Here is a 144,179-nt window from a genome sequence, read left to right on the forward strand (position 1 = left end):
AATCCAGTGATGGCTCCAATGACTACTCATTATATTTATAGTAGGAAGAGGCAATAACTTAAAACTGTGTGAAACAAGCAGAAGATAAAGTTGGTGGTCTTAGAAATCTAGTTTTATCCAAGATTTCCAATTCAAACAAGGACTTGCAGAAAAAAAAGAGTCTTTCAATAAATATCTTTTATTCTTCAAAAAAAACTAGGGCACTTCAAAAAATTAAGGGAAAAGGTTGTGTGTGCTGCCATGGCCTTTGCAATGAAGAAATCCAGTAGAGAAAGCAACTTTTCTGATGAGAGCTGAATAAACAGTAAGCTGAATGTGTTTCATTTGCAAACTCTTAAGTTTGTGATAACCCTATTTAAATGCTACAATTCTCTACTGTACTTATCTAGTATAATTCTTGCTTTCCAGTGTGGCCATGTCCTTTCAGTATATGTTGTCACGTCTCTGATAAAATGGAGTTGAGAGTGATGACAAAACCAGAAACATCTGGGAAATGAAAACAGAAAAGCTAAGTGTCAGATAACAATCAATGGATCACTTACAGCAATTATGCTTAGGAAGTGAAAGTAGTTTGTATGATGTAATTTGCAGATGATCAGGCTGGTGAAGGGAGTCAATGCTTCTTCCCTTAGGCTGCTACAGAGATGTCTGTGCAGATGTCTGTCCCAGAAATGCCACACATTGAGGAGAAGCTGTCAACTCCCTGAGGTACCACCCACTTCAGATGAGACAAAAGAGGGCATATGCCCTGTGGCAGTGCCATCCATTATAACAATCTGTGTAAGCTACACGGTAAAGAAATGAGCAAACTGAAACAGAATGTGAAACATGAATTGTAAAGCACAGAGAAGTTCTCCTTCCAGTCAGTTTAAGCTTACTGGCTCAGTCCAATCTCGACACCTCTCCAGTGACATATAACTTACTCTGTTTTGCCAGGTCTGTCCTTTCCCATTTGTCCAAGTTTACTTTTTTTGTCATTTCAACTTAGCCCATTTTCCTTCTCTGTGTTTTCTAGTGCAATTAATTTAGTGATTTTGCTCTCTTCCTTTTCACATCGTATCAACTAATCACTTGCCTATATTTCTCCTGCCTCAGTTTGGCTAACAGTTCTCCTATGCAACAATTCAGCTTTATGCTTCCCCTCCTCTTAGCTCTCCCCCCCTTCCCCCCATTATTATTTATTAATGGATTGCACAACTCTTCACCAAGAACCTTGACATATCTTAAAGATGTTCAATAATTAAGCCCCACAATGAGCCTATAAAGGATGCAATTACATTGTCTATTTACCAGATGGCTAACCAGGAACAGACATAAGTTAGGTAAATTGCCCTGGGTTAAAAGTTGGGAAAAGGCAGCACTGGGAATAGGATCCAGAGTCAGTTGAGTTTCTTTGCCAAAAGCTTGTAGTACTACGAAGTACATATACCAGCTGTTGGGGAATCACTGTCCTGGCCCAGGATTGTCCTGTTCTAGCTTAGAGCTTAAGATGTATTATTGAATAGGTTTTTGAACTCAGTCCTTGCCCTTTTCTTTCCTAAGGGGGCAACAGAAACATCTGAACTTGTAAAATTAAAAGTCTGCCTATGTTTTCAGGTCTCTCCTGTACTACTGCTGTAGGCTAGTGAGGTCTATGCATAGCTGGATTTTTTAATTCTAAAATGTGTATTAACAGCAAAACTGTTTCAAGAAGAGAAGGTTAATGTCTGTCTATCTATCAATCTACCTATCTGTCTTAGTGTGAGCCTGTCAGACAGCCTGTCCATAGTATCAAAAAGCCAAACTAGATTTGTTATCTGTGCAACCATCTGGACTACATACTGAATTCTCTGTCACCATTAAACAGATGAATCACACTTTGTAAATAGTGACTTTAAGGGTTTTTTGCTAGAGCTACTTGTTTTGTGAGGCTGGCAAATTCTTAAGCAGTCCTTGTAAGATTAGGTCTTGATGTCCGTGTTCATCCTATTATCATGTGTATGATCCTCTGATATGTAGAATGTAGAACAGAATATAACCTGTGGAATATTCGAGATGCAAGGTTTGCAGCACATTTATGGAAGCATTAAGATGGCACTCTATTTTCATGAAATATTTTAGGATCATTTTAAGCCTTTGCAGGGGAACAGTGTTACATTGAAGACTCGTAGTCATTTTACGATCAACTGATACACTGTGATCTTGAAATCTCATTTTAGAGTAGACTTTCTTAATTTTGATGCTGGTAATTAATCTACAAAGGATAATTCTTATGATGGACAAAAGTACTGATTCTCTGCTGCAAGAGCTGCAGGACAAAGCACGATCACTTCTGTAAGGTTGGTCCCATCACCAGGCATTGTGTCCCTGCTTGCACTGTCCTAAACTGCACCGTGCCTGTGGAGGGAGAGCTGGTGTGCAAAATATTGTCATGATTCCGTTATAAACAAGAAGAAATGCCTTTTGGTCCTTTTGCCTTTTGGTTTCTGGCGCCTGCCTTGAAATATTTGAGGGTTCCTGGAAGCTTTCCAGTATGAACACTGAGGGCAGTAGTCTTCAAGCATTTGGTATTCTCAGCACATTTCCAAATCTTCAAGAATTAGTGCATTCCAGTGCCCAAGGTGGTGCCTTGCAGTAGGGCTAGTGGCAGTATCTTGCATAAACTCAGTGGAGCTGCAGAGGACCTTTAAGGGGCATGTGAGGTTTTGGCATGAGAAAGATTGAATGCTGAAATATAGATTGCCTTTCTATTTTGAGGAGGGGAAAAAAAAGCCCATCCATATGAAATTGTGCTCATTAGTGAGGAAAATAAATTCTTGTCTGTCAAGCAAATGGCCAGCCTTAAGAAGAGGTTAGACTTGCACATCAATTACTAGGGAAAAACAACACCTGTGTACACTAATTATTTCTTTAATGGAAGGTTTTCAGATATAGGGTCAAATTCTCCACTTGCATCAATTGTATGCTAGAAAAATTCCATTGTTGTCAGTGGAATAACTACTGATTTACACTGGTAGGTGTTAGAGTAAATTAGGTGAATAGGATGTTATAGTGCACAACAGGAGTGTTACCGTAATAGGTGACAACTTCAACTTTTAAATATATACTTTATATATTCTTACATGATCAATGGCCCTTTAAGTACTGTTTGAGTTAAATTGAGTAGTTTTGTTTCTTGTCTTTGTCTCATGTTTGACTTTTTACTTTCCTTACTACTGTCAAAAACATTTTGATGCTATAGATAAGAGCATCGATTAAATACATTCTCTGTGACAAGCAATGTGCAGTGTATTCAGTTCGTTCTTCTAGAAGATATATTATCTTTTTTATTATTTTGAATCTGCACTTTTCCATTATTCTGAACATCAGAAGTACATCTGAGACCCAGTTATGAAAAAATGATGTGTCTGTGTGTATATATATACATATATATATTCTGCTTGTGACAGGTGTATGCTTGCACCTGAAAATATCCACAGTCATACAAACTACAATTTTAAGGAAGCTGCAGACTCAGTGTTGTTGTTTTTATTTACTAGAGGGGTTCCATATCATGCTGTGATACAAGATCTTGTGTTATGATGAGATTGCTTATGATTAATAGGATAAATCAATTAGGCCAAGATCTTGTGTTATGATGAGATTGCATATGATTAATAGGACAAATCAATTAGGCTTTAAGTATTTCTTCTGGCTAAAGAGTTAGATGTACAGAGGATCAAAACTGGAGAGGTCATCATGCATTGGTTGTACCTCCCTGTCCCTATGCCCAGGCACTTGAGGAGTTGTGTTCCAATTCCCAATGCAGCCACACGTTCTGCAACATGTCTGATGTTCTGGCAGGTATGTTTATGATTTATATGGATATGGCCAAATCTTTTACCGGTATAAGTTGACTTGAGTGAAACGGTGTCTGTTTGCATTAAAGGAAATTTCACCTATGATGTGCATAATACCCATTGCACAGGGAGACTGATGCTTTTTGAAAATCTGACTTTGTCACTCCCTGTGGTGCACAGTACAGTAGGAATTCACTTTAAATAAACCCAAGATACACACAGGAGGAAACATCAAGGGCAGTTAGGTATATGTTTTAGGTGCAGATGGCAGACAACGGCAGATGTTGTATATATTCAAGATGTATATTTTCACTGAATATCATATTAGGCCAGTGATTTGCAGGCAGGAGAAAGACAGAAAAAGAGTCCCCGTGTAACTGTCCTTGCAAAGTCCAGTGACTGTGAAGTCAAGTCTCATCTCAGGCAATTTATTTTGTATTTGTCTTCATTATTGAGCATCCTTCATATTCTCTTCCTCAGCCCACTGCAGTTTCATTTCTTCATTTTATGTATTAGGGAGCTGGACAAAGTCAGCTCAACCGGCAGCAGAATTTAGACTTTTATCAAGTCAGATAGAAAGCATCTCAGTAATCTAGAAATATGGTGAGAATTTGTGGGTTTGGCGTGATGGTCTTTTTTTAATTGGTGTGGATTTCTGATCTTCTACGTTTCCCTGCGGTTTAGCGTGTAGTTGTGAACTTGCAACATGAGTGTCAAACTCCCCTCTAGTGGCTGTTCTACACAGAGAATAAATATTAATTTAGCTTGATGACAAGTATTTAACTGTGGACTAAAAAAGATGGCAATTCATGTGAGATTCTGATGATTGTACATAGCAAAATTTATTTTTTGTCTTCCTCTTTTAATGATTTAGTTACTTCACATGTTGAAATACTGTAATTAAAACATGAATCATTGTCAAAACAAGCAAACACACACCCGCCCCCCCCCCCCCCCCCGCCAAACAAACAGCATTATGGCACTACCCTCTGCCAAATGCGAATGTGCCACCTATTGGCGCTGGCTCTGCCCTTCTCGATTGCTCCTTCCAACAGGGCAGCAGCAGTGTCACGACAGACAACGTCATTTGTCCCACACAACACAATAGAGCCACACGCAGCTCTGTGCAGGGTTGTATGAATGCAGTACTAGTGCAGCAATAATATAAAAGCAAGAATTGAGCAATAAGTGTGAAATAAAGAACTGAGTGTTAAAAATGTGCAAAGAATAGAGTGACTCATTAAGTGTCATTAAGATTAAAGAGTTCCATTTCTTGCTAACAGAGTTCTCAGCAGCAGATTGTGAAACCAGAAATATACTCTACAAGGCAGAAGTTTTTTGCTATGTGTGAAGAGGAAAGATACGGTGAACTTGTATGTTTCTCAGCCATCTGAGCTGTAAATTTGCACCTCTACAATCTTCTCAGAGAATCTGTTAATAACTTTTTGGAAGCTATTCTGCCTCAAATCTTATAGGGCAGTAAGATTGGACCGTGCCTGCACAGGGTCTGTGCGTGGAAGGGAAAAAACCTAGGGACATCTGACTTTGCAGACTCTTTTGTGAAGGTTTTCTTCCCCAGTTTTCAAAAAGAGCCTTCATTCATCCTTTATGCATATTCAGAATTATATTTCTGTTGATTATATGTTTTACACAGGTACCTCTGGTCTTCTGTAACTGCCAGTAATTACACTTGTGCATGCAGAAGTGGAGACTATATTAAAACTGTAGTTCTTCTAAATTAATTTTCTTATGGTTTATATAGCCGTTACCAATTTTGCCTACTCTCCAGGATAATATTCGGTCACTGCGTATGGTACGGTACCATCTCTACTTCATTTTATTTAGTAGAAAAAAATTTAATGGTAATGTTATTATCTTCCTCAGCCTAAACAAAAGGAAGTGCTATTTAGTAAAAATTTCTTAAGTGTGTTTTTGTTCATAATGTTGCTGCTTCCTCACAGATTAGTTTTGGTGGTGGTGGTGTTTGTTGTTTTTTTTTTTTGTCGGTTGGGGATTTTTTTTGTAAGTGGCTCAGCTTAGTGAAAGGACAGAGTCAACCCTGACGGGCTGCAATAAGCTAGGCACTGGTGTGTGACATTAAATGTACGCACTAGAATGTAAGATGTCAATGGAAACAAAACCAGTTCTGGAGAGATAAGGTAATAATGATAGCTAGCATACAGCAAGCACGATTAAAATACACCACAGTATACTTGACTAATCATCTAAAAATATAGTTTAAGGAAAAACTTGAGATTTGTCAGAATAACAAAACCAGCCAGCAACCTAGATAAAACTTGGACTGAAGAACCAAAAAAGCACACTTGAAAATATGGGGTATGTTGTTATACCCATAAAGATTGTAAAGCAATAGCTGTGTCAGGTCCTCTTAAAAATAATATGCTTTCATCTCCTGTCTTAACGTAAGACCGTCTTTTATAGCAGATGTTCTGGGAGTGCTCCCTCCCTTACGCAATGACAGAAGCATACCAATGCTCCTAGAGAGATTTACCTTTCAGAACTGACAAGTGTTAAAAGAAAAGAGGGGTGAGAACAGGTTTATAATCTACATCACTGATATGTGGGAAAGGGTTTTAAAATATACTGTGTAAGAGAGAGGAGAAAAATCAGACACATTAAATAAAATCTATATAAATAGTACAGTGAAGTCATCCAGTGATCTTTAGCAAAATAAGCCCTGCTAAAGCAGACCATGAGTGGTGAGAGCCTGCTATTTCTTATGGGATGCGGTGATAAAGAAATTACATACTTATTTGAGAGGAACATAAATAAAGATTAATAGGTTAATGAGTTATTTTCCTTTCATTACTATACTATTGTACTTTATTATAATTGCTTTGCACTCATTTAATTAAATTTGAACTAAGGCCAACACAAGATAATTTGTTTTCCCTGTACTAAACAATGAGTATGCAGATTGGAAGTACTGAAGCAGTAATCAGCCCTCTGTTTGCAACACTTTTCTACTCTGAGTAGACATTATAATTGATAATTTGATTGTTGCAGCACTCCATGCAATATATTTTAAAGCAACATTAACATAATGGAAATTATGTTGTGTGCCTAATCCGAGCTTTTCACTGTGTAAGTATATGAATCCCATTCTGTAATGAATTAGGGCACTATCCACCCAACATTTGTACAACCTTTACATGCCTCATTTTGGAATAGAGCTATCTGCTTCTCGTCTCCATTCAATGTCTTCCCTATCAAGTTATATCACTTAAGTTGTACACTAAAAGAGCAAGAGTCACAAGCTAAAATAGCTAAGCTAAGCGCTTCAGTAAAACCTGATTTGTTCTGACATAAATCTTTCATTAAAATTAAGTAGCTTTTGTATAGTCCCTGTACAATTCTTGTGTCGTTTCAAAGGAAGATGTTTATGCACTCCATTATAATTTCTTTCCATTGTCTCTTTCCAGCTTCTGAGAAACCTGGCAGCAATTGACCTGAGTAGCAAAACCATGATGTGTCTCAGATATCAAGGTAGGACTTTTCAATGCCTCTAATATGAACAAAGTTACCTCAGGCTATCTTTTTTTACATTTTTATATATATTGGACTTATTTAATAAAGAGAGAGTATCATTTGTGCATGTTCTCCAGGAATAAAAAGAAAGGCTGGGGTTCTGTTTGATCTTTTCTTTATCCCAATCACATGCCCAACATGTGCGTTTAATGTTTTGCTTCCTGTCGCCCCCAGTACCCGCTGAGGAGTTGGCCTCTATATGTCCTGACCGAATGAAGTACTGAGAACTGTGGGACACTCCTGAGCAGTTCTGTGCGACCTCAGCAGTCACCAAGGTTGCCTTGCCTTTCAATGGGGCCGTGAAACAGAAGTGGAAAAACAAAGTGAAGTGTGTTGGCTTATAAAACTCTGCCAATATTTAACTTTGTTTTCTGACAAAATAAGAGTGGCTTTGCTTGCGTAAATGTTTGAGTCACCTCACTTAATATTTGCCTGTTTTCTTTTAATGGCCTGAAGTGTCCCTGTACTAAAAAGGTGAGTTGTGGGTTTGCAAACTAAGTTCGACTTGTTTGAGAAAAGTGTTGTCGAGAAGTATTTCACTTACCGTCTTTTAGGACTGAGCTTGCAAAGCCTCCTGTGATCTTTCTTGTGCAAGGAGTCCTACTGAAGAGTAATCACGATTAGTATTTTAGAGGACAAGTCATGATGAGGTTAAATGTGCCTGTCTGTCTGATTGGAGCGCACTGCCAGTGAGTGAGAAGTGGTCCAGGTTGCCTGCACAGGCTGCTGCTTTTGTTCTGTACAAAGTTCCCAAATGAAGTTTTTGAAGGAGACAGGAGACCTGACTGACAGGCTTGACTTCACTTTTTTTCTTTTGTCCTAGTGTGTAATTCTTTTTTCTTTTGCTAATGATTATTTAACATCCTTATAAAGCCCAATATATTAGGAGAGATGCCACTATTAGTAATCCTGGTGCTGAGAGAAAATTAGAAGCAGGACAGGAGAAATGAACAGTGTTACATATATTTAAAAAGGTGTCAGAGAACGCTCCATGCGTCGCCACCTGACTCTAAAACAACTGATCCTCTGAGATGTTCTCTCTCTCCCTTGATATGGTCTGAGACTACGTGCCATGCTTTGATCCTTTCGGGAATTCTGCAATGTTCCAGCCATGTAATTAAGTACTTGAGTAATCCTGCCCCAGATAGTCTGTCACATACTGAGTTTTCACTAATTTTGGTCCTCAAGATCTATTTAAAGTCCAGAAGTAATGAAGTGGACTTTGTGTCGATAAAATAAGATGGAGCTGGCTGCCAGTGGTGAGGCACTGTGCCTGGAAGGAGCCTGGAAACCAGGCTTCCTTCTGGAAGTTAGGATGTACAGAGCTCCTCTCTTCTTCATTCAAAGCCTGTAGGCAGGTTTCTTTCCCACAGATAATAGCACAAAGCACAGAAGCCTTTGTAACTTGTCTACTGTTAGGCCTAACCAAAAAGTAAGACTCTCCTGAGTCTTAATAAAGGTTGCAATCAGCCTCAGTGCACTTCAGTTCTGCAATAAAGGCTAGTGCATTTCAGCAGCTTTTACGTTTCCCAGAGATAGGTTCTGCGTGAGCAAGGAGATATGCAAGATAAAGGCATCATTTAGTCGTCATCTCCAGGAGTGGGAGGATTTTTCCACACTGCCTTAGAATTTGTTACAGTGGGTTACGTCTTCAGAAAAACTAATTTATATGCCTCAAGTAGAAACTAGATCATAAGTGCGTTCTCTTTTTATACAAAGCCACTGCTATCAGCCCACAAGGCAAATCCAGGGAGGTTTCTGTTTTCCATTTACTGTATTTTTCAATTGATTGGTCAGTGGTGTGTATCCTTTTTCAGTTTCTTTATTCCCTCTCTTTCAGACTTGGAATATCATTGCCTGAAATCCTGAGGGTAATGTTATAGATTTCCCTTTCTTTCACACAGAGACCTTTAAACACAAAACATACCTGAATTGCCCCTCCATCTAGCTTTAATTCAGTCTGGATGTGTAGCCCAAATCACAGACTGAACACTATAATATTGCTTCTTTACACAATTTTAAAAGTTGGACTAAAAAGGGAATAATCCTTGTCATAGGTGTGCATAAAAATATAGCATGAATGGAGAAGTAAGAATGGGAGAATATCTTGATATGAGGTGTTATAACTGAGTTAGGTTTATAATTAAATCAAAAAGTGCAAGAAGAAAGAAAAGGTCTAAAAAGCATGAGGATCGTGGAAAGGTATGGATGGAAAATAAAATAAGAGATTTTCAAAGCTAAAGTTCTGTAGCTAGAGAATTATACCTGCCATCCAGCGTGGATATTTATTTGGGATAAATAAAATAGCAGTTCAGACTGCTGAAATGCATGTATCAATCCTCTGTAAGGTAAAGCTGGTGAGGAAGATTGAAAGATTATAGAACAAAGGGATGAGTGTAAGCAAAAGGAACAAAATAAAAGAATTTTGTGCAAAAGACTAAGATAAATAACAGATTTTCTGAATACAAAAGAAACAAGGTCACTGGAGAAAGCAGTAGAGTTTGAGATATTGCAAAGGTAACCTACCTTTGTTTGAGAGAAATGTATTTTTCAGCTGTTAAATGTTTTGACTCAGTTTTCTCAATGAAGATAAGGATAATAGAAATAAAAGAGCACAAAACCAGAGAAAGAATAAGGAATTAATATAGACTCTGAATACTGACAAAATCCAGGATTTAAAAAAAATCAACCCAAGATTTCTGTGAGAAGTTAAAACACACAGGAGGAGACATGAAGGTGCTGAACTTGTTACAGGAAATAGTGTCTGGCTGGAAGTGCCTGATGACTTAAAGCATAGTCAAAGACTTTTAATTATTGGCAGATTTTAAGTCATGACAGATGTTGTGGATAATCCGTGGTTACAAGAGAATAGTTGTGCACATAGCAGTTTCCATTATGCTTGTGTACTACGTGCTTTTGTTCTAGTTCACTGTAGAGAGGAGGACACCAAAATGGGACCCAGTTGAGGCTGGTGCGGAGGAGCAGGGATGAGAGGCCACATCCTCATCCTATCTGAGCAGGGTATTTAATGGTAAATTTAACAAGTACAGCAGCTGGAGAGAGAATCTGCCAAAGCAAGGTCTCCCAGTGCTTTGCTAGTGCTTGTGTTCATCATACCATATATAATTTAGCCCAAATTCTTCTATTATAAATACAGTAAGAAAAATTAGACATACAGAGTTTCTGTACAGGCAATTTTGGGTTGTATACACTCTCAAGTGTCCTATTCATCATCATCCCATATAGTTCCAAACACTAGGTATATGTAAATCCTCCCTAGAAGGAGAAAACACAAAGATATACAATGACATTTTTAGATGGAAGTAGGGGTAATTTTCAGAAGCTGACTTAAAAGAACTGAGAAAACAGAACGAACAGTACTTAAGAGAATAGAAGAGACCATGAGCTTACAATCAAGCAAAGAATGTATAAAATATGCTTTCAAAGGCAGCATAAACCAATGGAGAGCAGTAAGGCTGAAGAGTTTTCAACAACAAAAAAAGAATGAACAACAAAGAATGACAGCAAACTGTGAAATGCAAATGCAGAGGCTCCATGTAGTCTGATATTGGTGAGAGATGACAGTATTATGGTAATGCTCAAAAGACCAGTCCCTGGTTTTAGCTATTTTTTAAAAAAGTTATTGTACAAACAGAGAAGGTTCAAAACCAATGCTGGTATGGTACAAGGGCAGAGAGACCTTAGTTATTTGTTAGAGAAAGCAGGTCTGTAAAACTGATGAAATTAAGAGGTCATCTCATTGAGTCAGATAATTCTGAAGGGAACAGGCAGGATAAATGCTACCAGGTTAGTTGAACTCCTCTGAGATGCAAGAACAAAGGAGCATGAACTAAAAGAAATGGATGGCAAAAATATTTAGTTGGAATTTCTTACACAAATAGGGAGCAAGTGCATATATAAAATATTTCACTAATGGTAACAAGAGAAAGAAATAATTGAAACAATAATTTAAAGGGTTCGTGTATCTAAGGTTTAAAACATACAGACATTTAATATTAGCAATTACAGTGAGCTGTTTTCTTTGCAAATAATTATGCATAATCTTTTTGCAAGGCAGTTCTATTTTAATAAACAGTAAAGTAAAGCAGAAAAACTTTGAAATAGAAATTTTAATTTAGAGGTGGTCATAATTCTGGTTATTGGAAATTTTTCTGCAGCTATTCCCCAGCAGCAAAAGTGTGTTGTGTGGAAAGAGTGAGTAAAAATTACTTCACTAAATATATTTTTGTGTCTACCATTTACACTGTTTGAAAACATGTATAGCAGAAGGGATTGTGAGATGTATGGGTCATCAGAGGAGTTAGTTGTTTGTTTTGTTGTGTTTTTTTAAAAAAACTAATTTAATTTTACACCTGTGCAGAGGAGTACACAAATGCACACATCAACTAAAACACAACACATTTGTAGCTCTGAAGAAAAATGATGAGAGCACTTCAGGGATGTGTGCTTCCTGAAAGCCTCCCTGTTTAACCAGCAGCTCCCCTTACGCTTCAGCCGTGGTCCTCTTCTGTAGCAGAGCCCTCAATGGAAAAGTGTGAACTGAAATGTGAAGTAAAAGGGACACATTATTTTTTTACGAGACAAATAATCTCCTGTTTAAATGGCAAAATGGAAATTCTGTCTGTAGGTGCCACAGACTAACATGCGCTATATTTGTTGTTATACTTCAGAGTCACTCAAAAGCTCAGATGAGGCTGTGGCTTCCTGCTTGGAAATGGGAGCCTTTCTGCCAGAGCGATGATGGATTGTCAGATTGACTCTATCTGATAAAAATCTTAATCTTGAATAACTGAAGCTCAGGTATCATGCAAAACCACTTCTACTTATCCAAAGATGACCGACTGTCTGTATAGAAGCTGTCAGCAGAGGTCCCTATGGTCTGCTGAAACCTGGATCTTCCATTTTTCTTCAGGGATATGAAGATGGGCAAAAATGTAAGTGATGAAGCAAATAGAAGAGTGGTGAGTGGTGTATGATTGTAGAGATGACTGAATTGCTGTACATTGAAGAAGTTAGGAACATTGATTACTGTGGATTTTAAATATTGGGGGGGTGGGGAGCATCCACTATCCAGGACATGTGCTTCTAGTATGTGTGCTTGAGAAATTGAAATATATGTGCATAACCCTAAAATAACCTATAGACTCAGAACTATTCCTGAAATGTGCCTAGATTGGGTTTTGCTTCACTAAGCTCATAGAAAAGATAGGATTCTCCCTCCTCTTCCTCAGGCAAAGTGGGTCCCGAATTGGTTTAAAACCCAATAATCCAGCCTGAAGAACAAAATATTCCTGAAAAGAGGGGTGATAAGCTGTCTGCAGTACAGATCTGTGCCGGGGCTGCCGCTCTTACAGGCACATCCGAGCTGGCTTTAAATTAAGTTGCTCAGCTAGTAATGTAGCCACAGCAGCACAGAGCCGGCACAGGGCAAGCTGTTTACCCAGTTTCTCAGCCATGGAACAACATTCACATCAGTGAATGCAGCGGAGACATACCCAGAATAAGAATGTGATTTATTCTTTCAATGTGAGAAGCAGCTATATGTTCAACAAAGGCTTTCCTCAGACTAATGGCCAAAGTAGGCCCCAGCGCAGCTCCTCTATAGACAGAGAAGAAAGGATTGTTTGTTGAGGCCAAACTGTCCCCAAAACCCCAGTCTGCTGAGTGGATTCCGTCATGTATGAGTTCTCTGCTCACTTCATTGTCATGGGTGTTTCCGCAAGCCTGCCATGCACAGCATAACTGCGGAATTTACTACAGCGGTTGCTGATAGAACAAAGTAATTCAAAGTCCTGTCACATCTTGAAAAGAACAGATGACTACTATAAACCAGTTTAATATATATAAGATATTGTTTACCAATGGAATACAGGACAATGTGATTTTCTATAGAACCTCTAGTTCTCAAGGAATGGCGAAGCATTTAATGAAGGAATGAGCTGGAGTTGTGGTTGTTCAGTCCAGAGCATGGCTGGTTTAGCGTTCCAATGCAAAATCATTATGTGCTCAGCAGTAGTTCACAGGGCTGTGGCCAGTAAGGGCTGTTGTGCTGGGACAGGGGACACTGGCCCTGACACTGTCCTCTTGAACTGTTTGTGGCATTGCTTACCCTCTCCTCGAATGGGAACCAGAGTAAGAAAGAAGGAAACTTTTGTTAATTCTTAGCATTTCCCCAATGCTAGTGACAATAATTTTGACCATGTGGCACCTTTGATAGTTAATTGCAAGGATTGCAATTGGGTGACCCCTAGTTTTTGTGTAGGAATTGTTTTCCACAATTTTCTTGGTCAGCATGTGCCTCCTGTATTCTGGTGAAACATGCATGTGCTCTCCTGTTCCAGTGTGGGTAGCTACCCTTCCTGAATAGCTGAAACAGCCAAGGAGTGCAAGTACACCATTTGCTTTCCAGGGGCACTTGACTTCAGCTGAATTTGAAAGCCATTTATGCACCTAATTCACATAAACTAACGCTCCTGAAAATTGCTGCTTTTTAAACGCAATTTATAATATCACTCATTTTGGATGCTACTCATTTCCAGCCTTTTGGAACACTTATTTGCTGATCTCTAACACTGATTCTTGGATGTAACACTGCTGCGTTCTTTGCCTTTCGTAGTGTTTGGTTTAGGTTATCATTATGGAAACGCACGACCGCTCTTCCCAGCAATGAGGTGTGCCTCACCAGTGTAATGCAAGGACATTCAAGCATGTGATGCAGGGCAAACGGTTGTGCTTGCACAACCAGCTTGCATGTTTTAACTGCACATTAGCATGGTTTTGGTGCTTGCACAATTTGCAGTAAACTTGGCTGGAAGTGTAGGATGGGAGTAATTGCTCTAAAATAACAGTGATCTGCTGAAGGAGGCAGCATAAGTCTGGGAAGTTTACAGAAGAAGGGAAAAAATACATGTATTCAGTTGTCTTAGGTGAAGCTTAGTTATATACCACATGCTAGTGCAGAGACTGGTACAAAAGAGGCTAGAACTGCGGAGCCAGAAAATCACACTGCTCATGTGATATAGAAAATGATTTTGCTCTGTTCTGCTGCTGGCCATCTCTAAATAGCCCATGCAAGTTTTCCATGAGTAGGGGAAATTTATTTAGTTGGACTAATGTTATTCTTCTTGTGTCTGTAAATAATACCAAGGTGGCACTGAAATTACAACTTTTAACCTTTGAGATCTATATGGCCTGAAAACAATGGAAATCGCTTTTGTCCTGTGCTGTTGTCATCAGGGACACTCTAATCGCTCTCCTTAGTCTGTAGGAGATAGTACTGTTTTTATAATACTCTGGGAACCTGAACCACAGTGTGGGTTAAACAAAGCCTACCAAAGCTTGCCGAGCCGATGCACAGCCTTGGATGTTGCAGGCAGTGTGGCTCAGCTCTGAACTGCAAGTGCATCCCAAGTTTAGCTCTGTGGCAAATGAGGCAGAACTCCAGGGCAGTGTATCTGCCTGTGGTTGGCCACATGGTATCCCTGTATGGGCACTTTCAGCTTTATGGTAGCAGCATGCGGTAGGCAGGTAAACGCTGGGTTTCTCATGGAGGTTGCTGGAGGCCGAGTTTCATTTCAGAATGCCCCACAGTTTCTCTTAGCGTGCAGGTCTCAGCACAAGCTGATGCCCAGCCTCTACGAGATTCTGACTTGTTTTTGTCACGTGCATGATATACTGTGCAGGCACTGGCAATGTGCAGCTGGCAGGACACCAAGGTGCCATGGCACCATGGGCAGAAATGGCTGGAATATGATGACAAAATGCAAAAAAATCTGGAAAGACCTGAGAGAAGGATTCCTCAAGGGACAGGAAAGAGTTTGTGGAAGTCACTAGCTATCTACAGTAACTGCTTTGGAGCTGCCAGGGCCTTAGTGCATTGTTAATGAGTGGCACTGAGTGCCTTTCTTCAGTGTCTGTTTTCTGGTAATTATTTAAATACTAATTAAAAAAAAAAAAAAAAAAAAAAAAAAGAAGAAAATTGTCCATTCAAATTTTTCTAATATTTCTACTGACTTACTGTTCAGGCAGCTCTCAGGTGTCTGGGAGCTTTGTCTTAAATACATAACAATATATATTTGCAATACCATTTTCCCCATTTAAGACATCATATATTGAGGTTGTAATAAAGCAAATGTGGGGGAGCTAATAGACTTTTCCTGAGAGCCCTGAAATTTGCTCTGTCTGGAATGATACACGTTTTAAGCTGAATTACCACGAATCCTTCTGTGAGTGAGTTTTAGGACAAATATTAAACATGTGAATGTTAAGTCACTTGTTGGAGACTATTCATCTAGAATTTATTCTGAATGGATAAAAATGAGATTTTGCAGGAGACGATCAGTTATTTCCACTTACCGCTCACAAAGAAGAGGAACTATACATGCTGACTGCTGAAGCCAGTACAAGCCAACAAACGAAACCCAGTCTAGGCATTTCACAATAGATATTCACGTAAATATTCGCAATTTATAGGCCAGGAAGGTCTCATGCTTGGAGCATGAGACACGTTAATGGGTCCCCAGCTTTGCTCTCCCTGCTCCACCCCTTGTGTATCATGCAATGGTGGCTCAGCACAGAACCGCAGCCCCTCTCCCGCCTGGGTATTTGCTGGCTCACACGTGGTGTGTGGAGCCCCAGAGCAGGACAGAGATCATGACTTCATGTTCCACAAACATCATTTCCTCTGGTTGGGCTGAGCTCTCAGAAGGCTGTTTGTTGGGAAGGTCTTCCTCAAATGTGGGCTGTCGTACAGGTGCTCACAGACCAGTACTTAGAAATGTGAGTGGTCTGGTTTCAATCTGTGTGAACACATACAGATTTATTGAGAAGACAATACTCTTAAGGGCTCTGATTCAATCAAACACTTATGCATATCCCTACCTTCAGCCATGTGGGCTGTTTAGTTTTTAATGATACATACCTCTGGAAAAAACACAAGCTGTTGATGACAGTTCATGAACAGAAAGGGAAATTGTGTTCATCGCTTTTTTTTCTGCTGGAAATTATTCATTCAGGTCACCCTTTTACTGTAAAAGTATGGGAGCAGGAGTGAGTCATGCTGAGTCCTTAAGGGGGTGGACTTGCTGTGTCGCATACGGAATGTGGAAGAAGGGGTGAGAGGGTGAGGAGGAAAGGAGCTGCTGCCCCCTCATGCCCCTAATCCCCAAAGCACCGCATCAGTCGCAGATCCCCCATGTCATGCCATGGCACAGGGTCTGCATTCACATGCTCCTGTTGCTGGCCCAGCCCCAATGCCTCCCGTGTAAGAGACTGACTTCACAGGACCTCTCAATCACTGTTTTGGCTGCCTTCCCTCTGCTGTCCCATGGCATCGGTGGCCCTCAGTGTCACAAGGGACATGCCCTTTGCTCTGCGGGCATTGCAGGTAGAGCTGCCCCCACTGCCCGTGTCCCACTCAATTCACTGTGTGCCGAAGAGATGCTTGCAGAGCTGAGGCCTTGTTTGGCATGAAGGGCCTTGCAGTTACCTCAGCAGCTGGATCGATGTCATTGAAAGTGAGAGAAGGGGAAAAAACAAATCAAAACCAAGTTAAGTTTTGGAAAACTCCTTGTCAAACAATACCTGTTGTAGGAACCGCTTTCAGCGAGACACAGACGCGTTATCCTTTTGTTTCTGCAATGCTTCCGAGTTGCTTCATTAATAACATACTTGTTTTGGAGAGTGACAAGATGGGAACTGGCACTATAATTACACACTGCTCTTTCTGTGAGGACTGCCATAAAAACAACCGTGTGTTCTCATTGCCTCCAAAAACAAGCAGCGAAACTAATTTCTAACACCTTGCCCTCCATTAGAGCTGGACACTGTTCCAGAACAACATGAATCATTCAAAAGTGAAAATGTAACCCATAGAAATGTAATTCAGTAGACTTTGGACAAAAGTAGGTAATTTCTACTTGCCTAATTAAAAGGTAATGAAAAAGATTGTATATTTTTGGCAGTAGTTGTGGAAGTACATTGCTTTTTTCTCAAAAGTCAGATCACCATAGCACAAGCAATTTACAAAAGAAAAATGTTTCCTTTTCCTGGAGTTAGACAATTAAAAACTTTCTCCCTGATCAATTCACTGAACACGAAGGAGACATTCTGTGGCTCTTTAGTACCTGGAATTCCATAATTTTTTTTTTCTGTTATACTGAACTAATATACACACATCTTACCTGTGCTCTTTAAATAAAGCAGTGATAATCTTTATCATTGCTCTCTTGACTTTGTTTCAACATGCTTTTTAATGCAAATTTCCTAATCTAACTTGTAAAACATTTAATATTTAGAATATACTCCTTTAAGATCCATCAAAAGAGGCAAAGCTGCATAACAATGCCTGGTGCTGGAGCATTGTGAGCCTGCTACAAAGGAATGAGGTGATTCTTTCTTTCAGGTCAGAAGGTCAAGCTTCACTGCATTAATTTTGCTGAGTCTCTTTGTTATTTATAACAAACAAGGTCATTTATTTTCATTTCCTTGTTTCTAATTGCATGCATCTCCTTTGGAGTATGAACTCAGTAAACAGGTGGCTGAAATGCTGAGGAAAATGCTTGAAGCTGTTCCAGAAAAAAGGGCATGTCCCACACTGGAAAAGCAATTTGATGAGTTAGAGATTTAGCCATAGCAGGATGTGCACCTGCTTGAAGCAAACACGCTTCTCTTTGGCACACACAGATACATGCAAATTAAAAGAGATTATTTCATCCTGAATAGTGGGTTGATATTTGATCAAATTTAACATTGTATATTTTAAATAAAGCCTTGGTGTATATTAGTGCAATAAAATCTCGTTTCAGCTGCTTTTGATTTTTTTCCCCACTTCTCTTTGATGAGTATTACAAATGAACGCTATTTCTTCACTAGCTGAGCCTACAAAAAGAGTATCTCTCCAGAGGAGAACTTTATCAAAGAATCTTTATGATGTGAACTACCTCCATGCACTGAAAAAAAATGGAATACTGAAAAGGTGGGATGTTTGACTGACAGGAATAAACCAGATCTTAAATTTTTAATTCTAAAACGAATTCCCACAAATTAAAGGGCATTCATTGGAATGATTGTAATATGTCTGTTTAATCCAATAAGACCCATGTTTCCAGGCAGCCAAAACGGAACTCCTAAATATATTCATGGGCAGCTTTTGCATAGGTAGTTACTGCATTTGCATTTGAAAATACAGGCACTATATGGCTAAATCTGTGGCTGCTTTGTTCTGAAAGATGAGATACATTGTGGACTACCTTGATTTTAGGGGCAGTCCAGGATATAGCAGGAAGCAGTAATTGTCTGGCATGACTGAGCTTCTGTTGTTGGTAGTTGAGAACAGGACGGGGGCTGAATCCATAAGGGAAGAGAGGGAACTTTTTGAGCAAGATCCTCTATTTCCCCAAAGAATGGGAGGCACCATGCCCTATGTCCATAGGCTCTGTGGAGAGCTCTAAGGCTTAAGAAACTCTCTGAGCAAGGGGAAAATGTGGGAGGAAAGCTGGAGAGATGGATGTGCCATTCCAAGGGATACTTGTTTTGTCCATTTTCTAAGATTTGGGCATATGGGGGGGCGTTTGGAGGAGGCTCTGCTAGACCATGAATCCCCCTGCTCTCCCTGTCATTTGTCTGCAGATTATTTCCTCAGTGTGGGGCAGGGAAGGCAGTTTGGTTGTAAGGATTATGCTGCGGCTTTCATTGTTTAGGATGCATACTGTAGCCTTTCTATGAGAAGATTACTGTTCCGTGCTTCTCTTTCCATGCATGTGAAAATACACTTTGTAATTTGAGGGAGAAAATAACTTTAAATAGTATGTTGGAGGAAAGAAAATATTTTGTATCTCTAAAAAAGATAAAAATCCACAACCTTTCTTTAGGAAAATATTTGTTTCTTGAATGTAATTATAAATGTCATTGTACATTCTTCCTGACTTCAATGCTTATCTTGAAGAGTTCAGTGAAAATAAATTGTTTTCATGAAAGCAGAGAAGCCATTTGATAAACACACTGTCTCAGAAAATTGTTCCTGAAGCAGAGGTCGTTCTCTCACTTTAAAAGAAAGAGAATCTGTTTTAGAAAACAAGCCAGGCAGCAGAAATAAGCATTTTTTTGTTTCAGTCAATTCATTTTAAAAAGCAATGTGTAAATCACGTGGAAAATTCTGCATTGATTATTTTGACTGCTGTAGAACCCTGGAATAAATGGAGTTGAAATGGACTTGTATCAAAGAACATTGCATTTAGTAGCAAGTCAGTGTTATTTTAGTACTGATTTTTTAGATTTGGTTTTGTGATCAGGTGTTTTATTAAATATTAGCTGTTCATGGAAATGAGGGCTGATTCTTTAAGAACAGCTTGGCTCATACTGTTTATGAGCTTGGGGAAATAGTGTAGAGAACTGGATGAAATCTGTCTTTAGCTTTTCAGTGTTGAAAATCCAACCCATTGAAGTATCAAAAAAAAGAGAGCTCAACTCTATAAACTTGAACCTAAGTCTCTGAATGGAAGTATAGCAGTTTGTTTTGGAGATGTTATTGTGGTCCCTAGATCACACTTCTAGAAATATGTTTGTTAGTTTTTAATGTGATGAATTTATGTATATCTGTTACTAAGTCCCAAACTCTATTGTACAAGTACTTATAAAAAAGTGTTTTATTTTTTAAATTCTCAGCTAGAATTATTCTGCTATTAATACTAGAGTTATTAATGTGCTCTCGGAAGACTACATCATTAATTAGGATACCTAAAGGAGAACTAATGAATCCTTTGGAAGACTACTTCCAGTTATAGTATGGATCTGATCTGTCCAAATACAGCTGTATGTCTACAGTCCTATCAAATGCAGATAAAGTTTTGTATATCTGCATGTATTCTCTAGCATTGGTCACTAATTATTTTATGTTATCACCTGTGCTGGTAGAAGGTGATGTTAATATCATGATAAGGCTCTGTAACATTTGAAAGGCACGTGAGAACAGCAGCATTCTTAAATAATGATTTTTATTTTTAAGGAATGACTGCAAAAATATACATGGCTTTTTACCTTAAATCTCAGCAGTGTCTCTTCAAGTCCTTCAGTGGCTCCCAAGCGATGAGCAAAAGCCCATCCCTTCCACACCCACCAACAAAAGATGTGCATTGCCGTCACTGAGAGTACAGACAACCACTTCCATGGCTGCTGGGGCCAGCCAGGGCACGGCTGCTCACATCTGCCCGGGGTACCACTCAGGCTTTCGAGGGTAAGCGTGCCCCTCTCTTTGGGGAAATACAGTATTGTTGCATTAAACCCACAAAATCACCAAAAGATATGTTCTTGATCACTCCAGGAACATCACCACATCCTTGTTTAGATGCTTTATGATGAAACGTGTGCACCTGAAATATATGAGAGGTCATATAGCTATATGCTGTATATTTCAAATAATTACCTAATAGAACTTTGGATGAAATTAAAACTGAAAAACACGTATGTGAATCTGGTGCAGATACAAGGATTAAATGTAACCTTTCTCACCTGAAAATACTGTTCACCATATCTCACTAAGACTTTTCAGATACATTCCACTAAAATAATTCTTTCAGTAATTAGATTTGATTCTACTGTAAAATGAAAGTTTCTGCCTGACAAATTCCTCTAGACTAATACAGAAAGTTAAAGAATTTGGATTGCTCATGATGACCATGTTTTTCTTTCTGTAGACATTGTCCTTGTAAATTCCCTTTAAAAAGTAGATGCCAGCAGCTTTTTTTCTGCCTCTTTAATAATTCTTTTAGTTTAAATTCACCAAATGTATGAATGTGGAGAGGGCTGGAGGGGAAAACCAAACAAACAGAAACATACCACACAGTTTCTACAGCTTTATATCAACAGATGATATAACTAGAATATATATATACACACATACACACACACACAGAGCCATCTCTAACCAAGTTTTCCCATCTTGCTTTAAAATGGCATCCCTGGAAGAAAGGAATACATTGCAACAATTTCTTAGTTTCAGTTAAAGCTTTTATTCTTTAATGCTAATCTAGACACAACACTGTTCCAGTCAATGTTCTCTTAAAGAAGTTAATTTTTATATTACTGGACAGTTCCTTTTCTGTTTTCAGTACTGCAATCAGTTTGTTTTTCAACGTGGTCTTTATCTCACAATAACTGTATACTAGTATGTCAGGATACTGTAACACTGCAGTCAATAGCAACAGGATATTCACTCTGCCAGAAAGTAATCCTATATTGTCCATTACACACAGGTTATTTTGGAGGGTTGTGGAATACTTTCTTTAAAGCAGCAGAAACTTTTTCACTGTAACATAGTTCAACAGTATTGGTGGTTGTCTCTGCTCTGTAGACAAATCAAATACTTGTTTTTTCTGCTAGAATATGGTTAAAAATGTCATATGTGACTTGAGGTGGTAAAATACTTCAGGTAAGATAAGAGACTTCAGCAATGCACAGAAACATCAAAGCAGGCACATGGAAATGTTTGAAAAGTTTACTAATTTTGTTTTTTTCAGTTTCACAAAATAATGCATTTCCTGACTTGGGCCTGAAAGAAATAGAATTTTCACAAGCTTTCCGTTGTGATTTTTTTTTTCCCTGCAATACTCCATACTTGTATTTTGAAATAATGCTTTGTAATTTCAAGGAATGACTATAAAAAATACTTCTTTTTTTTTCTTAATCCTTTGATCTATAGTTTTCTAGATGCAGCAACCGAGACAAAGTAAATGATCATCTGGCAGACAAGCACTAGACTCCAGCTCCCCCGGTTATTTGGCTGCTCCCATCTGCTGGCGGACATTCCCTCCTTTACTGCAGGAAACATGGTCAGTGACTAATAAGTGTTTATTGATCTCTGCTTGAGATACTTGCTCAGAAATGTAGATATTGATGAATATTTGATCTGAATTAATGCTAAGAACAAAAGTTTTTTCTTTACTGCCTCATTTATAGAGGATATTCATGTCTGCATGATCACTTTTAAATATGCCAGTTGACTTTACAATCTGATGAGAAGGGGACTTCAGTGAGATAAACTCTCATGAATTAATATGCTGTTAATTGTACTTTTTCTTAGCCAAAATTTACCCGTGTAGTTGTTGCTTTGAGGGGTAAGTCAAAATATTATTGGATTCTCAGCAGCTGTACTTGATAAGTAGAATATAGGTCTAATTCAAAGCTCATTGCAATCAATTAGAGGGACTTCCTATTGATTTCAGGAGGCTTTAGATTATTTTCTAAACCAGACCTGGGTGGTGCTCTGTCTTTCTTGTCTCCTCCTGTATTCCATCCTTTTTGCTTTGTGCCCTTTCATCCTCCACATGTGCTCGGGGGGGAAGGGGCTAAGACACTGTTCCCTAACAGGTGACATTGGGGATGTTGTATTCTCCCATCTCCTCTTGTTCCTCCCAGTTCTTATAGGAGCCAGTAGACGTGCACACTGCACTGTGAAAGTGAATGTCAGGTCCTTTTTAATGTTGATTCTGCTTTGGGAAACTGGAGCGAAGAGTCTCGGTCCAGCCTTGGCTCATTCCACTCCTTCTTTCCTTATTCTTCATTTTCCTGCCTCCTCTCGTGTTTGTTGTCTTTGCCACTGAGGGGACTGTCATGCCAGAGACATGGGGGATGCCGAGTTGCAGTACTTGTGGAAGACTTGGCTGGCTATCTGAATGGTTGGATGTTAGGGAGCTGGCGTGTCTGCTCTTATCTCTGAGGTTTCTTTCTGACTCTGCTATTTGTTGGAGTAAGTCTCCTCCCAGTGCCTTTGACTTCTGTATAGTAAAAAGAAAGAAAATGTTACCGAGCCTCTGGTACTGCATCCATGCTACAGACTGGGAGGCTGACACAGGGTTTGCAAAGTAGAGGCTGTAAGGTTACCAGTTACAGATAACGCAAATAAGCCGTAACCATTAAACCCTTGCTATGTCCTGGTACAAAGAAAAGGACTTGCCAGGCTTGCGTGGGAGTCAGCTAGGCCCGGAACATTGGTATTTACCTGTGCAAGTTGAAAGGCTTCTGGGCAGCAGTGAGAATTTGTGCACGCGCACTTTCAAATTTGTGTATGACTGATTCACTCCAATGCAATTTCTGCTCTTACATCAGAAAAGCAGTTTGAGTGTTCTTAATGGCTTTTAAAATTGAATTGTGATGATGAGTCAGAAGAAAGTATAGCTGAAGATGGAACAAAGTCACCGTTTGCGTGTTACTGCCTGAATCATAATTGTTGGCATCGGTAGGCATACATTCAAATCTTTAGGGAACAGTGCTTTTCAAAAAGTTTCTTCGAAATCAAAGCTATCCGGGGCCAGGAAAACTACTGGAGTACTCCACTTACTATCGGTAGATGCTTACTTTTATTAAACCAGCAGAAAAGAAGGGAATACTTACTCAAAATTGCAAATACTTCATACTTCCAACTGCTCTGAAAGAAAAAAAAATTAAAAGTAGAATTCCAAAGCCATAGTTTTACTGAAGGGCCTTAAAGAGAATAGCTTGAAAGAAGAATTTGTTGGATTCCTTTCAAGCGATATGTGCAGAAAGATATAAATACTTTCGCTCATATTCTATCTTTAATGTACTCCTGAGATAATTTGTTTCTAACAAATAGATTTGATGTCATGTATATGGATTTGAAGTGTAGCAGAGACTACTCATGTTTACTTATTTAATAAACTACAGTGAAGAGGTGTTAAGAAAGGAAAACACACACTTGCCTCATTTTTCAGTATGTAAAATTCTCTCTGGCACAATATCACATAAAACCTAATATTTTGTTTAAGAAGAAAAACAGATTAGCATATATATCCCAGTTTCTCTTCTGTTTTTCTTTAAATTGCTGATTAATTTCACTGCAGTCTTGCTAGTTCTGCAAAAAACTTAATCAGGGCACTCGGTAGAGATGCCAAAGCTAGATTATAGTCAGGGACTGGAATTTTTTTGGGTGGAAATATCACCAAATTTCTATAATTTAGCTTCATAATTGTATAAATAGACAGTATTTCAAAACTTTTCACCAAATAATATTTTGAGGATAAGCTTTTTGCCTAGATGGAATTTATTTTTTTTAATTCTGATTTATTCCATTTATATTTTATATTAACTTCCTGTACCAGTGACGTCAAGATGGATGTTTTGGTGTTTCCCTATTGTGCCTGTTTTTATTTTCAGAAGAAACTGTGTTGGAAACAGTATATTCCATCAGAGTACTTAAAATCATCATTTACATTGCCATTATTTGCTTATCTTCTGAATTTAAGACTTTAATCCAGCGGTGGCAGCTGCCCGCCCACCACAGCACCTTGTGTGCTTCCCGCCTGCCACCTCCTGCTCCGCGGGCTCCTGGTCCTGGCTCCGGAGCGGAGGCTGCAGGACAGCTGGGCTGGGCTGGGCTGGGCAGCCCGGGGCGCGCCCTGCCGGGCAGCCGTGCCGGCCCTCGCCAGCCAAGGCAGGAAGGGTGCAGCAGCCAAAGTGCTTCGCAGGCCACGCGCCGCCCAGAAGCCATCTATCGTACAGGTCTGCAGCCTTTCAGAGGCTCCTTTCCATATGACAACGGGACCAAATCCTGAACTTGGAATCATTTGCCGTTGATTCCTCAGTGAAACAATTTCCCTCTGAATTCAATGGGAACGTGCTTTCAGATTTCATTAGAAGTGTAGTGAACCAGAGCAAGGCAGTCTGGAAATACCCATATTTATAGAGCAGAGCACCTCAGAACTTGGTGCCAAGGGTCTGTTCCTGTACCTGAGAATCTGCTTATTTTAACTGTTACACTTGAGCTTACAGAAACGTTTGCCACCCAGTGAATAAAACAAAGCCGGTATTACTTTATTAACCTCAGTTGAAATGAGATTGCTGTGCCCATACACTACCACTTTTCCATCAGCGCTTTGGAGGAATGCTCTAATGCAGTGTTGCATTCTGAAACAGATTCAATGTCTTTTTTATTTCTGAACAATTTGTTTCTCTCAGAGGCATAAATAATTTTTGCCAGCGGTATGGGGTATGCCTGTGTGAACACTGCGCTGTATGTTCCTCAACCATTGCCCTTCTAGCAACGGAGCAGATTTTGCAGTTTTTTCCCTTTGGTTAAAAATGGTTGACACAATGAATATGAAATTGGATTAAGTATTTGACAGAATATGCCTGTTTTCTTTTCTACTGAGGCATTTACCAGTTCATATACATTTTTTCTAGAAAGTTAAATTCCAAATACTCTATATAAATATTGATGTATATCTGTGCTGTTTAATTCTGCTCTTAGTGCAAAATGTCACTTTAGAGATCTTTCTCTGCATCAAACTGTGACACTTCAGGATCAATACCCTGAATAAGGGTGATCTGGTGTCTCCTGTGCTAGCAGGAGCTACTTGTGCCACCAGAAATATTGAAAATAAGATTTCTAGGAATGGAGTTGGGAAGAACGTTCCCTTTCTACATGTGGTAGCTGTTGACTGTTTTAGGTTTGCTCCCAATCTATCTAGGCAGTGCAAAATCGTGCCTGAACATGAAATGGGAGCATTAAGCCCCTGAAGTGCAGGCTTCAGTCAGAGCTGGGGCTGCGGCCTAGGCCCAGGGTATCTGTCCTGGGCAGCCACAGCAGAGATGGACAGACCTTTAGAGAAGGTCTTGCTGGTGTTGTACAGCTGAACCTTGTATACTTGTGTTCTCATTGCTATTTTGCAACCAAATGGAGTAAACTAAAGACAGTCTGGGGCATATTTCCAGTTGTGTTGTAACTGCACGGGACTCAGCCCTCGACCTGAAGGGCAATTCTCTGTCACAGAAGCCTTGAGTCAAGGGCACATTTTCAACCTTCTTCCTTCACACCTTGTCTGCAGGGCACAAGTCATGAGGTTAAATGGCCTGTGTACTGCTTCAGTGTTTCCTCCAAAAGTGCTGAAGCGTGATTTTGGGTCAGGAAAGCTCCATGTAGGGTAGCAGACAGAGCTGTGCAAACAAATTTGGATAATTAGTGGATTGCTTTGAATCAGTATCCAGTGGCTTTGAGAGTTCGAGAAGGTTTCTGTGGGGCAGGCTACTGTGGTTTAAAGTCCTGCTCTTGACAGTACGTTAGAAAAATCCCCTTTCCTCTGCCACCAGGCTCACGCAGCCAGGCAGTGGTGTCCGTCGGTAAAGTGCGTTACCAAAGAAAAGAGACGGAGAACGGGCGGGAGCGGTGGAAGTTACTCACCTGGAGCCCTCCAGGAGAGAGGACAGCCCGGGAAGGGCCGGCTGCCGCCCGGCCCCGCGCCCGGCCCGGCCCTGCACCGGCCGCCGGGGGCGGCAGCGGGCGGGCGGGCGGCGGGAGGGGCTGCGGGGCGGGGAGGGGCGCGGGCGCCGGTCGCTCCTCCCGGGGAGCCGTGCCAGCGCGGCGCCGGCTCCTTCGGCACTTGGCCCCGCGCTGCTCAGCCCGCCCCGGCCGGCGCAGCCGTGTTGCACCGACCCCGGGGCAGCCGCCCCCTCGCCGGCAGCCGCGGGGCGGCGGTGCCATCGCGGTGCCCGGCTCCCCCCGCCTTTGTCGGCGGCGCTGGCGGGCAGCGGCGGTCGGTCGGTCCGTCCGGGCGCGTGGCTCCTTTGTGTACAGCAGCTGCTCCTGAATGCGGAGGCAAAGCCCGTGGCTTGGCACTGAGCTCTTAAAAAACAACAGCCCTCCCTCCTGCCCTGCCTCCTCCCGCCCAGGCGGACGGGCACCCACCTGGGCTCCGCCGCCCACCTCTCCTCTCCTCTGCTCTCCTCCTTGTTTACCTGCACTTTTCCGTCGCTGTCCCCCGCCGCCTCCCGGCCCTCGTTCGTCCCCGCTCCTCGGGAAGGCTCGGCGTCCCGCAGCTCCGGTCCCTCGGCGGTTTGCCCGCGCCCCAGCCCCGGGGAAGGCACCTGAAGGTGGATCTATTAAACCTCCCGGCGGTTTCTCCAAGTGCACTTCTTGGACCAAAGCACCGGCATGGATGTAAGATTTTACCCGGCTGCGGCGGGCAGCTCGCTTCCCGGAGACCCCTCCAACCTGGACTTTGCCCAGTGTTTGGGTTACTACAGCTACAACAAGGTGATTATTCCCGCGTGTGTTAATTCCTCGTGCTGCTGCCAGGGCCGGTTCCCCGAGAGCCGGAGTTTGGGCTCCGTCGGGGCGGGGAGGCTGGGGGATGCCCGAGAGCCCGAGGCGGCGGGGTGCTGCGGCGGGTCCCTGCGGGGCCGGGGGACGCCTGTCCCCGCAAAGTTGGAGGCGGCGAGTGCCCGCGGGGCCGGGAGCGGCCGGGCCGCCTCCCGCCTGCTGCCGGCGGCGGGGCTCGCCCCGGGGGAGCCGCCTGCCAGGCCGCAGCCGGCCGCTGCCCCGGCCCGGCGCTGGGGCGTTCCAGTTCCGAGCGAAACCCGGAGAGACCCGGCAGTAACTTTAGGGTGCGAGTCCCTTACCCCGCGGGCAGGGAACAAAAGGCGGCTTTCCCAGAGCGCAGCCCGGCGCGGCCCCGGCCGGGACCGGCGGAACTTTCCCCCGGGCTGGAGCCGGCGCGGCTCCACGGGCAGAGCCCTGATGGAGCTCGGGCGTCCCTGCGAGGGACGGGACACCTCCCTCTGCTCTGCTCTTATGTGTGATTCCGGCTCCGTTATGGCCGGATTGTACCGAACAGGAGGGTTATCTAAAAGCACATCAGCCGCTGGCACGGGAAGGTAACAAACGGTTCGGTTTGACGAGGATTGTCAGAGAAGTTGCATTACCACTTCTCTCTATCCACACTTTCTCTGCGGCATGTGTAGTTTGTGGAGTAAACATTACAGCCGGAAGCAATAGTTATTTCCCAGTGTCTACCTTCATTTACAACAATATGTTTTAATAATACGGGGATGATTTGTTTCACAAATTATCCAGATCTGGGAAAGGCAAAGTTAAGAATGACACTGTGACTCACGCTATTTTGAAAAAGACTTAGTTGTTTGCACTGTGATGTGTCAATAGCACATTGAGCTATTAGCACTGGGCCCTCACACATGCACATAAAGATCCCTTTCACACTGTGTTTTTCCTGGTGCTATGTTTGTCCAACCTCTGGGGCCTTTTGTGAGGCACTGTATGAGATGCTGGGGAGGAGAAGGGTGCTGAACAAGGTCTAAATTTATGTTAAAACCTGTTTTTTTTAGAACCCTTTCCAAACGAGTAGATAAAAGTTTGATGAGTTACAAAGATGACTTTGAGAAGGAGAAATAATGTGGGCTCAAATAAGGAGGTTCAGTAGCTGAAGAAAACTTTATTCTGGAGAAACTGCTTCTAAATAGATCTCACGCATGTACTTTTCTGTTGCTCTGAACGATAACCTCCATCTCTGCTGCTGCGGTGTTCGAGTTTGTCGGTGCTGATTTGGTGGCTGCCTCCCTTGGATCCGTTTTCTCTGGAGATGCGGAGCAGCGTTCCCCTGAAGCGTGCACAGCCCCTGCCTGGCGCATGCTCTCTGCGCTGAGGCTGTTAGCATGCTGCTTTGTTAGTAGTTAATATAGAAAGACACAGGAGCATGAATTAAAGATGAAATGTCAACCTTAACTTTGAATGCTGCTAAGGACTTCAAGAGCTCTAAAATGCATAGTTAATGTTCACTGTTGTCTGATATGACAACTAATTTTGGAAACTTACAACACTTGCTGACAGACAGCATGCTTACTGTAAATTTCACTTATTCAGTGACTTTACTGTGTTATGCATAGTATGCATTTTTTCAGGCTCTCTTACAGGTTACTGTATGAGTTCTTTTTTATTTTTTTATGTCCAAAATCTTGAATGGCTTCTGAAAACCCGTGGTTTATTGTGTCCATTAAGCTGCTGCAAATGCACAGTTATCTATAACCTTTTGACTGTATTTCCCTTCATCATACAATGAGAACAGAGCACACATTCAGAAAAAGTCGAAAGTAACTAACTTTTGACCTATTCAAAAACACATTTCAGTTGCTGTGCTCCTGAACATAATTTTGGCAAGTATCTTGTAGGCCAGGCTTCCAATCTGCAGCAGAAAATATTTTAATTAACAGAATACAGCTCATGATGCATGTGTCTTATAATAGATATCTTTGTATGCAAAAGGCCAGATCCAGAGCAGACTGACACAGGCAAAGATGTGTTGCTGTGAGCTCTTTGGCTCAGCTGGGAAAGCAGCAATGTGGTGTACAGGTGTTTCAAGGACAGAAGAGGAATTTGTGAATGAGTTCCTAGAAAGGAGGATCTTAACTGTGTTAATCTAATCTCATTTTCTGCATTGTTTATAATCTGTAACTACAGGAATCATTGTAAGTTGATTTTTTTTTTTTTTTTTAATTATTCTGGAAGAAGAGTACATTTATTTTGAAATCTTTCCTCCCTCCCTTGCTTTCTATCTGTTCTATCCTTTTCCCTATGTTGCTGAGGAAGATAAATGATTACTCTGTTAGGCACTGAGATGACCAGAAGGTACAGAAAAAAGAGTTGAAATATTTACTCTGCTGAAGTAAAAGGGAGAGCTGTTATTGATTTCACTGGGGACAGTATTTCACCTCAAGTCTTTCTGAAACTCATTTGAGTATCCTGCCCACTCATCCATGCCTGCTTCATTGTTAGGAGCTGAATCCATGTTCTCCTTGTGACAGTGACATTGCCTGTGACAACTGCTGGGAAGCAGGAATTGTGATGGCAAGAGGAAACAACGATGCATAGTTGTATATATGTGCAAGAGCAGAGTTATTTATCTGAAAATATTCTCAGGATCATTAAGACCTACAATTGATGGCATCTGGCCTGCCTGTGGAAAACTGTATCTTGTATCACAATGTCTAAAAACATTGAACATAAAGCCTTTTCATGCAAATGCATTTTGCCCTGCGAGACAGTGCTGTCTTCCACCTGCATGCTTTAAACAGGTTTTCCCAGGACTGTGCAGTTTTTTCCCTTTTGTGGGTGCAGCACAGGCAGACATGCGGCACACTGACCCATGAATGCCCAGGCAGGGCTCGGGATCTCGCCTTGCCCTGGGAGCAAGGGACTAGCAGTGGCAGGGGAACTGCAGCTTGAGTCCTGGGCTTGTAACCACACATGCTTGGGAGCTTTCCTGGCCCATACCTGCAGGTACTCTTCAGTTGGAGTCTTTCTCCACAAGTGTTTTTTAAGGGAAATATTGTGCTTTTGAAATTGGTTGTCAATATTGGATAAGTAGACCTAAGGGTAGGGGATGTCATCTGGGGTGTTTTTTTTTTTTTTTTTTGGGTGAGCATTAGTTTTGAGTATATGACAGGCATTTGAAAAGGGACTAAAGTACATAAGTATCCCTGCCATTATTTGTAGTACAGCAGTTTCTAGAAGATTCCAGATTGGGATTATTTGTGTTAAGATGGTGTGCAACATGGAAAACACATGTAAAGAGCAAAAGAGGATGTAAAGACACAGAAATACGGTCATTTGTCCAAGGTTATGCAGTTGGTCACTGACATAATCAGGGCCACAACTAAGGTCTTCTGAGATCCAGTCCAGTGGTTTATGCTGAATCTCATTTATTCTGATAGGATTACTTACATGTTTAAAGTGAAGCATGTGCTTAAGTGCTTTGCTGGATCAAGGCCATATTTGATAAGTTTTCGGTGCTGGTGTGAGAGTACATAACTTGACCCGGTATGTGTCTGGCTGGTGGTGGTTTGGGATAACAGCGATCCACCTCTGCTTTGTGGAATTGCACAAGTGAAGGCATGGTCTGCCTGTTTCTGGAAGACTCTTGCTGCAATGTACTAAAAAAATTCACCAAAAAATAGCTATAAAAATTACAGAAAGTTGAAAGAGACCAGCTGTTGTAAAACATTCTACTTCTGTTTTGAGCCCTTTTATGGTTCTGCAGATGGAGAATGATTGTGGACATTCGCTATGGTTGAGTAGTTTTTTCTAAACAAACTTTTTCATTTATTGAGTAAATTACATGTCTTGTACTAAAAATATTTAGGGAGCTACTATTCATCATAGCAAATACATTTTTTATTAAAGGAACCATAATTCTTGTAATGTAATTTGGAAAAGGAAACTCCAAAACCTAAAAATGTACAACTCAGTGCTTGAGTTATCATTATATTAAATTCCGGAATCATTACTTCATTATTTAGCTGTCTATATTTTATAATGTTTATCTCTTCTACACAGATTATCCTTGAAGGATACAGATTTCAAACATACATACCTTAATTCAGGCACTAGCATACATACGTGAAGGTCAGAGCTTGATGTTTTTGGTTGAAATATTTTGCATTTTACAAAGGAAGCTCAGGAAGGTTATCGTGTTCTTCCCGAGGTAAAGCAAAGACAGCAGTAGTTTAGTAGCATGCTAAACTGGGGCTGTAAGTCATTCCTATTAGTGTGTGTTGTTAGGAAAAAATGGATTACAGTTATGCAAACGATTGAAAATTACTCTTCTTGCAAATTTAGTGTGGCTATATGTGCATAGGTTTTTCTTTCATATAGCAGATGGTGAGAGACAATGGGTGCATCTCTGCTGTTAAGATAGAAAGCTCTATGCTCACTCATCTGCCCTGCGTATATGCTAGTTTACATCTGGGCTGCGCTCTGATGCTGACCGGATAGTCTCTGGTGACTGGAAGCTGATGTGTGCTGTGGTCATGCGCGTACCTACAGTCTGACCATGACAAAGGTGGCCCCAGGTGATGGGAGAGTGCCAGAAAGCACCAAGTAGCTCCCACAAAGCCAGAAAGCACCAAGTAGCTCCCACAAAGTAGACAGTAGAGATGCATAAGCACAGACACAAATATGGGTCTTGCTGGAGGCAATTTAAGTAAGGGACTGGAAGCTTTCAGTTGCGGTATCAACTCAGTGAATGCCATTTTATCTTCATTTCCCATTGATCTTCTGGCACATGTGCCAAGTGTGCTGAACTGCTTCTTTCCCAACAACCCTCTCCTGCCTCTGATATCTCAAAACCTCAGGACTATGCAGGCAGCTACTGCTGGGGAGCAAAAAAGTTCCCAAAATATTTGGCTGTGCAATCCAGCACTAAAAATATTGAATATATGATTCCCAGTGCTTGGAAGAGGAAGTGCAATGATCAGATGAGTATGTCCACAAGAATACGAATTATAATTGGTACCATCACCACGGCTTGCGTTACGCTGTTTTTCAGGAGCAATCATCCCACGGGTTTCGTGATGTACTGGAAGAGCTAGCTGTGAAAGGAAACCCCTGTATGCCGAAGGCAGCAACTGTGCAAGAATCTATGTTGCTCAGAATGAGCACGTGTAATGGTGATACTAACTGGATTGTACAGTGTACCATTTTTCTGTTGCTCAAATAATGCAGCTCCTATACTGAACGTACCATTTGTTATCAAGACATAAGGAGTTGGTTGTACACAGTATACTTAGTAGAAGTAGATTTTTAAAAATGTTTTTTAGATGTTTTCATTACAATGGTTTACAGTTGTATTAGTTGTAATAACGTACAGTAATATATGGAAAGTTTGAGTTTAATGCTTAGAGGTAATCTGGAGTATTTATGGTATGTGTGGAAATGACTAGTGGGTGTGTTTTAAAATAATGATAATTTGTGGCAATCACAACTGTGGTGTGTGTATGAGATGGACATGGACACCCACTCACACGTCTGGCTCTAGAGTGAGGAAATACTGACTAAATCCCCTGTATGACAAGAGCCTTGTTCCCATAGCATCGCCTACATCAATTGTTGTACCTCATGCAGAGGTACTGAGTCCAGCCTAACCCTATAGTGAATTATTTTGAATTTCTAGTAAAATCTGAAACAGAAACACAGGAAATAACGGCTGATATTCTTTGGCAGATACTTGAGATGAGAGTAGCTTGTGTCCAGTGTAAGTTGTGTGACTCATTTGTTGCACTTTTGTGCAGTGTCTGGCAAAGTGAGGCCAGTCAAACTTTGACCTTTGGGTTGTGCTGCAGGCTTTTATTAAATTTACAGTTAATACATGCCTATATATTTGTTGAATTCTGACACTCCCTAAAAACCTAACTAATGCTATTGAATGATTATAATCTAATTTAAGAGGAGAAGAATTTGTACAGCACTAATCCTACCTTTTTATCTGTAATCACATTTCTACTGCTGTAAAATTAAGTACTGTTATACAGACCTAATGGCAGGGTTGAATTTTCAAATGCTTCAAACTCTTATCTGATAGCCGTCTTCTATCCTGTTACCTGTCTGTGTGATGTATTTATAGAGTGCCAGTCACCATAGTATCTTTGCGATGATTGCTACCAAAATTGAGAACTCTGAGGTGAAAATCTAATCAGGACTTTAGATAACAATGTCACACAAGAGCCTTCTGGTCTTTGCCACTGTGCTCTGTTCAGATGAAGACTTTGATGAGATCATGCTTGCTGCCGTGTTATTCATTATTTAGTTTTGTAACAAGATTTCTGTTTCATATCTTTTTCACTGCGTGTTAGCACCTGTCAAACCAATCCAAATTCTGTTTTGAATGCATTCTTTCTGTTTGTACCTGAAACAATATATTGAAAAATACAGGCATTACAGGGCTGCTGAACTAGCAAAACCAAAAGGGGAGACTGTCATTATACAGCTGCTTCTGCCACAGGTACCTTGGATATCCGAACAGATGTTTTCATGAACTTTTTCAGGCACTTCATGATAATGGGCAGAAACGGTGAAAATACTATTTTCATCACATTAAAAATAACTGAGTTTATGAGCAGAGTGCTGGAGAAACGATTGACCAGTGCTGCAGACCCAGGTCTGTTGGAAAAGGTGTGCTACTAAAACTAGACCAAATTAGTTTATTATTGAAAATTAAAAATGTTTTAAACAGTTCATCTAGTTTTCAGTTTGTTTGTATAGTTCATGTGCCAGTTATTGGCATCAGTGTTCACTGTTTACTCCTGCACAGCCAGTTTGCCCAGCAACTCTCATTTTGTTGAAAAGCCCTCTGTAAGTATCAGGAGGGAAAAGGAAAGCAGTCCATTCTCAAAAACTGCAAGTTGAAAGTATCCCTTAATATCCCTTGAAGCTTGATTTAAAAAAAAAAAAAAAACCACTATAAAAAATCATGGATAGAAATCTACTTCCCCACCCCCCCGGCACTTGCATCTCAGCTTTGTTTATGCTCATTGGAGACTGATTCAATGTGGGCATCTTTCACTTACTTATATGGGCATTAGATCAGGCCTCCCTTGGGATTTCATGGGAGAAATTGTTATCAATTCATGTTCTATTTTTGCTGTTGTAAAGTTATAGCCCTTCTTACTGTCTGGGTCACTATGACTGTATATTATCATTCCTGGCCAAAGACTTGTGAGAAACTAAGACTAAGCTTTATGGAAAAGTGTGGGTTGTGACATAGTGAAGTTAAAAATGAAGGGTGTGTTGGGATGAAATGCCAGGATTTGAACTGGAAACCTCTGAAGTAGGGGATCTGTTTGTCTTCTGCTTTTTTTTTAATTTTTTTTTTTTGCTGTTGTTGGCATGACCTTCTCTGCTACTGGCTGAGATGAGCGCTGCAGAGGCAATAGCCTGGATATCTGCTCACTTTCCTCAGCTGCTTTACAAAGTATGTAACTGATGATTACGTAAAATCATCATGTTAAAGCAGAATATTGCTTGAACAGACACATTTACGTTTGGATTTTCTTTTCTCTATGTTTAATATTCTTAAGAGTTCTGATCAACTGGGCAACCTAACAAAAGGTTGCAAATATGTAAAATGACCAGTATGGTAGGATTTGTTGAAAACGAAGTCTACATGCAGATGTTTTGGGTCACTTGAAGCGAGTTGTCTTCATCTCTCAGTTTGTTTTTTTTTAAGAAAGTTTTTCAAGAGAAAGTCTTTTGTGTTTAACACTCAAAGTGGATATAGTTTACATTGTAATTCTGTAAACAGTTAATATGAGAGAAATTAGGGATCTAAAAACTAAATAGTTTTAGATATACAAATTAATAAAGTATTAGTTCTTTTGTTTTGGGGTGTTTGTTTTGTTTTGGGTTTTGTTTCTTCTTTGCAAGGAACCCATGAATGGAAACAACCTGAGCTGTATGAATCGTCCTTTCTATCCCAATAGGACAAATTCTGTATTTTAAGTCACTGAATTATATAAAGGGTTGTAGGTAGGTTCAGGACATATTTAACACCTCAATATTGGTTAACTGTCTAATTTTGATATGAAAAATTGTGTTAAAACCATGCAAAAATCAATTGCTGCATAGTGGAGTGGCTTATTTTCAGGCAGATCATATTTATCTGCTGTTCTTTTTATGCTACTTCTTTACAGTCATATAGCTTATACAGATAGTTAAATTTTGAATGGTTTAGGATACTGTTGTTAGGATACTGTTGTGTAGGATACTTTGTTGTTAGTAAAAATGCTTTTGTTAAACTGTACCTTTATCAGTAAACTATTTTACTGACACAGGATTAGCAGTCCTCTATTTTTTAAACAATTTATTTTCTTAAATAAATAAGAATTTGATTAGGTGTGGCAAAATAGTCATTCTGTTTGCTTTAGTAGGTTAGTGCTGTTACTTTTGTGGGTTCTTGGTAAGTGTGTGGTTGAAATGATGATAATAATAGGCGGACATGTAAATTTGGGGATATCATGGTATTGATTTGTTCTAGTGAAGAACTTGATAGTTGTGGTTTCCTGCCACAACCCAACGTGGTTCTTTTTTTCTCCTGTTGTTTTGCTTGATATGGTTTGAAATACATTAACCTTACATTTTTTTTTTTTTTAAAAAGCCTACTCTATACAAGTGGCAAAATAAACAGAATTTTACAATGCATTTTCTGCTCTTTTTCACAGCAGAACTGTAAGTAAAAACAAGACTGATCTCAAGACTGTACACTGGACATACCACCAATGTAAATACATTGTGAGGTGCAAACACGGGAGATTAATTTAGATTTGTGCTACAAAGTAACCCTTAAAGTAAACAATATGTTTCTACCTATGTGACTTTCTGTGGTTTTCTCAGAGTGTCTGGTAACTGTATTTCAAATGATAAAATGAAGTGATTTGCATCAATTTGTTTTGTCCTGCCAAATAATTTACAAGTGCAAGTTATTATTAAATAAAGGTATTTAACAGATGTTTCTGCTGTCCTTCTGACATTTTAAAAAACTGCCTGAAGTTATCTTTACGCTCCCGTGGTGGTGCAGCTGAGACCCAAGGAGTGTGGGTGGAGGGGTAAATCAGACGTTGTGTCACACAAGGCAGCCTGGCTTCCTGAACGGTGACTTGCGTCACCGCTTCCGTGATAGAGATCTACCTGCTGTTCATGACGTAGCAGAAGTGATAGTAAGGAAAGCCGCCTTTGTCTTGTTTTCGTACCTTGGTCTAAGCCTTTTTTAGCGTAATAGCTTTGCGCTGGGATCTTGGATGATGTTTGTAAGGTGCGCAGGGTTTTGTATGGCTTGTTAAAAATACGTGATTGTTGTTTCAAGGATTCGACAAGCCGTACATACGTACATTCTCAGTTCTGATGGTTGTCTTACCTTGGTCTTTTTAAAGTAATGTTTGAATCAGACATGTGCATCAGTGGCTTCAATGAAGTGTTTCAGTCCCTCGTGCTCCCCCAGTCATCATGCCTTATGGAGATGATGACTTGCTTCTGAGATTTTGCCTTTGTGGAATCAGCTTTGTGGGTGCCTTTGCTGTGAGAGGACCCTTGGAGAGTGTTCTGCGTCAGCACATTCCTTGAGCAGCCTTCTCTTGTCCCCTTGGCTCTGCTGCCTGCTTTGGCTTGGACTGGTGGCTGAGGGCACACAGCAAAAACCTGAAATTCTTGGAGCCACCCACAACTGGGACAGAATTTCAGCTGACATGTAGCTCTGACTGAACAAGGCAAAAGGCAGGCAGTGTAATCTAGGGCTAGATATAATCTGGCAAGATTAACCAAAGATCATATGTAAGGAAAGCATAACAGTTTGTTAAATAACTACTCAAGTAGGCAAACCAATAGCACTTCAGTATTTTACATACACAGATTTGTGGTACGTCCAGTGTACAGCTTAGAGATCAATCTTGCTTTTCTACCTGTAATTCTCAAAAAAAAACAGCTATAAAATTGTATTGTGAGCTTCTGTGTTTATTTTGCCTCAATCTGCAACTAAACTTGCCCAGTTTAAGTAACAAACTGTTTTCCTAAATTTAGTCAGCAAACAACTTGTGATAGGATAGCAGCCTTTTCCTGTCTTCTCTGTTAGAAAGTGTTTGAGTAAGGATGGTGAAGATTGGCTTTGACTTCTATCAGCACAAATATATTGCTGGCGATAACATATCATACAAGTATGCTGCCTATCTTCCTCTATTCTTGTCTTTAGTAAATAGTGGTTTTTCAAGGAAGGTCTCAGAATTTGCCCTTCTGTTAATAGTCTGGTGGAGAGTTTACATACCAGAAAAGAATCCCGATTCTTCACTTGATAACATTTTAAAGGGTTTTTTTGAGCTTTGTGTTGGTTTTTGTGAAGAAAATCAGCAGCTGTTACTTGTAATACATGTAACTAATAAATGTTGAATCAAAAACGTGACTCTTGTACAGTCACACGTTTTTAAAGTGCAGACAAGTATGTATTTGTCTGCTTCAGTTGTACCAATCTTCAGTTGCTTGGAAATGTGGGCAGAGGCTGTTTGCTACTGTGCAGGATACATACATCAGGATACGTACATCTTCTTTGGAGATCACGGGGCTCCTTATCATTGCTTCTAACTTTTGGATTGCTAATTAACGGAATTCCACTATAGCTCTCTCTGCATCATATTCCATGTTATTTGTGTGTTTATGCAGAATTATTTCTTAATAATAGTTTTTAAGGTTATTCCATCATGATGCATAAGATATAGTGATGATAAGGAGCTGGATTCATATTATGACTAACTGCAGGTGAACATTATGTTGTTATGCCTCATTCTCAGTGCTTCTGTGACTCAAAAATTATAATAAACTATTAAAATACCATGACATCAACAGAGTATTTAAAATGCATATGAAAGGATAAAGTCTAGAAATCATAAGAATATAATAGCTATCCATATAATTTTAGACTATATAAAGTATTTGTAGATCTTCTGAGTTTCATTTATTCTCTGCATGAGTGAGAACTGATGTCAAGCATACACCTTGCTTTCTGCCTCCCAGATGTAACCTTTTTCTTTTAAAATAAATGTGAAAGTAAAAAAGGAGGAACAATTTCCATGGAGGAAAATCAGTTCTGGTCCTTCAGAATCATGAACTCAGATTGATACTTTGCAGCTACAGTGAGTACAAGCAACACACCACAAATCAGGCACAGAATTTTGACAGAAATCTTTGATCTCCTACTTCTTTTTAACTACATTTTTTCCATTTCTTCTTATTTTGTCGAGTCTTACTGTTTTACTTCACCTTCCATGCTGCTGTGGTAGGAAGCAGTCATTGCATTCTCTGTTGCCAAAGGAAATGGCCATTTGTTGATTTAGAAAAAGAATAGACATATGACTGTGAAACACCTTAATGAGAAAGAGGGAATGGTGGCTAGGGAACACTGCTAAATATTTACCATTTGTGGATCAAGTATTTTCAGTCTGCTCAAGTTCCTAGACTTCCTGCAGTTCTGGGTGGTGTTTGGTTTTTGTTGTGTTTTTTTTTTTTTTGGGGGGGGTGGGGGAGGGCAAGGGGAGTGAGAAGAGGGTGAGAAAACATGTTATTCGCATTTAAAGATTTCCTATGCATTTTGGAGAACTGATCTTTGGTTCTCATTTGATCGAAAGAAAGAAACAAGTTTGTCTTTGCTTCTCCATTCAGTTAGCTTACGGCACTCGAGCAAAGGAGCTCCTATCTGCAGCCTTTTTCTGAAACTCTCACTGCCAGGGATCTTTGAATGTAGAAATAAGAAATAACAAGATTTTAGATTACGAATCTCAGTATGTATGCTAGAGCAAGGCCAGTTGCTTTATTGATCCCAACTACTGAAGTTTTCCCTGTGAAGATGATTTATGTTTATCTTAAAAAACCACAAACAATCAATGAGACAAACTGAACTTCATGTAAGAACTGATTTAAAACATACTCAACTTTTTCTTTTTCATCCTTACTTTCTATAGTCTTCTATGGATTCAAAAGAAATGGGTGCAGTCCTGCTCTTGCACATAGGAGTATACCCTCTTTGAAGAAGGGAGATGTTTCTGCTTTTGAATTGAGCTCCATAAACTTGCTGGAAAAAATTCAGCTCAGAGGATGTATTTTGAAGTAGTAGTTTCTTGGGCACTGAACCGTTCATTTTCTAAAAGGATAAAGCCCCTTCTTTGTACTTGCTGACAAAACAAAGGAATCGGTACTGATATGTTATGTGGGGACAGGCTGTAATGTTGGTGTTACCCTGGCTGCTGAAAAGCACCAGTTCTATCTGGCCTCTCGTCCTTACCGGAAGCAACACGTCTGCCTCACTGGAAATCACAAAAATGGTCTCCAATTGGTTTTGTCTGTGCTTTTACTAAATAAATGAACCATTATTATGTTTTCTCCAGCTTAGATACCAAACTGCAGCAAATGAAGCAAAATGCTACAATCAGCTGCTTTGAGTTGGGAAGGTCTAGATAATCTTCATCTCTGAAGTGTGAAAGAACTGACACATAAAATTGCAGATCTGGCAGCAAAGACTTTTTTTTTTTTTTAAAAGTAAGTACCTTACAGTTGGAGAATTTATTTTTCTTAAGAAAAGAAGACGTAAGAGACCTGAAGTATCTATGCTTTAACAGTAATACTGGAAACATCAGGATGAGAGAGAAGACAGTGCTGTTACAAGTGTGGCTGTATAAACACTGGCTATTAGCTTAGACTGGGAATGGGAAGAAAGCCTTTGTCTTCCAGAGGGGTGAGGTGCTGAGGCAGCCTTCATGTAATCGTGGGCACAAAGGAGCAGTAGTCACTTTTGAGGCTGAGTTTATGCTAAATGTCCCATACTGTGCTTGGCTGAAACAGGGACCATGGTGTTGATTGTACTTTTAATCTTGTTTAACATGGTTCTTTAGGCTTCATGTTTACATTCCGAAACATATGATATTGACGTTGTGTTATGCACTCTGTGATCCCAAGTAAGTCTCTGATTTGGACAAAGCAGCCATAGATGTGATAGTTACTTACAGACTCAACAACAATTCTGGAGTTATGTGTAACAGCTAGTAAAGAAAATTTGTGTCTAGAGTCTAATTTTATAGTGGAAAACTATTATAAATGAGTTTTACAGATGCTGGGGAGTTACCTAGTATCTGTGAACATGGGGAGATTACTTACTACTTCCTTCAGAAATGGCGTGCTTTTCCTTGGTGGGGAGGGAAAGGCCTTTTATGTCTGGAAAGGACATTTTTGTCTGGAAGAGGTGATGGAAAAATCTGCATCTAGAAGCTTGACAGTCTGTAGAAGTGTGGTATCAAATTATTAGATGGTTTGTCTTGATGTGGGTGTTTTGAGAGTGCACATCAGATGATCATCTGCTTCCTTACCTCCATGCTCTGCTAACTGGTAACTGCCTCAGTTCCATGTTTCTAAAACTATTCTGGTCTTGTGGATCTGAACGAGATCTTCATTTTCAAAAAGTGTTTGGACAGGGGAGCTAAGCAGCCTTTCACGGAGGGATGTGAAACACTTGCAAAAATTTGCAGCCCATCTTGGTATCCATTTGTGTTCTTGAGCAATGTAAGTCTGTTTCTTTTCTCTAGAGGTCATAAAAATTGGAAATTATGACAGTGGATACCTTTATTTTGCCTTTAATCCATGAAGACAGAGTATGTAGTCTTGTTTGTGTAAAAAGTTCCATCTGCCAGCACTGTTGTAAATATTCCAGCCTAGGAAGGAGCAACTACTGCAACTGTGCAGTTCTTTGCAGATATACTTCTCCACCCCAAGTCTGGACACTTAATTACTCATAGCCTGACCTGATTCATTTGTGTGGCAAAGAGAAAACTTGGATTCCCTCATACAGTTGGTATTTTCTGCCATTGTAGAACATAGCCTCTTCATTTTTAAATTTAAACAAAATTGTTGACATAACCAGTTGTTTTTATGTATATGATAAAAGTGGAATTACAGTGGAGTAAATTAAGGATTACTTAAATTATGCATTACTAGTTAATATCAAAGGTATATAGGTGCAGCATAATTCCATTCTTTCAATCTTTCCTTGAAAAGCCCAGTTTATAATCCTATTTAGGTAGCAAATTGATGCATTTTACACAACCCCTTATATCATTTTACGGAGTATTTGTACTTGCAGACATAGTGATGAAATACATATTTTTGGCTAGAGTTGCAAGGATATTTCTATCTTAGCTTAATTTTACTAAATCAGTAAATTAATTTAAAAGGAATTCAGTTCTAAAAGAGCTGTTGTGTCAATTTTCTGTAAGCAAATTAGAAGTTTTTGAGAATGCAGCATTCCCAGGAAATATGCTTTACACTTTATCCTATGATGTTCATTTGTATCTGTTTTTAGTCCAGTGTACAAAAATAACACCATGATTTCTTACCTACTCGTACAGGGAAATTTCTACTGTCCTCTATGATTATTGCTCTCATTGCTCTTATGATTTTGTGGGGTATATTTTCTTTGACTGGCCTATTATATGATAGAAAAATGTAGGTTGCATGTTTGTTCATTTTAAACAAAGATTATTTGATGATTTCCTGAGATGGTCCTCTGGTTGGAGTATATAAAATTGAAACTTCCTCCAATTCATTTTCTTTGAAACGTTGCATTAAATAAGGGTAAAACTGAGCAGAAGTTGTATGTCAACAAACAGTATCTTGAGAATTCTTCAGCTAGAGTGGAATCAGTTATTGTTTACAAAAGAGATGGCCCAAATGTGTGGTACAATAGTCAAAGACCTGGTAAATCATAGAACTTTTTGACAGCCTCTCATTTGTAGCACTGAGCATGGTAAGCTGATGTTTTTGGAAGCGATCATTCGGATGAACTGGTTTTGAGTCTCAGACTCAAGAAATCTGTAGATTAATTTCCGAAGTGCAGAAGAATTTTGAAAGTAGCAAATATCTGCTAGTTCTGAGGTTTTTAAGAATTGGATGGCTCTTTCTGGACACCAGTAGCCTCACTTTTAGAGGTCTGATTATTTGCATTTGCACCATGATTTCCTGGGAATTACTGAACTCTGAAACGTGCTGTGAAGGTTTGCTGCTTGGTAATAAGACAGCTTGAGTGCAAAAGTCTTATTGTCAAGTTTCATTGCTACTGTTTCTTAATATGTCCTGGGACAGGTACATAGTTTTGTGCAGTATGCATTTTTTTAAAGAAGGTTCTCGCTTTATCTTTTATTGAAGTGTGGGTTCATTTGTTGTTGGAGTTAAACTTTGAACCAGTTGGCTATAGCTGATGTAAAAGTTTTCTTCAAAGCCTCAGTTATGCAGAGTAATGATTCTTCCTACTTCAGCTGCTTAATACTAACACTAGGATTTTATCTGAGATATGGGCTGACTGGCTGGGAAGCAGATCTGTTGAAAAGGACCATCGGATCCTGTTGGATAGCAACATAAATCAAAAGCCTGGAGCGAGTTCATGGAGAGCCAGCAAGATGGTCAGTCCCTGGCATGCTTGCCCTGTGAGCAGAGGCTCGGGGAGTGGTACTTGTCCAGCCTGGAGAAAGGAAGACTTCAGGGGACTTGACAGCAGTGCCAGTACCTGCAAGGAGATGGAGCCAGGCTCTTCAAAAGGGTGCATGGTGGGAGGATGAGAGGCAACAGGCACAAGTTGAAATGAGAGGTTCAGACTGCATATAAGGGGAAAAAAAAAATCACTTTGAGGATAATAGGGTATTGCCCAAAAGGGTTATCTCTGTCCTTGCTGGTTTTTAAGACCTGACTGACAAAAAGCCCCAAGCAAGCAGTTCCTGAATTCAGCATGGCCTGTGCTTTGAGCAGAGGTTGGATTAGAAATCTCCTGATGTCCCTTCCAACCTGAACGATCCTATGATTGCACAAAGGTGAATAGGTAGCAAAGATTAATTTGATTCTCCCTGTGCTGTTGTACAAAAACATGGATCTGGAAGAGTGGCATTGTTTCACCCTTTGCCTGGAAGGCCCATGCAGTGGGAGAACCAAACGCTTATTTCATATTCAGGATAGCTATCGTAACTCCGTTGGTGAAGAGTTTGCTTTCAAGTTGCAGCACTAGGATGGGAGTCCCAGTCCTGGAGGGTGGGCATGTGCCTGCTGGTGTGAGCAAGCTGCCAAGTCTGACCTGTCTAGAGCAGATGGGTTTAATACAGCCAGCTGGATACCTCTCCCATTGTAGTTGCATATTAATTCATGACATCCTAAAATAAATGATTTTTGTTTAGCTCCATAGAATCTTGCTGTAAGGGATTGCTAGTTTGAGCCCATCGGTTTGGTTTGGCAGATGTAGCAGTGTAGAAAATAACAGTGCGTAAAGACTGTTTCTTTCAAACTCCAATCTGGAATATGTGTCGCTGGTACCTGTTAGCTTTTTATATATGTGACTGGTCTGTTGCTTTTATAACTAAGTTTTAGAGTTCCTTCTTTCTTTCTTCAGAATCATAGTCATGTGATAATTCAATTTTTATTCTCTATAGTACTCTTTAGAAAAATTCATCCAGAGGAAGGTAGTTCAAGCACCAGGATTTCCTATAAACCCTGTTACTTTTGACACATAGAAAACAAATCACAGTAGTTTAGCACAAATTTGGAGATGTAAAGTAGTTTTCCCAGAAAATAGAACTTTGTTGTGCACAACATTCATGGAAGAATGTTTCCCGAAGGAAGCTTTTAACTTAAGTAGATGTTAATTACTTCATTCTTCAGTTCTTCTTCTTCTCTAATTTGATGCCAGTTGCTGGTCGCGTGAAGGCTAAAGTGCCCATGTGCGAGAGGAATGGGGAATATGGTGAACTTTAAAATCATACATCGAATAATTTGATACTTTTTAAAGCCCTGGTTCCAACCTACATCTTTGTGGTATGTAATGGTACCCAAAATGTTTGCATGCAGTAGGGTGTTTTGGATTCTACGTTTAAGACACTAGAAAAGTATCTGATTTTCAGAGGATGGATATTATAGTTATGAAAATTAAGCCCTTTAAAATGTCACATGTCCATGTCCAAAGGCCTCCCCCTTAATCACCATCTGTACTGTGATAAATTAAGCATTGACTGTTTAGTGCAATCTGAGAATAGGAAGGGTAAGAATCATCATCGTAGTGATTCAGATCATTACTACAAGAGAGCAGCCTAATCAAATTGCTTTGTTGTGGGGGGGGGGGGGGAAGACCCAAACCCTAAAATTGAAAAGAACTTGTGATTGTCTTCCAAAACCAAAGATTTCACTGTCTTTGAGATCTACTCCAAACATTGAAAGGAGTAGTAGGTTGAAAAGAAAATATCACCACTTTCATATCTTAGTACATTTCAAAGAAGCTTTTTTTTTACTATTCTTATGAAAGTATTTTATAATCACATCAGTTTATTAGTTAGAAATAATTAGCTTTTCCAGCTTTAGAGACATTAGTCACGGAAGTCCTAGAGAATATTGACCAGGATTTCTTACATCTGGCAAAAACATGGTGCTACCTTTCTGGAAATGGAGCTTTCCCTGTGTTCTTTTGTATTAGTCAATAGAAACCCTCTTGAAACAGGATACTCATCAAAGAATGTTTTATGAAACAGAAAAACAGTACTCATAAACCCTGTTGGATTCCAAGAGTTATTACATTTTACATCATATACAGTTTATTTTTCCAGATGCCATAGTTCAAAATAATGTATTTTTAATACTACTTGTAGAATTCTACAGATTCATAATAGCACGTGACACGTTAATATCCTCTGTGACATCCTACTGGTCATATCCAACTGTGATAAACAGTTGTATACGCTATAAAAGTGACATCTATTATAAAAATAAGGATAATGCAAAAGGATGCAAACAATCCCTTAAATTTGTAAAGACTGTTACAAATATTGAATGTTAATTTGAAGGAAAAAGTACGTGCTAATGCTAAGTTTATGCCTTCAGTTAATAGTCCTTTATTCCTTCAGGAAAAAAAAAATCAAGCAGCTATAGTTTAAATGAATTTAATGAACTGCAAAGACTGGCATTTTCACTATAAAAGTCACACTTCATTTAATGAAGTAGTTAAATATTGATGCTATATTAAAATACAGTCTGAATAAAAATGGCAATATGGTTTTCAAAATAGGAACTTGAGCTGTTTTTTTCTTGCTATGTTGAAAATTTCATGAACTGAGAAAAGGGAAATACAGGAGAATATCTTCATAATAAATACAAAGCACTTTGTTGAAATAACATTGAAGTTGAAAGACACCAACCTGTAAAAGCAAGGAAGTTAAGTCACTGTACTCTTAACTCGGCCTCTTTGTGCTTAAGCAATGAATCTCTTAAACAAATGGATCCAACGTTATCACCACTCGATGTGCAATATTTTCTAAAATTCCTGAAAATGAAGACAGATTGTAACCCTGTGCTACAGGTGGCACATAAAAGACCTAGCCATGTGTTTACCCAGGATGAATAGTTATATCATGATATTGTTTGATCTTAATTCAAAGTAATTGTGTTTTAAGTGCTATGATTTTGATGGCAATATTCTGGCAAAGCTATGTTGCCTGTGTTGTGGCTTCCACACATTTCCATTGACACAATTTGAATTTTCAACTTCATTTTTATATCTGCACTTCCATGATAACAACATAATGTTGTCAGTGGATAAGGGAGAATGCTGACAAACATGACTGAGGTTTTTCCCAGCTCTGACACCGATATGATGGTAAAGGGAAAAGAAAACAAGAATGGATCTTACCATAGATGTGAGTGGGAACAATGATTGAGTGATGATATGATTGGCTTCACTTTGATGGATTGAATTGTTGTGCTGTACTTTACAAAGCTGTACTAATTCTGACATCAGGCTTCCGTGTATAGTAAAATACTGACGATGACATCTTTGGCCTGTTGAAGTCAATGGCAAAACTCCCCTTAATTTCAGCTGTCTGTGATTTCGTTCTCAGTGGCTGACTTGTAAAACAATGGCAAATTGATTTAGTACATTCTTTTTTTCCCCTTTGGGAAAGATCTCTACTCCATGTAAAATGATTTGTCTTTTGACTTTCATGCTCTTACTTTGAAAATATGAATTTTAATTCAGGATAAATATAATCTGATTTCTTTCCCATACCTATTACCATGTAAACATCAAAGGTGATGGAAGAAAGCGGAGCTGTTTTGAAAGTGGTAGGTTGTATACAGTTATATATGCAATTACTAATAGAAACCAATGATAAGGAATGCAGCTTTCCTACAGAAGATTAACGAATCACTTCTGTAACTAGCAGCTATCAGGTGTGGTCTCTACATGTGTTGGTGGAAATGTGGTGTAGGTGTTTGGTTTTTTTTCCCCTTATATGCAAACAGTTTTTCTTTAAAACAACAAAAAAAGAAAACATTGGAATCTGAAGAACTAATTATATAAATGTATTTGTATTTGGAAGGCATGCAGTACTCATGCTTATGATAGTGATCCTCAAAATTCTTCGTAAGATGCTAGATCAGCATCTATTTGCATAGCTATGTCTCCTGGTATTTTGTCACAGCAAGCACTGAAACGATCTACTTAATAGAACATAAAATTTTGTAGGGTATTATGTAAAATCACCAAAATTTACCTAGAATTAATAGAGCATTGAAGAATTTCTTCGTCTTCTAGACATTCTTCCAGAAAAAGGAAGAAAATGGATGTCAAATATATATGTTCATTGTCCTGAACTAGTTCAGGTTCTGCAATAGTTGTGTCTCTGCTTTTTGCTTAAGGCAGTGGTCCCACTGAATAGAAAAGGATAAGGCATAACCCAACAAGAAACACTTGGCAACATCTTTAGCAATCTGTGTCCTTTTGTAGGTAAATCTTTAAAGAATGAATTGCAAAACGTACCTGAAAAGGTATTTCTATGCTGTAGATATTCGATAGTTACATATTACAATGCTAACGTTAAAACTGTAGCAGTGCTGCTGCCTTTAACAGTAGTGTAGGGAAAAATGTTTTATTAAACACTAATTTCACTAGTTATTTAAGAAGTAGCTGGCTTTGCACACATTAATCTCTTTTTCTTTTTAATTCAAGGTTGATGGTCTAGGTCTTACACATTGTATTTATGAATAGGGCACTCAATAACTATGCAAAATATCTATTTCTCCCATGGGAATCTGTGCTTTGATATATTCTGATCCTTATTAAATTTAAACAGGATCAAATTTATACAGCTTTGGCAGAGATTTATTAAAATACACTGAGTGGACAGCTTGTGGGAGTGCAGTGTACTGTAATAACATATGCCTCTTACCAGAGAATAGTAATTATTGAGAATCAAATAAATCTGTAGGAGGTTAAGTATATATGGAAAAGATATCAATTGTAGTTTTCTACAACGAGACAGAAGTACTGTCTGAAGATTTGTTGCTGTATAAAGAAGTGAACCACCGTTATAAAAGCTGTATAAAGAAGTGAACCACCGTTATAAAACCCTAAATATTCAAAACATCATTTACCAACAAAGCTAATATTCATCCAATGTTGATGACATTTGATCAGTAGCATGAAATTAATTGTTTAGTGCTCTTCATCTGCATAAGCAGTTATTCACATTTATACCAAAGATTTATTAAATGTAATTGAAAACTATGTTCGTTACAAAGTTCTGTAAATTTCTAAATCAGAATCATCGTGTCCTTGGAAAGGAAAATCCAAAATAATGGTTGCAGATTAACCAATGAATTTTTTTAAAGTTAAAAATATATTCTATAACGTCCATCATTTATCCAAAGTTCAGCAATGGTCTGCTTAAGATTAGATACCGCATACAGTAATTTAAAAGTTTAAAGTAATTTCACTAGTGTAAGAACTGAAAAATTGATAGCTGGGTCAGTAAAAGCAGTAACTTCTGGCATAGCTGTGGTTCGGATGAAGCTTCTGTATTTTGTGATACAATTCTTTGGAATTTCCAAGACTGAGACATGTAAAAATGGTAATTTTGTCACTAAACATGGAAAAAAAAGACAACCAAACCATCAGTGGGTAGGTGGGAGAGCACAACATATATCCTATCCCTGTCTTCACTGCCTAGATTCACGGTTACATGTTGAGACAGGAGGATTTGGAGGAATGCATTCAAGGTTGTGAATCTTGGGGAGGTTGTCCTGTGCTCTGAGGGAACATAGCAGAGACAGCTGGGTGGTTCTGGGTCTTCTGTGGTTTGGACCTTCCAAACAAATTTTCTTTGAAAGGCCAAAAGAGAGGTCTCTTCAGACACCACACTGGTGCCTTCAGTTACGTGTGGAGTTCACTACCTTGTTTTCCATCAGTCTTCTGTACCGATTGTTTCAATCTAAAATAGATTTGGTTTTGAAGGAGTAGTTAAATATCTGTAATTTTTCTGCTGTAGTAATTCATAATAAGCCATTATCATGATTTTTATGGGTTAGGGATGTTTGAAAGTTAGCGGTATCCAAACAGACTGTATTATGTGCCTGAGTGTGATTCAGCATTAATGTGACCTTCGGACTGTGGGCTTTGCTAGAGATGGTTTAAGCAAGTAGGACTTCATTCGATCTAGTCTGCTTGCATTTTCTTCCTGTGGCATGAAAGGAATGGAGTAATTTCAGCAGGAAATGTATTTCTCAGGGCTTATTGTATTAAGAAAGTGACTTTTTAAAGAAAATGCATTTAGATAGAGATTATATTTGATTTAAAACTAGTACCATCAGAATACCTCTGCATTTTATTATGAGCATCCAGTGAAAGCTGTCTAGTTTCTTGGTAAGAAATGTAAAAGTTATTACTTTCGGTAAAAGTCTTTATGCTTAAACAATTGTATCCTTTTTAAAAAGTTTACTGACTCACATTGATGTGTATGTGATACAAATATAGTTCACTCCTTATCAAATTAGTGGTGGTTCTTTTATTAGTCTTTTGTCCTATTATTCTTCATTCGTGTTATGGTTCCAAACATAGTTCAAGATTTTTCTAAATAAACTAATGAAACCTGATTACTTCAAGATAGCAAGTGTATTCTCTTTAAATAACAGGTTCTGTTTCCTCCCTTTATTATAAGAGAAGAAACACTGTGTATTTGTTAAAATAAAAGTCAGGGCATTTGGGTTCCAGTCCCATTTCAGTTATTACGTTGCTGTTTACCTTGGGCAAGCCATTTATTGTGCCTGTCCTCCCCCTTTCTATGAAAATAGAGATGATAGTATATAGGGACCTCCTGGTAGTGCTCTGAAGCTTAATTCATTGCTATCTGTGGAGGGCTCTGGGAGACCTGCCTAGGCACTACTGCAGACATTTCTATACATTCATGCATATTGTGACTGTGCATAATATATGTTGTTATATATGAAGTATATAAAATGTGTATCAGTATGTTTGACTACCATCCTGTATAATTATATTTTACATTAATGAGTCGTCTGTTTCTGTGAGTGTCAGGATAATTTTTTTAAAGCAGGTACACTGTAACAATATACATGTGGATTTTAGTTTATATGGGGTTAACAAAAACTGAATAATTACACTAAAAAAAGGAATTGCGAAGTCAAATCACTAGAATAGCAGTCTGCTTACATCATTGTGCAGATAGCAATGCTTTATGGTAGGTAGCTGCCCAATTGTCCTAAATTTTTATGTTTAAGGCTGTATGGAATCAAGGAATTGTGGAATAAAACTGGGAATCTGATGTGCTGCAGTTCTAAGAAAATCTTAATCTCATCTGTTGAATATTTCTAGATCATGCTTTTTATTTTCTAAGTCAATTAAAGAAAACACGATGTTTTGCAACTGATTTTGGTTGTGTTTTCATGGGAATATACTAATTTCCTTTGGTGCAATATACATTAAGAAATCTTAGATGCAAGACAGTTTAAGGTCAGGAGCGCAGGAAATTTATTGTTAAAAAAGATAGCTTTGTTGATGGAGACTAGCCACATTATGCTGGTTTGTGTTTACTTTATTAAATCTGATATATGATAGAAAAATTGTAAATCTGGAGTTTTTAAGTATTTTATAAGGACAATCATCTTTTGAAATTATTTCCTCTTTTAATGTCTCAAATCAAACATTGCAACAAGCTATTAGGCTGTGAATTTATTCATGCATCACAGTAAATCAAGTTGGCACAGTGGCTTATAAAAGATCATCTATATTGGTATCTTCAGGGTCAAACAATCACATTGCTTCTTTGAATTGGTGCTGCTGCCTATGCTTTACTAGAGGCTCTAACAAGAGAGGAAGATTCTTGACTATTGAGAGGATTGTTAAGGATTTAAAGAAAATTTTTTTACTAAAATTTTCTCTTGACTGCAATAGTTGGGTGTTTTGTATAATGCAATAATTAAATTTATTTGCGGATGTAAAACAATCTATGTAATAATTATGTCATGGGTTTTGTGCACGTTCTACAAAGACAGCCTAAGCTAAAGGTAATAGCATTGTAGTATTTGAAGACAGCTAAATAATTGTTCTAAAATGTCACTAGCTGTGACATTCTAAAAACAGACTTTCTATTGAATGATGTCTATTTCCTCTTAGAATTGCATTGATTAATAATGCTCAGATAGTAAAAGTATTAATTTGAAGATAACATATGAGGTACAAGATATTAATTGCACCAAAGATAACGTGCTGATTAAAAGGTTCGTGTACAGTTGTCTAGGGTTAACAGTGTGCTTGAAATATTTGGAATAGAAACCTAATGATAATCTGTATCTGAATGCTGTATTTTTGCAAAGGTAGCATCTTTTGTGCTTTCTGATTTTCTTTTTCTGGAGAAGAATTCTTTGTGCCATGTTCCTTTTGCAGTGAAGATAGTTCAATAAGAAAACAGGTATTGTAAGCCAGTGATTTAGAGCAGTATAAATAGTTCTACATTGAGTATTAGTTCAAAATGCGGTAGCAAAGATTGTGTCGAAACAAATGTATTTAAAGTCACAGTTTAGAAGAGAAACAAAATGCACACCTCTCACGTCTTTAAAACAAGGAAGTTGTTTTTACCTGTTAGATGCTTCATTTTTAGATAGAGGAATGATGCACAGTGTAAGCAAGGTAAGGAAGTCTTAAATATTAGTGCGTATGGTTTATGTGGCGATGTGGAGTCTGTCTCCTGGGCCAACCTCTGTCTCATTCTCTTTGCAAAAATGGAAAGGAGAAAAATGCAACTCCTGTGGCTCTCCTATGATTTATTCTATTGCAGTGCAATTTTCCAGCACAGCAGTTTCTACCATTCCTTCCTCTGTCCTCGGCAACCTTTCAGAAGTTTCAGTGTCACCTTCTCTAGCTCACAGGAGTAAAGCAAAAGCTTCTAGCTCTGCAAAGAGTTGGCTTTCATCTACAGGAAGGCTGCATGTCAGAGCTGGCTTCAGGCTCAATGAGATCAGTCTGCCACTTGTGCCATGAGTAATATAACTAAATAGCATATATAATGCAAGTGTCATAGTTTAAGATGCAAAGATTATCTCACATTGAACATTCATGACTTCTTACGTGTTCTCCGTGCAGCGCTATGCAGTGGAAATATACCTTTATGTACTTCCTAGATTAAAATGATACCAACAGCTTCACACCAGAATAAAACTAGATTAAATGGTGGTGAAGTGGGTTCCGAATTCTTACCCGCATGAAGGAATGGCTCTGGACATAGACTGTGATCTCTCACCAGTGTTGACATTCATTATTTGTTGGCTCGGAGGGAGCAGCCATTCTTAAGCTCTATAAACCATTTATAAAATTCACTAACTCAAAGTACAGAGGCAGTATCACTTATATTTTAAATCATCAAGGTGAATAATGGAAAAAAGTCTATATGCGAGAGAATTAAGCAAATATTTAAAGAACATAAATCTTCAGTCTTGTCTTTCTACAGTGCTACCGTAGGCAGTGGCAGCAGTTGGTGCTCTGTGCAGTTATATGCATGTGTAGGGGGAGGTATTGAGTTGCACATAAACACTACATGTACAGCTGAGATAGCTTCATATCACTAATATCCTGCATTGTATAGTCATCCTTGTACCAAGGAAAAGAAAGTCTTAAATTATTTGAGTCAGCCAGATGATTTACCAGAAGAAAATCCATGAGTCAGTTCTTATGAGTGGTTGTTTCATTCTGTGATTCTGCAGTGCCAAGAATGAATTCACCAAATAATATTTCTGTCATTTAGAAGTCTAAATGGTTTAGAAGTTTATATCCTAGTGTGTAGTGCTGAGGTCTAGCCAGAAAGTGTCTAAATCCAAAAGTATGAGCTTTAAAAATCTCCACTTCAGTGTTCTTTTCCCTAAAGCCCATAGGAACCTGTGATTTTTCTCAAAAGTGTTCATACCTAGAAAAAGTTCCTGTGTTTCCACCGGTAGCCAGCAATGCCACCATTTTGCAGAAACCCTGGTAAAGAGAAGACCACAGCTTGGTAAGTCCTAGATCAAAGAGAAACTTTGCGATTGTGAATCCTGCTTTCATTTGGGGCTGTAGCCTCTGTTGTGGAACTCTGGTGCCTATAAGTTATGTGCAGGCAAGAATCCAAGGGCAGTGTTTTGCAGATCTAGCCCTAAGCCAACGGAAGGGGACTTTGTGTTTTAAATGTGGCACTGTTACACTTACGGAGCAAACAAATGCCAGGGAATTGCCAAAGAAAGACTACTACATCTTAACCTGTAAGCACGTGGCTTTCTGTTGGTTTTGGTTGTCTAACAAAGGTTACATAACAGAAGTGGAAGCAAATAAAGAATTAGTTTCTAACCAACAATTTTCTGTAAATAGAGGCTCTATGAATATTACCACTTTTTTGCCTCCTTAATTTGATGCTCAACTGGATATTAACATACAACCTGGTGATTAAATTTTGGAGCCTGATGTATCCTTTGTCCTTATAGAATTTAGTGGTTTTGGCTTATTCTCTGCCTTTGGAACAACAGTCCTTTAAGTTTTCCTACTTACACTTTAGTATTACCTAAAATCTATATCCTGTGATGTTAGAAGTTTTATTATTTTCATTAGATACTCCGGGCCAAGAGTTACAGAGAAGTTAAGCAACTCGATCAAGGTAATGCAGACTCACATGGCAGAATTAGGATTGTACATATCTTTTCTTAGTTGTAATTCCATCCTCCCTTTCCTAGTGAGTGTTGCCTAGTAAGATGCAGAAACCTATAGGTTACTCCCTTGAGACTGTTCCATGTGTATCGGTGGTTTCCAGGAAGAAATTAAAAAGCTGCATTGAACTGTAATCAGTAAAAGTCCCCAGGCTGGTTACAGTTCCCTGGGCTCAGGAGACTGCACTGTAGCATTGAAATATTTCTCCCTTGCCCCTTGGCACAGGTTGGGTTTTCCTAGGTTACCCCATTTGTGTGTCTGAGGCCTCTCTAACTCTTCAGGGAGTCATGTTCAAGAAATAAATAAAAGAATCTGTCTTCCAAGAGTAACGATTCCAAATCAGCACTAACAGATGTGAGAATAACTTCTTGTGCCAGAAAAATAAAAAATTCACAGGAATATGTTCCTGTTGGTTATTGCTCAGGGATAGAGACACTTTCAGATTTGATTCGACTTAAATGACACATACCATTGTTTAAAAAAAGCTCAAAATGAGCATACATAGACATACAGATTTAAGTTAGGAAAGTTACATAGAGTTTTTCATAGGGTATTTGTACTTCTGGTAAAAAGTGCTTTTACTTGGACTGAACATAGTTTAGGTGCTCTTAATTTTCTTTCTCTCTTCTCTTTCAAGAACAGACCTTACCATCCAATAAGGTGCAAACTAATTTCCTCCAAAATAAAAAGATACCTGAACTACCAGTTATTTGATTAAGCAGTAAAAGACATTACCCTTTGAAAATCAAATCTTCTGCTTATGTTTTTTCTTATGTAGACTTCAAAATATAGGAGGCCCTATAAAAAAAGCTAACATTTATGAATGATTTCCTGAAAAATACTGAAGTGTGTGTTCTGCATCACATTGCATTAAATTCTTCTCTTGGCATTCAAAATACTGCTTTTTTTTTCAAGGCAGCTTATTTGTGTAGCATCTGGATTTTTGAAAATAAAGAATTCACGTTTCATACTCAATAACATCTCAGGGCTTTTCAGCCTGTAGATGTCTGGGTAACAAAAACCTGGTATGGTTGGTGCTTCCGTTCAGCAAATGCCAGAATTCTCCATTACTCGTGATTTATTTTTTTTAACATAGTGTGGTTCCCTGTAAGAAGATGCTCTTCTGTAGACAGTACTTACCATTTTCACTACAGAAATGAGTTTAATGTTCTTTGGAAGAGAATCCTGAAAGCGCTTATTTGAGTGGAATGGGCTGAATTGTCCTATCACACTGAGCAAGTGATGGTACGTTGGTACATTGCCCAGTGGTGTTACAACTTTCTGGCTTTGAAAATACAGCCTTTAGGGCAGTTTCTCTTACTGTGGTAACAGCAGAAGTTAGGACAGTTATCTAAAAGCTCAGTCTTTCAGTATTTCACAGAGGTTATTGTTTTAGAGTCATTATTATTAACCCAGAGATCATTATTTCCTTGTAACAGGGGTTCACGTTAGAAAATCCAGAAGATGGTGCTTCAGGGAGTTATTGTCTTGGCAAGTCGTAAACAGATGTTTCGGTTCAAAGCTGGTAAGAGTGCTGTGTGGAGATACCAGTCAAATCCCATGTTAACAGAATATTCAAGGGACAAAGGACCTTTTCTAGCACCTTTTGATCAGCTCCCTCTAAAGAGAAGTGCTGTTATGAGTATTAATGAAAACAATATGTCAGTGGCACTGTCCTGGAAATGATCATCAGCAACTCCTAGCACAGCACGTTATGTCAGAAGTATTATAGCCAGTGTAATAGGTGTTAAGTAGAAAAAAAATCTGTCAGAGAACATTTTAAACAAGCTGTAACAAGAACTGAGGCAGATTAAGCTACTACACTAAATGAGGAAGAGATACTCAATGAAATTATATCCTGAGGACAACGTGTGTCAGATGCAAATATATTACTGCCTCTAAAGGAAAGCAGTGTGGTGTTTTTTTTTTTAATATTGTTTAAGTGTAATAAACAGTTGGCGTAACTAACTGATTTGATGATTGAGGGCTGATTATTGGGGAGAAAAAAAAAAGGAACTGGAATTTTAAAGTTTTGTAGTTAGAACTCTGCTGTGTAGACCACAGAAGCCGTGTACATGGAATACATAGTCATTGGTGCTCTTGGGGAGTGCAGCAATGCCTGCCTGCAAGAAGCTGAAATAGTGGACAAACAATTGTCAAAATCTGGGCTTCTCTAAGCCGTACCTGTGAATGAGACTGATGCAGCCCATCTGAAGTCACTCTTCCCAACAGCCCAGGTTGTTCCAAGCATACTGAACTGAACTTGGAAAGAATTCTTTCCTTTGCAGGAACTGGAAACATGCGAGGTAAAGCTCTCATGAAAGTCAATGACTTTCTAGGCACGATGCTATGAAGTGCTTACATTTTGAACCTCTGCATTGAAGCCTTTCCTTACAAGCTTTTTTTATTGATGCACATTTCATAACTGAATGGGTTCAGTATCACAATGCAGTATCACTGTATTTGTTAAAAGAATCAATGTGTAAAAGCCCGATTTTGAACATGGGAAGGCTGTAGCTGTGCATATGTAATGGTTTGAAAGTCCAAGCCTGCATTGTATGTGCAGTCTGTTCTGACAGCAAGCGTTGTTGTTCACTAGGTGATTAGTTGGCTTTCTGCCTTGAATGTACTACTTACTCTTTTTAATGTTATAGTTACTATTACATGCTCTCCTAATCACTATTTCTGATGCCCTGCTAATATAGCAAGCAGCTCTATAGTCCACTTAAAATATAAATGAGTTTTCTGTGGTTTTTTTACTTGATGTCAGCTCATGTATCATAATGAAAAAGAGGAAGAGAAAAGCCATGACAACCTAAGTTTTCTACTACTTTGTACTGAACAGTGCTTAAAAAGTTTGACAGAAGGGACGGGAAAACTTACAAAGCCTTTATGAAAACTTGTTCCTTTATTTGTGCTTGATTTTTTTCTACTGGAATAGCTGTATCGGGAGGGGTGTTCAAGGGGCTTAATTTTTAATGTCTTCTCCAACAGTAAGAATGTATCTCTTTAAATTTCGTGGAATTATTGTAATAACTTCACACCTTGTGTGAAATTTAAGATTTTTGCTATTATTATAACCTCTGCTAATGAAAATGTCCATTAAAGTGCCACAAATATTTTAAATACATATTCATGCTGTGCTTGAAATCCTGCACATCATTTTCTAAACCAAGCCGTTAGCATTGATAGATATTCTTACTTTGCAAATCTTCACTTCAGCAATTTGTACATGTCAAATTGAACCACTGCACAATACCTATATAGAGTAACAAAAACATCTGAGTTTAGTGCTGTCTATACACACAGCTCTCAGTATCTCTTTTGATGGTTGATAGCAATCATGCTGCTAGATATGGTTTTCACTGTATAATGCAGAACACGGGTCACTATTGGTAAACCCATTCTAATCATGGCTTCTCTCAGAACACAAATCCATTAACCTGTAGTGATAACCCTGCTGCAAAGACTCAACACAAACAATGCTGCACTATAAATGATAGAGCTCATGGCTGAACTGCATTTGAAAGGGCATTCTGAATAAAGTTAAGAAAGTAACGTAGAAGAAAAGTTAATGAAATTGAAGATGAGTTGCCTGCTGTCGAGGTACAACTGCTTACTGAAGTTTCTGCTCAGAGAAAGGCTAATTCCAACTAGAATATTGCACTAATATATGCGTAGCCAAATATAGAATACTTTTGCTTCTTTTTTTTCTGAAGGTGTTTAGCAAACACTTTTGCAGAATGCTGTGTCACTCAGTCTTGAAGAACCAAAGAGCCACTTCATCAAGAGCCATAGAATAATTCTGGCATGACGGATGATGGTGATGGTAAAGCTGACGTTATCATAACACATCGTCATCACTTTTGATGCAATGTTCCACAGCAAACATTGGCTAGCTGAGGTGAAAATCTGCTTTGCTTCTTGTTGGTCTCTGCTTCTTGGAATATTTGTTGTCTGCTTGAGGTTTTTTCCCCTCTTAACTCCCTGTATATATGCATGGCTTCTTGGAAGCAGATGAAATGATTGCTTTTTTTCCTTAATCAGGTCTTCTGAGACCTAAGGGTAGTTTCTTTGACACGCCTTCTTAGACTTTTATGTAACATTATATCTCTTGCTCTACATAGGATCATCTTTGGGGCTGTGCTGAGATATGCCTCTCACTTTTGTTTTTTTCAACAAGTTCCTTGAAAACTGCCTCAGACCTCTCTTTTTCATTGTTCAGTGTTTTGATTTTTCTAGCTCCCAACCTTGGCAAAACAGTTGTTTTTATCTTCTTGGGATCAGGCTTCATTCAGGAACTGAATTTAGTAAAATATTGAAAAGTCATTGTTCTCTTGTAACCAGAGACTCTGTTTAGAGCAGTTTTTTTCATTATTAACTTGATATTAATCTTTTGGAAGAACTCACCTCAGACAAAGAGAGTTGGTAGATAATGGACGTGTGGCTGATTTTGAGAACCACTGGATCTACAAGCTGATCTAAGTTGCTTTATGTTGAGAATCAACTGTCCGCAGTAGCCGTAGACTGAACCACACATGAAAACCACTTGTGAAGTTTTTTAATATGTCATGGCAGAGGCGTTCGTTAATTCTTGAGAAGAATCTGTTCATGCAAAGAAAATGGCCAAGGCCTATGCTGTCAGTGAAGGAAACGTGACAAACTTTGAACTTGGAATCAATGCAAAGGGCCTGAAATCTTCAGCATCTCAGACAAGCAACTAAGAGAGAATCCATGTTTTCCTTCTAGAGAGAGAGGCTCAGTGTGTATTGGTAGAGGCATTTGCAGTCACAGATACTAATGCAGATATATAGATACTAATGCAGATAATACTAATACAGTGTAATACTGGATTGGCTCAGGTGAAACCTTATGCTACCCATGGCTTTCTTGTGAATTGTCTGTTGTCTTGGAAAAGCCTGATGAAAATGTTGTCAGGGATTGTTGTGTGATTGCTCTAATGCTGATGTGAGAATGTATAATTATGATTAAAAAGAAGCTCAAATCAGCATTCCAGCTCACAGACAAGCATTCCTTATGTTGTGCAGCGAAATGCACCACCTTATCAGCAATTACTTAGTTACTACCTGTAATGCGTTCTGTAGTCAAGAAATTGATGTACCTTCCACAAGTACAGCTATGCCAGGTCTTGATTTTAAATTGCACATCTGTTAATAATTTTCCTTGTCCACACTTTTGGCAATGTTTTCGCTATTTCAGTGTAGTTTCTGATACTTGTAGAACCCTGTAAAGTAATGACAGAAAATAAGATGTTTCTATGTTTTCCCTTGAAGTCAGATACAGTGTGAATGCTTTAAAAAAAAAAATAAAAAAATTTTAGTGCTATAAATCCAACTTGGCATGACTAAAGTGTCTGTTCATGACAGGACTCCAGCTCTGTTTGGTTTGTATAAAAGAAGTCTATGGTCATTTTCTGGTGATCACAATGAAATCCATTTTACCTCTGTATCATATGTACGTACTTTCTGTTTGAATCTGCAGTCTTTACTTGCATTCAGCAATGTTTTCCTGGATGAGTAAATCCCTGGTGTGCTTAGCAGCTGTATGGAACCACTCATGTAAGACCTGATCAACATGAAAAAGGGTTGAAGAACTTACTGCCTAAAAGAAATCTATGTGGGTGTATTTTAATTGCTACATTACCATGACAGTCTACAATATTTATAATTGTAAAGACTTCTTTGAAAAAAGAAAGATAAGCAGCTTGCGTGCAATAGAAAACCAGAGTCAATACCTCAGATGTTTGTCAGACACATGTTGTAGATCTACCCTAACGAAGGTATTGCAATTGCATGAATGTCTGAGATAGTTTTAATGTCAAAAGCTTAACGCCTTTTGGTGCCTTTAGCCTTTCTGATTTCCCTAAGTGATCATAAAGTTATAAACAGTCTTTCTAGGAGGTCTCTAAGAATCCTGTTAGGAGCTTTTTATTATACTGGCAAATTCCTGTTGAATTGGTATTCATTTTCACTATTACAGAATAATCAAATCAGTGCTGTTATTATTATACTGTTGAAAAAGAAAATAATGAGGATGTAATGTAAAACTGCTAATGTGATGAAGCGCTCTCATTATGTTAGGTTAAGAATGCTATGGCTGCTTGTTCCAGCTTGCTTCAAGCAGCAATTGAGGGAGGAAATGGAGGGCGTTTGTTTGTGGCAAGAGGTTACGTACATTCTCATTTGAATGTGTAATTGGCTTTTGATGGCCGAAAGGGTGATTGCTTTGCCCACTTGTGCTGTCTGCCAGGCGGTGTTGTTGGTTCTGGACGGTAAGAACTCTACTGTTCCTACTGTCACACGTACGGTGCTGCCATCTCCTTTTTTAAATCAAGACCAGCATCTGATGGTTCTCTCTCCAGAAGAAATGGCTCATATATTCTTTTATGTTCATCTGAGCTTTTTTCCAAAAGGGAATAGAGCTTTTAGAGTACATTGTTAGAAAGTACAACAAGCCCCCTGAAAGTTCAAATTTGACAGGGATGTTAGGAGGCAGGTCAAGTGACTGCCTAATGAAGATGAATGGAGAAAATTGCTGGTACAAGAATCACGTGGTGGGCGCTTAGCCCAGGTTACTGAAAGTGTGATGGAATCTCACAGCTTCATTTGTCAGTGTCATATTTGGGCTAAAATTGAGCAGTATTGTTCTCATTTCTTCCAGATGGATAGGTCAACTTTAATATTTATTGCTCTTGTAGAACATTTGTTTGATGTATTTCCATTAGCTAGGCAATAATAGAAAAGCAGTGGAGAGAAACATAAAACAGCTCCCTTCCTCTTCAGCTGAAATATGGCATACACTAATGTGTAAATATTTCTAAGACTGTCAGTTTTTTTCTTTTTTTTTTTTTTTTTATTTTATGACATGATCATATATATTAAGGAGTTTTTTAGAAATAATGGAAAAACCACATCAAGGAAACATGAAATATTTGACTTTTGGTGTGTGATTGTTAATCTTTAAACTTTTCATTAGCTTATGGTGCCTTTCAGGAGTGGCTTTTGCTTAAGAATGACAGCTTTATATATATATATAGAGAAGATACAATAACACTGTATTTGAAGGACTGTTGTAAGACTGGAAGTATTTTAGCCGAATCAACTTACAATTTTGGATTTCTAAAATAGAATATAAAGATGTTTGTTTCTGTCTTTTTCTTCATTTCTGTTGTTGCTAATTACTTTTTCTATGATAGGAAAAGACCACTTAATCTGGGTTGATATAAATTTTAAATAAATAAGGGATCTAACCACTACAAAATGGTGGCTTGTAGCTAATAGCGGTAACCCCTGGTTACTGTTTATTAACTGATTTTTTTTCCCATTTATAGGAATCGGGTTCAAGGTGTTTGACATATATTATTTTATACTGTGGAAGGAAGCTTAGCTGTTTGTGAAGCAGGTGTTGTGTTAAGTGCAGTGCAAACATCCTAGCCATATGTTTCTATAATTTAAATTAATTTGGTACAGTCATACTGTTAATCTTTAGTGACTTGTTGATTGGCATTTTGCAGACATTTTTCTGGAAGGCACCCAATACCATTTTCTGTAGCCTTTCTGGCAGTAGCAGAGAGTAACATTTCCACAAATTGGAATCTTGTACAGCTCTGGGAAGGGAGCCAAGATTTAAATTAGACAATAACCTCTGCTCAGTATATAGCTTCTATTCTTCAGCTGTAGGGAAAGTGATTTGTTTAATACAGTCAGCTCTGTAGCATATAATAGACTGATATATGAGTCACTCCTTGGCAATGAGTGTTTCTTAAATTTATATAGATTGAACAACTAGTTGGTAATGTACTTAGTTACAGTTGTGCAAACAATAACTATTAGCAGAGCTGAACAGACCCAGAAAAAAATTGCGTTTGGTTGGTGTTTGCTAAGGATTATGCAGAACTGTTGGATTTTAGAACAATCCTTCTCTTCAGGTGTAGAGGAAACAATTTCATAAACATGAGTATTGTTTGAGCTTTGGAAAATCGATAATAAAGCTTTTATATAGTAGTTTAATGTTTCGTACGTTTTGTATATGGACATCTGTACACAATGTTCCTTAAAAATTAAACTTAACATCAGGCTGTGTTGTAGCTACATTTTTGAGGTTGCCGCTCTTCTTGTTTTGCCCTTGTATGTTTTTTTCCTCTCTTCATGTTAAAATCTGTTGCTGTCAACTGGTATCTGTGAATGCAAAGAATTCTTTTCTTTCCAAACAGCAAGGGTGTTTTCTTAAAAGGACAGCTCTTTACACCATTCGGTTCATGTTTATTTAAAAGCTTAAAATCATTAGACCAAATCTCACTTTTTGTCCAACAGAAAATTGATTTTGCTAACAAAAATGGTGTGGGCCTGAAAGAGAATATTCAGAAATATGCAAATAAGTAGAGATAGAAATCTGTTTGAGCAGCTGGACAAAGCAATCAAATTTTTCCCATTGAAAGTTTATTTAGCTTCACTGTGAACATTTTTGAACAAAATTATAAACTGCTGTTAGGGAAATACTTCTTTTTATAGGGAAAAGGGGATTCTTTTTAAGCAGAACTATTTTTAATACTCTACATTTTTCTTCCAGGTCTTATATTTACAAAATAAAGCACATTGTAAATATTGAACAATACACAGATGTATTTCCTAACAGTTTATAAGACACTGCATATTCTGGGTGGGTTCCAAGCAGTAGTTAGTATAAATGATATGCCAATCAAAATTATTTTTGCACATATAACCTGTTATAACGCAGTCTCTTATCTGAAGCGTCAACTTGATATAAACCAGGTCTCTCTTCGTAAGCTTTAACTCTTACATGTGTAATTTCCCTTGTCCTGAACTAATCCTGCTTCTGTCCCGTAAGCTTCTTGGGTAGTGCATGACAGCAAAGCATAATTTATCTACTCGTTATATAAATCTTAATCATCACTGCTTCCCTTAGGTCATGTGCATTTTATTCGTTAATCAGGAGTGAATTGTGTACAGAATATCTGACGTACTTCAATGAGTAAATAAGATTTGTAAATGTCCAGCATGTCCCTTCCAGGCCACTTTTTTAATAATTCAGCTTCTGTGTAAAAGCTGACTTTTTCGAAGAAGTCCACTGTAGCCAGCAAGATGATTACTGAAAATGTGACCTTTTCCATTGGTAAATAAATGTCTGGTTTCATAATGTGCCAGGTTTGTCATTATAGCTAGCTTAAGGAGTTCCTCCACTCTTCATTTCTGCCCCAGATGAAAAAGAAATTTTAATTGCATTTACCTCTCCAAGTCCTAATGAGTTTGGTGCTTCGTTTTTGCAGTGGGACCTCAAAAACCGTTGTATCAGCACAAGCAAAAGGATACCAAATTATAGAGCGAATAACTAAACAAATAAGTGGGTGGAGGTTTGAAGCATGATGCACAACAAGATCTCCTCTGGAACTTGAGGTCACTGGCCAATGTGGCTGCAGGTGGCAGTGCTGACATTGTGACTTTGAGTCACTGGAATGTCCCTTAGTTTGGTTCTCACTGCTGCTTATAGCTGAAATTGAATCCTGCATATAACCATTTTATGGAAGCTGGAGATGCTGTAAATCTCATTCGTTGTGGTTGATGGTCATTCTAAATGTTAATGACTCTGTTTAGGTGACCCGGGAACTTCTGGTGTGAGGGGAGTGTTTGAAATTGCCGTTTTTAGATTCTGATAATAAAAAAATCCATTAATGAGGTTGAAGCACTATGATATTCGCAAGCTGAACACCATTCTATGTCTCCGAAGGAGACAGAGGTTACTGAGCCAGCAGCATGGGTTGTGCTTCCGAGGCGATGAAGAAACCGGAAAGGGGCCTGACTTTCCCCAAAGTTATGTTTATGGAGCAAAATGCAGGAGGAGTGAACACAGTAGAAAGAGAATTTGCATTTCAGAATGGTGAAGCGTTTATAGAGACTTGCCATATTTACAGAGATAGGGTATTCTTTCAATTTAGTGTTCTGTTTATGAAGTATTTAGTGTATACATCTATAAGGTATGTAATCAATACGTGCACACTCGCTCCTTATCCTCTTTTCACACACGCATGGTTAAGTATTACAACATGGCAGAAACTTCTTTCTTGTCTCAGAAGATGACATATTTATATGTTGACATAAAAATTGATAGCCCTTTTATTTTTTTTATAGTAGCTAGTTTAGCTACAGATGATATTCCAGTTATTGGAATATAGCACACAACCACCACCACCATCTGAATCAAATGGTACAGCCTGATTTATGTTGGCCAATAACCCTTCCCTGGTAAGTACCGCTGCAGATTTCTGGTTTTCCTAGATGACCCTTGCACAAACTATTGTTTGTGTTTTGATTTTATGAGAGTTGTGGGGGTTTGGGGTTTTGGTATATGTGTATGCAAGTGGAGGTGTTTCTTATAACCCGTGGTTTGTATATATGGTTGGATGAAGGTGAGATTATAGCACGGGAAGAGCCTCCTGTGTCACTTATAATCTATCATTGTTGGTTTCAGTGGTGGTAAGGAAGGTCCTGCACAGAGATGTGTGAAGGATCATCACGGCATGTTACCCAGAGTTTCCCATGGACATATGTGAGCTTGGACATGGACAACTGTTCCATGCTGTTGGGAAGGCAAAACCATAAGATAAGGGTTTTTTAAGTCTAAAGATCACTGGACAATAAAATATTATCAGAAATTATTCTGGATGCTTATACAAATGAGGAGAAAGTAATGATTTATAATACAGTTTAGTTTTTACTGTGACCAAGTAGTTATTTCCCCACCCTTGGCTGGTATTTTCTTCTTTTGGTGGCAAGAGAGCTGCCAGAACACCACGTGCTATTCCTCTGTTTCTGCCTCCTTTGCTGCGTTCACACTAACAGTGTGCAGTGTCTCCCAATTCAGGTAGAAAAAATGACTGAATAATTTTATGGTAGAGCAAAATCTCCCCACGTTTGCAGACAATGAAGCAATCAGCCTTGTGGATTTTCTGTGTTTTGTACTTGCATATAAAGCAATTTTAATGTTTTATGCTCCCTTGCATGGTTTTGCATCGTTACACTTGCTCACCAAAACTGGACGTGGGATTAGTAGTTCTCAGCTCTTATGCAGCTTTGATATCACAGAAACATAATCTATCTCTGTCGTAAAACTTGGCTAAAGTTACTATGTGATCCAAAGTATAATATAGTAATGAGACAGCTTTAGCCCTGGGTATTTGGAAAAAAAAACCCGAATATATAGGGTTTTCTGAGAGTGCACTGAGTCCAGATCTCACTTCTACTACGCAAAGATTTCTGATCTCTGGGAAATTTTCTGTTCTAAAAGTCGGATGGAATGATAAGGTTCAAGATATAAAATGAAAATGAGAGCTCTCCCAGTAGTTTGCAGCTAGTTGTAGCAGGCATCTGTCTGACAGAAGCACACAGTTATGGCATGAAGTATTATTTGGTTCCATCAGAATGGTTTCTGTATCAAAAATACTGTCTTAGAGACACCCGAAGAAATGTTTCTGTAGAGCTCAGATGACCATCGTGTCATGAGCTGATAAGGAAAGCTTGACTGCTGCATGAATATAAGCTTGTGACTTTTCCCATTTGACCTCCAGTTATTAACCTGGCTTGTAATTAACAGATATTTCTAGGAATATCTTGCATAATTTCTCAACATTCAGAAAAAGTTCATGAAGAGATTACAGCTAATTCATACATCTAGTTTGAATTCATACTAAAGCTAAATCTGATTATTTTAAATTCAACTAAGAAGTATTCAACTTCTTGCACATCTTTGGTGTGAATAGCTTAAGACATTGAATTGTCTCAGTCCACTAAATTAGGACAATATTTTCAGAGCGTGAGTTGTGAGCTGTGGAACAGCTTGGCAGCAGAAATGCCACTAGGATCTGGTGTCTCTTATACTTCAAGAAAAGCAACTCAAGAATTTGCACGTATCAAAGCTCAGGCTTGCTTACGTCAAGACATGAAGGGTAGTACTTGACTATTCAAGAGAGCTTTTATTGCCATTTTTAGTCTTATATTAAAAAACATTGTTTTGTCTATGGCATCTGAAGATTATGAGGATAAATTACCTCACTGAGATGCCTAGCGTGCTTTTTAATATGCACTTAATTCTAACACTAATTAGTCGTTAGTATTTTTAAACATCAGTGCCGAAGATCACCTGAAGACTTGAGAGGCCTCGCTTTCATATGGTGCTAGACATTCCCAGCCCTGCGTGTGTGAAGCTGTTGGTCAGGTTGCATTTGAAATACGATTATAAACAGAGCAACCTGATTTTTCCTAACTGGCATTAATTTGCTTGATATATGGCTTCAGTATTTTAACATTAGGATTTTCATGGGTATTTTTTATTACTGGGAGTGAAGGTTTCAAGTTACTTTATTCATTTCACTCATCATAAATGGAATTTGTCGTGTACCCTTTGTGTGTCCTCAACTCTCGGCAGAACCTCAGGGGCTGCAATCAATATCACAAGTAATTTCTGTGCCCACTTACAAGAAGAAATACAGTGACCCAATTAAGTGAAGAAAATGCTAGACTGTAGTAACAGGTGAAAATGCAATTAAAGTAGGTTACTCACCTACAAAGTAAAGTTTCTGCTGCCCAAAATGTTGCCTTTAGGTTGGAATGAAACAGTGGGAAGCTAAAGATAGCTAAATTAAGCCTGATTAGTCTCAGTGGCATAAATTAGGAATACAAGCTAGCATGAGGGATTATACCACTCTTAAATTTAATTCTCCTCTAGTGTTATTGCAGAGCATTGCATCCAATTTAATCTTACATGTTTAAATAAAGTTAGTTGTTCCTGAAGACTTTCCAGAGGCCTCCCTGCTGTGGGATTTATAATCCAGCCTCAACTAAAAATAGTGGAGAAATCCTCCAGGTTTAAGGTTGATGTAAGATAAAGAAACAGGAGGAGGCGGTGTTATGTACCTGTTTCCAAAATGCATCTATAATCTGTATTATATTGACACACATAATTTTTTCCAAATTGGAAAACGTCTTCACCTGAGGAAAATTCCCAAATCTTGTGCCTGTCAGTCATTGTCTTGTACAACCCCTGTTCTTACAAGGTTAGCGTATGCAATCCTTGAGCCTCATCTGTGCGTTCCTGTTCTTCCCACGTAGAAGGGCATTGCTTATTGCATGCTGCACCTCAGAGCTGCGGTTGAGGGTGACCGTCACTGACTCTAGCACTGGAGTTGGTGGTGTTCTGGGTGGCTTTTCTTTGTCATTCGGATATATTTGTAGTAAGAACAGTTACATCCTACAGGCTGTTTTTGCAATAGACAGCTTGCTTTGTACAGCCTTGCATATAATGAAGTAGAGTTAATATAGAATTTTTTAAAATGCTATTTTTCTATTTGACTATGATTAGTATTTCTAAAGTGGAAAGTATTTAATTTAAGAAAAAATCGTAGGAACCCATGGTATCAACATGACTGAGAGTTGAGATATTTAAGATTTTATGCATGTACTGATTTTAGCCTGAAAGTGTCTTGACTGATCCTTCATTATGATTATTATAAAATGTCTACATCTCCTTCACCCTTTCTCTATCAATTTTATATTTAAAACTTGATATAATTTGCTAGTGTAGTAGAGCTGAATTACAGTCTAGAATGGAATTTACAATTTTTGCTGGAGTGAAATTTGATATGATTCTAAGAAAATCTACTTACAGCCCAACTGCAGTATAATCACATCACTTCAAATTTGTGTGAGAAAATGTTACAGTAATCTTGAATATAGTGATATAAAACTATTTCTCGGGATTCTAAGAATAATATGCTGTCATTACATTAAGAAATGCTTAGATTCAATGCTTAGTTTATATAAAATAAATGGGGGGGGGATAGACATGATTAACACCTTGATTGTATGAACTTAATGCCTTGAAGAGGAAGGTGAAACAGAAATGTTCATATGGTGAAAACAGTTCTGTATTTATGCATTTTCCTCTAAAAAAAACTATAAAAATATCCCTTACAGCAGTTAAAAATAAACTGTTGGGGGTAAAAGGATACTCGAATAGAGGTGTAGAGCTGTCTCATATCCTGCTGAGGGGGAGTTAAAGAAGGGCCCTTATTACTGCCCTTGGTGTGTTAGGGCAGAGGGGGCATGGTGCTGCTCTCTCTCAGGACCTTGCTGGCTTTCAGGTCCCACGTGTGCTGGAGGACTCCTGTCCCCAAGCAGGGCATGAGCTGCTGGCACTGGTGCTCCTATCACAGCCCAGAAGGGCGTGGGAAGGTAGATTGGAGGGGCAGACCCAGAATCAGGTCCACAAGTTTGGTTTGGGTCGTTCTTGCAAGTTATTTTGCAGTACCACGTGTGTGTGTTGAGGCCATTCTGAGACTGTTGATCTTCTTCCATTTGGTAAATGTAAGGGAGAATAGAGACATTTCCACCCTCTCACAGGGCTGTGGAAAGGGAACAAGTGTGCTTTACCCTTGCTTCAGTTCTTTAGAGCAGTTGTGGAAAAAAGCATAATTTAACCACCATCTGTCCTCTGATGTCATCAGAAATAAGATCTTATATATAATTTGAGCTGTTTAGAGAAATGTAACTCGTAAAATACATACATTGAATGGATGCTGTGAAACTGCGTATTTGAGAAGACCTTTCTCATATGGAATCCGAATTGCTACAAACTTGTAGAAAAATATATATAAACATGAGACCTAGCCATATAAGTAAGTTCTTTTTGCATTTTAGCAATATATTCCTTCCATTACATTTAAGGCTAATCTGGTTTATTCCAGTAACGTGCTCATGAGAGCGATCATGAAAATAATTTCATAGTTCATCACTGCAAACTCTTCTAGGTTAGAAAGCAAAGAAAGAAAACATGTTCTTTAAATATTAACATATTTTTAAACAAATACTTAAACTACAGTGGCCTCTCCTTGGCTTTGTTACTTAATGTTTATATTGACATTTTGTCTCTTCTCATATTTTAAGCTTCTGGCAACAATAGGGTGTGATAATAGCGAATGTACTTCAGAACTCTTTGAAGTAACATCTGTAGATCTGGTGGAGTCTTTTTCATGTGAAACTTAGTGGGTTGGTCTAAGTTGGATATTTGTGTTGGCGTTGTACAGAGGAAAAGTAGTCTTAGTATATGTAGGTGGATGCAGAGATATACCCAGAATCCATGTTTGATTCTCCACTTTACTACCTTTGAAGGCAATGTGGGCAGAATGGAAAATCCATTCTTGTCTACAAAGAGTCAAAATGGTAAACTGAAACTCTTTGAATGTGTGACAGCAAAATATTTGGTATGTTTGTCTTGGAGACAACTTTGAAGATTCAGACTAATTTTATAACACCTTAATCTTGTATAAATATTAGGACAAGGACTGTACTTTGGACCACCTTTTAATATTTATGCATTTAAATATGGAATAAGTAGCATTAAAAATCTGGCATATATTGAATTGCCTTGACTGTCAGTCAACAGAATAATAATACTCTGCATATTCATACAAAGTTACTTCTTGCATATAGAAACTTTTATAGACTGTATCCTTCTTAAGAGATCTGAAAATGTCTAACATGAGATCATTAAATATTCCTTTCATTGCTGTTCCTAAGACTCGCACAGTATCACACTTGGCAAAATATCATTCAGTTACTGCTTTTGGCCATGGAATTCACTGAAGGAGTTCATATTAAACAGTTTGGCTGGAATTAGAGAGATTAAGTCAGTGCTTTTTATTGTTATTGTCGAAGTTTTTATTTGCTGGCTGAAAGCTTTTAAAGTAACTTCAAATATTTTCATTCTAATTGCTTTCCTAAAACTTTTAAATCTGCACTATCTGCAAACAGTGTGTCTGATGGCAATTTGAGGATACATGAATAAAATATAAATGTCTATTTTTCTTTAGGATCTTGCTTAAGTATTTTATCCCACTGAGATTTTTTGGCTCTAAGCAAAGAGTAGAGGATGTGTGTGTATACATATATACATGCATAGACACTTATCTAAACACATATATAACAATTAGTGTGGCAGATGTTTAAGACTCAAAAATTGGAATCTAAATGGTCCCCTGAATTAAAGGCTTTTAAGATTTTAAATATCAAAAGACTGTCAAATGTCTGATTGTACAGATACTTATGTACAGATTCAATAATTAATGAATAACTAATGAGATTATTCATTTGCCTAAAATTCAGCATTGGGGATGTGACTGCAAAAGTGGGTAGTTAGGATACATTTATTTTAACATTTTGTGCTTCTATCTGTTGGCTAGTTACTCATCAGTGATGTGTTCTTAAGCAAATTAAGCGTTCTGGTGTGAAATCCCCTGTAGGAACTCCTTTTGTTTTTCACGGAGCCTGCATTTCCTCCTGATTACTGCAGGATCCTGATATGGGGTGTTAGAGAATCCTGAAGGGGAAGAAATGGAGAGATATAACTGTTGTGTAGTAAGTTCTGGTGGCCGAAGTCACCAAGGCTAACGCTTCCCAGGTAGTTTTTCACATGTACATGAAGATCTTTCCTAGAAAATTTGTAGGCAGAACCTAGCAGGAAATGAACCCACTTCCAGAAGATATTATCTATTGAATATAAGGATAATACTGTAATCTGGCTCAGAAAGCTGATTTCTATTGTACTATCCTATAATAATCAGTAACCGTAAATTTGCTGTAAGTATATGAATTAGAAAGGCTCAAGTACAAACTTGGCATATATAGTACATGTTATCTAGTGGCCCAGTACTTCATGAAATTCTTCAAAAATTGTCTCTCTTGCTGACAAAAGCGTTGTCTCTGTGCATGTGTCCATACCCTTGTGCACACATGCACACAGCCGTTTGATCTTTGATGTAACTGGGACACATTATCTGCTTACTTATTGCTTATTTGGCCAAAGGCTGGCCCAAATGGACAGCCCTTTGACTGCACCTGGTCCAACCCTTCATCTCCTTTATACTCAGTGCCTCAATCCTTAACCTCCAATAGCTGCATGTTGTCTGTGGTAAATACTACTGCTTGCATCTGGCAGCGTGTGCTATTTCTTCCAAGATGTTAGCGTCCGGCCAGAGGAGTACAGAAATTTCTACGGGTAGCTACGTTGTGTCAATGGAGGATACGGTTTTGCATTCATTCTCAGATAAAATTACTTCTTTAGTTACAAGATTTTAAAAATCAGGTTTTAAAAGATGCTTCATTCACTTATAATGATATAAATCCCAAACAACTTTAGTGGAATTGCATCCATGAGCCAGCAACTAAAATCTGCCTCATTGTTTCTAGTAGCAAAAATAAAATAGAATACTTGTATTTTATAAAATAATATGAATGCCACCTACTGCTTCTGAAGTATTGAAACTGTCACGAAGGACTTGCTCTTCCAGAAAGGATCACTTTGCTCCTGTGATGAACACATCATACTTAAAAGTAAAGCCTCTGCAGAGATTAGCTGGATATCCATCTAGAACAGAAATGACTGGAGAATTTTCGTCTGTTATTTTTACGTTCATTGATAAGATAATTTGTGTTTTCTGATGAGAAAAAAACAATATTTAATTTAATAAATCTGGTGAGGACACTGCTGTTCATAGATGGTGATAGTTGATACTATTTAAAAAAAAAAAAAAAAAAGAAAAAGACCCCTCTCCCAACCCTCTTCCCACTACATCTACTTCTGTTGCAAGAATAATTTTAGTGTATATTGTTTTGTTTGGAGTAATCAGGCTGAAGTAGCATTAGTCCAGCTTCTCATCTTTTAATTACAGACAGTTTATTGTCTATGCTGTCCCACTTTCTGCATGGTTCCCCACCAGCCAGCTAGACTTAGCAATCTCCATTAATTTAATTTGGCATTTCATTCAATCAGACAGGCTGTGAACATGATGAATTTTTTTTTTAAATAACACAATGCTCATTCTTAATTGATGTCCTTATCAGACATTGTATTTGCCAGAGCTGTAATTATTGGCCAGGCAGGAAAATCAAATATGCCCAAATGTAGTGAAGATGTTCTCCAGTGAAATTATTAAGATACAGTACTTATACCTGCAAAGTAATTTAGTTTTGGTCTGTAATTACATCTTTTGGGATCGTTATCTTTCTTTTTACTCATAAGGATAGTGTAACCTCAGAGGAATTAATTTGCCAAATATGAAGATAGAACTGAGATCCTTGCCATAATATGTACTTATACAAGTACATATTATTCTATGTAAAAAATATGAGCATACTCACACTGTAAAATAATGATTTTTATTAATGGCCATATTTTTAAAAATATGGCTTCTAATTTTATTGCAGAAATACTGGAAGTGTGATCAGTTGAGGCTACCATTTTCCATAAGCAATAAATTGGCATCAGAAATTATAGAATTTGGATGTGTAACTATCTAAAACACATATGCAAGCAGATATGTAGTGCTGTGACAGAACTAGTTTAGAGCATCAAGCCAGTGAGAATTTTGTCTGGAGAGGCTATCCCGAGAAACTTTAAATGTGTGTTTTGACTAAACATTAATAGTTATGAAAGGCCTGTTAGTGTCATGATAACTAAGACTGCGTTCTGTTTTGCAGTAAGGGTTGGGATAGGGCTTTCTTGGATAAAAAAAAAAAAAAAAAAAGGAGGAAAGTGGATTCTGTAATTACTATTTTTTTTTTTTAATTTATTCTCAGATATATGATATGTAGTCTTTGAGTACAGAATTGCAATCATTCCTTTTAAGCAAGATGTAAAATCTCATCATTGAGAAGACGACAAAATGTGTTTCATTCCTGTTCTGGATATATTTTGTTTGAATTTTTCATTCGGGACATTTATTCACATTCCATGGTTTTGGTGGTATTCTGTGCTGGAACAGTAACCCTTCCAACGGTTTCTTCTTCCTTGTGGTTACACTATTAAATTAAGCAGTAATGTTATAAAAAGAATCATTTAGAAAATCTAATGTATTTGCCTGATGAATTTAATTTTACTGTTGAGCGTAAAAATACCAGTATTTTAAAAATTCATTTTTGTTCTATTTTGATGCTCAGATAAAAGTCTAGGCTCCTCTGTGTCTGGTTTTAAGTTACTTCTGTAGTTCTGTATTTGCACTTTTTAGGAAATGAATAGTGTGTGTGCGTTCTAATGTTGTTCAGATTAGAGTTGCACCACAACTGAGTTGATTTAAAGAAGAAATGTAGGAAGCTGTAATAAATACTAATGACCGAATGTTATGAATAAAATAATTTCTCCATGAAAATCAGTAGCAAAATTCCCATTAACTTTTATAGGTTGAAAATGTTATTCTGTGTGTTCATAACACCTTCAAAATTAGTTATTGGCTTCACTTTTTATGCTTTTTTAAAATATTATGGTTCTGTGGTATAAACTGACTTACTTGTTTTATTTCTTGCTGGGGCTTTTGACTCGTCACAGTTGCAAAAGAAGAGCCCAGACAGTAGCCACTACTTAACCTTTTGTGCTGTTCTGAAGATTTTCAGTAGGAATTTTTTCAGTAGGAATTCAGACTCTCTGGACATTTAATCACTGATTTTTATCCCAAACTGCCAAGCTTTTCTGTGACGTTCATCATATCAGACTTCTTTCTTGCAAACAACTGTTCATTAGTCTCAGCTTTCATAACCAACCAGTTTTTAAGCTCTGGTGAGTGCAAAGGGTGTCTTGAAAACCCAAGTAGCGTTGTGCTGTGCTGATTCAAAGTGGCTAATTGCTTGATTTGCAAACAGGTATCAGAATGTCTGGTCTTGGAGGCTTGGTCTATGAAAACAGGCAGTTTGTAGAAGTGGGGCAGTGATACAGTTTTTATATCGCCAGTCCTGGGCAGGAGTTGATTAGGTCTTCATTAGGGAACGTGTTGGGGAAGGAATAGAGCGCATGAATTTTCCCTTAGCATTGCGAATATACACCCTTCCTAGAAAAGATGAATAAGGCTTGATGTTGGGCTTCAGGTTTGGTAGGCAAAGCTAAGAGAAGAGCTTTGAGAAGCTGTTTTAGAAATAGTCAATTTTCTTGACATTCTTTATACAAGGTATTAGTGAGCAAACATCCAGTCTCTCTCATTACAGTCTTGTTGGTTCTTATGGATTTCAGTGGGGCCAAGATTAGAGTGCCCTTGCAAGACAAAAGAGTAGAGGACTGAACTGTCATAGTTTTAATGCGATGATTTGCGTGAAGAATGAAGCTGTGATTCACAAGTACACAAGAAGATTTGTTTGTTTGCAAACTATTTCATGAAATCAGCATATGCGTGTGGTTTCCGTTGGTTTGCTGTGGCAGTAAGTTGCGGTACTCATGCTTAATATATTTATCAGAACTTAAGACAGTTTGTTGAACTCCTGAAATCAAAGGAAACAAATAGTAGTTTGTAATGCAAAGGAAGCTGAAAAGATTTTATTCTTTCGTAGTTACAGAGCGAGGGTGCTCTGAGATCTTCAGATGCAAAAGTTTATGCAAAAACTTGCTAATTGCTACAGCTAAGTAATTTACAAAGCATCCCAATGCCAGCACAAAGCAAAAAGATAGCTGGACTAGGTGCTGCATCTTGCTCTGTCCCAGGGAAAACCAACAGGTGGGACCCCACAGGAGTATACCTGGGCAGGCCAAATTGCTGGAGCTCGCCTTTAATTTGAATGCCTGCTGTCAAATATAGGAATGCTCAGAGATGTTTGTGAGGGGTCTGAGCAAGGGATCCTTTAGAAAATAAATGGAGAAAAATGTTGACTGCAACAAGAGTCACTTCACAAAAAACATCTTTCCCAAATTATTTTACTAAAATAGACAAGAACCCCTTGTTCTATTTAGAATGATTTATAACTGTTCCCAGCTGATCACAAAGTGTTTCTAAATTAAAAGCCATTAATTATAGCCTTATATAGATACACAGATATGCAAGAAGTGCTTTGTAATTCCAGCCCTGCACTTCAGGTGAGAGCTTTTTAAATTACTTGGACCATTGGAGCCACCTGCTTGACTAAATGCTGAGGGCCCTGTGTTTCAGTACTCATCAGTGCATTGCAGTGTTAACATTGTTACTGATTTTTCTCATTTCTCCAGGGCAAATACTAATTAATGGATACAATTCACAGCTGATTAGCTGTAGTTTCTTCAGTAATTACATTCGCAGACTAACTGTTCAGAAGAGGATTTCTAACCCAGTTCTTATTTCACTCTAAGCTTAATTTGTTTTTTGAATTGTTTAGGTCCTTAAGATAATAACCATTTTATTTTCTTTTGTTGTTATAGGTACCATTAGATAATAAGGAAGTTTAATCTTAGAAATACTCACTGATAATTGTTGTGTGCCTTCAATGGATTTCTAATTCAGAGACAAAAAATAAATTTTAATATTAGTTATGATCCATAGTTAACAAAAGCCTAAATATGCCAGGTTCTGACTTCAGTGCCTGAGTCATACACAATAGGGTCTTAAATATTGTAGCCCAAGAACAGAATGAATCAAAGGATATGGACTTGTAACTTTTAGCCTTGACATTCCTTGTTACATCATTTGCTTCCACAGTCTTAATAAAATGGAAAATTATGTTGTCACTTTCCCCTTTGTTTTACTTTAATAAAACAAAAAGGAAGAAAACCACTTGGCAATCAGAACAGCAGTAGCTGTGCTGTGAGGAATACACGTAGATCAAAACAATGTAGAATTTTACTCTTCAAGGTAAAAATCTATGTTGAGGCACTGGAGCCCCTAGGATGCTCAGCTCATCGGAACAGGGTAGGGTTTGTTCCCGCTTATTTATCCAATGTTAGAGCTATACCTGCTGATGGTACCTTTGCACTTAGGTATAATTTGAAAACTTGATTTCATTTTTTTTTGGTGCTGGAGAAAGAACAGCTCTATTGGAGCCATTTGAGTTTTTCGTGTAAATCCTTCTTAGTTTGCCACTAACTGACATGAAAAAAATCTTATCGTGTCGATCTCACTGTTGAGCAGAAGTAGTATGTCTTTGTGCAGCAAATCCACACACACATCCTTATGTGCCAAAACAGTAATTTGAATGTGCAATTTTATTTGAATTTTTTAATCTCTAAAAATGACTGACATCTGGGCTTTTAAAAAATGGATGACATTACTTGAGTTATCTGCATAGCTGGGGATAACAGAGTTTTAATAGCTATGAGGCAGCCTGCATATTGTGTTAAGGCCTCTGTTGCTTAACATGTGTTATAGGTTGAAAGATTCAGCATGTTAAGTACACGAATGGAATTTCATACTTCAGAATGAGGAATCTCATCTCATATTTCTTCCTCCCCATGGTTGTCTTCTGATTTTGTTAATTTCCTCTTTGGTCAATCAGACAATTCATCAGGTACACAAGACTCCAATTTTTTGTGTCTGTCTTCCTGTTTTCATCCTCTATTACTAATATTTCCTCTTTCCACCTGCCCCCTTTTGACTTTTGGTCTTATTTTCAGAAATGGATTTTGAAGTTTTTAAGGAAAGAGCCTGTCTTGAAAGGATCACTGGCCCCTCCACTGCTCTAGGATGCTGGAGGAACTGGAGAGGGTCAGGGTCTGAAACACTTCCCTGCTATAAACCGTCAGGCACCAAGTACTGCAGTAGCAAATTGAGCGGGAGAAAAGTGGTTTTCCTTTCAGGACAAGTTCAGCTGCTCTGAAAGCACAACAGAATTTCTTGCTCGGAAAGACCAGTCTTTGCAAGTGCATGGTTACCCATCCTCACGTGCTTGTTGCAGAGCTTATGCTGCTGGTGGTGGTGTTTGCTGTTGTGGTTTTCGGGGGATGCAGATCCACCAAGATCTGGCAAGATAAAACAAAGCCTTCCTGGAAAAAATTTGCTTTACAGAACTCAAAAATGGGAGTTAAGTGAAGAATGCTTAGTGTGCCTTTTAGCAGCAGCGATGTGGCAGGGCGTTGTAGGGACAGCACAGGGAAGTTTCTCTCATTTGATGCTCTTTGCAGTGTGTGCTGTTCTTGATAATAGAAATGTGAAAATGTGAAAGCCTGTGATCTAGTGTTTTAGTGGTAGCTGCAAGGCATGCATGGTATCTGTTCCTTGAAGCAAAGACTCTCTAGGTGCCTGTCTGCTCCTGGAACACATGCAGAAATAGTTAGACTACCTGCTTTTTGGAAGTGCCACCTAAGGGAATAAGGCACACTGAGTGCCAATTAACCAAATGTTGGTAATCTCTTTCTTTTCTATGCTCAGTCTGTAAAAGAAAAAGTACTTATCTTCTTCAACAAATGTTCATACTTGAGAATTTTGAGGAAATGACTCTATGGCATCCGAGAGGATCCTTTCAGATCGCTCATGTGTGAGTGGAGTTGCACCTGAGTGGGAGCAAGTGGGCACTCGGCCTACTCCACCCTGGGTAGATCTCAAGGTCTCAGTGTGATACAGTTTCTCAGATTTGCAAAATCTTCTGGTGTTAATGTTCATTGGGGGCATGGGAGCTCAACTGGAATGAAGGATAGACAAAAGGGAATTGTTTGGCTTTTTAATTTCATGGAAAGAGTGGGATTTTAAGAACAACGCTGCAGATTCTCATTCTTCCCCTTATCGACCTTCAAGTAGACCAAGGTCTACTTGGAGTAGTAATACACCAGCTACTTCTAGCTGCAGCAATCCTCTGGATCGGGATCATCTGCAGAAATATTATAATGCATGTCAGGAAAGATGTAGTAGAGTCAATGTCTTCTGGAGAATAGTCTCTTTCTAATGGACTATTAATTTCTAAAGTCACCTCTAGGTCTGTGGGGTGGCTTTGCTACATGGACAAAGAAAGTTGAAGAGATACACTTGGATATCTTTAATGTATAGACCTGGGGATGCAGAGCATGTAATAATAATGTTGAATCCAATCTAGTTCTGACTTCAAAGAACATCTGCAAAATTACATCTTATCGCTTTGTTGTTTTTGTTTTGTTGGTTTTCTTTTCTGACGTTTTCTATGCCAGTGATGGGGTAAAGAAAAGTTTATTGTGGCATGCATTAAAATCCAAATATTTATTTTTCTTTCAGTTTGGAAACAATAACAACTACATGAACATGGCAGAGGCAAATAATGCATTTCTTGCTGCAAATGAGGTAGATGTTTTTCTTTTTTATCTATGCTCATATTCTGCTGTTTGCTGTGATAATTTAACAGACTTTGAATGGATGAAGAGTGAAGTGCTGAATTTCTATGTGTTTTATGGAGCACAAAATAAAGACTTTAATGAGAAAGAAAATAACCTGACAGCTCTCCATTACTAGTCAATTTAGCTGTCCATAAGGCTGTTACTTACATAGCATATCAATAGAAACAAATCTGCTTTATGTATGAAAAAAAATATAAACGGAAGGAAACAAATAAAAAGCACAGTAGGTGTACGCTTTGAAAGCAAGTTTATTAATAGTCATTACTAGCTAATATGCTAATTTCTGTTGTAGATACAAACATTTCAATTTGGCTTCTTAATACTCATGTAAGTTAGAAAATGAAAACCAACTTTGTTGTCTGTAGTGTATGTGCTGCGTGAAGGAAACTTCTGACCAGGGTCAAGAACAAACCCAGGGACTGGGCTGGTGGAGTCTGGCTGGGTTGTGGAGGTGATAGATTTGATCACTGCCTTTGAGAATGGGAACAGGAGAAAGGTATGGCCACTACAGTCTCCAGGGGTTTGTTACAGCGGTGCTGCCTTATAGCTGTTTAACAGACTATCAACATGCTAACGCTGACCCCAGCTCCAGACAGAAACACCTTTTGCTCCTCACTAAAAACCAACAGCTCTTATTCCAAAGGGAAGGATGGAAAGTGCAAGATGTACTGCCTAGTAATCTGCATAGCAATGCGGAGAACAAGAACCAAGTATTTATATAGGGTGCATGCCATAAATGATCTTCCCAACATGAGGAAAGGTTGGAAAACTGGACAGCCTTGATTTTATGTGTTGTAAGTGGTGATTCAGTGGCAGGTGTTCTTGTGCACTTTTAAAAAAGCGATCTCAGAGAAAATAAGCAGAAAGGTGTAACAATAAATATGAAGGCTAGAATTAAGAGTCGTATTTTTATGAATCATTTATACTATGGTCACCATCTCTTTTTACCCAGCAAGACTGCTTAGATAAGGGAATATTGTTTGGCACTAGCTCCAGTGTTATTTGTGATAATGAACACAAACCCCATCTGTAATGACAACATGATGTTTCTTTCTGTAGAATTTCTTCCCTACATTTGAATCAAACATTGATGAAAGCTCTGCTGCCAGCAGCTGTTCAGAGACAATTTAATTCCAGCTGTGATAATTCACCGTGTCAGACATTGGCTGTTATATGTTGATACAACAGTTCTCCAGATTTGCATTTTTATCAAAAGGAACAAATGTTTTGAACATTTCAGTACAGATGGCATTTAAGCATGCACACAGTTTTTTTAAAAATGTGTAAGATATAAATATTTGAAAAGTTAATAACTTTAAAAAACATGATTGGTAAGATAAATCCCACAAATGTTATACCATCTTTTGGTCATAACAGCACCTTTCTGCAATCCCAAATTGCATACTCTTCAGGCTCTTTTTACAGACTGAATAGCCCAGTGATTAGGATTTAAGACTACTTCACTAAGGGGCTTGCTTTCTTCTTAGATTACATCTATTTTATCCCCAATCTTAGGTCCGTTATATGCTTTAAAAAAAAGATAAATCCATATTCGGACAAGTTATATTGTGAGAATTAAATTCACATTTAAAAAATGTTAAGGTATTCATCAATTTACTCTCCCGTTTGTAGTAAGCTGTAAGTATTAAGATGAATGCTATTTTTCGAAGTAAAATATTGTATTATTATCTAGCTGTGTTCTATATTTATACAGCTGTCCTAGAGTTATTCTGTTAGATGGGGATAAAAGATCCAATTCTTATAATTACTACTATCTCATAAATACGTCAATAGAGAGAGGTTCAAACGTACTATAATAATACAGATTTCACTGAACCCTTTTGCTTGAACAAGGAATAAAAATATGATTGTTAGTGTTCACATTAAAGCATGAACCTAACTTTGCAATTATTGCATTACAATGTATTTAATTATTATGTTTTTACGTTAACATGAATGTAGCTTTCTCGCTATGATTTTGGGCCTGAGCACTGCTGCACTAGAAGCCCATTTTATTCCTGTAAATAATGCCTTAAGAGTGTAATCCTCGAGCACATTCAGGCTTAGAAGCCACACATTTGCTTTATGTTCTCTGTCTCTATGTCATGATTACTACGACCCATTTTAAAGCACCTTAAATATTTATTGAAATAATATTTCAAGTGTTAATTACAGTGGTAATGAAAACAGCCAAATGCCACATATCAAGAATGAGTGTTTATCCGTATTGTTAATGTGATATGTTAGATTTCATTAAGCAGTAATGGGGTAGCAAATGAGTCACAAATTACAGTTGCATCTGTTACTAGACCACATTAGTGCCAAAATAACTGCAAATGCAGCCATAGGGTTACGTTCATTAGCCAACCACTTCTCCTGGCCAATCCATCCTTTGTGTTTGTGAACGAAGGGGTCCGCAAGAAGAAAAATTCACACCTTTTGTAATACAGCAGCAGAGAAGTCAAACGTCTCCCTAATCCAGGCCCAGCTTTCACATCCAGAATTAAGTTACAGTCTTGCAGATCGAGCGCGATGGGTAGAGTCTCAGCAGACGCTGACAGTACTGCACACTGCAGCAGTCTGGGACCTCATCATTTCTGGTGTGAGACCAATAATGACAGCTGACAGGTTCTATATGCAAGCAGAGGTTTTTCTTGTGTTTCAGCTTCCATCTTCTCTCAAGCGGTTATTAATTTATATCATCATTAACAGTTTGAAGGATGACAATTTGCAGCAGTTAATGAGATCTTTCACTGAACATATCATTTTTAAATTAACTGGCATCAAGTCACTCTTTCAAACAATGTAAATAATACATAAAACAATTCCTCCCTTCCCCCTCCAACTCGAATCCTGAACTAATGCAAACAAACAAATCCCAGAGCAGCCTTGCATGTCCAGAACAAGACAAGAGTGCCTATTTTAGGATTGCCAACTGCCCAATTTGATCAAGACAGTCCTGATTTGGGTACATTTAAAATGGCCTAATTTCAAGCACTGAATTTCTATTATTAAGTAGCAGCGGACCTGAAATAATATATGAAAGTTCATTTAACTAGCAAGAAATTTGAATAAGTGTAGCTCATTTGTTTCCCAAATAAAAGTCAGCAACGTTGAAGCCAGATACAGACTCTACTTGAATAAAGATTATCTTTGACAGACACATGCACGCGTACAAACACGCACGAACCCTGAAGATAACTGGCAGTAAATGTTTCACTCAAGGCATCTTAACAGGTGTTTAGTTTGTAAGAAACCTGTGGTTCAAACAAAGCTGGCTGGCTTCAGGAGGCACTGGAAGCCGCTGTAATCACCCGCACTCTTGTATACGTGTCTCTCCTCCAAATTACAACCCGTGTTTAAAAGGGTGCATTGTACTTTTGGGATGGAAAAGAAAAGAAATAAAGACCGGAATTATAATATTTCATGTTTGTTGGATAAAAAGGAAACAAAAGATGCGAAATGGTCAGTGCTGAATTAATGTTGTGCGTGTGCTACGAAATCATCAGTATTTTATGAAGCATGAGAGTAATGTAAGCTGTTTGTGCTGTTTTACTAACGTATCAATAAAGTGGCAATTTGTTATACAGCCAAATCCAATGTAGCTGATATTCAGACTAACAACAAAGACAGATGTTGCTAATTAAGTACGCATTAAAAAACTGTTAATACTGATACTCCATTAAAGCCATATGATAATGAGACTTAAATCTTTAATCTGGATGATCCACAAACCCCTTCAGTATATGAAACTTAAACATTTTGTTGCATATAGAGTTTGCATTTGAGAACAAAGCAGGATTTGGACTGCAGGTCCGGAGGTGGGTGCTGAGAGTGGTGTGCCCTGACGTGGTTTGCCTTGTCTTGTCCTTTTCTAGCAGACGTTCCATACGCCGAGCCTTGGGGACGAGGAGTTTGAAATCCCACCCATTACCCCCCCGCCTGAGTCAGACCCTGCACTGGGGATGGCAGATATACTGCTGCCCTTCCAGGGCCTTGGTGACCAGCTGCCTGCACAAGGAAATGAATTTACGCCTCAGTTTCCCCCCCAGAGCTTGGATCTTCCCTCTATTACAATATCCCGCAATCTCGTGGAGCACGACGGCATCATCCACAGCAACGGATTGCATATGGTAGGTCTGGTTCTTTGTGTGTTTCCATTGCCTAATATTGTCTGTCAAAGGATAGTAATGTAGATTTCTGTCATCTATCAGTTTTAATTGACCTCTCAGATTATCTGTATGATTTCTTGGTATTGTAGCCTGACCAAGCATTTGCCAATGTTCTGTATTATGGGCAGGCATATTCTGTAAGAATGATGACACGTGTTGTCAGTATTACACAGCAAACAATGAGATGCCATTATTCAGTTCCCTAGGGCAGTTGGCAAGTGGTTAAGGGTTTAATATTGGTGGATTCGGGAAGATAAACATGGTTGTTAATGTACAGTGCAATGCTATACTGTGTGTGAACAGATCTCTTGTGAAGAAGCAATCAGGCTTTGTAAATACAATTTTAATTTTGGGAATGGCCTTGGAAGCCCACATCCATTGGCATCATGTGCATCCCGAGTGCTGCTGAAATTCAAAATTGTTATACAGTTCACACTGACATCAAGAGGTGAAAGACCATTGATCTGGCCAGGGTGAACTACATAATTTAGAAGGAATTGCTTGTCTGTATTTCAAGTATAGGACACACGTAGTCATAGAATCGTTTTGGTACATCTGACAGCCATTGGGATATTTTGAAATTGAGAGTCGCTCAGAAAGGGAGCCAGACACAGCATGCCAGTGGTAAAAAACCATATATTTCCCTATATTCTGTATATTCCATGGGATACATTTTTATAAATGGAACTTGATTTTTATTTTAAAACTCATAATAGAAGTGATAGAGGATGTATTGCCTTGACCACACTCAGAAATACAGGGCCATATAAAGACTTTGTTCTGTCCGGTGCTCTTGTTGACTGTAGAGTCTGTGGCAGGTTGGGCCTGTTCTCCTGTTCCCGGGCTGTTTCTGAGCCCTCTGGAATGAGGAGGGACAATTCGGGTGTGGGGAAGGGCTGAGTGATGGGGACTTTTAGGCTAATTCCAGTGATCTTTCTTGTTAACTAAAATGACCAAAACCAAGGTTGTGTGGAGTCTTCTCCAGTATCTATACACACTGTATGGCTGTGATCTCAGTGGGAGGGTGTACGGGGCAGTTCACACTTCCTTGTTTTCCCTGTCAGCTTTGGGGGATCTCCCTGCTTGGGTTTCTCTAAGCTTTGTGCAGTAACACTCATACTCCTAGGGATGACACACAGCTGTGAGTCAGTTTATCATATTTAGCATTTTAAACTCAATGGTTACAATTAGAATTAGTTTCTATATTGCATATTAAAGACAGAGTGAGTGTTTAGCTTGAACAGATATTTTACATCGAGTATATTTTTTCTGATTAGCTGTTTTATATTGGGCGTTTTGCTAAACTTGGTGCAGCGAAAACACAGATATACTGCTGGACTGTAACGAAGGTCATAGTGTTGTCCTGTTACGATTTCATGTAAATATGTTTTCTTTTTTATTATTCTGGCAAGCAAAAATTAATTAAAGATATACAAATCAACACACAGCAAATATTTCTCTGGAATTCAGCAGGCTGCTGGCTTCATTGCAAATTTAATATTTCCTTTGAAGTAATGAAGAGTAGCTAGCACTGATACAGGATTAAGCACAAACTGCTCACTACTGAGGAGGGTACAGAATTCAATATTTCCATAGATACAAAGCCAGGACTGCCTGAAACAGGTCTTGAAGGATGGGATCCTTCTTTTCAGATCTCATCTTGCGTGGGGTTTGTATGCACTGGACAAGTTGGGTGACTACTAAAGAAAGATCAGATTAATAAAACCTGAGAGTCAGGAATGTTGTGCCTGAAAACTGAAGTAATGGAATGTGTGCACACTCAGTCCAGTGAAACTTGCACAGAAATATGTAATAAATACCACGGGCTGGATCAGTCTTGTGTTTTGTGCATGAGTATCCCCTTAATGTTACCAAGTGGTTTGTCACCTGACCCATTTTTGCCTTTTAATTTTGCATCCTTTCACTGGATGTGATTCTTCCATGAGTAAATGCTCAGTTCCCACCAGAAGAGACCTCCTAGTTAGATATCTCTTCTCTCACCTCTTCCACTGAGTAAAGAGGCTTTAGATCTTTTCCTTTTTTTTCTATACTGTGCAATGTAGAACTTAGTGGCACAGTTTACATTGACTACAATGATAAGAATTTGTTCCTGTATCTGTCAAAGAGAAGGTCTTGTGAAGTTCATGCCTTCTTACCCAGTGGTGTGTTCTAGTGTGACTGCCACTGCAAAACTGTGGGTTGGGAACTTGTGTGTAGTTTTCCTGCAGAGAACTGATGAGGAATTGCATGATTTGATATGGAGGGGCTACACAGGGAGGTTTGTGTGTCAGAGACTTCCCCACAACTGTTTGATTTGTTTTACACTGTGGGATGGAGTGGCCCCTGCCATTGTATTTTAGTCAGTAGTCTTTCTCTTCTGCTCATAAATGCTGGGTAGCTTCAGGAAGTTTAAAAACATTAACAGAGGGTTCTTGCACAGGTTTCCCGTGAACTCACATAACTCTCTTTAGTACTCAAATTTTCCAGCAGTTAATCTCTATTTCAAAAATAGAAAATGAAAACATTATATCATATTTTATGTGAAAAATGTGCACTTTATTAAACTGGTAAATATTTATTAATAATATTAGAATTCATCTTTAAATTAGACATTTCACGAATTACCTTGCCTTGGAGCTATAAAAACTTTACTGCAGCAATAAAAAAAATGTAAAGGAGGCATTTTGACTATGAAATTTCATTTCATGGTCAATTGAATTTACTATATCTGAAAGAACTAAAGATGGGGTTGTAAAATAATTATGATGTTCGTATACACTTACAGAACAATGTTCTTATCCAGCAATACTAGGATAGTCTTATTTAAAGGCTGTATTAATAGTGTATTGCTAATCACTAAAGCTTCTTTAGCTGAATACAAACTTAAATTATTTTAAAATGAACTGCACTGAGTTCATTGGTTATCTTGTGAAGCATTAGAGAGCTTTACTGTAAGCAATGTTTAATTTAGATAAAAGTAGTCCTACCCTGTTGAAAAGTCCGGTAGAAGAATTTCACCTTGAAGAAATGTCATGAGATTTTAAATCACAAATGTTGAAAAAATAAAATAGGCTTGGACAGAATTATGATTAATACTGTGTTTCTTTGGCTTTTTTCTATGTACTACCTGACATGTTCACCTATAAACTTGAATGCAGAATTGCCAGAGGCATGGTTAAAAATAGGTTATGTCAAGGTTCTCCTATGTCTCCCTTAGGGTATGGAGTTGGCTAGCTACCTCGTACGCTTCTGCAAGTATCTCTTATTTCCCACAGGAAGACCAAAAATCATTCTCTTTTTAACATATTCTTTGTATATTATTATATTAAAAGAAATCATTCATAGTGCAAGAAAGATACTTATTCTCAGAACAAATGTGCCCTAGCAATTATTAAAAGATCGTATTGATGAGTTAACAATTGTTCATACTATTAAGAACAAGGTAGAGGTTTTTCCTGATACACAGGAGCTGGATCCAGGCACGCTGATTATACTAGGGAAAGAGTGACAATTTGTCACAGTGCTGATTAACTTCATTATTATTGGCAACAAACACAACGCATTTATCTTACTTAACTGCATTTTTGTACCTTTAAAAACAGACAACAGCAACAAAAAGAGGAGATAAAATGGAGGCAGTTTGATTAATTTTCATATTTTAATAATATGCAAATAAAATCCTGATGCTCAAAAATGAGTCACTGAAAAATGGAGTGCTGATGTACATTTGACTTCAAAGAACACATGGATTTACATGATGCAAATATTATCCCTATAAATACTTGAATATAAATAAGTGGAAATCGACAGCGCTATCCTCATTAAAAATCAGCCCCCAATATTTTATATTAATGCTCTGTTTTCTGTTGAGCTGACCATAGAAAAATTATTTTAATCTGCAAACTGTGGCAATTCTATAAAACTACAACTTGTGCTCCTGAGGGTTCCTTTTTTTAACACCTCTCTATAATCTGCCCAGCCTGCTGAGTAGCATTGACATCAGTAGTACATCAATTTCAGAAAGTGGATTATTTTTACTAGACAGCTATTGTGACATATTGGGTCAGTCATAAATGAAAGATATTCATGCAAGCATGCAATACTTGTAATGAAGTCTCACTCTGACCTTCTGTATGATTGATTCTGTAATTTAGTTTTCTCAGGCAGTGCCTGAAATGAAATGAAATCATGTTGAACAAGTTTTGAATACCCACAGTGCACCAGGAGAAGAAAAATCTGCAGCCCCAGAGGCTTGAGAGAGAGCAGCTGAACGATTTATCTCCATGCTATTATAGCCTTTGCCAGCATTCAACATTTCTTTTTTTTTTTTTTTCTTATTTGGCTTAAGTACTTAATTCTGCAGGTAGCTGTAAATGGGAAAATAAAATGCTGTTCAGATTTAAAATGACAGGACAGGAGTATGTGCAGGGGACTGATAAAATATCTTGAATAGAACTGACCTTTCATGTAGCTGAAAGTTACTGGGGGATTCATCCTCATAATTACCATATAGATTATTTTTATTTCTTTCCTGCAATGAAACATTTCAGAGAGCAGTAGTGCTGATTGAATGAAAATTGAACTTGTTAACATTCTTTTCAGCTTAGCCTGTTGTACATAACAGAAGGTTAGCTTTGATGAATTTCAAAATTCTCTTTCTGATATCTAAGAAACAGACAGTAAAATAATTCTCTTTTCAGTCTGATTTTTTTCTTTTATTCAAAAAAGTACAGATGTTACAAAACCAGACTGATAATTTTACATATATTGCTCCCTATATTATTTATGCTGCTAGAGAAAATGTGTTCCCTATTTGATGAAGATTTGAGACGGTTTATGTTTTATAATTGTTGCAATGCTGTCAGTGCATTCAGGATTCTGCACAGATAAGGCTAATTCATAGTGGAATACGCTCATCTTTAATTACATTGCTACTTAGGAGGGGCACTGTGCTCAAATCGAAGGCGTGATGGTGACTATTGCTTTTATTTCAAGAAGAGACTTTTTAAATAAAAAGGTCAATGATGTGGCTTTAAAGAGCTGAGTCATAAATTTGAGCTTATTAAAGGCTGCATGCAACAAATATTATTAATGGTTCAAAACAGTGGGGCCTTTTACTTAAAGGTCTAAATCTTTTTTAGTAATTTAAATTCCCAGATTCCTATTTAACTTCCAATGAATAGATTAACAGAAGATTACAAGAATAAAAGCTAAAAAAGTTGCTTTAAAATTGGCAAAAAACAGTTATTTCACTCCTCACCTGACTGTGTGCCTCTAATTTATATGTTTAATTTTCCTTTACAAAAAATTTTATTTGTAAATCTCTCTTTTAATATACAGTCTGTAATCTTCTATCTAGAGAGGATGGAGTAGGTTTTCAATTAATACAATGTTATAACAACGTTGTTTAATGTGTTGCAGATGAAACAGTTATTTCATGGGTCATTAATATGTTTAATGCCTGGAACAGTTTATTAAAACAAGCCCTTGTTATTGTTATGTACGTGTTTATTGTCATCTTTAATACAAAACATACAACTAATTCCAGAAGGTTTTGATTATACATTTTTAGGAGTAGCAACTATTCTTACTAGAAAGAGAGATTATCTTCAGAGTTTTCTTATTTCTACTTTTTCTTTGATTACTATGGTGGATTACTAAACTCAAGTTTTAGACCAGCAGCATTAGTCTGGTTTGTGTTGGGCTTTTCCAGCAGAAAAGGTCACTGTTATCGCCACTTCTTAATAATTTGTGGTACCAAGAAGAATTAATCTCAAAATTGAGTAATCCCAAATTAAACGATGCTCTGGTGGCTCCGATCAGTGACATTTGGCTGTATATAGAACCTTTCAAATGGTGGTGGACGCTTTATAAAATTAGACCTTCAGGACTCAGTTGTGATTCTGCAGCACTGGTGCCCACTATCAGCTCAGCGCTGTGACAGTCTGGTTTCTGCCTACAGACCTGGGCTTTGCTGATGAACCTTTAAGTCCTTCTTTTTTTCTGATTGGTGTATAGTTAAATATTTTATTTTACATCTAACAGTGTAGTTGTGCGTTTTGTAGTTACCTTTCAGAGAGCGTGTGTGCAGAGCTTGTGGGGCCTCGGGGGAAGGTGGACGATTGGCTGGAAACACTGGAGGCACCAGGCAGCAGTTGCTTCTGCACAGGAGCTCCGTGCTACGACTTTAAGAGGGTATGAAGACGGTGCTAGCCTGATGATGTACTAAATAATAGGGTTTCAATAGTGTGTAGATTTTCATGTCCTCAGTGACATTGTAATACTCGGTGTGGATAATATAGTCACTTTTCTGAGAGACATGCTCTTCCCTCCTTTCTCATCAGTACAGACACAATGGGCCATCTGTTAATGAGCTGTTGTGGTTGGAGAAGGAAATGTATTCTGGTGTTCTTTTCAAAGATAGGCGACTCATAGTAACTGCAAGAGAGGACGTGTCCATAGGAAACAAAGTGGCAGCAGTTGCTAAAGACACCTGTCTGAATAGCAGGTACTGCTGGTGCTAAAAAAAAAATAATTAAAAAATGATGCAAGTAGGTTATTATCTATTGAGATACATGAGGGACTTCTCTGGCAGAACAGTCTGGGAAAGAAGACTCTATTATTAATGCCTAAATCAAGATCCATCAGCTCCAGAAAATATTGTGAGGTGCCATATGAATATGTGGAAAATGATACACCCCACCGGGAAAGCTGTCAGGAATTGGAGCGGAAGCTGAATCTATGATATTCCTAAGAACTAAGCTCAGAAGGAACGCGGATGTATATGACCGTGGACACCAGCTGTGCATTAAGCCTGGGCTGTGGCTTTAAACTATTCTGCCTCCTGAGTTTACATTCTAAAATCAAGTGGTCCTTTCTTAAGCCAGCCAAATGAGGCAGATGCTGCAGCTGGTCTGGATATGTTGTACCTGGCCAAAAGCTTTGTTGGGTTCAGCCACCCTCGTTCTTGGGTCATTTGAAAACTTCCTTTGAAATTCCTGCTATTCTCTGCTGTTACCACCTGTGTTTCCCCTTGGACAGCTTACCCAATGCTCAGCTTCCACTTCAAGTTCTCAAGCTGTAAAGAAATGCTAAGTCTCTGTAGAGTTTGAAATCTATTCTATGTTGCCAGGTAGCTGAAGAAAAAATACCTGCTCTGGTAATACAAAAGATAATGAGACCTACTTTTCTGATATGCTTTAAAAAACAACAACAAACAAAGAAAACCCAAACAAAAACCCCACCTCCACAAAGAAAAACAAAGAAAAAAATAATCCCCCCAAACATAGCTACCAACACTTGTAGCAATTTTTAAACAAACACATGCCATGTAACCCCCAAGTCTGTCCCCCCCAAAATTCCTTGCACAATTTTTGTTACCTTTGAATAATGTTTGTTAGTTGTCATGCTTCCTTGCAGTCTCTCCCCACGTTGCTTACTGCATAATAAGGACCTTTGAAGTCTGCCTTTGATTTGGTAGCTGAAGCACCTGAAGTTGCAGAGGTTGTAACAAAACTGCTAACAGCATTTATCTGACGTCCTGGGACTCAGTTTCAACTATCCAGGGTCTGTTTGCGCTGTGCCTTCGCTGTTTGCATACAGTAGCCCTAAGCTTGGACTGCTAATTTGGAGAGAAGCTCCTCAGGCTGACAGACTCATCAGATCTGTGCTCTGAGGCGCACGCATATTGTGATCATGCTGTTGGGTACCTTGTCCAAACAGAGGGTGATTCAACGTGCTTTAAAGTATGGTAGATGTTTGGGAAGAAGAGAGTGGAGAATCTGTTTTTAAATGCCTCTGCAAAATGGTGTAAAAATTAAATTATAAAGAAGTTATGAATTAGGTGATGCTAAAGCATTGATAGCAGCCACTGAGGATGGGTGGAGGACTATAGCAAACCTATGGTGACATCCGTCTGCAAGAGCAGAAGCCTTTCCAGAGCAGAAGGACTCAATACACAGCCAAGGCCACCAAGAACTATTATCCCATCAGCCCGCTTTGGGGACTGCATGAGGAACCTACGGGGTCATCTCTCAGATGTGATTTTACAGGAAAGCAAATGGGTAAGAACAAAGTTCCTAAAGAGCAAAAGCCCTATGCTAGGGTGGTGGGGAATCTTGGGTAAGAATTATAAGGATTTCAGAGAAAAGTCTCTGTCTCTTAGTTTGGTAGTTGTGTGATTTTGGCCTAGCTGTGAGTATTTCTTGACCATGTAATACAGCATGTTGTTAGAGATCGCTGAGCATGCTGTGACTGAGCAGTACCCGCAGAGGCCACAGGGCAGCATTGCAGAGGTGCCCGGTCCTGGAACCCAGTGCAGGGTCTGTGTGGCGGGTGCCCAGGCTGGCTGGCCCTGTCCCTTGGCACCTTCTCACTTGGAATTTCATCCCTGAGGTGGTGCTGCACTGCCTGGCCTAGGTGTGTTCCTACTGCCTGATCCCCAAACATCGTTCCATAGAAGAAATGGTTTTAACTCATGATTTGGTGGTCTCACAGCACTCTCACTACACCCTGTAACAGGTCAGGCTGGATGGTCTGAAGGAAGCTCTGGAGCACTAGCCATGTGAGGGGCCACTGCAAGCACGGTTGCTCATCAGACCCCAAAGAAAAGCGAGGGACAGTACATCAGAAAGGTTCCAATAAAACCTGTTAAACTAACTTGGAGGTTGCAGCCATATAAGAAAATTCTATCATATATCAGGAGATGAATTTCCAGACACCCGAGATTGCCAGAACAAAAGGAGATTGCTCAGTTTTGAGGAATAAATCAGGGGCCCTCACGTTTCTTGGTTTTGGTTTGTTTTTTTTTCTCTTCATGTCCCTTCTCTGGCTTATGTGCTCTGTGTGAACCAAAACCAGAGTAATTTCTGATGTATTGGGACTGGGGGGAGCACACAGATCAAGAAATTGTGTATTCTCCATGTTCTTCAGGCGGGAGAATGTGTGTAAGCCTCCTGCCACCAACCGATCTTTTAGATCCAGCTGCAGACATAATTTTTTGCTGTACTGTTTGTTGTAGCTTTTATTTGGGAATTAAACCAGGCAAGGTTTACTTTTCTACAGAGACATGAAGCAAAACAGGGGAGTTTTCTCATTGCCAGAGAAAAGAAGCTGCTGCTTGTAGTGGATCTTCTGATAACTATAGTTTGACAGATCTATTACTGATGGCAGTATCTGAGGAGGCAAGAGGAGGGACACTTCTTCAGTGGTGGCAGTAAGAAGTGCAACTGTTTTGTATTCTATTAAGTAAGGATTTAATCTCTGACAGAGAAAAGCAGCCTGTTAGTTTGGTTCATTTTGATTGGCAGTGAATTCCAATCTTGTAAAAATTTAGATTAATGGATTCTTTTATCTGTACTTTACTTGTGGCGAAAAAGAGTATTGAGGATTTGTTTTAGAGATATGCTGACTTGCCCAAAAGTAACGGGAGTAATTTACAGACCAGGGACAACTGAGGATTTCACTCATTACATTGCAGTGCATTTGCTTCAACTTAAATATATCCTTTAAAATATTACATCAGCTTATGTTACATTGACAGTGATAAATTCCTAAGGCAATAGAATATATAATGTTTTAAGTCAACTTTTGAAACCAGGGCACAGTGAGCATAACCATAAATGCTGGGGTTTGCATAGTTATTTTTATTGACAGATTTCTCACTTTCCTTAAAAAACTAGCTCGTGCAGCGTAGGGTCAGATCCCAGCCCTGCATCTTCCTGTAGGCACTTCTGTGGGCTCAGTCCTGATGTGGCTAGACTCTTACTGGAGGTGGTGCCCGTTGAAATGATTGAAGGCTGTAGACATTGATTTTAAGCCAGACTTCAATATTACTCAAAACGATCTAAAAAGTAATTTCCTAGTTATATTTTTAAAGATCATGTTGAATGTTCCTAGAGATTAAAGTTATATCAGGGTAGAAATCGGGGATAAAACTACTGTAAGTAAATGATTCTCAAAATGCAGGGTGAGTGGAAATTAGGGCATCTCTCAATGTAATGGCTGGATGCATTTACCTGTCAAAACAAATACTAGCTGTATTACTAGCTGTATTAACTACTGGATGCTTAATGACTTGATAACAGAAGAACGAGCTATCTTTTATTACCCTGTTTTTTCCCTTAGTACCCAATGGTATGTTTGGCTTTGGCTGACTCAGGTACAGTAATTGTTGAAAAACACCGTTGATAATACTGTATAAATTAAGGTGTAGGGGTTCACACGTTCTTTTTTTTAAGTCTCATTACTTAGTTGTTTGCTTTCCAGTGGCTGTTGAGGAATTGAAATTTTATCAGTTTTCGAGAACTTATTATACTTCTACAAATCAAAGCAAAGTAAGCTATATATTTGGCATATGCCATGAGACGTGTCCTTTGGCAATATGACTAAATGACTTGTTTGGCGTGGCTGTCTAAATAGATTAGAATAGTTGAGAGTAGGATAGTTTGATGGATGGATATCCTTATGGTTCCTTTGATGAGGCCTTCTGTGCATCAAATGCTGAATGTCTTCGTAATGTGTGCTACTGGAGCTGTGCAAGAGTGGTGACAGAAAGCCAGTGTACCTAGATACAGTCACCATAAAGTTGTTTTGAGAAAGGGGAAACATTTTGGACCATATTTTCCTTTTTTTTTATACATGTGTATAATTGAAGAAACCAGAGACATGGCTGGCATTCCCCTCAGTAAATGTCTCTGTACCTTACGTTTTTTTGTAGTATTCATGTAGGATAACAACAGAGAGCTCTGAGACAAAGTCATTTCAGTCTGCAGAGGAATCACACAAGTTATTTCTCTTTGGTTTTCCATTTCACACATTATGTCCTTGTTTGATTGTCATGCTGATTAAACTAGTGGTTGAGTTTTGCCTGACTTGTGTTAAGATCACCAAGTTTTGCCTAGCTTCAATCCAAGACTGTAAAGCAGATCAGGCTCAATCAAAACTTGATTCTGTTTGCTTGAGAAGTTCATGAATTGTTGTCAGAACTAATCTGTCATTTTGGCATAATGTTACAAAAATCCTGAATGCTCGTAGTACTTGTGTATCACTTCTGCTTCTGGTTAAGTATATGTAAAAGAGGTCGTGATATTATCTAAAAGTTTCACAGTATTCTCAGTGGATTGTTTTGAATATATGAGCCTTGTCATTTTTCAGTTTTCTTGTAGTAATGTAATTAGGATGTCATGTGGATATTTTAGCGCACTTGTATTTCCATGTGTGCTCCTGATATGAGATAATTTTCGTTCTTAAACATTTCTTCGATAAACATTTCATGCATAAAGAAATGCTACTGATCCTTTTGGTTCAGTATTGGTCTTTGTCATATAAGAGAAGAAATAAGAGTTAAGGTAGTTGATAGAAATTTTTTTCTTGATTATAGATTCCTCCTTAGAAGATTTTGTTTGCTCAGGAGCTATATACAAATGCTGTGGACTTCAATGTTGCTATTAACTAGCTCCCCTACCTTCTTGCTGCTTGCCAAACCACTGTACCAACATAAAAAATAGTTCTATAGGTACCGTCCATCGTTGAGGCCCACGACACTGTGCCACAAAGTAAAAACTGAAATTCCCATTCCTTTGTGATTTTTTTAAAAAATATTGCTTAGCCATATAACTTAAATTCAAAGTGCAGAAAATATATTGTTTGTTGTTATCATATGCACATATGATGTAAATTATAAGAGACTGGAAATTATACAAAATATTTTCTTTTATAGAATATATCTTCTCTGGTTAGTGGTAGATAGCCAGTTACAAAATATTGTTGTTTCCATGTCTAGCTTTTACCAAAGTTTTTAAGATTATAAAAAAAAAGTTTAAAAAATTAGGAAAAGATACAGAAAAGAAAAACTGCAATTAAATAAGTGGATGTAAAAAAAACCCCACAAGCATCAAATAGTGTTAGAAGAAGGGACAGTTAAGAATTCATGGGCTTGTGTGTAAAATTAGATTCTGGGTCAGTGCAAGTCAAGAGAATTTAGTCTCACTGAAATCATAGATGCAACCGAAATGACAAGACTAGGAGTAAATCGTTTGTAACCCATGTCATCACATTTTGTTGCTTCAGTGTAAAGGCCAGAAGGGCCTGTATTGTGTAACAATAAAGAGAGAACAAAAGCTAAGCCTTGTAGGTGTAGAACACCTCCAAGAAAGTACTGCCTGCAGAATAATGAAGATAGTTAATTTCTATGAGAGAAGGTCTCTGATGAGCTCCAACTTTGCTTTACCAGCAGTTTTTCTTCATGCAATAAACTGAATGCAGTAATATGCAGAAAGTGATATCCTTTTACAAAAGACTTTGAATGACTTCCAGATGCCACTGCCAATTCAAGTCACAACCAAAAAGACCCTATAGTTAACAGAAGTAAATTTTCACAGAAAGGTGCCCTGAAGCAAATGGGTATTTCAGCCAATAAGTCTGATGTTTTGATCTTTCTGTATCAAGTGCTCCACTTTGGCGCATGCGCTCATCTCTAAGGAACTACACTCCTTTACTGAAAATATTAAAAGAATTTAAGTAGGAAAAGCAGCATGGTGCAGTATGGATGATGAGCCAAGCTGGCAATGGGTTGGAAAGCATGGGGAAAATGAGGGCGAGACCTGGTTTATAGGATCTGGATCATGAGCTTATGGGGTTAACTTCATCTGCACTGGATCCAGGTGCAACATTACATGTACTTTTATGCTAAGAAGGATTTATTTTTTCTGTATAGGCTTCAGCAGAAAGACACATGAATGCCAAATTCAGAATTAATATGATTTATTGCTATAGGGAAGCAGTGTGCTGCAGCACTTTCACATAAAAAGGGATGAGGCAGGGTGTGCCTCTTCTCTAACACCTGTATTGCTGCTTTGTGTGGCTGCACTTGTCCCATCCAAGAAATGGTATGCAGGAGCACAAAACCACTGCCTCTGTTGAGGAGAGAATCATAAAAAGGAAGAGGAAAGTCACTTGGGCTAAACTTACCTCCGTGCTGATGTGGAGTTTTGAGAATGGTCTGACCTTACCCACACTCAGTAAGAGCACTGGGAAAGTCAGACTCCATCGTGGAAGTCCGGTGGGCTGTACGCTGGGCTCCCAGCATTGCTGGTTTGTTCTGTGTCATTGCATTAAGGATTATTGCACCTGCTACTAATTGTGATGTACGTTATTAATAATGAAAGAGATTTCAAACTCTAATTTATTTCTCATGCTTCTGCCTGTTTGAACAATGGCTATAGATTAATCAGGTTGCTGAATCAATTTGAGTTATTTATTCTCTGCACTTATTAACTGTTTTAAAAATCTTCTGTATAAATGTTCTTTCGTTGTGTATTGATCTGTGTGGTTAAAAATAACAAAACTGAGTTGTTCATAGGCAGATTCCTGTTGACTTTACCTTCAGCAGCTCACTTTTCATTTACAAATGTGATACGTGTTGTGCAGATGTAGAAGAAGACATGGTTTGTGCCCTCAGGAAACAGTAGAAACAAAACCATGCAAGCTCTTGAGTTTGAGACATGATGTACAAGAAAAAGTTGGTGATTGGTACATAGCTTGCTACTTCCACACGTGTTTGTGTGTGTGTTGGATTAAAGATAAGTATGTATAGTTTTGTGTGGTACTTACGAACAAGGGTAGTTAGGAGTGATTAAGATTACTTGAGTGGTTCTCCAGTGTGCTGCAGTGTCTGCACTCAAGACCTGGCAGGGCAGTGTTCTTTGTTTAAAACAACTTTAAAATCCCACTCAGACAGGATTGTTTTGTACCTACTACTGTCACTAGTAACAGCAAAGAATAATTGAATGTCAGTAAAGGAAGATGCTTTTCTATATATACACCCCCCCCCCTCTTTGTTTACTTTCTGCATTTGACAGCAGTTTGTGTCTTCTCAGTTGCAATGTTTTCCCTGTATCATCAGTCAGCCCGTTTCCCTGTTGTTTATGTGGGTATTTCACACCGCAGCAAGAGAAGAAATGTTTAACAATGGGGAAATGCAACGTTCATTGCACAAAAAAAACCCCACTCCCAAGTGGGGGAGAAGTAAAGTCTGGGGAAAGTGTGGTAACTGTTGCTGTGCTGCATTTAATTTATTAAAAAAAGCATTTAATTCATTGAAAAGAAATCAAACAAACTGCAAGTTGACAGTGTCAGTTCTATATGCCTGTGAAAAGAACTTCACCTGATAATGCTATATGGTCACTGCTACTGACTAAATAATGTTTCTATCTCTTTTAGGATCAGAGTCACACGCAGGTTTCCCAGTATCGCCAGGATCACTCTCTGATTATGAGATCCATTGTCCATATGACTGATGCTGTTCATTCGGGTATTATGCCTCCGTCTCAGCTAACCACCATTAACCAGTCTCAGCTAAGTGCGCAGCTGGGGCTAAATTTAGGTGGCACTAATTTGCCACACACTTCTCCCTCGCCTCCTGCAAGTAAATCAGCCACTCCTTCCCCATCCAGCTCTATAAATGAAGAAGATGCCGATGAATCAAACAGAGTAAGTTACTCCGTGCACTGTAGAGAGTAGGCTTTACCTGCCTGTATGCTGTATTTTCATGAATGTGGCAGTATCATCTCAGCTGCAATGTGGTCAAATAATATATACAAACATTACAGTAGAGTGGAATACGATTCCTTTGCTGCTTAGCTCCTTTGAGTGGTGTTCATAATACCTCCATAATAATAAATGTAAGGATATACATATATATATAAATATTTGGTTGAATAGCTTCATAATTCATTTCAGATTTTATAGATCAGGTGAATCTCTTTACTCAACAACTTTGGACCGTTTTGTCATTTGGATATTCTCTGGATGCATTTAGATAGAAATAAAATAAGCTTTCTTCTAACTGAAAGTTTAGTTAATTTACATTTTGCTTTAAATAAATCTGTTATAAAAGGAAAATTTTATCAACAGAATAAAGCACAAATGTTATTATAGCAGTATATTTAAAGGGCCTAATTTAGACTGTTCCATGAAAGTTTTTCTCAAGTTAATGGAAATTGGGCATATGTAAAGATCATTGTACAGGATCCTCAAAATATCAACATAAGATGACTATCATAGCGATATATTTAGAGCCACTTTATCCCCTTGCTGCAGTAATCTGTGCATAGCTCAACAGGAGGGGGTACAGGACGTGAGGAGCACGTAGGGACCAGAGTTACCTGTGACCCTGGGTGTGCTGCTCTGGGGGTTCCCCATCCCCGAGGGAGCTGTAGGTGCAGGGCCAGTGCCTGGCAATAACCCAGAACCCCCAGCGCTACTGCCTCGCCACCCAACCCCGCACGAGGAGCGGTGGAGGTGGGTGATGGACACTGGGTATTTGCTGCAGGTGGATAGAAACTGCAGAGGTGCTGTTGCTTTCTGCCTGAAGGGTGAGCCATGTCTAAGTTGACATCCTAAGTCTGGGAATTAGGAAATGCCTCCAAGCTCTTGTCTGTTGAGTCTCTACTGCTGAAATTACATCTTAATGGAGAAACATAGATTGCCTATTCAAAATATATTATAGATTAATTCTTAAATATTTTTTAATAGAAATTAGCATTGGTGTGTACTTTTTCAGGTCAAGCTCATAGGATTGACTCTCTGAGCCATGCTTACAATGAGTAGTAACTATTCATGCATTTAGTTCCAGTAGATCTGATGAGATTGAGCTGAGACTAAGTACTCTTTCATAGGAGAAAGGCGTGCACAACAGGATTCTCCAAAATGTCTACATAGTAGCTTTATCCAGTATTAATCCACACTTCCAATAATTTTTCAGAATTAATCTGACTTATTTCATGCATATAGACTGTTCTTGTTATTACTGTTTCTTAGGCTACTGGAGAAAAAAGAGCCGCCCCAGATTCTGGCAAGAAGCCCAAGACTCCAAAGAAGAAGAAAAAGAAAGATCCCAATGAGCCGCAAAAGCCAGTGTCAGCATATGCCCTTTTCTTCAGGGATACACAAGCTGCAATTAAAGGGCAGAACCCGAATGCTACATTTGGAGAGGTTTCAAAAATAGTGGCATCTATGTGGGACAGTTTAGGAGAAGAACAAAAACAGGTAAAAAATTGATACAGAGTTGCCTCACAAGAAGTAAAATAGTAATCCTTGTAAAAAATCCTCCTACCTCTGCTCTGAGTGGACCAGGCTACTTGCTGGTAGATGTAGACCTGTTACTCTGTAGAGCTACATTGATCTTTGAACTGGCTGAAGACCCGGCATCTAAAAAGTATTTTGTTACAAGAGCCAGTAGGTAGTATTAAATGGCTTTAAATTTTAAAGGGCAGTTTGTAAAAAGCTCAGGTGTTGTTGTCCTAGAGTCCTGTTAAGACCGTCTTTTGATGATTCCTGTTTCAAAGCTCTTGTTTCCTATTAATCAGAAGTTAGAAGAGAAAAGGGGAAGGCAGCACATTTACCATTTTCCTTTGATCTGCCTTACGAATTTGTTACAAAGCGTGTTGATTTCCAACCTTTGAAGCCAATCCTCTGTGCCGTATTACAATGTCGTGTGTGAAATGTTATCTCCAGCTCAAAGTGGGTACAGGATGATGAGTTTTGTTCTTCCTTGAGGGTTATTCTTCTTTCTATACACATGTAATTCCTACACATGGATTGAAGGGGAAAAAAAAACCTCCTTTAGGGCTGGTTGCCTGTTGATACTCCGTGCAGCTCCCAGTAACCGTTAATGGAAGCTGTGATAGAAGAGTAGATTCCTGCATAGGACACCTTCTGGCAAGATATGGATGATTCTTGTTTGTGAAATACATTTGGAAACTTTTAGTCTGATCTAACAGACGATGGTGAACATGATTTAAAGGTGAACTTTAAATTTACTGATGTTTAAAAATACGGATTAATTCCTTTTTGCCTGACTGTTCCTGTTTAACTCAATGGGATTCTTTAATACTGGCTTTGGGAAGGTGAAATGTCCAAGCTCTATGAACAACCTTTTCTAAAGGTATACATATTTTTTTATGTGTACTTTGAATATTTGTTTAAAAAAATATTGCCTAGTCATTTTTTGCTATTTTATACTACTTCGATACTTTTTAGCATCTGAAATACTCAGTGTTCTAATGTCCCTGTTACTTAAAGTCATTAAAATACCATTTCCTGGGGAGGTAAAGTGTGCATAGGGAGTCTTGTCAAACAGTTGGCTGCTCTAGCAGCTTTTTTTATTCATGATAAATCAATATAAATTGTGGTGCAAGTCCAGCGAGTAGACTTGAAAGTCTGTGATCACCCACAAGAATATTTAGGTCTTTCAGGGAAGAAAAAACACATATAACAGTAGAGTGTTTTAAGGTTTTTGTTTCTTTGCAAGTGATTTTTGAGAACATTCTGGCTAAAACGTTTTAATCATTGAAGTTGGTGAACTTGTGGTCTCTTTTAATAGGTATATAAAAGAAAAACCGAAGCTGCCAAAAAAGAATACCTAAAGGCACTTGCTGCCTATAGAGCAAGCCTTGTTTCTAAGGTAAGCTTAATAATGCCTTCAGTGTAGTGCAAGTTAGCTTTCAGCAGTGGTGTTTAAATATGGAGGCGCGGTGTTATACGAAATAGTAGAATCCTAGGATTTCTGTAATACAACTCTCCAAGATGTTGTACTGCTGCTTGAACCCTGCTTAGTCTCTGCAAAAAAAATTTCCTCTCTCTAATGGCACAGTAATGATTACCAAACAATAACTGTGTAAATGTACATCTTCCTTTATCTATGGAAGCAAAATAATGCACTTCATGATGAAAGTGAAATTCAGTCATGAAAAATACACTGACCTTTTGACACTAACATTTGCAAGCTATTCGCAGAGTTTTGTTTTTCCTCAAGTGCTACTTCTTGAAAAGACAGACTTTTTTTGCGTGGAGCTGGAGAGCAGTTGTTATATGATGAAGCTTAAGTATTTCTTGCAGGTGAGGGTAAAAAATGCATGGTGGCTCTGAATTCGGAGAGTACTTACAAATGGACTAGCTGGCAGTGAGCCACATGGAGTATTTTAGCAGATCCTGAGTTAAAATAAAACTTGTGAAGAAAATAAAGCTCTGCTCTCTTATTTGAGACTTCACCTTTTTAACCAGCAGCACTACACTGGTGGTAGATCTGTTGCATCTGAATGCCATAAATGGAAATATGCTTATGGCCATCTAAAATATGGGTAAAAATTAATCAAGGTGATTATTTCTTTAGTAATATTTCATAAAGATCAATTACAAAAATATCTTTGATCACAAAAAAAGCAACAGAAGAAAGCGATGCTATCTAACTCCTGAGAGTAGCTATTTGGATGTACACTGCAGAGCATTAGTAAATCACACGGAAAGCTGCTCTGTATTTTAGTTAATGCTTAGAAATACAACAGCAGAAATTATAACATGCATTCTTAAAAGCTGGAAGATTTCTTCTCGTTGTGTTGAGAAGCTGCATTTTTCTGTTGTCTCTAGGACTTAGATAATATTCTCGAAGCCTTTAATATCACAATACTAAATTCAATGGCAGCTGGAATTCTAAATACCTTTGAGGGGATTTATTTTGTCAGTCCTAAATTCCCTCTTCAAAAACATCAGAAATCATATTTTCTCCCCGAATCTGTGAGACATGGGCTGCTGAGTAACTTGTGGGAAGACTGTGAGTGGAAATTACACTCTTGAGTCCAGAATTCATCTCGTCTCCTCTAACTTAAGACATCCTTGCTGTAGCTTTTTCATCCAAGGTGGTTGCTGAGAGTAGGGATAGAATAGACACTTCTGCAGCACAATTTGACACATTCTAAGATAAATGTCTAAAACAACAGTTAGTTATGCTGGAGGAGACTTTTTTTTTCTGTTCTCTTTATATAGGGATTCTAGGCAACTATTTTACATGTTGTGTACAATGCAGGTGTGTAAACTATGAATGATGAATCCTGCCTTTGGTCCTTAATTATATCTAATTTAAACATATACAATATATTTAAATATACCTAATAAAACTATGACTTCAAAGGCACCAGAACACCTCATTTATTGCAATAGGCCTCTTTGAACTGTGGTTTTCTCACAGGTGTGTCTCATCAGAAACCTCTAGGACCCTGGAAGTAGGCAGGATTCCCTAAGCTGGGCACCCTGCTGGTGCAGCTGGTCTGCTTCCAGAGCATTCAGTTGGGTGCCTGGACAATGCTCCCTTAGGCTTTTGTCTGCTGCAGATACCTAGGTCTCGATGCCTTAGACATGAAGAACTACAACAAGGAAATTAGAAAAGTTGTTTGAGAAGTTCTGTTGTTTGTACACTGCTCTTATGCCATGATAACTGGTGTGGGGGATATGCTTCTCCTCAGATTTGTCTCCCAAAGAACAGGGGTTTTTTGAAGACATAAACACAGGAAGTGTTAGGCCCTTTTTAGCTCTTTCAGCTACACCATGTACGTGACATCTGTGACTGTCTGGTGTTGAACAAGGGCACAAGTCAGTTTTTTGTCCAAGTAAGAACTGGAGGTACTGTATACAGAGACAGACTGAAGAGGTGATGGAAGGGATTGGTGGATCAGTCATCTTTTTCAGATTGCTGGTTGATCTTTTCTGATAGAAAACAAAAGATGAAAAAGTCTCCCTGACAAGCTGTAACTTTTATTTCCATGCAAACAGTAACAATGTTTTTTCTGTTAAAAATACAATGAATTTCTTTTCCAAACACAGGCTGCTGCAGAATCTGCTGAGGCCCAGACAATTCGCTCAGTTCAGCAAACACTGGCATCCACAAATTTGTCTTCCTCCCTTATTCTGAATACTTCTCTTTCTCAACACGCAACAGTATCAGCATCTCCCCAAACTCTTCAACAGTCCCTTCCCAGAGCAATTGCTCCAAAGCCTTTAACCATGAGACTGCCAATGAATCAGATTGTAGCTTCTGTTACCGTTGCACCAAACATGCCAACAAACATTGCACCTCCATTGATAAGCTCTATGGGAACAAATATGGTGGCAACACCATCTTCATCCCAAGTAAGTCCCTCAATGCAAAGCCAGCAGCACCAGATACAGCAGCTCCAGCAGCAACAGATGCAGCAGATGCAACAGCAGCAACTACATCAGCATCAAATGCATCAGCAAATACAACAACAAATGCAACAGCAGCATTTTCAGCACCACATGCAACAACATTTGCAGCAGCAGCATCTTCAGCAGCAAATTAATCAGCAGCAAATGCAACAGCAACTGCAGCATATACAGCTTCAGCAAATGCAGCAGCAGCAAATGCAGCATATGCAACACCAGTCACAGCCTTCTCCTCAGCAGCATTCTCCGGTAGCCTCTCAGATCACTTCTCCCATCCCTGCCATTGGGAGCCCTCAGCCAGCACCTCAGCAGCACCAGTCACAAATACAATCTCAGACACAGACTCAAGTGTTATCGCAGGTCAGTATTTTCTGAAGATAAATGATCTTGCAACATGGCTTTGTGTTGATGGAGGGGGTAGGGGTAAACCATATTTGGCTGAAAACTGTAAATTGTTGATGGTAGTTATGCAGGGATGCATAACAGATCAAATGATCTTCTAAAGTGTCTATTAGATAGGCAATAAAGAACTACAATGTAGCTGTGTATCATCTTTTAGCTGACTATAAATCATTTTGTTTTAAAAAAAAAAAAAAAAAAGCTGTGCTCTTTTTTTCATGTGATGCCTTTTTAATTTATTTAAGCTTTACCTACAATATGTGAATCAAATGGCCTAGTAAATACCCGGACCTTATGACTGCTAAATGGCCTTTCAGAGTTATGTGATATAACCCTTCTTTCTCTAAAAGTGAATAATGCACTTCAAGGCAGTATGAACTCATGAAGCCCTTAAAGCACAGTTGTAACTACCTGTAAAATGATGATTGGATTTCATACAATCATACTTGTATGACATGAATTAGTTGATGGCATTTTTTGTCATGAAAGAATAGAGTAAATCACAGATTTTTGCCAAAGCTCTTAATTTTTTTTTCTCTCCTAAATGTCTTCAGAAAAACAAATGCAAGTAACTGAACTTAAATGTTTGACCCAACCTTTCACTTCATTTCTCCAAATAAACCTGCCATAGTTTGTAAGAAAATATATATTGACATTTACCCTTTTCCGTTAATTCCAGTTACAGAACAAATGTGAATATTATATTCTGTGTCGAAGTGATGAGTTTCAGATTTAATACACTGTATTTTTAAAAGGGAAATGCACTTAAATAAAACTGATATTACAGAAAGCTAAGATGAAAAATGCAAGAGTTTTTAATATGCTGTAAAACCAGTAGAATATTTAAATGAAACTCCACAACCGAATAATCAATGTAAATATTTTCTTTAAAAGTTGTAAGTTTTCATATCATGTGTTGTAAAGTTTTCATAAATGAGGCTTTAATGTAAACACTGGTAACATGAATTATTAATTGCTACATTGCTTATTGTGTTTTTATGCTGTTTTATACTTTTTTATGAGTTATGATAGCAGCAATTAAGTTGTTTGTATTTTGCTTATCTAAAATAAATGCTTTTATCTTGCTATAGAATAAACACATTTCAGTAAAACCGATGAGCATAAGTCTTTGATAGAAAAACCAGAAATGTTTCTTTATGAAAACACTTTCTTGGAAAATGTATTTAACTTTTTGGATTTTTATTTTGTCAGACATACTGGGTAAATAGGGACCGATCAGAACCGAGTGTGCTGCTATCAGCTCTTGTATCCATAAAAATGCGCTGCTGAAGTCTCGTGTGCAACTTCTCTGAGGTTCCTACAGCTTCAGAGAGGGAAGGCAGGTGGTAGAGTTACAAAGCCTTTGGGGTACCCTGCATTGCCATTACCTGCAGGAACAGGCTACCGAACCTCTCTGAGCCGTGGTGTTCAGAGATGCAAATAAGCACCAGTCGCTGTTTTCTTTGTATCTTTGAGTTTCCGGATGTAAACGTAGCTGTTGCCATGGACTTCCTATGTATAAGCCCCTAACTCTGACTCGGGCTGATCCTGAGTTGTCTGACTTATATTTTATCATAAAAGTAGGACATGATAGAGAGGGGATGGAGAGGTCAGGCCTTTCATATGAAGGATTTGGAAACATTCATGTCCAATGTGTTGTCAGGTTATTAGTGCTGTTCATATGTTTTTACTCTTGACAGGGAGGAAGAATTCTTTATTTTCTTCTTTCCCTTTCTTGCCTGCAATAGCTGTGCTGCAAGAGCAGTCTGACCACTATCCCCAGTTGTCTTGCATGATTAATTACAGCATCTGTCCTGTCAGAAGCTATAATGAAGAGGTCTTGATAAAAATTGCAAATTACCACTGGCAACAATCTTAAACTGCTTATGATAAAATGAAAATTAAAAACAGCAAGTGTGAAACCTGAGCAGAATCCTAATCCTGTTTGAGGCGGTGTCCCTGGCTACCATGCTCAGGCCCCAACCCAAAAATAATGAAATATAGATCCCCAAAAAGTTGCGGCTAGACTTGAGGGAAGGGGTACTATACCATGTAAGTTTATTAATAATGAATTCAGCTTTCAATATTTCATCATCCTCAGGTACTCTGTTTATTATGTACAAATATTGAGCAGCAGGAGAGTCTAATTATAAATTTATAGATTTCTCAAAGCAGAAAAAATCGTGTATAAATTGAAGCTTTTCATAATAGGTGTTAGTTGACAGCTACCCATGCTCATAATAGCCTTAGTATGATATCTAATAATGTCTGGGCGGAGGTTGTTTATTCCAAGCGCCTGCATTAGAGATGGCACAGCAGAGGCTGGGGGGGAGAGATTTGTGTGTGTGTTGGCTTTAACCAATGTTACATAACAAAGGGAACTATTTTATAGTCGTTTTGAAACCTTTAGACAAACGTCTTCAGAAATAATTGCTAAACTGCCTGTGACAGTAATTGTGTATTAGTTCTATAATTGTCATTTTGAAGACCTATGAAGTATCGTTGGAAAAATGTCACTAGTGATAAGAGTTAATTACAACTGAAGTCTGTTTTCAACTATTTGCAGCGAGAAGCAGGTGTTATTACACTCATTAAATGATTTCATAAATCCTGGGGTTTATCACATTTGATTAAGAGCTGCTGAACTACTGATGGTCAATTCCAGGAAAAATAGTTTTAATTAATGCAGCTCAAAAAAAATTAATCATCAAGCAGGACTGTACATTTTAAATATCAAAATATGAATCTTGAAAAACTGGAGCATTGCCCTGCTTGCTACAAAATGATATTTTACATTACCCACAATAGCATATTGAAGAACATCTTGTGTTTCAAACTGTGCAAGTTGGTGTTCATATTCCCTAAGTCTAAGTGAATAACTTTGCTATCATAGGTCATAAATAAAACTGTTAATTTAAATCGCTTAATATGCAATCTATACAGGAAAAATGCAGTATCCGTATGATTTCAGTGTCGTGCATGGTTTAAAGAATGTTTTCCTTCATATAATTTACAAGTACTTAATTGCTCCCTTCTTTTCCCAAGGTTTCAGATGCTTTATCACCCCGGTTAACCACATTCTACTTTCACATTAACCCAGGTTGACACATGATGAAAGAACATAAGAAGGTTTAATTTTTAGCTGACACAGGGTCATTAGTTTCTAACTGGGAGAACAAAGGCTTTAAATACCTCTATGCAACATAATCTCAATTTTACATTATCACCTGACTATTGTGGTTTGCAGGACAGATGGATTAAATATCTCAAGTTTAACCAGAAGTCTTGCACTGACTCTTTTCAATGGGGATTGGCTATTTGAATGGCTCCTTTTCCATTTCTCACTTCATGGAGTATTTTGCAGCACCGGACTTCATTCTAACCTTTCCCTCCCCCCTTTGTTTGGCTTTTGTTTTGCAACAGCTGTTATTATCGTTTTTGGTCAGCTGTGATTGCTGGAGGCAAAATAGGACCAGATGGTGTTTTGCTATGCATGAATGGCGAGTTAGAGGAGTTTAGATTGAATAGGCCAAGTTTGAATGGTGTCTATGCACCACCTGCCCTCTTCAGCAGCAGCACACACATCACAGGAGCATGATCTGTCGCAGACCTACTAGAATTGGATGGGAATGGAGAGAGCCTCGTTGGATTTTCTCCATATTTATTGATCTTCCATGCAGTAACAGCATAATGCAGTACACAGTCAATTTGAGTTAATTGGATATGACACAGCATGTACATGTAATCTATCACTGTAGTCTCCTGGTACACTTTAGGTTTTGCTGCCACAAGAAGATGCAGTGTTAGCCTGCATTAATAGGCTAAGTGGATGGAAGTAAACCAGGATCATTGTAGGGCCTGATTTAACAAAATATCCAACAGTTTTAAAATTATACCCTTGAAACTGCCTGAGATGCAGTTAAACATGAATATTTTGGATTTGATAGACCGGACTGAGTGTTTTGGCACAGAACAAAATATACCTCATTCCTATAGTTTTCTGAGAGGTTTGCCAGTGAAATTTCAATGAACAGTTGACTAAAAGTAGGAAGCAGCATCAGTAGTGATGAGCTAGTGCCATTCAGAAAGGGGTGTCTGTTTACATGGAGGAATCTACTTCGTAGCAGAAGGGGTATTATATTGAGCAAATTCTGATTTCCAGTCTCTAAAACACAGAAATTAAAATTAGGCATCCAAATTGGTTTTAGAGTAGCAAAGGGCTTCTTTGGTGTTCTGAAACTGGTCATAGAGGTAGAATTTAAATGTTGCAGGAATTTAAGTTCTGTTGTATCCTCCATTAAGGTAGACTGAAAGACACCGCATATTCAAGAGTTGTGTCTGGATGGTACGGAATAAAATGCATACATTACAAAATAAGGAATAAAATACATAACAGTAAAGTAATACATAAATTGCTTGAATTGTTGCAGCAATTGGATGTTTAAAAGCCTACTTAGGTATGTAACTGGGGGCTGCGATCGTGCTCTGCCTTAGTTGGCAGGAGCTGCTCACTCGGTGTCTTTGTCTGTGGTGGCAGGTAGCTGAGTGAGCTACTTTATTATGAAAATGGCATTCAACTGAAAAAATGCTAAATATTTTCAAGTGCCTGTGGGAAAAGCTAGGTTTGTATTAAAGGATTTGGTTCTTAAAGTCACCAAGAAGTTAATGCTTCTCAGGTGCATCTGAGGGAGAGAATTTTTGATTATAATACTAAAATCTTTCAGAAGCGAATGTATTGCTTTGAATGAGCTGTTCTGACACTTCAGTAGGCTACGCTGGAGTTTATAATGTACTCTGTTTACCTCAGTTAAAAAGTAGAAATGGTATTTTAAATAGTGGTTTTCGTCCGAGTTCTTGGAGAATTAACATCTTCAGCCCCTACACAAACCAAAGTAGTGCAGAGTTTTCTTACGAGGTTTGAAATTAAATTTATTTTAATTTTCCAGGTAAAAAAAAAAAGTTAAAGGGATAATTATACTTGATGTGGCATAGTTATATGGGCACTTCCTACAGGTATCATTTATTCTCTTTCCCCTCTGGGAATATCTTTATTGATACAGCCACCTTTGGTCTGTTATTTTCTCCAAACTGGAGTTGTTACGTTACTTTAACTCTGCTGCTCTAATTGAACGAGAAAGGCTTTGATCCAGCAAATCACTTAAAATGAGTGGATAATTCATGTATATAAGTAGTAATTTCATGAAAGTGACTACTCATATGCTCTGTTACACAGTTGCTCAAGTGCTTTCATAGACCAGGAGTCTAATTGCCAAACATTGTATTTGTTTTCCAAACAATTCCAAGCAGCGATAATATGAATAATCAGAACCTAAAAGTAACATAACCTAACTTACATTTCCTGCATTTTCTTGTATTAAATTCTGTTCTAAGCAAGTCATAGGCATGATTTTCAAGTACAGGTATCTAACCTTTGTGCTGGTTCAGTGACTGTGCATCATCATAAATGTGTAAAGAATTAACCACCTGACTAGCCATTTAGATGGGTTTCTGCTGTGCTCAGGTCTGAAAACCTGTACCTGGATCAGCAGTCACAGCTCTTGGCTGAGCAGATGCCTTAACCAAATATTTGTATTTACAAAACAGAGAGGTAAATGCAGGCAAACAAAGCACCATTATACCTGCTGGCAATATTTGTGAAACCTAAAGGGTATAGTTACTGCAGGCTGGTTTATTTTTAAGGCTATATCCCATAGTGTACTGACAACAAAAGTATACAATGCATTAGCATAAAGTACATCAATAATAAATCATGTGTTATACTTTTCTCACTGGTGGTTATAGGTGCTTAATTTTGGAATTGGTTTTGCTGTTCCACAAATCATGAGAACTGACCATACAGCATGGATAGTTAAAAAATGATAAGTAGCTGTACAATTGCTTAATTTATTTCCTGTTCCTTTTGTTGGAAGTGCTGAATATTCAGCGTCTGAAAATCAGAGCTTGCTTTTGAAAATTCTGCCGTATCAGCTGTTGACCAGGGGACTCTCACTGCTGCAACGATGTACGTGCGTATATATAGCTGATAGCAGTGAGTTATCTGTGTATGTGTTCCAGACTCGTACGAAAGCCCTTCCCTGTGTGGCCTTACCGCGGGGGAGTAAGTATTTTGCTATTGACTTCAGTGATACGGGACCAAACAGCTGTGGAGCTGCACTGTGGCATCAACCAAATCCTGTTCCCTGTTCCTCCCAGCTTCTTCTCACTTTTCCTGTTGTCCCTTTCCACATTTCTCTCTGCTCTGCTAATCATAGTAGCAGCCAGGGCTTACGTGCCCCACACCAGCTCTTGCACCTTGCTCCTACCTGCTATGGAAAGCTCCTCCTGAAGAGCTTCTCCTCTTCCAGACCCCCTTCTTGTTCCTTCTATTCCTGATGATCACAAGGAAATGAATAAATAGTCTGAATACACGATAGAAATTTGCTTAAATAAAGAGATGTCCAGATGCGTGCACTTAATTTTATGTGGAAAGTGCGTAAAATATATGTAAAGACAAGGCATGCATTTGGGGATTTTTTTAGGTAATATTCTAGGTGCTTTGCAGCCTGGGCTGCCGAAGGATTTGGTTACTGCTTAGCATGCTGTGGCACTGGCAGAATATAGATGAAGCTAGTGATAAATATCATCCTTGTATAAACAGACTTTGTCCCTTATAATATTGTGGCAGATAAATCTATAAGCGTTTTGGTCATTTACCGCAGATAGCGTATTACAGCAGATCTTGAGCTCCTGGTGGAATGCATGTAATTCCAAGTGTCAATTTGGAGATACTTGTGTTTCTATAAGGAATGAGCAGCCTTTCTCTTTTCTTCTTTTTCCTTTTATCCCAATGCAAATGAAATCCTTATCCTTCACTTCAGAAAACACACAGAGCTTGGTAGCAGGCTTGGACAAATTAAACGTCTTTGAACAAAAATAGTAATAAAAATGTAGTAGTCTCACATTCACCTCTGCTGAAGTCTGCTGAGGCTGTACTTGGCTTTAAACCCAAGGCTGAGTTTGTTCTGATTATTTCTTTCCATTTTCAAAGCTGCTGATCAGCAAAAATTAATTGATACATGATTCTGCATCCCTGCTAGTTCAGCCGCACAACACGCAGATCCCTGTTGGGAAGCAGTGCCAGGCCTGGTGCCCGTAGCACGGATGATGGACACGGCAGGCAGCGGGTGCGAGTCCATCCGCACGGGCTCCGTTCTCATTTCACGTCATTTTAGTGTTCAAAGTCAATGCAAGATATAGCTGATAATTTCAAAGGGAGCAAGATCAGCCAGTCGTGGACCAGTGCGTCTTCTTGGCCCTGTCGCCATTGGTTCCATAACTGCAGTTGCTTTAGCGTGGCAGGAGATCACTTCTATGCCATTAGGCCAAATTCTCCGCATAAGCAACTCCACTGAGCACCGGACCTATTGAAAATTAAAACCAACTTTGCAGTGTACTCAGGGCTAAATAAGTGGTCATGAAGCCAGTAGAAATAATCCCTGTGATTTCAGGGCACTTTGGGCCAGGGCAAAGCCGAAGATGGTTGCAAAAAAGCAGCTATTATGAGCATGCTTGTAACTTTTTCAAAGGATGTAGGAGTAATTCTTGCAGAAAGAGAGAGAATTCAAAGGAGAGGGAGGGACAGCAATTTTCCTCCTGAACTGAGAAAATGAAAACTGTTGGGTATGTGTTGCTATCACAGCAAAGTGTTTCTATCCAGGCTCAATGCTTCAGCATGTAAACAACTTCCACTGAAATCTGCAAAGTGACTGTGCAGAGCATCTGGGAAAATATTCGTGATTTAAATGCATTAAGCAAAATGATAATGTTATTTGACTTTGGTTAATCAATAACAGAGGAGAAATGTAACTCTTTAGTTTGATTAACCTTCTGCCATACAACACAAAGTCAATGAAATCAGGAATACTTTGGTTTTTTTTTTTAATTTGCATAAGGTATAGTGGGGATTTCATTTCTGGGAGGGTTTTTTTCCCTATCGTTATCTGTATATTTTATCTCAAGTTTGTTTGTTGCTTTTGAACAATGTATTTGTCCACTGTAGGCAAAATATGCACTTTGCTCAATTCCTTACTTGAGGTCAAATTCTCTTGAGGAGAACAAGTGTGGGTTGTGTAGCTGTCAAAAGAGGGTTTAGTGCTTGACCCTAGGAAGCATTCAAAGCCCAGATCTCTTCTTTTTTTATTGCTTTTCATTTTCTTTGTTTGTACTTTATACTTAAGAAGGGGCCTCTGCAGAGGGAAAAGCCCCTGCTTTGGTATTCACAACTAGCAGCGTTGTGCTGAAACACCTCAAAAGCTTTTCACGGCAAGAATCTGGAAACCACTGCTCTGTGTCAACCGCTGGTGCATAATCATACCTGCACACAGAGGGGCTGGGGCGGGCTGTGGTGGGACACGTGCCGGACGGAGCCCAGGTGGGACGGGATGGAGGTGGAGGCAGGGGTTCAGGGCATAGGCATGAATGTTCTTGCAATAAACAGAAAGTATGTAAGCTTGGATGCAATGAAGCAGGTGTGTGAAACCAAAAGCATAATTTGCTGAATTAATGTAGTTCAGAGGAAGATACAGACAATAGCTGTTTAACTGGGTGCTCACTGAAAAGTTGATGATACAGTTTTATATATCTGTGCTCATACAGAAGATGTCTTACATTCTCTACAGATGGTGTTTATATAGCATACACAAACTCAGTGTTAGAAGTAGCCATAAAAAAGCCCGAGATTTTGTATAGTTATTCACAATTACTATTGTGTAATCGGAAAGTGTAAGTATTGTATTACATTTTATTTTATAGAACTACAGTGCAATTATACTTGGTAATAGCTGTTAGCAGTATGAGGTGCCTCATTTGTAAAAAATGCAAAATACTTGTAGTATTCCTAACTGAAAATGAGTTTTGGCTAACATACAAATGTAGTAAAGGTGGATTTCAAGCCCTTTCCGTCCCCGTTGCCAAGACTGTTGGCCTTATCTTTCTTATCTCGTGTAGTAACTCACAGTTCTCCAGGGCCATTCCAAGGGAGCCAGGAGCACCAGAGGACCAAACAAACAGATGCACCGAGATAACACGAACCTGAGCAGTGGAGGAAGGTCACCTCTTCAGAGAGTTACACAAGTCCTGTGCGTGCCTGTCTATGGCAGGGCCACGGCTTTCGTGTGGGGTAATTTCGGTGGGAGGGTGGGGACTGCACGAGCCCTCCCCTCCGCTGGTAAAGGCATGAAATGGCAGTAATCTCAGGAAAGGAAAACACTAAATATTTTCTCATTTACCTATCTTGGGATAGACTGCATATACTGTGTATTCTGGGATAATTTGCACCCTTAAGAAACCCTAACAAGGAGCTGTTGCTGCCCTAGTGGGAGCAGAGACTTCAAATAAGCTTTTCTATGGGGAAGCATGGTTTTAATTACACAAATCTCCAGCCAACATCTGGGAGCCAAGGAAATGCAAGGGTACATGAGCACTCTGTATCAGCATCATCTGGTTCAGCAAACCAGAAGCATTTCACATGGTACTGTCTCAACAGAGAACACAGGCAAATAAAAGTTGAATAAGTCAAGAAACCATACAGAGAAGAAATAAAATAGCTTTCAGGTGAATGAAAATGAAAAAAAAATTCTCTCAAAATTATGGACTGTATGAGCTTTTATGTGCAGCAAAAATTCCTCCAGCATTGTATTTGTTGCTCGTAATATTCAACTGGGAATAACATGACAGGCTTGCAGCGTCCCTGCAGGGCGCAGTGCACGTGCGGGCGCTACCCAAGCTACGTTCTTGAGGGCAAATGTTGCTTTCTGTTTGTTACCACTCATTCAGTACTCATTTTTATGCAGACTTGAGGCCATGTCGTTAGACTCTGACGTCTGTTCTCAACAGCCAGCCGGTCCCAGACAGGCAATGTGGATGGTAAAGTGACTTTCCGGATCATCATAGGAAATGCCTGGGACACGAGGGAACCTTCCCTGCGGAATGGGTCGCGTGGGCCTGTGCTGGCCTTCAAACACCTTCACGAGAGGCTCCAGAGCTACAGCCTATACGAATTTATTGGAAAGGACTGGTTTAATGCACATGCAGAAAATGTTGTGTGTCCCCTGTAAGACTAAAAGCCTGGGGAGGAGAAGGAGGGACAGCAGAGAGATGATTTCCAGCCTGAAATCCTGCACTTCTGATTGTTTGATGTTTTTCTGTTTCTGTTGCAAAGCATTGGCTGGTTAAATTGCAGCATCTTGAGGTCAAGGATAGTTTGCTCTTGGGATGGTAGGTGCTGTAACGTGGCACTGATCTGTCCAGTGGCCTCTGTGCAGTACTGAACAACAATTGGTAACAAGGCAACGAGGAGCGAGGTAGGACTTGGTGGAATTGGCTGGAAATGCCCACAAAAGAAAGCAGTTCCGGGGGGTTCACTGCCATCCTCCCTGTTGGTGGAGTCCAGCAAGTGAGAAGAGTGTTACTACATGGACGTTCAGCTGGCTGGTTTTGTGACGGATGTTGGGATTGGGACTGAGTACAGGGCACTAACCGCCGCGCGCTGGCCTGATGTATTTCAGCACTTACTGCGCAGCGCAAAAGCGCGTGTTCAAGCCTGTTGATATGCAGGTGATATTGATTCAGCATGTTTTTAGATGTAAAAATCTGCTTAAATTTCATAGATTTTAATTACAGAAAAATGATAAACACAAATAAAAGCCCCGATCATATCAAACCAGTCTGTCTCCCACAGGCACCAATGGCCTCTGTCGGCCTTTGAACCTGGAGATAAGCTAATGATATCTGTGGCCTGCCAAGAGACCATTTCTAGTTGCCAGCGTCCTGACTCTACCTTGTTCTATTTGGATTCAATGACTCTTAAGCATATGCTTAAAGTTAAGCTCCTTATGAAGTGTGTTCCTGAGTAGGAAACATAATTAAGATTTAAGAACAGTAGAAAAGCCTGTAACTGCTCATAATCCATCTCATCTTTCTCCAGACCTTGGAAATAGAAATAGTGAGAATTCCCAAAGGATTTATGTTTTACTTTTATTTTGGGTTTTGGTTCAGTTAAGGATTTGACTCTATACAAGTGAAGTGAGAAGAAAAGTCTGTTACAGAGGTTTTCGTTAAAACTGAAGCAGCAGATTAAATAGGCGACTTCATGCAAAGCTGAACCAGGTTGCTATTATTCTTGGTGATTAATTAAAGTCTGGGATGTTTAAGTTCTGATAACTGCACCTGTTTCTTTAAAACACCCTCCTGGGTTTCCTGTGTGGAAAAGCACAGGGCGAGCGGCTGATGGTCTGCAGCTCAAGGCAAATATTGCTGCGACTGAGATTTGCTGGTCAGGTACTGAAAGATGCTGAGTCCTTGGAGCAGAGTAGATAGATGATTCCTCTGTGAATTAAACAGCACCTGAATAAAGATTCATTAACCTATTACAGTATCATACATAGCATTTCCATCCTATGGTTTTAGTTTAGTGCCAGTGGGGTTTTAGCCATCACTTCTTGAAATCAAAGGTAAGGCTCGCAATGGCTTTGGTGCTACTGGCTCAAATTCTGACAGAGCAGCTTCAATACTTTTATTAAGTAAAAGAATTATTATAACTCAGAGCCGTGCTTAAATGCCTGCTGTAAAGCGAGGTGAAGGCTGTTTTGACTGAGAGTCGAGCGCAGTCATGTTTAGCTTTGCAGCCCTGCATGAATGGTTGTGAGCAATATTGAACTTGGGGAAAAATTCGGGATGTAGTTGGTGTTGAAAGAGTTGATACTGTTTCCCCTTGAAGTGTGATTTGATTCTATTTGTGAGTGCCGTGTCTCACTTTCCACACCGAGGCAATTAAGCAGCTAGTTGTTACAAAAAAAAAAGATGCTGCCTCCACCATCCCAATATTTGGTCACAAAGCAAAATCAATATTGCTGGGTATTTTGTCTTCACATAGTGGTGGGATTAGATTCTCTTCCCTACTCCTTTTCCCACCTTTGGTCCATATACAGCTCTTTAAAGCAATACAGGTTTGCCTAAGAAAAAAAAAACCAGCAGCATAAACCAAACCCAACTGTGTTCATTGCAGTTTTGTACATCATAGCTGCTACTTTCCATTCTTATTCATCTGGCATTTATAGAGAAAGCCTGTCTTGATATCTTGAAGGCACTTTTAATGAGTACACATCATGAATTTTCCAGCTGCTTTTAGATTGAAAATTATTTCCTTTCTATTTGTCACAGAATCATCTTATTTTACATTTTAAAAGGTTCTTGCACACCTCCCCAGCACCTGGATTGTAAGTGATTATTGGCTATTGTAGTTTGAAAATGAAAGTTGGCAGAATTTACTTCAAGCCTGTTCAACTAAATAAAAAAGTTAACTTCTGCTTAAAAAAAAAAGAGAACTAAACTGCCACATAGCTGCTGTTCTCTCAGCTAAAGACCTGCTCTGACATATTAATGAGAAAGGTTAAATCCTGCACTCCCTGGCTGTAAAGCACCTGTACCAGCCATCCCATTGCTCTTGTAGAACAGATAAGCAAACTGTCTGACTCCTCCTGACAGGATGCTAAAGGTTTATGTGGGTTCAAAGGATGGACTGGTCAAACTCATCAAGGAAAATCCATTTGGGTTTATTCAACACAAAGACACCATTTCTGGTTCAGGAAGTCCCCTAGATAAAATTTGTTCCAGAGCAGCTGGTGTTGGACACTGGAGAAGGGGCTGGGTAAACCTTTGCTATGCCTATTTTTAGGTCTTAAGTTTAAAGGACTAATTTTAAAACCACAGAAGAGGCTACTCCGGCTTTGGGAAGTTTCAGAATGGGAAAGGCAAAGCTGAGTTTCATGAACAAACTCTGTAGACAAAATCTGTGAAAATGGGAGGCTAAGTGGGAAAATTTACTATATTGAGTTAAGTTAGTCTCCTCCAAGCCTAATTGTCGAGCACTGAACAGTAACTACCAATTGTCTTTATCAAACTGTAAGTACCTCAGGAGTATTTCCTTATTCTATTTTTCAAATATTACTAAAGTTGAGTACACTCAGCTTTGACCTAGCCCTGCTCTGCCGAACTGGCCGCGTAACTCTCCATTTCAATGGGAGCAGATGAAGGCTCCTGCCTGTAAGAGCGTGGCTGCTGTTTGAGCACCGCTCATCAGATGACTTTACTGACCTTCACAATTTGGTATAAGAAAATAGTGCATATTTTTGTCGAGCCTTGTAAAACTTCAGTTTGCATTTAAAAATATTTGGAGTGAAGAGGAATAATGAACTTTCACTACGCACATTAGATAGATAATTAAGAATATGAATATTAAGAAGCTCAGTTTAAAGAGCTACTGACTGATTTGCTGCAAGTTACTGTCCATAACGTCTGCAAGGAGGAAAACAGGATTACAATTTAAAGATTGTAATTCAATGGGTTAGAATTTGTACCATTTCCCATTCTCATTACATTTGCAGGAATAAAGTACTTTTGTCACACAGTTTAGCAATTACTAGGGTAAAAGAGATTTATCTTTTCTGATGTTCGTTATTTTGGCGATCAAACAGTCAATGCCAGAAAGCAGCCAAAACCATTGTTATTTTTAATGTAGGTTGATGACATGCTTTACTGTCTGGGCAAACATGGCATAAAGTGGTAAGGACCATGTCCCATGGATGGCATGAAATTAAAATCTTGCTTCCACGGTTTAACAAAATGAAGCAAGAAATCCGCTGGAGAGCAGCATGCTTCCCACCGTGACCCCGGGAGAGTGCGAATCCTTCCAGCATCACAGGGGTGACATCGTTAAGGGCTGCTGGTTTTCTGTGGTGTGGTTGCCCACACTTTGAGCACTTTTCAACTGTTCCCACTCCAAATCCAGTTGGGCGGGTTTGTGGTCAGACCACTAATAGTGGCCTTTGAAAGGATTCCTTGAAATGGGAGGCTTGGCAGACTCCTGGCAGCTCTCTGGGCTTAAACAATTTAATGCTGATGCCTTACGCCTCGGATCTAACATACAGTCTGCTCAGTGTTCATATTTAAGGACAAATTTGCAGACAGGGAGCAGAGAAATGACTTGTTTTTTAGCTAGCTATCACATATGGCTGTTCAGTTTTTGTGTGAGGGCTTTAGAGAGATCTAAGACTTGTTTTCCAAAACTCACCAGCAGAGAATATGATGGCAGTTCTTATTAGGAAACAAACACAGCTCTATTTATGCAGAAAAGCTGTCTGTTCGTTAATGATCTTATGTAGGTAACAGCTAGCAGTAGTGATAGTAATTCATTGCTTGGAACACATTTACCCAAAATACTTGTATTTCTTTTCAGAAAAGATGACATATACTGACTTGTTCAATACAGATATAAAGAAATATCTGTTGGGTTTTACAAAACAACTGTCTTTATTCTCTCTTTTCCTTTGTCCCTTGAGCTTTAGAGTATGACTATTTAATTAAAGATTGAATGAGAGACCAAGTTTAATTTTTTTCTAAACAATAAACTCCAACATATTCAACAATGTCTCATGCTTTCCTGGCATTTTGACGTACGCCTGCAGCAGAGAGTCTATTGAATTTGGTATGTGACTAAAATCTAACAAAGAACACTGTCTGCTGAACTCTAAATCTGCTTGGTTAAATCATTCAATGTGCTGTACAAGTTGTACAGTTGAAACTGAAAATAAGCAGAGCCCTTACAAAACACAGCCAAGAAGCAGCTTAGCTAAAATTCTCAAGACACGACTTAGGAGCTTTGGAGTAGTTTTGACAGTACAAAACCCACTGAAATTGTTACTTTCTATGAATTCATCCTATTTTTCTTGTTACTTATTACTACTCCATTACTACTTAAATTAAAACTGGGAGAAATGTGTTTGGTTGGATCCTTGCAACCAATTGCCACAATGATCGTTATTTGGGTAAATACATTATTGCATTAAGAACCTTGTCTGACTGGGACACAGAATTGGCTCAGCATTGACATCCATATAGTTGGATAATAAATCCTTCTTGTGCAGGATGTGAAAAAAAAAGCCCTCTACTGGAAAATAAAAGTCCTCTTTTGCATCTCCAGCACATTTGTCTGTCAGACTGTTCTCTGCAGGGGAGACACTTCCATGTATTGGCACATTGTAAATAACAAATAAAAATTACAATAAGACAGTACATTATTACATTTAAATTACAAACAAAGAAAATAGGAGGCAACACCCACAGAACTTTGAGAGATCTATAAAGACTACATTTTATGCTAGATAGGGCCTAGAGGAATAGGCAAAAGAAGATGAGAATACTCTTAGAAATCTGGTGAAATGCTGTTTGTTATAAATCCTGGGCTAAGGATTAATTTTTGGTCAAACTCTTCTGAAAGCAGTGATTGGAAATAAAAAGTGAGGATATTTATGAGCTGTTTAATACAATAATCTGAAGCCATGTTAAATCTAAATGACCTGTTCCACATGGAGATTGCACCCTGAATTATATTGGGGCAGTTACAATGAAAATAGCAGGTGTCCTATTGCTTTCTGGTCAATTACCATAGTTAATGAATGAAGCAATTTTTTTATTACAATTTAATTACACAAGATTTCTCAGCTCACTTGCAGCATCTGTTTTTCTGCAAGGGCCTACTTTTGAACTCAATTTTTTTACAAGTAGGTCATCTAGAGCACAAAGAGCTTGATCCAGCACCATGCATATGAACTTCTGTACCTAGAAGGATGGAAGATGAGCCCCAAGGTCAGGGGCCACATCCTCTCATGTTTCAGACTATTGCATCCACCTTGGAGGTGAAGTCTTCCCACCTCCCCACTTTTTGTCACAGCCGTGTTTCTCAGCACCATGTTCCTTTCCACTAATGACTGTGACCATCAGCAGCAGAATGATGGGATTAATATCAACACGGTCTCTGGTTTCAGGCTGTGACTTCTGCACATGTGTAAAGTCAGTTGCCTTAACTGTCAAAGAAAGGGTTCCTCTTCAGTACCTTCCCTGGATGACTGTCCTGACCGCTTCTTCTGCTCCTGTACCCCAGCTCAAATGCTCAAGCGGTACTATTAGCCTGAGTACTCCCAGCCTGGTGGGATCTAGCCCAAACACAAGGGACCCAGCTCCTGCATCTGGGATGTCAGGATACCACAAGGGTGCTTCACTGCACTGTGTAGCCTTGGCATATTCATGGCAAAACATCCGTATGGCTCGCTGGGCAGTAAATACCTGTGGTACTGAGATGTATTCCTGCTACCAGAAGACATCAGCTTAATAAATGAATTATTGAGTAAAACTCTATGGTCAGACTAGGTAATCACAGTGATCCCTTCTGGCCTTAAAATCTATTATCTTAATTCTCATTTACCCTGAGGCCATTTTACCCCCCTCTAACAATATAAATGGACCTTAATGTTTGAATATTTATATCCCCTTTGCAGTATCTTTATGTTGCCAGAGTGATGCCTCAGTAACCTTTGTGTGAATGAGAATGAGGAGCTCCGAGTCCCTCAGTTGCCATGTTGGAAGTTGGCTCAGGGGCTGGGGTTTTGCTCCTTTCTGTGGTTTTCCTTGTCTGATCAATACATGTAGCCTGTTTGGCAGTCCTTCTTTTAATATTTTAGTAACACTGATTCATGTAACTTTGCTTATGCCTTTTGTGTTGGGGATTGACTAATTACTGACATAACCAATAGATCCACCTGCCTTTGGCACAGTGCTCGGATCAAGATGTATGCATCTCCCGGATGTGATGTGAAATAACACCAACCTGTGGAGAAGTGAAAAGAAACCAAACAGTAAATCCAAAATGGTCTGGGCTGTAAGCTTGTACATGAGTCCTAATGGCCCACAGCTGGACATCCGATGTCTCTGTAGTGTTGATGAATCTCAGCTGGTGTAAATCTGGGTGGCACCAGGAGCTCAGTGTGAAAGTAGAACTGCTTGACCTAAGGGCTACCTTAGTGTGATGAGCAACACATGCATGCACACTCTAAAAGCAGCCTCATCTTTCTTGTGGTCTAAACATGATCTAATAATAAACAAAAATTCATGGTGGGTGCTTGGATTAGATGAACGTCTGCTCACTAATCTGTTTTTAAACTGCATAGCGGCTCTTCCCCATTAGCTTTTCACTTGGATGAAAAGATAGTAAAGAAGAAAAAAAAAAAAAAAAAAGAAACGTAGATGCTCCAGATTCCTGCTGGATAAACACTGGCGTTCAGTGCTTCCTGGAGCACAGCACACTGCTCCCTGCATGGAGTTCTGTGTCCAGCTAACGTCGACCCAAATGCCTCCTACAGAGAGGGGCTCTTTTTGTTTCATTGGGTATTGAATGCAGCATTACAAGCCATGACTTATGGCAGCAGCAAAGCAGACACCCGAGGACAGATTCCTCTGTTGCATAATTCCACAGCTGAGAAATATGCCAGGGAATGCAGAATTATGACCGAGACTTTTCCAGCTTTCCTTCTTGTTGTCTTCATGGCCCAGCAGAAAATTATGACAGCTGGAAGTGAGGAAAAAATGGAGCTTTATTACTTTCCAGACTAGTCAGATGGCCTTCAGCAATTATTGTATGTGAGAACTGGTCCTCTTAATGGATCTGTCTCAAATCTGTGGACTTGGTCTGCATATCTGTCGCAATTGTTCTCCTAGTCCTAAAGTGCTTCCGGGGGTCTCTGGATGGTAAATGCCTCCAAGATCTTCCCACTTGCAACTCCACAATTGCAGCTACTTCCTCCAAGCGTCCAAACCATCGCTCTGCCTCCTCAGTGCAAGGAACAGCAAAGTGGGACAAGCTCAGCCTAAAACTACACGTCTGGTAAAGCGCCGTTCATTTTCAAGCCCAGCGTGGAACCTGTTCAAAGTAAACAGCAGGGAATAACTCTTGTTGCTGTTGGTTTTGGGTTGTTTTTTTATTTTTTATTTTGAAATATGGGAACTGTCAGCAGGTCTGTGCTGGGGTATATTCCCACGTACTCCAGCTGCTCCCTCTGCCTACGACTGCTGGGGGCAGGTGGTTGCAGCATGGTGTGGCCACCCCAGTTTGGAGACTGGTGTGGGGTCCTGTGCTAACCCTGCTTGAAGCAGGGTGCAGGGCTCAGCAGACCAGGAGCATCGATCGCGGCAGAACCCAGCCCTGTTGCACAAGTGCTTTAATGAGGCAACGGGCTCCTTAGAGCTTTTTGCTTTGGATTACACTATGTCGCCTTCTGTTACACTGTGTGAAGCCCTAAACTGGGCTGACATGGTGTAACTCAGGGGACCTTGATGTGGAATGACATTACATGATGCAGTGTGTGGGAAAATCAGTTTGTCTCTCCTGGCATTGAGTACTCGCTCCCTGTGTCCGCAGCAGCCATGCAGCCCAGCTTTCAGCAGGTGAGCAGCAGGGTAGGTGTTTGGAAGAACTGAGATATTTTCATAAAGCAATTTCAAATCTCATTAGCAAATTTTCATAAAGTGATAATGCAGTGGCAATATTAGCCTTATTAATCCAATATGAAAGTCACTCTCATGACAGAGAAAAGTGCCAATAAAAGCCTTTCATTTTGCACAGGCTAACAGCACACGAACCAGTGTGTTCTTAATGAAATGATGCAGAATTTTAATCTCCCAGAATCAGTTCAAAGCTTTGGAGCACGGTGAATTAATACCAATGGAAACAGTTTTAAAGGTTCATTTTTACTTTCATAACAACTGCCAGTACTTGTTCAAATCAAGAATCATTTGGTTTAAAAAAAACCCCACAAAACTAAACAAAACCCCAAAAACTTTTCATTTGGGCCTGACAGGCAGAAGAGATTTGTGTTGTCGTATAGGTCCTGATAAAAGCAGCATCCAGAACTGCATTTCAGTTGCCAGGATGACTAACCACTGCCACACACTCAGCCCTGCTGCCTGCAACGGGGAAATCGAACCATGTGATAGATCAGCTCAACCACCAGCCTTGGTAGCAAAATCAAATAGCAGGGCTATGTGCTTTCTGGACTAGACTCATACTTGGCCAATACTTGATCTGAAGAGAAAAAAAAAATAGGGCCACTATCTATTTAATCTTCATATCTTAAAGGTTTTTATAAGGAGGTGAATTATAAACCATATCCAAAAATTTATACACTTTGGAAGCTGCTGGCTGTCCTCTTTCTCAGTCATTTTGCTCATGGTATGAAATCTGTTTTGTAGACTACACCATCTAAAGCCCATCTAAAATCAGAACCCATGTCTTGCCGTATGAGTAATTGCGGGGGGTGGAGGGAGGAGGTGCAGGGCAGTGCTTGCCCTTCTCCCATCTCCCAGCTGGTCCTGTTCTGGTGGGTCACAGTGAGACAGACCAGCCCTGTCAGCAAATAGATGAACTCCCTCTGCCACAGCGTGCTTGTTCATGCTGGCCCCAGTACAGATGTCTTGCCATAAACTCAAGCTCGTATACAAGCAGACACTTCGAGGACGGTATAAAATAAATTGTATTTAATTCCTGGCTCAGACCGGTGTCCTCTCCATCTAGGGAGCATCAGCTGTTGTTGAGGCACAGTGCAGAGCTGTGCTGGGTCTGAGGTGGGGTCAGTAATTAATTCCAGCCGCAGTTACTGTTACAGATGAGGACTAGTTTATCCACAACGAATTTAATTAGGTGCTGGTTTTTCTTTACTGTTTCGTCAATTAGTGTGAGTACATAGTGGTTTGTAAAAAGATCAATTAGGTGGGGGTTTAATTACTTAGAGAACATTATTTACATTATTTATCCCATGGTCAGTCAGGTGGTTTGTGTTTATAAAAGGGACTTGGAAATTATAGGGCTGCTGCTGCTGCAGCCCCAGCAAGGCTGGTTAACTACTCATCGTGTAAGGGATACTGCTCATGTGAGTAAGTGCTCTGCAGTTTTGTCAAGAGATGTAGATAAATGCTTCCTAGAAGTAATCAGTTTCTTTAGTTTCATACTGCATAAAGAGTTTCTAACTTTAAAGACTGTTTTCATGAATGGGAAAATATGAAATCAATTCCATTTATCTGAATGAATCTTTCAGCAAGCTCAGGGTTTAGCATGGGGACACTGCAGGCAAAATGTAACAAATGCAGTAGCATAAAAATAATTAAAACATGATGAGCAAGGTTATAGAGAAAAAAAAATTAGAGGGAAAGAGCTGGAAAAGTGAAAACAAGAAATCTGTGTGATACTGAAGGGTTTGTCTACTTTTCATGTTTACTTCTTCTGTGTTCATAATTTTTTGGTCCATCATCAATCACTGTCAATTTGAAAAAGTGCTACACTTAAGGTCATTTATCCAGGGCTATTGGAGGCTAAAATTATGCAGTTTCAGTCAAATATATATGAATAAAGACTGTCATTTCTGATTAATGACATGTGACTTCAGTGTCTTACAGAATCATCTTGCCATCCAAGCTTTACAAAAAGGTTATTATGTAAGGCCTTTTCCATAATATATCTACTTTTCCTCCAAGAACACTGCAGAAGCCATTTTGCTCACATTAAAATCAGTGCTGATATCCCTTCTTATGCCAGTGGTAATTGCTCTGCAGATTTTGAAATTGCCAAGTAAATTTTTGTGGGATTTGAAATTACATTACTGAGGAAGGTTACCAAGCTTGTGGTTTTGGTGCTGTTTCATTGTTTGCTTTTAATTTTAGTTATAAGAGAAAGCCTAGTCTTCTATTGGGGAAAAAAAAATCCATATAAAACAGTAATCTCATGCAATGTATTGGAAAAAGCACCACACATGGCATTTCAGCATTAATTACTGTTTTGCATGATTCACCATTTCCCTTATCTCCCTGTGCATAATGCAGCCCTTATATGAGTTTGTCTAAGAAAGGAGAATGAGAATTTAGAAACTTAAGGGAAATGTCACAGAACGAGGGAAAGGAGGAGAGAGGCGCCCGTGCCAGGGGCTGCAAAAACTTCCCCACAGCCAGTGTGTGCAGACATAAGTGCTCACAGGGAAAAATCTCGCGGCTGCCTCCGAGGAAGCGCAGCCCACAGCGTGCCATATGTCCTGTTACAGCCTCTCCGCTACTCCTGTAAGCGGACTGCAGACAGCAATCATCATACGGGCTCTCTCCTTTCAAAGCTGTTTTGTCACTCCGGGACAGATCATCCCTCTCGCAGGAAAGCTTTGTGCTGAGGGGACAGAGAGGGAGCTTCTCTGCTGCTTTGCGTCCCATTGCTTGTGGTAGGGGCAGAGTTTATGGTCTTGCCAGAGACCGTGGAGAGTGTGGGGACTCACAGAGGATGCTGCAGGGAACCCCCCTGTACTAATGTGTCTTTGTGAGAGCCCCTCTCTTCAGCTCTTCCTGGTACCAACAGCAACATTAGCAGTTGCAGCCGTCCCGATTCCCATTTCTACAGCAGCTGTGATAGTGGTTAGGCTACAGCTGTATTTACTAGCCATCATAACATTTTCTCCCGCTACTGTTGCTGATAACAAGTGTTCTTCCATCAAAATATATAAGGGCTTCTCTGAAGTCTGGTTCTCACATAGAAACGTGAATATTTCTTTTCCTCTTCACTGAATGCCATTAGCAAGACAAACGTCTTCACTTGAGAGGCCATAAAACAGAGGAAAGTTTGATAAAGGACAGGAGCAGTATCAGAGAACTGGGGTGCCTGCTGAGAGCTGAGCAGGCAGTAGTGCAACTCCTACCCTGGGTCATCCTTGAAAATCATCTGCTACTACCCCTGGTCCTCAGACAAAAAGTCCAGTGAGCAAATATTCCTGCCAAACACTCTTCCCCGACCCTTCTTTTCTCTGTATACCTTACATATATGACTTGATACCAGGGAATGAGATGATCCCAGGTGCTGTGTATTTGGGAGGCAGGTTGCTCAGAGGGCTCCCAGGTCCGTTGCTGCTGATGTGTGTCTCTCCAAGCCACAAACCCTCTTCCCACCCTGAGACATCACCTGTGTGCAGGCTGGGACTCCACATTGCTGCTATTTGCTAACTGTGCTAAAACCTGCGGTATAGCTCCACGTGTCTGCGCACAGTAATAAAACCAGACTTGGGATAATCCAGTAGAAAGGCCTAACAGCCAGGTGAATCGATATTTATCATATCATGTCAGAACAGAGCTATCGGTCCAGATTCTCCCCTTGAAATCTCCTAGTTTTACTACTTATTGCTCTTTTTACTATGGTTTATAAAACTGGAATTTGTAGCTTCGTATGAATTCCATGCAATGAATGAGATGAATGGCAATAGTAAGGAGTATAAAAACAAACATGTGGAAAATTATAAAAAAAAAAAAAGAAATTCATTCTTTCTCTAAGGCATATTTTTTTTTTATATTTCTCAAGAAGATTAAGGTAGAATTTTGTGTTGCTATGTAGGTGCACAGCACATTTTATACTTTACCTTTCTATTTTGTTTGTTCAGATGACTTTAACTTTGTTGGGAATGTCCTTTGGCCCAAATGGAAAAACATTTTTCAGACTAAATGTTGAGACAGACAGAGTGCTCCTTGGGAACTCTATTTCCAGCCCCATGAGGTGCCACTGTTGGTGAATGTGCTATGAGCTGAGTACTGCCCATCAAGAAGCAACTGTTTCCTGGTCCATGACAAATCCACTGGAAGAAGCAAGCAGCTTTGGGGGTGGGATGAGTTTGAAGCCCACAGCGTCTCCAGCAGGCCCTATTAGCTAATGTCTTAGTTGCTCTTTTGTTTCTAGATGCTTCTTGTGTTTCTAGACATTTCTTTTATAAAAGCTTTCTCTTTTTCTGCTTCCTGTAATGTTTGAGAAGTTGCTGAGGTGCTGTTCTTCACTTTACCCTCCCACTCAATTGAAGGTTCAAGTATTATCCCTGTATGTTGCAAATTTTGATCATTATCCAAATGGTCAAACAGACTAGGTTTAAAGGAAACTTCCCTAAACCAAATCACTATTTGTCTGAAAGTAAATGTTATTTTCTTCCTTTTCTATTGTATTTATTGTTCATGGTTAGTAGAGAAAGACCTGTGCATTTGGCTGTGATAATTTACATAGTGTTTAGTGGTTAAGAGCTACAGACATGGTCAATGAGCTAATTCAATAATCTCACCCTCTGACGAGTAAGTGATGTGTTATGGGAACACGTTTGTACAGGTCCTAAATGGCAGCAGAATGTCACGTCACTAAGGGTCGTTCTTCTTGGACTAGCAGGGGCTCCAGGGGTGGGCATGCGTTTTGAGAGATCTACCTAGTAACTGCCTTGAGACTTTGGATGCTGTCACCACTTAAATTTATGACTCTTTTTCTTGTAAATTAGCCTATGTGATGTACATAGAATCATTTGTTAATATATGTATATGTGTATTAATGTCTGTGAAATGTGTATGTGCACACACACATATAATGTCTATTATATGCATTAGTGTTCAACTGCTAGCAGTGTTAATGGGTAAATTTACCTACTGCAAAAAAGGGTAGTGCTCAAATATGAAGGTCTGGCTAGGAAAATAAATTACATGAAGGAGGAGAAAACAAGAACAAGAGGAAAAAACCCAAGATCACAAGCCAAAGGAAAAAGATTTTGGGTGATCAATAGACAACAGCAGTAAGAGTAGTGAGGAATGTGCAAAACCTCCTATTTGCATTGTATAGTGTAACATTGTCCTATTTTATGCTATTTTTTCTCTGCAAATCAAATAGTATCCAGAATCATGGCGTGATATAGTTGAATCAACTCTCATCCATTATGTTTAAAGACCACAATGCAGGGCATCTGTAATATAGGACTGTACATATTTCTTGTGGTTCTGATACTATTAAAGCTACTTAAGTGTCATGACGTGTTTATTTATGAGATCATCAAAGCCACTTAATAACTTTCTCTTGGTTACTTGTTTACATCTGTGTAATACAGAGCCAGATTGTGCAGCCCGCAGTCACATCAGTGAGCACTTACTCATGCAAGTTGTGCCACTGACATAAGGGTTTCACAATCTGGCCCATAATGTATCAAAATACATGAGGCCAAGATCTTATCACTTACAATCATGTAAATCTGGCTCTAATCCATTTAAGCTCTGAGTTAGGTACCTAGATATAAATCAGCGAAATTTCGTTGCCTTCAGTATTTGATTCAGTGGAGCTACTCTGATTTACGCTGAGAAGATCAGGTCCATTAGATTTGCAATTTAGAAATGCATTTGCTCCACTGCATGTATAAACGTTGGGATAGCTGAAATTAACATCACCACGGAAAAGATTATTTTCAACACTGGCTATTTAAAATAGCTCTTCGCACAATATAAACAAAGAGAATTATGTTAGAGTTGGAAGCAAGAAGGTTTAAGAGTCACATGTCTTAACCTTTACACTGGCTATGAGTACATCAGTTCCTACAAGATGAACTGCATTATAAAGTAAATAGATCTGCTTTAAAGAAAGGTCAGGACACATGTTCTGCTAAAATCTAATTTCAGTCTATTGCCCTATAACCTACTGCTCTCTGGAATACAACAGATATAATAGTAAAGAGCCTGCATTTAATTATCTGTGATATAAAGCCTCCTTATCCCCCTGAGAATATTCACAAGAATAACAGAAGGTATTCTCAAAATACTGTATTTACTTCTGTGTAGTGATTGCATTCTGTTCTAACTGTCTTTCCTGCATTCTGGAAATATTATTCTAGCACCTTTTGTACCCTTAATCCAATGTTATATTACTTTTATGTCCTGAAAGACTAGATTGTTTTACAGATCCAACCAAACTGTGCTGCATACTGTTACATAGTGGTAGGTTCCTGTAAGCGTATTAAGAGCAAGCTTTGCTCATCATCCTTATGCATTAACTGTTTACTGCTGCCTGTTTTTAAGATGAATTACATTAGGATTCAACAGCTTAATAATGTTAATTTTGCCTGATACAAGCCTGAAGAACTTTAAAGTGAGGGGTACTTGCCACAATCTCAGTGTTAGCCTGGCAGAGAAACACCTAAAGATAATGTGTAGACTTAAATAAAAGAATAATTAAGAAGGGCTTTGTCATGTTATAACTGATGTCCTACGCAGTCCTAAAACAACATCTTACCTGGGTCCCAGGAAGGACTGTCCTGGAGGATGCTTTGAAAGTAAACACCCACTAAGAATTAGCATTTTAGCAAGGTTTAAGGGGTTTCTAATTTGCTTTTTGCAGATGGGTAAAGACCGATTCCCTATAGTTTGACTCCAGAAAACAACCGAGCTGACCGCATTCATAGTGCACACTTCTGCTGTCACTCCTCCATCCATCACCGACTCCAGTATCTTAAGATGATTGTTCAACATGTAGAACTTCATATATTTATACATATACTTCCCTGGAGTCTTTTCCATAGAAGACAGTGATAGTCATTTAAGATAGTATTCTGTCATCATTTGAAACACCATTCCCATTGAAGTCCAGGGTATTCTGCAAAAAGAAAGAAAATTATGGCAAAGGAAAGAAAAAAAGCCAAAGGAAGGAAAGGAAACAGAATGGCTCCTAAAGCTGTCCCAGGAAAATTAATAGCCTGAATTCTTACATCTGTGAGTAACTTAGGAATTAGACTGGAAATGCCTATGAAATTGTTACACAAAAAGACATGACATTCTTTTTCCTTATGAAATGTCTCACTGTGTTGCACCATGATGCTTTGGTAGAGGTTATGGCAGAAGCTCCTTGTAAGCAGCACATCACTTTTGTTACCACTGTGTAGAGACAGTTGATGTTAGATCCATGAAGGCTGTCCCTCCTGCCATCCCCCAGTAGCTGAAGCACATGGAAAGTCTTGCAAGAATCAGATGATTAAGCGTTTTGCTATAGGTTCTGCCAGGCACTGCATGGTGATGAGCTCGATAGCACTCTTTGAATCTTTCAAGAAAAAAAAACAAAAATGAAAAAAAATCACAAAGTGGTAAATACAATCTTATGTCAACTGTTTCAGTCTTGCTGCTTATTGATTTCCTGGCCACTTATCTCCAAAAGGCCTTCACACCTGGTGAAAAGCCACAGTACAAAATGAGTTACTGGGCCACTGGTAAGTGCAGAATTACCTTTTTTTCCCTGTATCTCTTTCAGGGATCATGATGGGGCCTACTTTCAGTCTGGGATTGCTCTAGCATGGCTCCTTTGTGGAGGAAAAGGGCTGAGGTGACCCATTGGTGGTGGTGATGGCTCTGAGTGACCTCCCTCATGGGCATTTTCTTGTCTTGTTTGGTAAGTCCATAAAACAGCTGCAATCTGATGCACTTCAGAAGTATAAAAGATGTTAAGGCATGTAACTGTGCTGGTGAAGCTGGTTTAATTGTACCCAAAGGAGACCAATAAATTCCACCTAGAAGTAAGAAAATGCCTCTAATTCTCCTTTAGGGAGCATCTGTATAACTAACTTCCAGCGCACAGAGACCTAGCAGTCTCTGCAGAGACTCATGGTTTTACTGTTTCAAGTTTTCTTAGAAACCTTAATACTTCCACAGAGGAGAGTTCCTTCTGGGGCATTAAAATACAGGTCCCTAGGACCTCTCTTCCATTTCTTGCAAAATTAATGGTAATTACCAAGAATGATTAGCAGGTTCAGTGCTTATTAGTCTTACTTTTTAAAATTCTGGAACAAATGTTTTTCTTCCACTGTAACTGATCATTTTAATTTCCCTTCTTTGTCTATGATAAAAATTGACGTTAAAGGATGCCTGAGGCAGCGTAATGAGAAAATGAAATTAGTTTTTCAGTTGGCTGGTCAAAAGCATTTTATACACGATAATAAACAGTTTATTTTACTCTTTTGCTTATGACATAATAAATGATAAAAAACATTTTCTTGAAACAGATATTGCCCACTTTGCTACAGAGAGCTAAGGCTAGGATCTTTTCCATTCATGGGGTCACATAACAACTCTGAGGAATGTTTGCCTTCTTGATCTGCTTTTCTTAACCTTTGTTGCGTTGTGCACAACAGTTGATCTCCACACTGAGCATGACCAAAAATTTAGGACTTTTTTTCTTCCTTCTTGAAGACCTTTCACAGAAACGTAGGGTTAATTACACTGTGCAGCCTAGGAGTAAATCTGTGTCAAGGCATTGCTGAAGAGTTACTCAGAATTTTAAATAGTAACCTTAAAGAAAAGCCAAACTGTGTATTTAAAGCAAACTGTGCTGTTTCATTTGCAAACCGTTCAGCAACAGAGCAAGCCTGAGCAGGAGCACCATGCAGCCAAGCAATCCCACTGCACAGGACGAGCCCATTTCTTCCTTTCTGTCTTTAAACTAGGGGGGTTGAGGGGGAAACTGGGGTTGTTAATGGTTTGCGAAAACTCTTGATTGTCAAACTATCCACTGATTTCTGAGGCCATATTGAGAATGTTTTCAGATAAGGGGGAAAAAGAGGCTCAGATATCTCTTCTGAAGAACCATTCAGGGTTCAATGAAAGTCTGTGACCACTCTGAGATTTGTCCCGTTTCAGCTACCTATCCTTGTATTCATATTTTGCATGAATTGTAAAAGCCTTTTCTTCACAGAAGCTCTTTCTGAAGTGTACATATGAGACTCCTTGAATTGTTTAGATTGATTATAGCGGCTTCTTCAAAGCAAGAAATCAAAATAGGCTACTGGTGAGATGAACACACAACATATTGATAAATGTAGTTACATATATGAAATGGGCAAGAAAAAGAGAGAAATGCTGAGTTTCTCACATATGATTCTTATAGTGCTTGACAGCTTGAACTCCCACATGCTTGAATAGTTCAATACTGGATTAGTGTGATGCCTGCTTGGCGGACCCTGTGGGGCATAGGCTCAGCAAGAAACACATCATCCAGAATTTTAGGGACAGCTTGTAAACTGTCCTACACCACTGGCAATCCCACTTCAATCAAAGTCAAACTTGAAGATGGAACGGGTTGGGGGAAAAGAGATGCTGTCTTATTTATACTCCCATCATTTATGTTCTAAATTGTGATTAGTCCATTTCTGTAGAATAGTGCCAATTAAAGATTTATTTGTTAAAAAATACAAATTTCATTGAGCAAGCTCGAGCATGCTTAATTACAAAAGCAAGAAGGAAAAGCAAAATGGACATGTAAGGACTGGACTGAAATTATGACTATTTATTTATTTTTACTGAAGACCATAGCAAAATTGCCATTATATTTAATAAAGCCGGGGGTTACCTATTAACATCAGGGCCTGATTTTTTACTGTGCTTAGGTAAAAGGAAAAGTCTCACTAAAGTACATGCACAACTTGCTTGTAAATGGCAAGCGATTGTGTTGAATTATACCCTTTTGGTGGGGAAAAGAAATAATCCATTGTCAAAAAACTATTGAAAGCTTTGGTCTTAACAACTGCATCAAAAATATTAATATTCTTGTTAACATGTTAATAGCACCACTTTTATTATGTGCCAAGATAGTTTTCACTAGAATAATCAAGATTTAAGAACAAAAAACCTGTTTGCATATTCCTACTCGTATGCATTTTCCCATTGACATTACTAGGAGTGTTCAGAAAAGCGAAGATTGCATTTTTGGTAAGACTAGCCTAAGGTAAGACATGCTGCAACTATATGATGAATGAAAAATCTTAAAATAAAATGTGGATATGGGTACGTATTAGAAACAGAGATCTCACACTACAGTGCTCACGAATCCAGCAAACAAACCCAAGTCATAATGCAATAGGTGAAAAATGACCACCAAGAATCAACATAAAGAACGGCATAAGTTTATGTTGGAAAGACTCCTCAAGTGGTCACCTGCTCCAGTTCCTGAGGGCAGACCTGCTAAGCCAAGGTTTTATTTTTTTTGACAGATGTTTTGAATCTGTCCTCAAAAACCTCAGCAGAGAGAGCCCTTGCACCTTCCACTCCTCAAGGGGCTGCCCAGGGTCTCTGCTGCACAGACAGTCCAGTGCTCCCCACCATAACCATCACATGTGATTCCTCTGTGCCACCACCTTCGACAAACCTTTGAAGACTACTGCTGATCTCCCCTCAGTATCCCCCCCCACCTCCTTTCTGCCAAGTAGTGTAAGTTTAGTTTAATTTTTCTTCTTGAAGTGAGTGGAATTCAAACCCAGCTGAGGTGCCACTTCACAGCAGGATACTATAAGGACAATTAAACATCAGAAATAATTAGCAAGGAATACAGTAGTCTGTCCATTCTTTAATGGTGTTAAATCACAGTGTATCTGCTGGTACGAATGTAAACTACTTGGATGGATTATTGGGTGAGATTCAGTGGCCTCTGCTCTTCTCACACTTACAAAACTTGTTTGGAAATATTAGCTACAGCTATTTCACAACTTTTAGGCAGTCGCTCACTTGCTATCCTGATAACTGTGTCACTCTTCATATATGTGGACATGAGGAAGCCCCAGGAAGATGAAGAAATGTGACCCTTGTATCTGAGGTCCATTTTCTCTGCTGAATAATGGATATTCCAGCTGGGATGGGGCTGTGCAGAGTCTGACCAGAGCTGCACTTCCCCAGCCCTAAATCCAAACCCAAAAAGGTGTTTCCTTGTCTCAGCCCTAGCACAGACGTAGAGATGGTGGAGGAAGGCAGGAATATGAAATTACAAATCTAGCTAATGCAGTGAGTAAAACTGATTACCTAACTTATACCTTGAAATTTACTCCATCATACTACAAATTAATTATCTTTTGTTATTCCAGGTATACTTCCTGAGAGTGATGTAATTTTGAAGGCAGTGAATTTTCCCTCTTAAATTTCTCAAAATTACATAATTATCCAGGAATTTCCTTCAGATACCCAGAAAACATTTTAGCAAACATGAACATTGTGGCAGCAATAACAAACTTGAACCCATACAGAGCTTTAATTAAAATAGGGATTGTTCCACAGATATTCCAGTTCTTTTTTCTCCAGTGATGACAATTGAGTTAATTTCTGAGGAAAACATCATTCATGCTAAGTATTCCTTGCTTTTATAAGACCTTAAATAAACTCTAAATTCCTGAAGGTTGGTTTTTTTCCGTATGTAAAAAATGCAACTGTTTCCTAACTCATTTTCTTGAAAATGAGCAAATTGATATGTTAGCTAAAATAACATCTACCTCTGCTTAGCATTTGATACCAAAATTTCATTTTAGAGATATTATCCCCAAAATATTTTATTTAATTCAAGTGTTTGTCATAAGTTAGATGAAAAATTGAGTTAAGAATTTCACCTGGCTGCCCCTTCACAGGGTGTGCAGAAGAGGTCATGGTATCTTCCACATATCCCTGACTTTCAGTAATTTTCCAGGAAGCCCAAGGACAAGCAGAGTGACCTCCTTTTTATTTTAAAACTCAATTATAGAAAATAGAAATATGGGAGGAAAAAATCAAATGTTTTTTTTGGAGAGGAAGCAACCGCTGTTTGGCACTCAGAATTGCCTCTGCCTTTCCGGCCCAGCCCCCACTCATGTGTGATATCCATATGACCATATGGATGAGGTTTATGGGTATATATGCCCTTCTAAGATATCAAAATATTTACCTTGTGCATTTCAGTACAACATCATTAATTTTACTAACCTTCCATTCTCACTAAGTGCCAGCTGTCTTTGGGTTTCCAAGGCACTCGGATCTGATAAGTGAGCTCTTGTGTTAGCACTGTGACGGTCAAAGGTCCATGTCAGGTCAGGACCTCTGCTCTGTGGGAGAGATAAACTGATTTAAAACTACCAGAGGAAACAAGTAAAGGGGAAAATGGAATTTATAAAGCTTATGAAATGTCATGAGACGTGTTGCAGCCTTTCGGACAAACGCTGAATGCAGATAACCTGGAGGAAAAGGGGGAGATCAAAAGATCACCTGCTACTAGAAAAAGACCTGGTGCTAAGGATGAGTGGGACATAATGAGATCTTTTTTAGCTGTATCAGCAATGATGCTTCGATTTTCTTGTAAAAGGGTGGAAAGGTATAATTAGGAACATTTTTTTTTTTTTCTCTACAGATTCAGCTTGTGAGCTTTATTTAGTACAATAAAAAAATCCAGCGAAATAAAACCATCATATTTAATTTGAGTTCACAGTATAACATTTGTTAATATTTGTCTATTTATGGTTAAGTGGATAAATCACATAATTATTAAATATGCAAGATATAAAGCACAGCCAATTAAGCTAAGGTTCTGTGGCAGACCTGATTAAATTGGTGTGTTATTAAGATTATATACGCAACATCCATGGAACAACATCTCGGATATGTGCTGTGAAATTGAAAAAGCAGTTTGCTGGAGTCCCAGCCACCCAGACGTGGCTCCCATGTGCTGAATACAAGCCCTGAACCTTCATGCTGTCTGCTCTGAGCCAGTCCTGCAAGTTGTCCCACCTACCTACAAAGGCGATCTGCATCTTCTCATATTTATTTGTACCAGCTGCCACTAAGAGAAACAGCAGGAGACCTGGGTGGAAGGTGCTTAGGTGCAGTTATTCTCCTTTCCTCATCAAAAGGTGGTGCCCCTGGGGAGGCTCTCACTGGAGTCAGGGAAAAGGCAACAGCCTTTGAAATCGGTGCTTGCCATGTTTCAGAGCAGGATTTAGCCCTGGACGGTCAGGGGTTCACAAGCATGAGCTCCACTTCATCTCCTCTCTATTTTCCCAAATAGGAAGCGCTCACCAGTGAAGTTCAAATGTAACTTTTAAAACTTTTAATCAAATCCTGTAGTTAAGATTCCAGTTAAGATTCATGCTGGAAATAGTTTTTTTTTCCCAACTGTCAAATCTGGCACAATATTAAAGGGGTCACAGCAGAATTAGTATTATCTGGTCAGAAATTCTTTGCCTAAGGTTTCTTGATGTGAAGAAGTGAAGATATTAGAGAGAAATGAACTAGTTAAGAAAATGTAACTAAATTGGAGATCAGTTTAGAACCAAATCAGAAACAGATTTATTGTGTACATTGTAATAATAAATGTCTACCACCTTTTTCAGTTTTGCATTTTGAGACATCTGTTAACATCGGCAGGAAGAGTTATAATGCTGTGTAGTAAATCATTCTGGTGGGGTTTCTATCCATCTGAAAAAAATGGATGAAAATAAGATCATTCTTTTTCCTTGTCTTTTCCTAATAAAATTTTGCGTGTTTGGATTAGTAGGAGACTGATTCTGCAAAACCTAAACTAAATAAAAATCTAAAGAAAATGCTTGTGTTTGAAATTGTAACTAGACTCAGTGAAAGCTATAGTTGTTCAACCTTCAAGCATTTTCTGAGATGTTTTAAAATAGTATTATAAACTTTGCAGAACTTGTTTTTGAATGAACACAAAAGATTTTTGATTTGGTCTTTTGCTCTTTTGTAAGATATTTGCACGGGAATAGAATTGCTGGGAAACACAGCCCAAGAATTGCATAACTCACCATTTCTAAAGCACATACAAGAGTCTCACAGTTGCAGCATCTCCCCAGGTACGCCACGCATGGATGGCTCTTGTTTCTGCTCTGCCAGCCTTTCCAGCATATACAAAGTAAAATTGCATTATCTTGGCACTTCCTATTTTCAGTTCTGCATGGCTAGACTGCTTTTCTCCTCCATTTTTGTTAAGATGGGCTGGAATTGTGCAGAGTTTTGCTAAGCTTTGCCAGGAGATGTTTCTTGCCTAACGAGAAAATTGGGCAAACCCATGACTAGACAAGTGTGCACATTTGCCATCTTGCTCTGCTCTTGCAGTGCTGACTCCTTTGTCAGGGATAATAACATCAGGAAGATGACCTTGCGAGGTAAACCACACATTTATTTTGTCTCTAAGCTCTACCAGCATGCTGGTTGAAGTATGATCTTTGTCAAGCCCAGAGATGTAATTACCCTGAGAGCTAATGCTAATTGTTTTATTGAGTTTAATTGGCTATCATTAAAAATACTGACTTTTTATGCAGGAACTAAGACAATATTCTTTTAAAGGAAGAATGATGATTCTTACTTTATCATTCATATAGAACCTTAATTTTACATAATTATTTCACAACAAATTTTGGATGAACGAGGTCCACCACTGAGGACATATTATTTTTAGTTCTCCCTACTACTCTCCACCTTTTCCAAAGTTTTGGACGAAGAACTTGATAAAATGTTTGACGATATCACTAAGGTTAATTACAGTTTCAGCTATGGCAAGAGACATGCTGTAAATGATTTAAAGAATAATAAAACTATAGAGGTCAAAAGAGCTGATAAAGGAGGTTTCAGTCATCATAATGAATAATGAGTAGGAATAATTAGACAGTTTCAGTGATGATTATCAGAAATTAACATGTGATCTCACTGAATAGTTTCAACTGCTCTTAGATGAGATCACTGATAAGTTTTTGAAAGAGGGGCAGCTTAAAATTAATAAGGGTATTTTTTGTCATTGCTAGGACTGCAACTCAGTATGGTATATATTATTTAAAGACACAGAAGTTTAGATGGTCCTAGATAAAGATGGAGGTAGAGTTTTGGGTCTGGATGTGGAAAGTAGGAAAATAACAACATTGGGGCTCATTTATTTGTAATTAAGACATCTATTAAAACAGCATAATCCTTTTTTGGGGGTCAGAGTAAAAAAAAAAAAAAAAACAAACAACTTAATTTCTTAAAACAATAGGAAAATCATATGGTCAGTTAGCTACGTTAGCTTGGGAACTGAAATTCTAGGGAACTGTCCATGAAGTCCAACTCTTTTGTGCCAGTTAGAAAACTTAAAAATAACCCATATTATTTTCTGCTGCTGTTTATGATGGGGAGGACATCAGTAACTTCTCTGAATTTTGGCTAAATCTCAACACAGGTCACGCTGATTTCAAGTCATCTTCAGCACTTTGGCAAGTAAAATTTTGCAGAATTAGGTCCAAATCTGGTAACACATAGAAGATGGGATATATTGAGTTATTCAGAATATATGATGCTGTAGCGTAATAAAGATAAGGATCACAGACTATAAATCCTTTATAAAACTTAATTTAAGCTTTGACTTAATATTAAAAATGTATTAGTATTTCATTCCACTGTAAGGCCTGTTAGTTGGTTTCCTTTAGTGTCTCTGACTCATGGTTACTATGGCAGCTCCAGCATTGGAGGGGGCAATACAATAAAAATATTTATGTTATTTATTTAAATTTAAAGGAATTTCTTATTTAAAGATATTTATTGATATTAAAGATACTTATTTCATTTTAATTAAAAAATTTATTTTATAAAACTTTAATTATACAAAATACAATAAATTCTCACTACTCTCTTATATTTAAACTAAATTCTTACTACTCTCTTTTATATTTAAACTAGAGACAACATTAAACAAATTTTCTTCCAGATATGTGGGACAAAGAGTATCCATATAAATATAAGCCAGTATTTAATAGCAGAATTTGACACAAATTTTAAAACCATTTGTGTGGGAATGCCCTCATTTCTTATCCACTTCACCAGCCATACATAAACCTCTAAGACAAGTGCCGGTGTAACTGACTTCTGTTGGGTCATTGGGATTAGAGGCAGACAAAGCCCGTGCTGCTGAGAGCTGATTTTCACAGGTGGGCCCAATAGAGTTGCTATTGGAGTCAGCTGAGTCTTATTGTGACTTTAGCTAAGTTCGGCTGATGGGAAGTTATAAAGAGGTTCATTGTAAAGCAGCAGTGAGAATTTCACTGCTAAGTTTGTTTCCCCATTTTCTAGCTGGATAGATTTAAAACTCATCCAGGGATTTGAAACTTCAGCAGTTTCTCTTTCTCTGATATACTTCAACGAGGCAAAGAAAATTTTTAGGCTGTATTATGACCTTAATTCCTCCATATAATCCATTATCTTTTCATTATTGAGCTATAATAAACATGGAGTCCTTCAAGGACTTTTTTTCTCCCCAAATCACTTTAAGAATGAACACCAGTAATAGTGAATTGAGGACATATTGTCAAATGGAATCACTTCAGGGTAAGCAGAGTTTTCTTTGAATTATGGCTGACATCTTGTATATATGGGTGTAAATTTACAAAAAAAAAAAAAAAAAAAAAAGCAAGGCTGGAGTTTATATCTAGGAGTGAGCTTAAAGGGGGTTCCTATCAGTCATTAACTCTGTTTTTTTATACGTATCTTATAACAAAACTAGCCATACCAGTATTGTATGATTTCCTGGATAATATGTAGTATGATAAATTAGATTACACAAGTTAAGTGGCTATGTATGACCAGCAGCAGCAAAGAAGTTACATAAATAAAACAAAGTTAATTAAAATGTTAGCAAATATAAATAATCCAGGGTTAGTGAACATTGTTTCATTTTAAATTAATAAATATGCAAAGGTAATGTTTATAATTAAAGCTATAATTTATCTTCATGCTCTGCTTGTTTAATAACAGTGGTAACATAATGTTACATGCAGAAATGTAGTAATAGATTTGTTTAGCACTGACATTATAAACAAATGTCTCAGTCTATTTATTCTAAGTTATGATACAGATTCTTTTCACATGCATCTGATGGCCTTTAAACCATTTAAAATGAACTACATTAATGTAATCTAATCTTGATATTGAACATAACATTTCAGTTTGAATTATCCAGAATCCATGATCCGTTTTATTACTCACAAAGCACTTCATACATTTATGATAATGGCAAACCTTGCTCTGATATTTAAATCCCATTTCAGATGGGATTTTTTTTATTATTTTATTTTTTAAAACATTTTTGGTAGTAAAATACAAATAAAGAAAAGTCAATGCTCAGTAAGCCCTTTACCAAAGCAAACAATTCAGCTTTTTATGACATTAGCAAATAATAAAGAAAAGATCTGACATTTACACTTGATGAAATGTTATGCTATTACAGAGATGAAGAAAATGGAATGGAAATCACACATGATAAAACCTGTCCATGAAATTCAGAGAGGTCTTAAAAATAACCACTGCTAAATATTTTGGGAGTTCTCTTACTTTATTGAGGTCTGTATTTTACTGGAAAAATCTGTCCTTAAAAGTCAGTTCTTCAACACATGTAACTACTCTATTTAGTTGGGAGTCATTCTGGTAAAATAATAATGAGGGACTTCAGGGGCTTTATTTGTGTAAGGAAGAAGGCAAGGTAACATGGTATAGAAATATCCAAATAGAGGTTTGTAGGAATTAGAATTGATTTGATACAGTAGTCACAAGAAATGGATTTAGTTTTCCTGACAACTTCTGGTAAATGTTCTTGGAATTTGCATTTAATCAACTTGATTTTGAATTCAAAGTATCTTATATTTATAGTTGGTATAGGTTTTCAACTCATGTGCCCATGGCTGTATTTTCTGGTGTTAGAATATTGTATGTGATGCTAGGAGCAGTTATGCATATTAACTTATTGCAGTGAAATTTATTTATATTTTATTCACCATTTTCCAGAGATGAGATCACTTGTGTGTAAAAATAGCACATGCAAGACCTAAACCTGAGGTGAGCAGCTACTAGCACCTTCCTTTAAATAATAAACTAAACTGATTCAATATCAGATTTATCTGACTAGACTCTGAAAGCACAGTTCAGGCTGGCTTTCCTCATCTACTTTGCTAGCATCACGATGACACAGAGCTGCAGAATCAGGTATCCAATTCATACACAAAGCAGTGCCCTGCATATTAAAGGAAGATGACTGCTGTAGCTCAATATTATGAATCAGAGCTTATCTGATCAACTCACTGTTCTACAATAAAAGAAGACAATAAAACATATTCAGTGTCTGAATACTAAAGAATAAATTAAAAGAACATTCTGGATTTATGGGCTTGCTTTACTTCTGATCTGTCACAAAAATCACCTCCACAGTAACTGTGTATGCATAAGACCAGTATTCATAAATTGACATTTAAAGAAAGCATTTTTAGAATTATGTCATTCAATCCTGTGGGAAAGTTTATCTTTTGAAAACTTCACCTTCAATGTCATATGCAGTAGAATTTAGTCCTTAATAGAAATGATGCATGAATATTTCTTTTCTCTTTGTATCTGCATATTAGCAAGGGATTTCAGTAGGGACATAAAAGAGTGAAATACAGCTGATGTTAAAGAAAAAAAGAAGAAAATCCTCATCACAAAGCTAAATCTTCTCTAAAAGTGTTTCATTATACTACAAAAAAAAACCCAACAAATGAGCAAAAAAAAAAATCTAGTGAAGCATGGAAAGTATAGAATTTCACAGAGCTGTAATGAGTAAGCAAATAGGTTATACACAGGTAAATGTGATGGTGTTTAAAATGATGTACAAGAAATTAACAGATGCGGAAGTGTCTGAGATTGTGTGATTTCCGTGGTGGCTCTAACCGAGATTTTGGTGTCTTGGATAGTGTGTCCCTGTCAGGGTTTTCGAGGCATGCACACAATGTTTGGCCACGAAGAGCTGTTAGATATAACCACAGAGGAGAATTAGGAGCCACGAGCTCCTGGCTCTTAATTTTCAGCTCTGAGACTGGCTCCTTCAGTTGTGTTGACAACTTATAACTGCTCAGGGACATTTTTCTCGTTGTAAGTGTGGAGTCAGTAAAAGGTTATTTAATTATCTTCAAAGAGACTGGATGGTATTGTTTAACTGGTGACCATTAAATATCTTTAAAATAAGGCAAGCATTTGATGTAACTTTTAATTGTCATTATTAGGACAGAGCAAGAAAATATTTAGGCCACTGTTTTTTAGATGTTTCATTATGACAAAAGGAAGACCTCCTAAAAAGTGACTTTAAATGTTGTATTTAAGGACAAAAAAGAACATTTTTACAAGAAGTTGAACGGCAGGTTTCAGCTGTATCATTCTCTTTAAATGATCTTTTATAATAGGAGACAAAACAAGAAAGGTACCCTCAGAAGTGGTGCCACACTATTTTCATGTTGATTGCAGTAAGTGCTGAGAGTAGAGTGCATTCTCTGTAAAATCAATGTCTGTGAGGGAGAGGAAATAAAAAAAAAAAAAAAAGGCAGCACAAAGCCTTCGGGATTTATCCTTTAAGTGCCTCTCTGGTAACAAAGCCATGCCCAGCAAGGGCAGGAGCAGAGGCCAGAGGAAGAAGGTGGACAATAGAAAGGCTATCACAGGGGGAAAGGGGTAATGCAACAGGAAGAGCATCAGGAGGGAACATCTTCATTAATTTTATCAAGTATTTACTTTCCTAAATCTTCTCGTGTGTTCGCTCAACCTTGGTCCCAATTTGTGATATCCTTGCAGATTTATAGTAAACATCTCCCTTCAGGATAGTGAAAAAAGAGATAAGCCTGTACTGTAAAAGAAAAAAAAAAAAACAAACCCGAAAACAAAGGGAAGAAAGGCAAGCTTGGTACAAAGCTATCATCACTGGTACTGTCTGATAGCACCTGAAACTGATAGTCACAAAACCCAGATACAATATAACCAAATTACTCCAATACTCTCTCACTAGAGAAATCTTTTTCCCTTTCTTCTTCAGAAAAACCTTTCCTCAGAATAATTATTAAGGCAGGCCTAGGGAACTGTGCTCATTTCAGGGCTTTCATTTTTAGAAAGACTGTTTAATATTTATATAAAGCTCATGTTAAGTTTATGCACCTGTCAAAATACTAAATTATATGATAGTGATTGCAAAATGAGCTATTTATCAGACAGATGTCTCTACCAAACCTGGAGTACGTAGATACGGAGGGGCAGATCCCCTCCCCACAGGGTGATGGTGCTTTATTTATGACAGCCTGCCAGGGAGGGGATGTGCTTAACCCTGCTGGCTCCGCAAGCTGCGTGGGGTGGATGAGCTCTGCCAAAGAATGCCCTGTCCACCGCAGGAGATATAACACTAATAACTTTTTTCATGAATAAAGGCTTGTGACGCATGAGTAGTTATTCTGATGTATAGCTTACCTTCACGTTTCCTACAATGTTCTTCAAGAGTTGCCTTGTTTGGATATCGGGTGGCTTCTATCTCCAGCTGTTGCCTCAGGAGTGAAAAAATAATGTGAGGATACATTTTAAGTGGAAGACAGATGTTCTCACGAAATAATTCTATAATGAACAGCATTGTAGAATAATGCTTAGAGGTGTTAAAGTCTGACCTCAGCCAGCTGTAAATTGTAACTGAAATGTGCTGTTTGTTACTGCCGGGAACGGGTCAGGGTATCAGGAGCCAGAGCCAAGGGGCAGAGCTCGAGGGAATGGTCATAGCAGGAGAGGATGGAGAGGTGACAAGTTGAGTAACACGGGGCATTAGTAATAGCACAGCCCACAGGAAGTTTAAGCAGCTTGCTATAGCTTTCTCCAGATGTCTCTGAATTTATGCCTTGCGTTTGCCGGGTTTTTGCAGGGTATCCATTTGCCTTGGAGCCACCAGGCTGTCTGTGCCTCTGAGCTGTGACATTGAGAGATGTGCAGGGCAGTGTCTTACTTCCATCTTTAATGAACAGTTCCTGTGCATCAGAAACCCCTGCATGTACAAACCTGGATATATATTAAAAAGCAAGTATGCTGGTCCTGGACCTTAGATGCTCGATCTGGCATCTACAAAACATTGCACCTTGCCTCCAGCAAGGCTTCTTTTACAGTATCTCAAAGAAAAATTCAATGTCTCTATGTCCAAATTAATCTTGTGCTGCTTTTTTTTTAAAAAAAATAGTATTTCTTTATGAAGAATAAGCTGCACAGGCTTCACTGTGCTTTGGAGAGAAATTCTTTGTAAATACAACTAAGACTCTCTAATCCTTGCTATAATAAACTCCACTGATCTGAACAGGTGTATATTGCAGTTGCTGCTTTTCAGCAGCACAGTGCTTCCTGCATGATCTGTGGAGCAAAATTTCTCACACTGGGAGAAAATCAGGAAAAGGGAGAAGGTAAAATAACTGAATTCCTCCCTCAAATGCAAATCTGTACCAGTTTGCTACTAAGCTTCTTTGAACGTCTGTGCGCTTGGAAACCAAGAAGGAAACCAGCAGCCACTATCTGGCTGGCAAATCATCACCTGTATTATCCAAAGCAGCACGGTGAAAACCTAGTAAATGTATGTTTGGAAGCATGCAGGTTTTTTAATAAGTTCTCAAATTCAAAAGCCATTAGGGAATTTTGCACAAATTATTGAAATATATTAGCATAATAGAAAAAATATACTGCATATCACTTGTGTGCACTGCATATCTGTATTTATTCCAGTTACTTAATGCATATATTAAATACACAGGGGAGAAAAATAGTTTTTTACTCAGTTTGCATTTGTTTTGATTCTGTGTGATAGATTATGAATTACCATGCTGCTGATATACCTATGCAAAAATACAATGCAGTAGATGTCTAATTATGACCTGAAGTGAAAATGAATTACAACTCTTCTTGATACTTTTTATGATTTGCTGCGTTATAAATAATAGTGATTTATTATTGTTTCACCTACTGCTCTGCTAGTGATGGATCATAATAGTAGATCATCATAATTCTGAAATCAGAACAGAGCTGTTTTTTCTTCCATATAATTCAATTTTAACTCCACTACTGAGGTTGCTGAGTATCACAATCCATCTACTTTACGTTACATTTTATTAGAAAGAAGATATGATAATATATTTGGTAGCTGTTCATTACTAACATCTGTTCATTAGACCTCTCTATTAAACAGTCCAACATACCTTTTGATAGTCTCATTACGCTTTCAACATGACCCACATGGCAACTACCAATAAAAACAGATGATCGAGGACCAGTATTGAAAAGGAAGACTGCCCTTTCCATATGTGCTACATATTTAAAGGAAAATTGCTGTACCATTATTGTATATTTTCAGGTCAATATGGTCTTAGCTCCATAGCATTCAGTGGTTCAAGATGACCCTTCTTTTATGCATTTGGTCCCTGGTAGTGCTTTACATTCAGTTAGTCCGTATATTGCCTTTCTCTTAACACAGTTGAGTTGGGACTCATCCAGACAGTCCTCAAGCAGTGGTACAGCCTGGATGAGGATCTTCTCATCTCCTCTGTGTGCGTATTTTCATGAGATGTTCACCTTTGCAGTGGGAAGCCTCTCATGAAGCAGGAGCATCCCTGCTGTAAGTCCAGCCTGCGGTAGGTGCATGAAGCCTGAAATAATTCTGACCTAAGGGAGTACATTTATATGCAACACGTTCACAAAGTACTTCCCTCAGAAAGCTCTGAGTCTTCTCTCCCTCTTGCTGCCACCAGATTCCCCTCCCACGTCTGTCATCATGTTCTTCTTTCTTTTTGATGCATCAGCAACCTGCACTCTCCTTCTTGCTAAGGACCACATCAGGTCACCATGGCAGATGCTACGTAGCTAATGAGTGGCTGAAGCAAGAATCTCACTGGCAGCTAATAAAAACTTTATACTTGGGATGGAGTCCCTTCCCCAGGGAGGGGACAGCCTTCTTCAGCTAAACCAAGAGCAGGAGCTGATGGATCTCTCAGTGGAGCCAATCAGCCACCACTGGCCATGGCTGTGTTTGCTGTGCACAAAGCCCTTATCAATAACAGTGATGGACTCTTTCAACTATGGTCGCCCCATCTATAAATACGAGGCTGAGTCTTTTAAAAATGTTTCATTTTAATCATCTTATTCATTTAGTTCATGGCTGTGTCCAAAAACCTCCAGCTGCTTCTGCAGCTTCCTTTGAAGTGGACAGTGCCAGAGCAACTCTCTAGAAAACAGCTGGCAGATCAGTGGAGACTGGTGCCAGAGGTGTGGGGCTGGTCACTTCGGCTCTGAGTCGGTGGAGAGCAGAGGAGCCACTGTGGACAGCCGCAGAGTGGCTCTGGTTGCAGAACATGAACTGCAAAAGCATGAAGCAAGCTCTGCAGAAGTTGGTGTGACAGTGTCTGCAGGACAACAGAGGCAGAGCTTGCTCATCTTTGCTGAAGTACTAAACCTCAGCTGATGTTTGGGGCTTGGGAAAAACAGAGAGAGACAGCCCGCAGTGAGGGAGCGTTCATTTCTTAGATGTGTGTGTGCACCATGGTCTAAAACACACACTGGGAATATTATTGAAAACTGTCCTAGATAGCTTAATCTTTATTTTTAGAGGCTATGAATGATTTATTGAACTGCAGATAAATTATTTCAGTAGTTAA

General features: G+C 38.7%; 1 protein-coding gene across 2 annotated transcripts; it reads left to right on the top strand.

Moving 5' to 3' along the window:
* The first annotated feature begins 27,327 nt into the window (after window positions 1-27,327).
* Window positions 27,328-102,201, top strand: TOX3 (TOX high mobility group box family member 3). 2 transcript variants are annotated; one of them, XM_068411538.1, is made up of 7 exons: window positions 27,328-27,429; window positions 77,520-77,585; window positions 81,517-81,771; window positions 96,031-96,300; window positions 97,630-97,857; window positions 99,194-99,274; window positions 101,467-102,201. In XM_068411538.1, the coding sequence occupies exons 1-7, from the start codon at window positions 27,328-27,330 to the stop codon at window positions 102,199-102,201; spliced, it is 1,737 nt and encodes a 578-aa protein (XP_068267639.1). The 2 variants fall into 2 exon arrangements, with proteins under 2 accessions (XP_068267639.1, XP_068267640.1); XM_068411539.1 differs by having other exon boundaries at window positions 81,520-81,771.
* The last annotated feature ends 41,978 nt before the right edge of the window (window positions 102,202-144,179 follow it).

The sequence above is a fragment of the Nyctibius grandis genome, chromosome 12 (assembly GCF_013368605.1).
Source record: "Nyctibius grandis isolate bNycGra1 chromosome 12, bNycGra1.pri, whole genome shotgun sequence".
NCBI lineage: Eukaryota > Metazoa > Chordata > Aves > Nyctibiiformes > Nyctibiidae > Nyctibius > Nyctibius grandis.

What these genes read in the sequence shown, in the direction of transcription:
- TOX3 (XM_068411538.1), top strand. Translation starts at nt 27,328, where the DNA reads ATGGATGTAAGATTTTACCCGGCTGCGGCGGGCAGCTCGCTTCCCGGA. An exon ending in CATTTCTTGCTGCAAATGAG is followed by an intron (nt 77,586 to 81,516) that starts GTAGATGTTTTT and finishes GTCCTTTTCTAG; the next exon opens with CAGACGTTCCATACGCCGAG. An exon ending in TAGGAGAAGAACAAAAACAG is followed by an intron (nt 97,858 to 99,193) that starts GTAAAAAATTGA and finishes CTCTTTTAATAG; the next exon opens with GTATATAAAAGAAAAACCGA.